This window comes from Acomys russatus, chromosome 1 (assembly GCF_903995435.1).
Source record: "Acomys russatus chromosome 1, mAcoRus1.1, whole genome shotgun sequence".
Taxonomy (NCBI): domain Eukaryota; kingdom Metazoa; phylum Chordata; class Mammalia; order Rodentia; family Muridae; genus Acomys; species Acomys russatus.
In genome coordinates, this window is record NC_067137.1 from 107,223,210 (window position 1) to 107,341,490 (window position 118,281).

At 43.2% G+C, this 118,281-nt stretch overlaps 2 protein-coding genes and 1 non-coding gene across 4 annotated transcripts; 2 read left to right on the plus strand and 1 right to left on the minus strand.

Annotated features, from left to right (window-relative positions):
• The first annotated feature begins 5,346 nt into the window (after positions 1-5,346).
• Spata7 (spermatogenesis associated 7) lies at positions 5,347-44,755 on the plus strand. 2 transcript variants are annotated; one of them, XM_051150261.1, is made up of 12 exons: positions 5,347-5,541; positions 8,370-8,444; positions 11,147-11,242; positions 15,059-15,106; positions 25,890-26,023; positions 32,835-33,307; positions 35,875-35,941; positions 38,818-38,933; positions 40,042-40,095; positions 41,320-41,397; positions 43,867-43,924; positions 44,145-44,755. In XM_051150261.1, the coding sequence occupies exons 1-12, from the start codon at positions 5,523-5,525 to the stop codon at positions 44,712-44,714; spliced, it is 1,788 nt and encodes a 595-aa protein (XP_051006218.1). In that variant the 5' UTR covers positions 5,347-5,522; the 3' UTR covers positions 44,715-44,755. The 2 variants fall into 2 exon arrangements, with proteins under 2 accessions (XP_051006218.1, XP_051006223.1); XM_051150266.1 differs by lacking the exon at positions 11,147-11,242.
• LOC127196965 (U6 spliceosomal RNA) lies at positions 35,199-35,301 on the plus strand. Its single transcript, XR_007831575.1, has one exon. It is a non-coding gene; the product is annotated as a U6 spliceosomal RNA (small nuclear RNA).
• A 12,087-nt stretch (positions 44,756-56,842) lies between the features above and the next one.
• Ptpn21 (protein tyrosine phosphatase non-receptor type 21) lies at positions 56,843-110,471 on the minus strand. The gene is made up of 18 exons (XM_051150278.1): positions 110,047-110,471; positions 90,552-90,721; positions 85,976-86,073; positions 84,561-84,628; positions 83,502-83,572; positions 79,148-79,235; positions 78,014-78,102; positions 75,889-75,976; positions 74,825-74,904; positions 71,404-71,464; positions 70,742-70,826; positions 65,935-67,376; positions 61,166-61,303; positions 60,167-60,388; positions 58,963-59,091; positions 58,602-58,836; positions 57,660-57,820; positions 56,843-57,036 (listed from the first exon to the last, which is right to left on the minus strand). Exons 1-18 carry the CDS (start codon positions 110,224-110,226, stop codon positions 56,908-56,910), a joined length of 3,534 nt encoding a protein of 1,177 aa, XP_051006235.1. The 5' UTR covers positions 110,227-110,471; the 3' UTR covers positions 56,843-56,907.
• Positions 110,472-118,281: the final 7,810 nt, after the last annotated feature.

Below are 118,281 nucleotides of genomic sequence, written 5' to 3' on the forward strand. Positions count from 1 at the left end.
TGGGTCCATCATCCTTCTAACTCACTGTGACAATTGATTGGCAGGGGGAATAATATATAAGATGCTCTTAAGCTTTAAGGGCAGGTTACCTAGTAACCAACAAATGAGTGAGTTCTCTTCACAGAGACTTGCTCTCTTAATTGGATGAAAAGCTTTGAGGAACACAGCTGGGAAGAAACAAAGACTGACAATTATCAGTGGGCTTGATGTCTGAAATCCTGGCAGCCTTGGCCAAAGGTCATAATGGGCACGGATCTTTCATTGGTAACAAGAAGCCAACCAAGCTGCCTACTTAGATACAATTTCGTGTTCCTTTTAAGCACAGGAAAAATAAAAAATGAATTGTGGAAATAAGAATATTAAAATGTGTAAGGATGGATGCAGAGAGGGCTCAGCAGTTAGGAGTATCAGTTACGCTCTCAGAGGACCTGAGTTTGATTCTCAGCACCTATACGGTGGCTCATAGCCATCTGTAACTCCAGTTCCAGACATGGTGCACCACATATGTGCAGGGGCCTCAGAGGCCAGAAAAGGGTGACGTTAGATCCCCTGGAACTGGAGTTACAGATGGCTATGAGCCCTCTCCCCATCCATCCCTACACATTTTAATATGCTTATTTCCATCCTTTTAAAATGTGCAATGAAAGTCGGGCATGGTGGCACATGCCTTTAATCCCAGCACTTGGGAGGCAGAGGCAGACGGATTGCTGTGAGTTCAAGGCCAGCTTGGTCTACAAAAGCAAGTCCAGGATAGCCAGGACTGTTATACAGAGAAAAAAGTGCAACGAAAACAATATGGCAGTGGTTCTCAACCTTCCTAATATTGCTACCCTTTAATATAGTTCCTCATGTTGTGATCCCCAGCCATAAAATTATTTTGTTACTACTTCATAACTGTAATTTTGTTGCTGTTATGAATCATAATATAAATATCACATATGCAGGATAGCTGACATTTAACCCCTGTGAAAGGGTTGCTTGATTCTCCCAAAGGGGTCCCAACCCACAGGTTGAGAACCACTTCAACTATGGTTTTGCACTGTGTGGTCATTCATTCTTCTAATCCCAGCACACAGAAGCTAAGGATTGTTTTTAAAAATTGCTAAGGGCCCAAAACATCATGAGCTAGAAGCAGTTTAGAGAAACTTTGTCTCCAAACAAATAAACAAAAAGCAAGGGCAGGGTATATCTTAGCAGTCGAGTGTTTGCTTGTCCAGAAAAGACCATAACTATAATGTTCAATATCTAACACCACATAGACACTTAAAGCCCTATGTGCTTTTATAGTTCATGAGAATGATCAGGGACAAGAGTCTGTTTATGGTCAGGGATCCGTGTTCTATTGCTTAGGATAATTCAGAATGACCATTGAGGTCAGTAGATCTTATTAACACTGTTTTGTATACCTGTATTCCCATTAGGCACATATTACTGCACAAAGAGTTATAGATGCTCCTACTCTCTCTTGCTTTAGACAATAAAATTAAGAAAAATCAAATTATACGTTGACAGTGATGGAGATTGTTTTTATCTACTGAGGCCTTTTAGATAATAGCACAAGCTTTCCCTGCCCTTGGAAAGGAAGTTCTTATTCTGCCTTTAACTATAACTGAAACAACCCAAGCCCAGAGTCATTTCTTACAGTGTTTGCACCTGGTAGTCCCTCAGTAAGAGACCTGAAGTTTAATATTGCCTGCATATAGCAGATTGTTCTCACAAGGATGGAGCTTAGACCTTTCCTAAAGCCCCCTCTAGTGACAAGCAGAGAATGAATCCATTTCAGATCAACACTGGGACACTTTAAACTTGTATCGTGCCATTTAGCTTTCCAATGACTCACACTTATTGAAAAATGACTAAAAATAAATGTAGCTGAGATTCTCAAGAATTCTTCAGTCACTGAAACATAAAGGACTTTGTATAGAACTGAGGTCACACAAAATGCTCACACATCTTTTAATCCTATTTTTTTTTTAACTTGGCCCTGGTGGATAATTCAAAACTATTCCACGATTTTCCTTCTTTTTGTCCTTTAGGAACTTCAGGATTAAGATATGTTAGTAGAGGGGCTGGAGAGATGGCTCAGTGGCTAAGAGCACTGGCTACTGTTACAGAGAACCTGGGTTCAAGTCCCAGCACCCACGAGGCAGCTCACACTGCCTAAAACTCCAGGGCCAGGGGATCTGATGCCTTCTAGCTTCCATGGGCACCAGGCATGAGCATGGTGCACAGACAGACAAGAAAAATACCCTACATATTTTTTTAAAGCTAAAGCTAAATAACAGCAAAAAGGGTACATTCATGGTCAGGAGAGATGCCTCAACAAACAAAAGCACTTACCACCAAGCTGGATGCCCAACACATGATAAAAACTGGTCCCCTAACTCCAACGCACACACCATATGTGTGCACATGCATAATACATATATACATACACACATAAATAAATACAATATAATTTAAAACATAAAGTATTGTAATAATGTTTTATAATAACCCAATATAAATAAAGGTAAAACCTAGACCTTTTGTCTCTTGTGTCTTTTTCTGCATTCACTGGATAATTTTCACTAATGCGTCTAGGCATATCCAAAGAACCAAGCATTATTTCTAGGATCCTTCTGTACTGTGAAATGAAGGGCTATTTACAAAATAGAAATTAAATGTATAATAATAAAGCATTAAAAATATAATGAACATAAACTATGTTTTATTAGGTCAGATGGTACAGACTGTTTATACATAATTTATTTTATTTATATCGCCATCCCAAAAGCTTAGAAATCATTCAATAAGAGAGATCTAATTAAACCATTAAAAGAAGAGAAGAGCAGGCTGGAGATTTGGCTCATGCATTGTTCTTGCAGAGGGCCTGAGTTTCAAACGAGCAACCACATGGTGGCTCCCAACTGCCTGTAACTCTAGTTCAAGGAGAATCAAGTCCTCATCTGGACTCTGAGGACACACACATACACACACACACACACACACACACACACACACACTTGAAATCTTTTTAAAAGACAGAATTGGATATTATGCAGGAAGCAGAAACTTTTATTCCTACACAGTTACTTAAAATTCTGAGACCCCTAAGGGCATTTATGACACCATTAGCAGCTTAGAAACCAACCTCGCTTATAATATTGTGCACAATAGCTCCCCAGTAAGCATTTGCTAAGTTTGACTGGAGTTGAAATTTAAAAGGCAAACTGAGGAAGGCAACACCATGATTTGGTTTACTAGAAAGTGATGGTAGCTCCTCATATCAAAGGAGACTTGTGGTGCCATTAGAGGCCAAAGGTGTCAGGTCCCCTGGACCTGGAGTTACAGACAGTTGTAGTAGCTGTGAGTTGTACTTTGGGTCCCCCCCCCACAAGAGCAGAAGGTGTTCTTGACCTCTGGGCCACAGCTCCAGTAGCTCTTAGTCTCCTTACTCTCTATCATCCTAAATGCTGTTTGAGATAGAGGATCATCATATTTTAAGCCCAATTTTCTCTCCGCCCTATGTCTTAGAAGACCACTGCTCCAGGCTTTGTTATAACTGGGATTCTGGGATGTGTTTTCTTTTCCTTTCATTATTATAGGCTTTCTGATTTGCTTTCCTTAATGCCAACTCTCCTCATGTCTGGCTCTTCTGAGACAGGAGTCTTAGAAAAGAGACACCTGTACCATACATTTGGGGGTGAGGGTCAGCCACTGCCCATATCTTAACACTTGTATTCCTTTCATTTACATAAACAGGAAGCCGAGGCTCAGTCAGGCTTAGAATTTAATTCATGATCAAACTTGTAAGTTGTCATAGTTGGGTTTCTCTTGCTATGATAAAATGCCATGGCCAAAAGCAATTTGAGGATAAAACGGTTTATTTCATCTTACAACTTACAGTCCATCATAAAGGGAAATCAGGACAGGAATTCAAGGCAGGAACCTAGAAGTCGGCCATAGAAGAACACTACCTGCCAGCTTGCTCTTCAAGGCTTGCTCAGTTTGCTTTTCTATACAGCCCAGAACCACCTGCCCAGGGATAGCACTGTCCACAGGGTTCTACAGAGGAAGAGAACCAATGGGATGAGTTGGGGTGTGTGTGTGTGTGTGTGTGTGTGTGTGTGTGCGTGTGCGTGTGTGTGTGTGTGTGTGTGTGTGTTTTGTGTGAACTTTTTAAGTCAGCTTACATCAACATAGCAAAAACAGCTGAATTACAGCTGAGAGACTGAGATGTAGTTTTTCCGTCCTTGAGTGCTTCAGTCCTCAGATTATCCCCACAGTGGCTATCTTTCATGAGGAGGCTGGCATAGTTGTTCCATCCACAAGGCTGGATGGCGCCTCAGTAGTCTCGATCTGGTGTCAAAAACCTGAAAGATTCCGGGAGGGCTGCAGGTTGGTCTTCAGTGCCTGAGGAAAACTGGAAACGCTGGTTCTGATGTGGAAGGAGAATTCAACCACAGCAGCAAAAGGGTAAATCAACTGGGCAGCATGAGGAAAAGCCAAGCTTTTCCTGCCACAACCTTTTAATCTAGACTGCTACCAGAAGATAGCAACCACAATCCAAGTGGCTCTTCCAAATCATTTAAGGCAATCATGAAAATCTCCCTATTCCGGAGAGTCTAACTTGGGGCAAGTTGCCGTTAAAAACCAACCATAACCTGTAGAAGCTCAGAGTTCAGCAACGCTGGCTCAGAATCTGGGATGCTTTTTTGTGATAACCGCCAGGATGCAGTTGCCTCCCTAGGCAACCCTTGGCAATATCTAACGACATTGTTGGTTGTGGGTAGAGTCCAGGAATGCTGCTATAGGATCCCACAAAGATCAAGAATGGGTTGCTAAGAAACCCAGCGTGACAGAATGCTTTCCTTTCTCCTCCTATCCAAATCTGATGTTACTTCCAAGGATTCACAATTAGCTATTGCAAAAAAAATACACAAATTACAGAAAGGCGCAGACTAGATTACTTTTTTCTCACATCCTACTTCCTTTCAAAACGAAACTGGCTCTGTAGCTTTGAGGTAAAAGGGAGAGCAAGGGCAAGAGGTGAGGAATTCAGTAGGCAGAAAAGAAATTCAAACTAAAGCTTGCAAACTAAGATGTGGGCTGCTGAAAGATGACTCCCTGGTCAAGAGTGTTTGCTCTGCATGCTTGAGGACCAGAGTTCGAATCCCGACACCAAAGTAAAAAGTGGCCTGGTGACGGAAACAGATGTGATTCGCTTTCCTGACTGGCAAGCTCCCACAGCGCGAAACTGGCCCCTTTCCCCGACCGTGCCCCGCACCTGCCACTGCAGCCGAGTACCAGCCGCGCGGGCGGGGCGGGGCCTAGGAGCACACGTCCCTGTGTTGTGACGTCATAATCTGTAGCCGCGGAGCCGGCCCTTAGCAACCAGCCTGGCGACAGTCTCTGTGGCCGCCTTCGCTGCCGCCCCCGCGGGCTAGTCTTTCCAAACCTCCACTGCGGGGGCTGGCTTGACCCCGGTAAGAACCGAGGGGGGACACAGTGTCTGCGCGAAGGCTACAGGAGAACTAAGAATGGATGGCAGCCGGAGAGGTAAGGGGCTGCTAGTGTCTAGGCCGCTCCCTGGCCTTCCCGGTCATCTGTAACGGCAGGCGCTGGACAGGCCCGGAGCCCTGGGGGTGGCCCCGCTTGCTACTGCCTGGCCTTGAAATTGTCGCCCCGATCCCGGGACCCTGCAGGCTTGTATCACCTAGGTCTTTGAAGTTTGACCTGAGCCCTAGATCAGGCCGGCTGCTTTCGCAGAAACTACCCTCAGTTTTCCTCATTTTGAACGGAGGGGGAAAATACTCATGCCACGGAGTCCCTGGGGATTAAGTGCAGATAACGATGTAGCAAGCTCTTGGGTGCATTGCAAGCACCTGAAGTCTCCCAGCTACTCCCTCCAAAACTGGCTCACCCAGAGCTGGTTATAATTCAGTTGCTCCAAGGTGGGGAGCTGGGATACCACATTTCGTAATAAACTTCCAATGTGGTTGGTTGGTTGACTGGCTATTTAATATAGCAAAAGACTACCCATAACCACAGTGTACACCCTTTTGCCTTGAGTGATACTGAGTCAAGTGCCGAGTGTGAAGTAGTTGGTGACCTCTACCCATAAATCTTCACGTATCAGCCCAACCCAAGTTGAACATCCACGGCCTAAGATTTTAGTAAGATCCTAAGGTGATTTGCATGAACAATACATTAAAAAGTACTAGTAAACACCATAATTATATTTCTTTTAAAAAGAACTGTCATTCTTATTAAACTGTCTATGAGATAACACTCTAAAGAAATTCACAATTTTATTGTGTGATTTTTTTTTTTTAGCTCTAAGAATCTATGAACAAAGAAACAAAAATGAACAAATACAGTGCAAATAAAAATACAGATATAAGTGATATTAAGACATTTAGATATAAAGACATATAAGATTTGTTATGGAGCTTGGCTTTGCCAAGGCAGATTCAGAGATGTCCCAGAAGATGTCTCTTGGAAGCTGGGAAGAGTGAGGAAAGAAGGCTTCAATTCAAAGCCTGAAATTCTGAGAAGCAGAGCCCACAGTAAAGAAAAAGAAAAAGAAAACCAAATAAGCAACACACACACACACACACACACACACACACACACACACACTGTTGTCTCTTTAAAGGGTGCCTTTGAATTGATCTAATGATTCCTTGAATTAAATCTTGCTTTTAGTTTGTGTGCACCTGTATTTTATAATAATCGATCAACATTAGTGTTATGCTTAGTGTAGAAGGTCAATAGACAGGATATTCAGACATCAAACACTTCAGAATACCAAACACTTGTTTAGTGTTCACACACAAATCTTGTTAAATAGGTATTGTTCATATTGTAAGATAAAGAAAAAAAAAAGATAAACCCTTGAGTTAATTGCTTTACTTACATAGTAGGACAGGGGCATTCGTATCGTAATAGACTTAGTAAGTCTTTAGTATTTATTTTTAAATGAGGTGACAGATGTAAAAGGGCTTATACTTTATAGCTTACCCAAGTGGCTTTGCTTTTAGCCCATAGTATATAGTAATATCATTGCTCCTAGTTTTGAACTTGTTGAGTAAATGTTATATTCAACAATTATCTGATCTAGTTTTCATATATTATAAATTATAAGTACTATAATTGTAATTGGTCATAAATTATTTGTTAGTAACCATTTAAAAAAATGTTTTTTTGGTTTTTCTCAAGACAAGGTTTCCCTGTGTAGCCTTGGGTGTCCTAGACTCACTTGTAGACCAGGCTGGCCTCAAACTCAAAAAGATCTATCTGCCTCTGCCTCCCAAGTGCTGGGATTAAAGGCGTGTGCCACCATGCCTTAAATGCTTTAGTTTCAGTTTAAAGTAAATGTCCTAGGTTTCATTAGTTCCTTCAGCTGTTTCAGAACATAAAATACTAAAGATACCCAAGGAGAGAGTTCCTCACTTACAGTAAGCACAGTGTTCTGTAGTGTCAACCTTCAGGGAGGTGATGTAGCAGAGAGCCACCACCTTGAAAAGCAACAGGTCTTGTTTCTAGTCTCCGGTATTAAGTAATGATGCATTGCTCTGCCGGCTCCTTTACTTCCCCAAGCCTTAGTTCTTGTGAAGTGGGTGATTATCTGTTTGTTTTACTTCTGTTGCTGTGATAAAACATCCTGGTACCTACTGTCCATCGCTGCATGGCAGCCACAACAGGAGGAGCCTGAAGCACTAGGTGTGCTCTAGGCCTCCCTCACTGAGACGCTTGCACAGGTAATTCCAGGTTGTGTCGCATTGACAAGTAAAGCTGTCAGTTAATGAATTTTGGCAGCTCATTGGTTCAGCTACGGTAGTCTGTCAGAGAGTGTCAGGGATCCCTGTCCCCTGAGAAGCTGGGGTTGTAAGCAGGTACTGCCATGCCTGGCTTTTACATGGATTCCAAAATCAGGTCTTTGGAACTTAGGTGACAGCCTCTTTATCAAGAATGCCATCTCTCTAGTCCTGTCTTATTTTCTAAGAAAGAAAATGCTCAGTTTATGGTCATAGGACCTTTGCCATTTGATATATTATTGCTGGTGGTCACATAATTGAATGAGTTGTAGTTGTTGTTTTGTTGCTATTGTGGTGGTGGTTTTTTAAAGACAGGGTCTCATTATTTAGCCCTTGCTGGATTTGAGCTTTCTATATAGACCAGGCTGGCCTGAAATTCAGAGAGATCTGCTTGCCTCTGCCTCCTCCCCACTGTTGGGAGTAAAGGCATGCAGCACGTGCCTAGCTGAAATAGAAGTTTCAACAATTTTGTTTAAAAACAAATGTTATTTTTAAAATATTCTGTATTTTTTGTGTGAAAATTGTGTTTCACGTGTCCTAATTCATGGTTTTTATTGTTGTTGGAAGTCAGAGCAACCTCTGTCCTCCCCAGATACAGTCCACCATGCCTATTTACAGGACACTTGAGCACCAAGAGCAACGGTAAGTAAACTACTTAAAACTGTAGCTTGGCTAAAAGTCTCACTGTTCTCTGTGCTGGGAAACAGTTCTCTTAATGAACATTTGTACCTCACATTAGTAATTAGAATTAAACGTTACAGAGATTCTTTAGCTACATTTAGGGGTCATAATTTCAAACTGTTATTGTGGCCTGCATGTGAACCCAGCTACCTCCTGCTTCCCTACTCTGCTGCAGCCAGAGGCCACTTTCACTGGCGCAAGGTTTAGTTTAAGGTATGCCTGCCGTAAGGTGATGACTATCAGGTGATGAAGATATAAGCTCTAAAGAAAAGCTGTGTAGAGAAAACTTGGATGCATTTCCAGCTAATGTTTATGAATTTCTAAATCTCTCTGCTCCGTGATACCTTTATATTTTAAAGTCTTCAAAGTGATTTTTTTTTTTTTTTTTTTAACGGTTTCCCTGTGTAGCCTTGGCTGTCCTGGACTCACTTTGTAGACCAGGCTGGCCTTAAACTCACAGAGGTCCACCTACCTCTGCCTCCTGTGTTCTGGGATTAAAGGTGTGCGCCACTAAGCCCAGCTCAAAGTGGAATTTTAATGTTAGCTCTAAAATTATTTTGGTAATTATAACTTAAAATTTTTGGCATGGGTTTTAGAAAAAAATATGATTTAAGCCTATTCTTATTTCCATGAAAAATCTTTTATACTGTCCTCTCCTCTCTAACTATGAACATTTAGAGAATTCAATTATTTCATTTTATTTCAATTATTTTATTTTATTTCTTTGTACCAGAGTATATACATAGAAACAACTAGGAAAACTGATGATAATTTAAAAAACAAACAAACAAACTTTAAAGCAATGTCTGGTGATACAAACCTGTAACACCTGTATCTGGAGGCTGAGGCAGGAGGATAACAAGTTTCTGGCCTGCTTGAACTACAGAATGAGGTCAAGGCCAGTCTGGGAACTAAAGTAAGAGTGATGGGGATGTAGCTCAGTGGCAGAGTGTTTGCAAAGCATGCATGAGACCCTGGATTCAATCTTCAGGAACACACACACACACCACACACACCACACACACACACACACACACACACACACACACACACACACACCACACACACACCACACACACACACACCACACACACACACACACACACACACACACACACCACACACCACACACGGCAGAGCTAGTGCAAGCAGAGCAGTTGTTAGTATGCAGCTGCACTGGCTTTTATCTCAGCGCTGCCTCTTTTGTCCATAAGATGATACCAATGAAGTTCATAGCTCTCTGTGCTTCAGTTTCCACTTCTATTAAGTGTGATAATAATGGCTAGAAAAAGTTTTACTGGTAGAGTATAACAGTGCATGCCAAGTGCCCACCAGCAGTGTCTTCCGTAGTAACATGCTCATATCATGCAGACTTCCCCTGAATGGATTGATTGTGAAGTACTAAAGGATAGTTCCAATGTGGAAGAGTCACTTGTTTTTCAAGCTCTATATTCTATTTCTTCTTCTTCTTCTTCTTCTTCTTCTTCTTCTTCTTTTTTTTTTTTTAAGTTTTTCATGACAGGGTCTCTCTATGTTATCTTGGCTGTCCTGGACTTGCTTTGTAGACCAGGCTGGCCTCCAACTTACAGCGCTCCACCTGTCTCTGCCTCTCAAGTGCTGCGATTAAAGGCGTGCGCCACCACACCTGGCCTCTGTATTCTATTTCCCTGGTGAATCTTTTAAGTAAATGCTCCTATGACTTCTCAAAATCTTTTCAGGGCCTGAGACAATAGCTCAGTGGATAAGTAGATAATTTGAGAGTTGGATCCCCAACACAGCATGCCAGCCCACCTGCCTCAGGAAATGGGATGCCCAGAGTAAGCTGGCTAGCTAGACCAGCCTCATCAGCTGGCCTGGCTTCAAAGGAAGGATCCTACCTCAATGAATAAGATGGAGAGTAATCCAGAAAGATTCCTGACACCCATACACATACACAAACACTCTTGCACACAAAACATGTACCCACACACGTGGACATGAGTACGCATGCATATTCTCCATACATATACACATGCAAAAAAGTGTTTTTGATGTTTGAGAATATGCCTCTATAGTCCTTTATACTTGCATCTTGGTGCTTAATGCTTCTAAGATCCCCTTTAGGCAGTTTAAATGAAGTGGGAAGGCTGACCAGCATACATTTTATGCTCCTATACTTAGAGCAGTCTGTGGACCTGAGTCCATGTGAAGTCATAGGCTTGCCTCTCAGAGCAGAGTCTTTGTCATAGTCTTGTGCTTTGGGACTTGCTTGATTTCCCAGAGTTGATGGTTTGTTCACAACCAAGCAAGCAAGTGACTGATAAGTTTCAGTTATGAGATAAAAAGATAAAAAAATAGATAGTAATAATTAATTAATAGTGATTAACATTATTAATCTACTAATAGATTATATTCTAGATTATTTTATTAGAGATATTTTAGAATCTCTTTCCCAAGCTCTCAAGCCTGTAAATTTAACTCTTGAAGAGGTTTGAACCCAACTTATGAGCTGCTAATCAGTATTACCAGGGCAAGATGAAGGCTGGACATACCGCCATGAAAGTGGACTCAGCCTCTTCCAGCGAACTCCAGAGCATGGCTAAGAATGACTTCAATGGCTGTGTGTCTTGTGATGTTTATATTAACTTTAAACCCGTAATGACTGACTATGTTTTAATTTTTAGCTTTTTGCACTGACTCCTCTTCTCTCAGACTAACCACTCTCCAGCTGGTCAAGAACCACATGGCTGTTCACTATAATAAAATCCTTTCAGCCAAAGGTAAAAACATACAAATGTGAATTCTCTGTGCCAGTTTAAACCCAGATTTACTTCTCATTATGAGAACACTGAGGCAAAAGTTAATACATTGTTTCAAAAAGGACTGTGTCTTAAAGTGAGATGCCAACTATTGGTTATATCAAAGGCAGATATTATGTTAACAATATTTACACCATATAATGTCTAGACAGCTCATTAATGTATTCTAATATTTGGTTGTTAGATAGTGCTCATTTTCTATTTCTGTTTAAAAATGTATGTGTGTACTGGGGCGCGCGCGTGTGTGTGTGTGTGTGTGTGTGTGTGTGTGTGTGTGTGTCTGTGTAAGCCAGTGTGTATGTATGTATGTGCATGTCCATATAGAAGTCAGGTCAACGTTGGGTGTCATTTGTCAAGAGCCATCCACTTTGGTTTTTTTAAATATATTTTATTAATTTATTTATATTACATCTCAATTGTTATCTCATCCCTTGTATCAAGAAAGGCCCTCTCACTGAGCCCTTGGACTTGGTATTTTAAGACTAGACTAGCTAGCCAGCAACCCCCAGAGATCCTCCTTTCTCAGTCTCCCAGGGCTGGGAGTACGAGCATATGCTGTCATGCCTGCTTTTAGTGAGTACTGGACCCAAAGGTCCAGGGGTCCTTGTGCATTTATAATAAACACACTGGTGGCTGCGTTAAATTCCTAGGTCCTCTCTTTTTTTACATTAAAAAAAAATAGGATCTCAACATAAAGCCCAGGCTGGTTTGATATCAATATCTTTTTGCCATGGGATCCCAAGAAACTACATGTGTTGTGCTACCGTGCCCAGCTAGATACTGGTCTTAATATAACTTTATGAGCTGCCTTTTTACTTAAGTTATACAGAGAAGATACTGGCTGCTATTTTTCTTTTACTGTTCATCTTATTAATAAATAACTTTTCTAGAATAAATGCATTACTTATAAGTACACAGGGAAATATTTTGAAAATGTATATATCTCTATAACCACTGCTGTATTCACAGTAAACCAGAGATCATGTAATTACAGCATGTATGTCAGTCTCCCTGCCACTTGCATGTTCATGAGCAGAAAATGCTGTGTATATTTTAAGTTGCTACTAAGATAGATAGACAGGCAGACAGACAGATGATAGGATAGGATGGTACTTTGTAAACACTTGAAAATAATGTGAGATTTGAATTTAATGTCCATAAACACAATCATGTTTATGTTGATGCCAGCTATGGAAGTCTTTGCTCTGAAATGCATAGCCAACTAGTTGCTCAAAGCCGGAGTGTTGACGCTCTGCCCCTACAGGAACACTCTGCTGACCCCAGTATGGGGCACTGTCCCAAAAAGGCTCCCCTTCTAATCTTTGCAGTCAGTTCTTTCCCCTCTAATCCCTAAAGTTCCTACAGTTTTGTCTTTTCTAGAATTTCATGTTTATTGAGTAATATGTTTCTATACATTTGGTCTGGCTTTCAGTGTCCACAGTGCTTTGAGGCATCCATGTTGTGTTTAATCAATATTTCTTTCCTAGTTTTGGTGTGTGTGTGTGTGTGTGTGTGTGTGTGTGTGTGTGTGTGTAGGCCCAAGGACATCCTAAGATGTCATTCTTTCTTATTTTTGAGACAAAGTCTTTCTCTGGCTTGAAGCCCACCCATTAGGGTAGGATGGCTAGCCAGCAAGCCCCAAGGATCCACCTGCTTCCCCACCACAGGGTTCTTAGTGCACACTACTACACCTGGCTTTTTTACATGGATCCTGGGGCTAGAACTCAGGTCCTGTACTACACAACTTTACTGACTGAGCCATCTCCCCAGCCCATAAATGTATTTACTTTTGTTCATAAATAGTATTCTAAATGGTGGTGCACACCTTTAATCCCAACACTCAGGAGGCAGAGCGATGCACCTCTCTGAGTTCTAGGCCAGCCTGGTCTGCATTGTAGTTCCAAAATAGTCAGAGCTATGTAGAGAGACCATGTTTTAAAATAACAACAACAAAATGTGTTCCATTTAATGAATCTGTTGTAATGGTTGATTCGTAAATTGGTGAATATTTGGGTTGTTTTGACTCAGTCAATGTGAGCTATTGGGAATTAGGTTACTCTAAGTGTCCATATACAGTTGTGAACATGTGTTTCTATTTCACACGGATAAGTTTATTTTGCTAGGAGTAGAACTGTTAGTATGCTTGTCTGTACATACTTTGTGATTATACGCTTTCCAGAGAGAGTGACTGCTAGTTTGTGTTTCTTGTGCCACTACATAGTCACCAACACTTGCTGTTGCCAGTGTTGTGTCTCTTCTCTGAATATTTGCAAGTTTAGCTATAAATTTTAATTTTACTAATTTTTAAACTAATCTTACCTAATGTTCACTTACTTGTTTGTGGCGTGGCATCTCACTTTATAGCTTCAAGAGCTGAAGTTTAAAATGTTTAGGTTCTCGGGAGGCAGAGGCAGGTGGATTGCTGTGAGTTCGAGGCCAGCCTGGTCTACAAAGTAAGTCTAGGACAGCCAAGGCTACACAGAGAAACCTTGCCTCCAAAAAACAAACAAACAAACAACAACAACAAAAAGGTTTAGGTTATGTTTTAAATAGTTGAGGAAAATAGTATGTTACAGCATTAAAATCATGTAAAATCAAGCTTAATTTTCAAATATTTTGGAATGTGTATTTTTAAAAATGTATTTTGAAAATCATTTTCATTGTTTTGTTTGTTTGTTTTCGTTTTTGGTTTTTCGAGACACGGTTCCTCTTTGTAGCCTTAGCTGCCCTGGACTCACTTTGTAGACCAGGCTGGCCTCGAACTTACAGCAATCCGTCTGCCTCTGCCTCCCAAGTGCTGGGATTAAGGCATGCGCCACCATACCCAGCTCTAAAAAATCATTTTGTAATCTAAGGGTTTTCTAAATTTATTTTCTTCTAGAAGCGTTCTGCTTTTAGCCTTTCCATTTAAGTTTGTAGCCCATTTGAGTTTCGATGTATAATATGAAAAAAATTGTTACTGGTTTTTGCCTACCCATAAATAAAATTGCTGGTATCAATTATTGAGGGAATTATCCTTTCCAATTGAATGACCTTAGCATCATTGACCATATGAAACTTAATTTTTGATCTGCTTATCTCCCTTTCTGTCCTCTCCAACCTGCTTTGTTTCTTTAGCAATGTAGTAAGGGTTGAAAGAGGCAGTGTAAATGTTCCACTTTGCTCTTTTCTTTCCAGTTTGCTTTAAGACTCTGCTCAAGTGTGTTGATGTGCCATGATAAAGGCATGTCATTAGGCATCTTCCTTATATTTTTTCAGTGGTTATACTGCTATGTTTTCAAGTTCACCAGTATTTTCTTCCACATTATCTAATGAGCTGTTAATCCTACCTAGTATTTTTTTATTCATTAATTTGTGTATTTACTCCTCTCCTTTCTGCTTCCCCCTCCTCCCTTTCTCTTCAGAAAAGGGGAGATGTCCCATGGATATCAGCCTGCCTTAGCATATCAAGCTGCAGTAGGACCAGGCTCCTCTTCTCCTAATGTGGCTAGACAAGGCAGGCCAGTTAGGAGAAAGGGATCCAAAGGCAGGCAACAGAGTCAGACACAGCCCCTGCTGCTGCTGTTAGGAGTCTCGCATGAAGACCAAGCTGCACAACTGTGTATATGTGCCAAGGACCTACCTACCTAATATTTTTATCTGTTATCTTACCTTTTACCTCTAGAAATACAATACTAAATCAAAGAACGTCAAATCTACAGAGCTTTTTCTGATTTATACATTTAATATTTCTCATTTATAAATATCAAAAATATTAATATTTTTTTTCTCTTTCAGCCGCAGTGGACTGCTCAGTTCCAGCAAGTGTGAGTACTAGCATCAAATGTAAGTAATTCTTAAACATAATACCCCTTTTAACAGATGATGGAACACATAGCTTGAGATTTAACATTCTATTTCTAAGTATTCATTTTGGTGGCATTAAGTACATGTGTGTTTAGGAGCGTCATCACTGTCACCCAGCTACCCTCCTGAGTTCCCATGAGCTTTCTAATTCTAAGTTCCTTGAGTAAGTGCAAGCCTACAGTGCTTCTTCTCTGTGACCAACATATTTTACTTGACATAATGTTCTTAAGACTTGGTTATGTTGTGATATATAAGAATCTTTTATAGAAAGTTTATTATTGTGTGTGTTTGTATGATGTACGTGTTAGCATGTGATCCATGGCATGCATACAGAGGTCAAAGGACAACTTCATGGAGTTAGTTCTCACCTTCCAACTTTAATCGTATTCTAGGGCCTGAACTCAGGTCACCAGGCATTGTAGCATGAGCCATCCCACCAGCCCAAATTCTTCTCTCAGGCTGACTCAAATGTCGCTGCTCATATGCGCCTCATTGTGTTCGTCCCTCACTAGCAGCTTCTGTCTGCCTTCCCCTGCTGTGAGTGGCGTCATGGGTGTACAGGGATTCTGAGTGCACACCACAAGTGAAGTGCTGCATCACCTGCTAGTTCTCTTCGTGCTTTGCTGGGGACTGGCATGCTGTGTTCTGCATAATTTACACTCCCAGCCACATGCAAGGCTTTTACTTTCTGCAGATATAGCACTTGGTGGTTTCTGGGTTGGTTGGTTGGTTGGTTGGTTTTGTTTGTGGATTTAAAAATGCCCATGTTCTCCTGGTTTACAAAAATAAATTTTCAAAAAAGTCACCAAATAGTAGAAGAAACAAAACATTTGCTAAGAATTAGGAAACAATAACAAAATGGTAATAAATCCCAACTTATGTTTTAAGCTGGGCAGTGGTGGTGCATGCCTTTAATCCCAGCACTTGAGAGGCAGAGGCAAGTGGATCTCTGTGACTTTCAGGACAACCAGAGCTACACATAGAGAAACCCCCCCCCCCTCTCTCTCTCTCTCTCTCTCTCTCTCTCTCTCTCTCTCTCTCTCTCTCTCTGTGTGTGTGTGTGTGTGTGTGTGTGTGTGTGTGTGTGCTCTGTGTGTATGTGTTACCAAAAATATTTTCAGCCAGAACTTTTTATAGAGAAAAAGATGGTCATTAAAAGGTACAGTAGGAAAGTCTACCAATTATAAAACCACCCAGTATCAAAACTCCTGAAATATATAAAGTAAATATTGACAGAAAATTCTAAATCTCGAAATGGATAGCAACACAGGGATAGTAAAGATATTCCTCTTTCAGTAATAGCAAGATCAAATAAACCAATAAAGAAACAGCCGTGTTAAATTAACACAGTTACTGACGTAAACCCAATAAACAAGCCAAACTTTCCACCCAGTGGCTTGATGCACACTTTCCCTAAGCGCTCTTGGAACGTTCCTGAAGTTTATCATATCAAGTCACAAATTAATCTTAATGTATTTCAGAAAATAAAGATCAATCCAGGTATCTTTTTAATCACAATTTAATTAAAATAAAAATTAAAAACAGTAGTAAAACTCAATTCCACGTTTGAGATAGAGCTCTCTATGGAGTATGGTGGTGCCACTCCTGTCCACCTGGCAGGTGACATAGCAGGCTTGGCAGTTCAGGACCAGCTTGGGCTCCACAGTGAGATAATCTGCAATGAAAAAAAAACCAAAAGCCCCAAAACTTACAAACAGCAGCAACTCAAATGAATACAAAAGTACTAAAACTTGTAAGACACAGCACTGTCAGTACTAAGGTACAAATGCCAACATGGTAGAAGAAAAAGGATCTCAAACAACTTAAATGTAAGTCTTAGGAAACTGAAAAAAGGCTGAGGCTGTAGCTCATTGGATCAGCAGTTGCCTGATTGTCGTGTCGGCATAGCACAAAAAGGAAAAAGAAAACTAGCAAAGAAACGTAGCCCCCAGTTAGTGGAAAGAAGGAAATAATAACATTTAGAAAACAGATACAGAAAACCATCAGGTTGTTAAAACAAAACAAAAAACAAGTTCAGGACACCCTGTCTTCAAAGTGAGTCTAGGACAGCCAGGGCTACACAGGGAAACCCTGACTTGAAAAAAACAAAACAAACAAACAAAAAACAAAACAAAATTCAAGAAATTGGTTTCCTGAAAATTGACAGACTCTTAACTAGACTGAAAGAAAGAAAAAAATGAAGACTGAAAATCAGAAATAAAAGAAGACTCATTCCAACAGATACCTCAGAAATAAAAAGGATCATTGATTACTGTGAACAGTTATGCACCAACAAATTGGATTACCTTGAGAAATGCATAAAATCCCAGAAGCATACAGCCTAGCAAAACTGAACCAAGAGTAGAAAAGCTGAATAGACCATAAGGACATCAAATCAATAAGTTTCAAAAACCCTCAGTAAAGAAGATCCAGGACCAAAGGAGCCCTATGCAAACTACCAGATACCCAGAGAAGGTTGAAAACCAGTGAGTCCTAGAACTTCCAGAACAAGTGGGAGCAGTTCCAAACTTACTTTTTGAGACCAGTACCACAACCAATACCGAATGTAGACAAAACAATACATGAAAACTACAGGTCATGTTTGTGGTGAATATAAATGCAAAAATCTTCATCAAAACACTTGCAAACTGAGTTCAGTAGTATTTTAAAAGAAACTTGCACTATGACCTAATGGGATATATTCCTTGAATGCAAAGATGGTTTAATGTACATCATCAGTCAGTGTGTTGGACCACATCAACAGAGCAAAAGAGAAGAACCACATGAATAGCTCTAGATGATTTTTAAAACCCCTCTGTCTTAGTTTGCATTTTACTGTTGAGAGAAAACACCATGACCAAAAGCAAGTTGAGGATGAAAGGGTTTATATCCACTTACAACTTTCGGGTCTCACTCCATCACTGAGGGAGGTTAGGACAGGAACTTGGGCAGGAACCTGGAGTCAGGAACTAAAGCAAAAGCTATGGAGGAATGCTGCTTATTTTCTTGGTCCTCGTGGCCTGGTCAAATGCTTTCTTCTACAACTCAAGACCACATGCCTAAAGGTGGCACCATCCATAGTAATTTGGCCCCTCATACATTCAGCAAAACAATGTCCCATATGTTTGTCCACACACCAAGCTGGTGGGGATATTTTCTCAGTTGAGGTTCCCTCTTTCCTAATGATTCTAGCTTGTATCAAATTGACAAAATATTAGCACGCTCTCTTAATAAAGACATTAACCTCAACACAATAAAAGTTATATATGAAAATCCCATAATGACAACATAACTTCTAAGATATGACATACATCAAGGATATAAATTCTTCTCGCATAGTATTGAAAGGCTTAGACAGAGCAGTTACACAGAACAAGACATTAAGGAAACCCCTAAAGACTCAACCATTAAAAAAAAAAAAAAAAACTATTAGAGGGTTAGAGAAGTGGCTCATAGGTTGAGACCACTTTGCTGCCCTTCCAGAGGACCTGGGTTCAATTCCCAGCACCTACATGGCAGCTTACCACTGTCTACAAATCCAGTTTTGAAGAATTGATACCCTAATACAGACATACATGCAGGCAAAACACCAATGTGCATAAAAAATAAATAAACATTTTTAAAACTATTAGAATATATTAATTCAGGGGGCTGGGGAGATGGATTATGTATAATCTTTTCCTTGCTAGCCTGGTAAGCCTGAGTTCATTCAATCCCTGGAACCCTCATAAAGTTGGGAGGAGAGGGGCTGGAGAGATGGCTCAGAGGTTAAGGGCACTGTCTGCTCTTCCAGAGGTCCTGAATTCAATTCTCAACAACCACATGGTGGCTCACAACCATCTAGAATGATATCTGGTGCTCTCTTCTAGCATGCAGGCACGTGTGCAGACAGAACACAATATATGTAATAAATAAATCTTTAAAAAAAAAAAGTTGGGAGGAGAGAATGGACTCCCACTATTGTCCTCGTGCACCCACACACATGCACCCGCGCACATAGCAACACACAAACACACACACGGAAAGAAAAAATTATAACAAGTATTGGCAAAGACATGGAAGAAAGGGGAATCTGTACAATTATTAATGCAAATGTAAATTGGGGTAGTAGCATTTAAAAAGTTGATATATAAGTTCTTAAAAATTTAGTAATGGAACTGCTTTATGTTTCAGCAATCCCACTTCTGGCTGTATATGCAAAGGGAATGAAACCAGCCTGTCAGACGTGCACACCCTTATATTCTGTGACAATAACGAAGATAAAAGACAATCTAAAGTCCCCCAGTAGACAAATGAATAATGAGATATGTGCGCGTGTATGTGAGATAACAGACTATGTTTCAGCCATAGAAGAGAGGGAACATTTTCTGTGTGGATGTGAGTGTGAATGAATCTGGAGGACCGTTGCCAAGCAGACAAGCCACACAAAGACAGACAACTGCTGCATCATCTCCCTTATCTGCAGACACCCAGTGGTCAAGGATTTCAGGTGCTGAAATTAGGAGAGCAGAATGGATGTGGAGACGGAGACATGTTGGTCAGAGGGTAGCATATGCAGTTGTGAAAATAGTTTGAGAATGTAATATGAAGCATCATTTTCTTTTTTAAAATATATTTTATTAATTTATTCATATTACATCTCAATGGTTATCCCATCCCTGTTTCCTCCCATTCCTCCCTCCCTCCCATTTTCCCCTTACTCCCCTCCCCTAAGACTGTGACTGAGGGGGACCTCCTCCCCCTGTATATGCTCATAGGGTATCAAATCTCTTCTTGGTAACCTGCTGTCCTTCCTCTGAGTGCCACCAGGTCTCCCCATCCAGAGGACGTGGTCAAATATGGGGCACCAGAGTTCGTGTGAAAGTCAGACCCCACTCTCCACTCAACTGTGAAGAGCATCCTATCCATTGGCTAGATCTGGGTAGGGGTTTGAAGTTTACGGCCTGTATTGTCCTTGGCTGGTGCCAGAGTTTGCGCCAGACAACTGGGCCCAGATCTGCCCATCTTAATGTTCTTATAGGTTCCTAGGACCCTCTGGATCCTTCTATTTCCCCATTCTCCCATGCTTCTCTCACCTAGAGACCCAATAGGATGTCCTCCCCTCTGGCCCACTTTCCTGGTGAGTGAATACTTTCATGGGACATGCCCCTTGGGCTAGTATGCAGATATGTGAGTATATACCATGTGAGTCTTTCTGCTTCTGGGTTAACTCACTCATTATGATCATTTCTAGCTCAATCAATTTGTCCATAAATTTCTGGAATTCCTTGTTTTTAATAGCTGAGTAGTATTCCATAGTGTATATATACCACAGTTTCTTTATCCATTCTTCTACTGAGGGACACTTAGGCTGTTTCCATGTTCTGGCTATTATGAATAAGGCTGCTATGAACATGGTTGAGCAAATTTTCTTGTTGTGTGCTGGAGCATCTTCTGGGTATATTCCAAGGAGTGGAATAGCTGGGTCTTGAGGAAGCCCTATTCCCATTTTTCTGAGATAGCACCAGATAGATTTCCAAAGTGGCTGTACTAGTTTGCATTCCCACCAGCAATGAAGGAGTGTTCCTCTCTCTCCACATCCTCGCCAGCATGTGGTGTCACTTGAGTTTTTGATCTTAGCCATTCTGATGGGTGTAAGATGGAATCTCAGAGTTGTTTTGATTTGCATTTCTCTGATGACTAAAGAGGTTGAGCATTTCTTTAAGTGTTTCTCTGCCTTTTGATATTCTTCTGTTGAGAATTCTGTTTAGTTCTGAGCCCCATTTCTCAATTGGGTTATTTGGTGTGGTGGTGTTTAGTTTCCTGCGTTCTTCATTCATTTCGGATATTGGACCTTCGTCAGATGCAGGGTTGGTGAACATCTCCTCCCAGTCTGCAGGCTGTTGTGAAGCATCATTTTCAATGCTACATCGTATGTTTCAAATTTCTTTTGTTTGTTTAAAAACAGGGTTTCTCTGTGTAGCCCCAGCTGTCCTGGACTCACTTTGTAGAGCAGACGGGCCTTGAACTCACAGCAATTTGCCTGCCTCTGCCTCCGGAGTGCTGGGATTAAAGATGTGCACCTCCACACCTGGCTTGTTTCAAATGTCTTTGTTGTTGTTTTGTTGCTGTTGTTGGCTTTTTGTTGTTGGTTTTTCGAGACAGGGTTTCTCTGTGTAGCCTTGGCTGTCCTGGACTCGCATTGTAGACCAGGCTAGTCTCAAACTCACAGAGATCCACCTGCCTCTGTCTCCCGAGTGCTGGGATTAAAGGCCTGTGCCACCACTACCCGGCTTGTTTTAAATTTCTTAACTATTCTTGATGCAAAAAACAGAGAGTAATGCTGGTCAATGGTAGCACACGCCTTTAATCTCAGCACTTGGGAGGCAGAGACAGATGGATCGCTGTGAATTTGAGGCCAGCCTGGTCTACAAAGCAAGCCCAAGAACAGTCAAGGATACACAGAGAAACCCTGTCTCAAAAAAAAAAAAAAAGAAAGAAAGAAAGAAAAAAAGAGTAGCACTATGAGTTGATAGTTGTCTTGATTAAGTCAGCATTTCAAAATGTCTGTAGACATCAAAATGCTGGCTTACATAAATTATACCTCACTAAAGCTAAAAACTTACCAAGTATCTTACAGATATACACTTGTTTTAGAGTAACTACATTGTCAGGATAGCAATGGATATGGCCACAAGTAGAAGACTCTAGAGTCTGACAAAATAAAACTTTATAGGCTGACCTTTTTCTAAGACAAAAAAACTAGTAAAATACTGATGGTAAATATAAAAATACATGTGGCTCTTCATAACTAGAGGTTTTATAATATAGATTCAACTAAATGCTTTTTTTTTTTTTTTTTTTTTTTTTTGGTTTTTCGAGACAGGGTTTCTCTGTGTAGCCTTGGCCATCCTGGACTCACTTTGTAGACCAGGTTGGCCTCGAACTCACAGCGATCCGCCTACCTCTGCCTCCCGAGTGCTGGGATTAAAGGCGTGCGCCACCACGCCTGGCGCTAAATGCATATTTTTAAAAGGTTCAGAAAACAACTGTGTTGACATATATTGTCTAGTTATTCCTCTGTTCATTCCTGTAAAAAGCAAGTATAACCATTTGCACACACTTTTCTTTGTATTATGTATTACGAGTAACCTGGGGATGATTTAAAGTATATAGGAAGACAGGTAGAGAGATGGCTCAGCGGTTCAGAGTCCTTGCTGCTGCTTTTCCATAGTATTCAAGTTCATTTCCCTGCACCTACATCAGGCAGTTCACCTGTAACTCCCAACTCCTGGGGAATTGGGTCCAAAGTACACTTATGGCCTATGTGGAAACCTGCATACATCTGCAAAACACTGTGCCCTGTCCCTATACTCATAACTAAAAATAAAAAAATAATCATTTTAAACATGGCCAAGTATATAAGAGACAATACATAAGGGACTTGATTTTGCTAATGTGTATGGGTCCTGGAACCATTTTACTATAGATACCTAAGCACTTACAATGACATAGATGAATCAGTGAGAGAAAGGATGTGGACATGAACGAAGTGGCCAAAGCAGGTCTATTGGGTGTATAAAAGTCTGTACTAAGAAGCATTTAGTAGTGAAATCAGAATGATAAGTAAATAAACATAATTCTGAAATGAGATAAAATCCACACGGGAATTTAACATTTAAAAGGCAGCTTAATGAGTGTGTGTGTTTGTGTGGTTTTGTGTGTGTGTGTGTGTGTGTGTGTGTGTGTCTGTGTGTGTGTGTGTGTGTGTACGCCAAGCAAACTGAGAGATAACTAGCCATTTGGGAAATAAAAGTTAAAATAATTCTCCAGTTCTTTTATATAAAATTCTGTTTGTATCAGTAATATAAAGTTTAAACTATGAATCCTGAGAGTGATCTGAATTTTTTAATTTTAGAACATGGATAGAAATCAAAGTATGTTTACATTCAGATTCTAAACGGCGATATGTTTTTAGTTTCTATTTTGAAGAAGTAGTCACATAAAACAGTATTTTTTTTCTCCTTATTTCTTTCTCATTTAAAGTTAGATAACTTCACATTTGAAAGCAAAATGTCCTCTTGAGAAGGCAAATAGCATTAAAAACATTTCTCCAGTGATGTGTTGCGGTTTGAACTTAGACCTGTGTTCACATGTTAGTGCTGATCCTGTTCTGTCGTACTTGGGGAGTAAAAGGAAATTGCTCTTATTTTCACATGGTAAGCTTCTGACTCTAAGATATATTTACATCACCGTTTAAAAAAAAATAGGATGGAGTGATGGTTCAGAGGGTGAGACGGCTTGCTACACAAGCCTGAGAGCCTGAGTTCAAATCCTTAGCACCCATGGAAGAGCCAAGTGGGCATCACACCCTGTAACCCCAGGGCTGTAGCAGATGGAAGCAGGAGGAGCAAGCACTGTGCTTGCTGTCAGGCTAGCTCCAGGTTCAGTGAGAGACCATATGTATGCACCATATGTATGCAGTGCCCAAAGAGGCCAGAAGATGGCATTAAATCCCCAGGACTGGAGTAACAAAACAGGCGTGAGCTGCCATGTTGGCGCTATGAGTTGAAAACAGGTCCTCTGAAAGAGCAGCCAGTGCTCTTAACCACTGAGCCATCTCTCCAGCCTCAGCTTCACAATTTTTGACTGAGCATGTCCTCTTATTCTAATCCCTTGTGAGAGTGTGTGAGTGCTCACGTGTGTGCGTGTGTGGCGCAGAGTGTTTGTGTATGTAGGCATGCATGTGCCATACTGTGCATGTGGTAGTCAGAGTCCCTCACTTTCGCTCTTTTGGAAACAGAGTGTGTTGCTCACCACTGGATATGCTAGGCTAGCTGGCCTGCAGGCACTTAGTGGTTTACCTGACTGTGTCTCCCATCTCACCAGAGGAATGCTGCTGCCTTATGTGGGTTCTGGGAATCTGAACTCAGATCCTTATGCTTGCTTAGCAAGCACTTTACCCACTGAGCTAGCTTCCCAGGTTAAACTCATTTTATTTTTAAGCATCTATTCATTTTATGGGTTTGGGTTTTTTTTGTTGTTTTCTGTTGTTATTGTTGTTGTTGTTGTTGTTGGTTTTTTCGAGACAAGGTTTCTCTGTGTAGCCTTGACTGTCCTGGACTAGCTTTGTAGACCAGGCTGGCCTTGAACTCGCAGCAATGTACCAGCCTCTGCCTCTCAAGTGCTGGGATTAAAGGTGTGCGCCATGACCGCCCAGCATATCATTTGTAATTGGCACATAAAATTGTACAAGTTTATGAAGTACTGTACAAGCTTTACTTATATAACTCATTACTATTCTCAAAAATATTTTAGCAACAATAATACATGTCATAAATTCTCTTTACCAAATGGACAAAATTATGCAATTTTAAAACAATCTCATTGCCACATAAATCCCTTTACTAATTTTCAGCCACATAATTTTCACCCCTAGCCTTGAGAAATTATTTTCCTCTATCAATTTGCCTTTTCTAAATGTCTCATATACAAGAAATTTGTGTCTGCACACACTTTGTTGTGTCTACACACAGTACACACATAAAAATTATGAATGTTACCTTTTTATGTGGAGGCTTGTTTTCAATTCTTTAGTAGTACACCTTGTGTATGTGTGTACATGCTTTTGTGCATGCATGTGTACAAATTTGTGCTGCAGTATATATGTAGAGGTCAGAGAACAACTTTTGGGAGTCTATTCTCTGCAGACGTGCTCCCCAAGGATTGCACAGAGGTTATCAGGCTTAGTGACAGGCATCTTTACATACTGGGTTGTCTGAGCTTTCCTGTTGCCCCGCTTCACTCCTGAACCCCAGCCCCACCGATATCTTTTGGTTTTTTGAGACAGGATCTTAGAATATAGATCTAACTAGCCTAATATTCACTGTGTAATCTAGGCTGGTCTTAAACTCAAGGTAATTTTCCTTCCTCCTCTCAAATTGTCAAATCAGGTATGTGCCACCACACTAGCCTTGCTATTTTAATGTTTTTAAGTACATGTAATTTATTATTAATAATCTAATTCTAAAATGTAGCTTGTTTTCATTTTACCATTTTCAGCATTTGTCCAATGATAGATTTTTGATTAGCTCGCTTATCAGTACCTGACTTTAAAACACGATGAAGAATAAAGTTAACTCTCTCCTAGCATTTCTTTCTTGGGTTTTTGCTGTGTTTTGTTTTCCAGTATAGGGTTTCTCTGTGTAGCCCTGGCTGTCCCAGACTCACTTTGTCAACCAGGCTGGCCTTAAACTTACAGAGATCTGCCTGCTTCTGCCTCCCCGTGTGCTGGTGTTATAGGCACACGCTACCACGCCCGGCTCTACTAGCATTTCCAATGAGCAGCAGCAGTTACAGGAAGCAGAAGTCAGCTGCCTGACTGCGCATGTCTTTAAAATGTTGTTTTGCTTCTTCAGCTGAGCTGAGCTGCTGCTGTCAAGCAGGCCTTGAATTCCTGGCGCAGGTGATTTTCTTTCTGCTCTCTGCTCGGAATTTCTATAAGTTACATATTACGTAGAATATACAAAAAAGGATATGAGTTCATTCATATATCATAGTGTAAATATGTTTAGCTGTGCATGGCAGTGTTGGCCTTGAGTCCTGTCACTGGATAGAGAATCTACCAGGCAAGGTCATCACAACTTGTAGAATAGCTTTGGGCTACATAATGAGAGCTGTCCAAAGACAAAGGGCAGGGGAAGGGAGAGATGCTTGATTGTACTAGTCTAACAAGACCAGAGTTTGTTTTGTTGGTGTTTTAAAGGTTTGCTTGTTTCCTCAGACTCGGACCAGCAACGAAGAGAGAAACTGAAGAAGGAACTGGCACGATGTGAAAATGAGTTTAAATTAAGTAAAGCCACAACACAGACCAATTCTAAGATGAATTCCAAGTTCTTTTTAAATTCCATGCAGAAGGTAAGGTTGACCTTTTGCTCCTTAAAAGCAGATGTTCCAGCCAGGCAGTGGTAGCGTAGGCCTTTAGTCCGAGCACTTGGGAGGCTGAGGCAGGCGGATTGCTGTGAATTCAAGGCCAGCCTGGTCTACAAAACAAGTCCAGGACAGTCAAGGCTACACAGAGAAACCCTGTCTCCAGGGGGAAAAACAAAAATAAAACAAAACAAAACAAAAACAGATGTTTCTAAGGCACATGAGTGCTACAGCCTGGCTTGAAACTGTTTTCAGTAGGTTTTAAGTGAGCCGACTTTGAGCATCAAGAAAGAGCCAAGTGGCTCTACTGGACTCTCTTTCAGGCCATACCGCCTTGTCACAACCACCAGCCAGTGGAAAGCATCCGTAAAGAATGCGGAAGTAAATTCCTGGCAGTGTTCCATTCAGTGATCTCCACTAGCTGGAAAGGACTGTGCTGCCTGGAGGCTTTAGTTGGCTGGCCTGGACTGTGGGGTTTGTTGTTTTGTTTTGTTTTGTTTTGTTTTTTTGTGATTCCCTTTAACACTGTTTGAAGAAGTAGTCTTCTGCTCTTAGTTTGATGAGAAGTGGTTGATGGGCAATTTTATCCAGTGCTCTTTTTGCACTTCTTGGCAATAATGATGTGATTTTCCATTTCATTTGTTAATGTAGTGGATGACTTGTGTTGTTAATATAAACAGATCCCAGCTGTGAAACATTATAAGTTTTTCTTTTTTCTTTTGGATTTTGTTTTGTTTTGTTTTGTTTTGAGACATGGTCTCTCTATGCATTCCTTGCTGTCCTGGAACTATGTAGACCAGACTAGCCTCAAACTTACAGACATCCACCTGCCTGTACTTCTTTAGTGCTGTGATTAAAGCGTTAAGGTTTTCTACATTGCTGGATTCAGTGGCTAAACTTTTGTCTGGGATTTTGACGTCTGAACACTATTGTGATTGGTGTGCATGCTTCCATCTGTCTTATGCTAGCTCCAGCAGACAGAGCACCATTTTCTTCTTTTCTGTATTGTAGCTTATAGAAGTTGGATTTTTTTTTTCTTTCTTTCTTTCTTTTTTGGTTTTTCGAGACAGGGTCTCTCTCTGTAGCCTTGCTGTCATGGATTCACTTTGTAGACCAGACTGGCCGCGAGTGCACAGCGATCCACTGCCTCTGCCTCCCAAGTGCTGGGATTAAAGGCGTGCGCCACCACCACCAGGCGGAAATTATTTTATATTTTTATGGGTGGTGGGTTTTGATTCAATTTTTTTCATACAGTGCATTTTGATCATATTTTCCCCTTCCTCTATATTCTCTTTACCTACCCAATTTCATGTTCTCTCTCTATCTCTCCAATTAAAAAAGAACAAAATGAAATTCAAAGCAAATAAACAAAAAATAAGACAAAACAAAACAAAAAGTGAACAAAAAACTGAGTCCATTTTGTGTCAGCCAACTACTAGGCCTGAGGCCTGCCCTGGAGTGTGGTTGATGTACTCAGTGTCACTCCAGAAAACGGATTTTTCCCTTTCTTAGAGGTGTCAACTGCAAACAGCTTCTGAGTTAAGGGTGGGACTTCGTATTTACTTTCCCTTCTCCATGCTTGAGTTTTGTCTGGTCTGAACTTGTGCAGGTTTTGTGTGTGCCGTCACAGTGTCTGAGTTCTTATGTGTATCAGCCCTGCAGTATCTGAAAACTCTGCTTCTTTGGACTCATCCACCACCTGCAGATCTTGCCATCTTTCCACCTCCTTTTCCACACAGCCCCTGAGCCTTGAGGGGCGGAGGTGTTTGATAAATACATCCCATTTAGGACTGAGTGCTCTCACCCTCTGCACGTTGTCCAGTTGTGAGTCTCTGGGTTAATTACCATTTCTTACAAGAAGAAGCTTCTCTGCGGAGGGCTGGCTGATGCACTGATGCGCAAATTTCATAATCTCATTCTTCTGAACAGCTGATACTTTTATTTTCATGGAGTTCAACATTAAAATAATCACTTTCACAAACCTGGGTACTGTAGCAAACCTACATCTTTCTGTCACCCAGTGTGGCAGTGATAGCGCATGCAGTGTTTTCTCATCTCCAGCCTCCTCCAGATCGGAGTATTTTGATGTGATTGTAAGATTCTGTATAATTTTACCCATATCGGCATATATCTTTAAACCACAGCCAATGGTATGGCCAGGCATAGTAGTGCATGCCTGTAATTCCAGCAGGTGGCACACTAGGCAGGAGTACCACAGGCTCAGGACAACACAATGAGCCTTTCTCAAGACATACACCATTTTTATTCCTAAAAATGAGTAATTCTTTAATATTGTCAAATAACATGCTTTTGATTTCACACGGTCTCATGATTTTTTTTTTAGTTTGTGAGAATTAGATTCTAATTAACATCAATTAATTGATTTTTTTTAAAAATCTATAGTTTTCCTCCTCCCATACCTTTCATCACTGTATAATTTATATTCGGGGAAGATCTGAGTTAGTAATAAATCTTGGCTTAAAATTTTGCAGAGTTTTAAATGATATAGCCTTTCTGCTGCAAACTTGTGCAGGGTGGTAGGTTTCCCTAAGGCCTGCAGTCTCCACTGAGTGCCAGGATTTAAGATGGGCAGCTCACCCAGTTAGAGACTAGCCATTGAGAGTGCCCGTGCTCCCCAGGAAGCATTGCTTCAAGCTCTGGCACCCAGGGTATGGTAAGAAAGGGAAAGAGAGGAAAGGCAGGCAGGCCTTCTTGGCAGAGCAGGTTCCCTGCTGCTCACAGAGCACCAGATGTTATTGGGTTTTTTGTTTTGTTTTGTTTTGTTTTGTTTTTTCTTTTTTTGGTTTTTCGAGACAGAGTTTCTCTGTGTAGCCTTGGCTGTCCTGGACTCACTTTGTAGACCAGGCTGGCTTCAAACTCACAGCGATCTACCTGCCTCTGCCTCCTGAGTACTGGGATTAAAGGTGTGCTCCACCTTTTAACTCTAGGACTTTGAGTACAAATGAAGGTGTGGCTTATCAACAGACAGTAAGAAAGACTCAGGTATGGGAGCCATTCTGGAGATGCTGGACCAGTTTCCTCCTTGAGAAGTATGGAGGAGCTATAAACAGTTTGTAGTTAGACAGTACTTTATAAAGACTACACTGACTGCAGTGATCAGCAGACTAATTACAGGGTATCTGCGGTAATGTGGGAAACAAAGATTAAGAACAAGAACACAAGGAGTACACTTAAGGGAGGCTTATTATTATTTAGAAAAGAGAATTGCTAGGACTTGGATGAATGAAGAGAAAGCCAGAAGTGAAAGAGATCCCAGGTTTCTGATAAGAGCGGTGGAAGGCCAGGTTTTCTTCTGGGGTAACATTGATAAGAGGCATGAGTATACTTGTTTGGCATGTTCAATTTGTGTTGCCTTAGGAACACTAAATAAATTCAGGAGGCATAGGATATAAGCATCTCCTTCAGGAGAGAGATCTGCAAGTCAGCAGATAGGTTAAGAGCTCCCAGGCTGTTCTATAGATGCAGGGCCAGGAAAGGCACTTCCCTTAGAATAAATCTGCTCCGTGCCCTGCACCGTAATATCACCTTTTAATCTGTCCGTCCATGCTGGAATCACAAGTAGATTTTTTAAAGATCCATTTTATTGTATGTATATGTGTGAGTGCCTGAATGTATGCTATATTACCACACACGTGCCATGTGCCCTCAGGGGGCAAAATAAGACATCAGATTCCCTAGAACTGGAGTTACGGGTAGTATAATTGTCATGTGGATGCTAGAACTAAACAGAGGTCCTTTGCAAGAATAAAATATGTTCTTAACCTCTAGGCCATCTGGCCAATCCCAATATTCTTATGATTATTAAAATTGTTTTACCTTTTAACATTTTTAATATAAAGTAATAATTTTGAGATAAGAATAGTTTATTGAAATTTTTAAATTATATATTTTAATGTACTTTGTGAATTTATTTTTAAAGATTTTTTTTTATTATGTATACAGCACTCTGCATGTACTTCTGCAGGCCAGAAGATGGCATTAGATGACCATATAGATGGTTGTGAGCCACCATGTGGTTGCTGGGAATTGAACTCAAGACTTCCGGAAGAGCAAGCAGTGCTCTTAACCACTGAGCCATTTCTCCAGCCCCTTTAAATATTTTTTTATTTTTGTTATATATTGAGTGTTCTTCCTGCATGTACACCTGTAGGCCAGATCACATTACAGATGGTTGTGAGTTACCATGTGGTTGCTGGGAATTGAACTCAAGACCTTTGGAAGAGCAGGCAGCGCTCTTAACCACTGAGCCATCTCTCCAGCCCTGTGAATTATTTTTAATAAAATAAAACAAATTATTTAATATGTCTATTCATTTTCCCCTTAGTGCCTGTAATCCTGTAACTTGCTTGCCTCCATGATAGTTCATTTGTTCTTTTATACATTTTTATGGTTCTATTTAGAAGTAATAGTAATTTTTAGTTTGTCTACATTTTTAGTAAGCTTTAATGATTAATGTTTTAGACACATCCAAATTGTATAATTAGTATAATTATACCATATGCTGAGTGAAAAGATAGTTACAATTAAAAATGCTGGCTTTGGCCTCCTAATGTCTTAGCAGGTTCTGCACAGGAGCTCTTATTTCAGAGCCTGCATCCTTGCTGCCCAGGCTCTCTGGCTGCTTTCCTTCCCTCACGCTGGCTCCTGGGATGTCAGCTCTCAGGGCCCTTCCTTCCAAGTGCTTCCTTGCCAGCTGCAGCAGTCCACAGGCACAGCTCACTTTTTGTGCTGTAATCCTGGTTAATGTATGGGTGTGTCCATATTTCTGAATAGAGGTATGAAACATTTCAAAGCAGTCCAAATAAGAAAAGTCAAAAGCTAGTTACTCCTTTATAAAATATAAATAACTTGGGACTTTTTATAAAATGAGTATTAGATTTTTCACATAACCTGCACCTAGCCTGGTCTTCAGTTGGCTTGTTTTTACCTGTTTCAGAATCTTACAGTTGTAAGATCTTGGTTCATCATCTCTTCTGCTATTATCTCTGAGAGAGATTTATGACTCAGTAGTTCTGTGATTATAAGTTGGGTAGGTGTTCTTAACATGAACTTTGTATAAATCCAAATGACAGAGTTTAAGCAGAGCAGGTAAGCAGACCACCACCAGACCGCTTTTCCAGAACTTCCCAGTGGCCTGCTTTCCCAGTTAGGTGGCTTACCACTGTGTTACCCATATCCTGTGCAAATACCTATTCAAGATTTTCAATATTTAGAACTGAAGGAAACAATTGTATAATCTCGAAAAGCAACTCAGTTAATTTCATACTGCATTCTGTTGATTGCCAAGGGGGAGTGTAATCCAAGGTAGAGCTTGAGATGTGAAAATACAGTAAGTCTCGTGCTTTCTATTATCTCAAAATCGATTTGCCAACCCATACCATACAGATAAGAGTATTTCCTTTCTACTGGGCGTGGTAGCGCACACCTTTAATCCCAGCACTCAGGAGGCAGAGGAAGGTGGATCTCTGTGAGTTGGAGACCAACCTGATCTACCAACTGAGTCTAGGACAGGCAAGGCTACACAGAGAAACTCTGTCTCAAAAAGCAAAAAATAAATAAATAAATAAATAAATAATATAAATAAATAAATAAATAAGGAAAGAAAATACTAGGCTGTATAGAAAGTACACTAGGCTGGCCTCAAACTCACAGCAATCCCTCTGCCTCTGCCCTTGCCTCTGCCTCTGCCTCTGCCTCCCAAGTGCCACCCAACTCTTAATTTTTTTTCCATTGCTGGGCATTAAACATAGGACCTTGTGTATGATAGACAAATTTATTTTTTATTTACGTTCACTAATTATATGTTTGTGTGTATGTGTGTGTGCACACGTGTACACACACATTCATGCATGTGCATGCACACATGTGAAGGTCAGAAAAAATTAGTGGGAATTGGTTCCTTCCTTCTACCCTGTAAGATCCAAGGAACAAACGCGGGTTGTTGGCCTGGAAGCAGTCATCTTTATTTCCTTAGCCGTCTCCCTGGCCCCAGCTCTGTAGCTTTGCGCTCAAAGATTCTCTTTGGTATTTCATTTAGCAAAACATCACACTGATAGGAATTTCCCTTTACAGGCAGTCTAATGCCTTATGCACTTCTCATTTCTCTTGGCTTAGCTTACACCATTCCTGTGGGTATAAATAATTCTTATGGTTATTAAGTAATAGCTCTGTAGGATTCAGAAATGTCTTTCCAAAAATCCAAGCTCTCTGTACATCAGCTGTAATATGAGCCTAGTATAGGAGCACTTTTAAAACTGAAAGTAGTAACATGAAGACTCGTGATTTCATGCAGAATAATCATTTTAATCCATCTTGTCTTTATTTTGGGAAAGAAAGGTTAGAAAGGAAATTATGTGCTTAGGGAGTAGTCATGTAGTTTCCTTACTTAGATACATCAGTTTGTAAGTTAGCTGTCCTGTACATTATCGAGAAAGGAATGAAAGACAATTTAAGATTCCTTGTGCTATAAACAAATTCTAAAATTATTTTAGAATTCTTAAAACAGATAATGTATAATAGTAAAGAGCAGATCAGCTTGACTCTGTGGCCTGGTCCTCCCTTCCTTCTAAGAAATAGGGACAGGGCTGAGAAGGTCCCTCAGTGGTAGAACTCTTGCCTAGGAGCTCAAGGCCCTGGGTCCAGCTTCATCAGTGAGAGAAAAATGTACTGATTATACTGCCACGTGGAAGTTAGAGCCATGATACATGTATAAGTTAGTCCTGAGAATCCCCAGTTACATGTATTTGCCGTGCAACTGATGACTGTCAAATGTTCTTAGCCCTCAGGGGAACCACAAGACCTGGATGTGTTCATCAAAGAAGTGACACGATACCCATCATTTTCAAAGTCTACCAGCCCTTTTTCAGATGCACTACAACTAAATCTGCCTGAATCAAATAAAATCCTCATGACTGGCACCCAGAAGCATCCCAGCACCTCCCCACCCAGCATGGCTTACCCAGGACCTGCACCCAGGAGCCCTTGCCCTGGACATGGCTGTGACAGGAGGCCTAGAAGTGCCTTCCCAAGTGCCCACCGGTTCCAGCTAGTTATTTCCAAGACACCCAGTGGAGATCTGTTAGAAAAGCACTCTGACCTCTTTTCTAACAAGCAATTGCCGTTCACTCCACGCACTTTAAAAACAGAAGCAAAGTCTTTCCTGTCACAGTACCGCTATTACACACCTGCCAAAAGAAGAAAAGATTTTCCAGATCAGCGGATAGAAGCCGAAACCCAAACTGAATTAAGCAGGTTTGTATGGTGTGTCCAAAGCCGACATCAAAGCCAGCGAGCCAATGGAAGTGATTAATAAGCACCATTTCTTGCTTTGCTGTCCACTTTATATACCAGCCTTGAGAGCTGACTGAGCCTTTTCATTAGAATGCATTGATAGACTTTCCAGTGGGTCTTTAGAAGCAGGACAGAAATTTTTAAAAAGCTATTAGATTTGTTAAGTTCTCACAATTTGAGTGCTATGTAAGTTATTGTTGTAAACCGAGTTTCTTGAACTTTTTGTTTGGTTGGTTTTTTTGTGTGTGACAGGGTTTCCTGTGTAGCCTTGCTTGTCCTGGACTTGCTTTGTAGACCAGGCTGGCCTCAAACTCACAGTTCTTGAACTTTTGTATGTTTTTAAATCTTGCATTTTCAGAGAAGTCTTACGATATATTATCAGATAGCATTGGTTTTTGTTTTGTTTTGTTTTGTTTTTTGAGGAGAAAAGGGTTTATTTTGCTTCCACTTGTACATTACAGTCCATCACAGCAGGAAGTCATGGAGAAATGCTGACTGCCTTGCTCTTTACACCTTCCTCAGCCTGCCTTCTTACATAGCCAAGGACCACCAGACCAGGCAGCACAGCCCACAGGGAGCTGGGCCCTCACATATTTTTTATAAAGCACACCACAGGCTGCCTGTAGGCTCATCTGATGGGACCATTTTCAAAACTGACATTCTTTCTTCCCCAAACAACTCTAGATTTTGTCAAGTTGACATAAAACTAGACAGCACACGCCTCTAATTGAGCAATAAAAGAACTTGATCTCCTACTTTCTCAAATACATATCAGAATGACAAACCGCAGGGACATGAGTTCACAGTTCAAAATAACTGAGACCTATGAAAGAAAGCTATATTGAAGGAATGTCAACACAACTTATTTTTAAAACAATACAATTGTCCAAGATTGCTTTCTGTTACTGTGATAAACACCGTAACAAAAGCAACACAGGAGAAAAGGAGCATTTCAGCTTACATTTCCAGGTCATAGTCTATCACTGAGGGAAGTCAAGGCAGGAGCACAAACAAGAAATAAAGCAGAAACTATGGCGGACTGCTGGTTACTGGCTCACTCACTAGTTCATGCTTAAGCATTCTTTTTTTTTTTTAATTTATTCTTGTTACATCTCAATGTTTATCCCATCCCTTGTATCCTCCCATTCCTCCCCCCCCCCCCATTTTCCCATTATTCCCCTCCCCTATGACTGTTCCTGAGGGGGATTACCTCCACCTATATATTCTCATAGGGTATCAAGTCTGCATTGGTTTTTGTTTGTTTGTTTTTTGTTTTGTTTTGTTGGTCTTTTTTTTTTTTTTTTTTTTTTCAAGACAGGGTTTCTGTGTAACAGCCCTGGCTGTCCTAGACTTGCTTTGTAGACAAGGCTGGCCTTGAATTCACAGTGATCTGTCTGCCTCTGCCTTCCAGTGCTGGGATTAAAGGCGTGTGCCCCATGCCCATCCCACATTGATATAAATTTATGTCATGTTTACAGTGGTAAAACAGTGAGGCCCAGAGGGGAAAACAAAAATTTATCCAGTTCCTTGTATCTCTTCCTTTATAGTAACAGCTGCAGGCATGACTTAGACAGTGGAAAGAACATCTGGAAAATAAGTATGATTTGCCTTGATAAGATTCCTTTCTCCTGTAGTGGATAGTTCATGATAAATATTCAGTAAGTTTTCCAAGAGATCGAAATTTATTTCATAGTAGATTTTAGTTATTCAAAGTGTCAAGACACTGGAAGACTAGTTTTCTGAGTGTAGATAAGAGGGGCAATGATATTAAATTAATCTGCATATATTTAATTTTAAAAAGGAATTAGCTCTATAATAGAAATCATCAACTGGAGGAGAAATGAAGAAATCATTGCCATATTTGGCAGCACAGATACTAAAATTGAAGTATAACAATATTAGCATGGCTCCTGTGCAAGGATGACACACAAACTGGGGATGCATTCCATATTTTTCAAGAGTGTGGGAAAGGGACATCTATGGAGGAGGGGTGATAACTGGAAAGGAGCTAGGAGAGGGTGGGGAAAGAAAACAGAATGAACTGTATATTGTTTTTGAAATTGTCAAAGAACAAGTTTAATCATTTTTTAAAAAAGAAACAAAGAAGTTAATTATAAATGTTACAGTCTCATTTCTTTTACCCCATTGTATATTTAACTAAAATCTTCTTTTCAAGCAAGAAATCAAAGCATATGTGAACCAAATCATGTCTGTTTCTATTTTCAGATATATAATTAGAAATTACAGCTGGGTGGTGGTGGCGCACGCCTTTAATCCCAGCACTTAGGAGGCAGAGGCAAGTGGATCTCTGTGAGTTGGAAGCCAGCCTGGTCTACAAAGCAAATCCAGGACAGCCAAGGCTACACAGAGAAACTGTGTCTTGAAAATACAGAAAGAAATTACATATTTTTATAAAAGTAAATAGATGGATTTCATTGGTATATACTATCATTTTGTTTGACAGTAAAGCTGCTTGTCACTGTGTTCATAAAGGAGTAACAATCATTTCTTTGTAAATATTATTGTAGCTTTAATACTGAATTTGGGACAGCTGAGACAAAGAACTCGACAAATTCAGAAGTGAACATAAAACAGGTACTAGCATGAGCTCTGTTCATGTTGCTTTTGAGCTACAGCTGCTTTGCTTATGTAGAATGCACCCTGTTGTCTGGACTTGTTAAGTGTAATGTAGTCAACATGTGACTGTATGCCTCTGTGCAGATGGTCACTGTGCTCTCTGAATGGCCAGATGGAACCCAGCACATCTAGGAACTCATTTGTTATTAACACCCAAGTGGTTCACTGGCTGCTTGGCTAGCTGAATAGCTGGGTGGATAAAACATGCTAATGACATGTCTGAGAACAGGCTTGGTAGCATTTGCCTATAATCCCAACACTTAGTAAAAGTACAAGGATCATGAGCTCAAGGCCAGCCTGGACTACATATATAGCCAACTCAGGTGTAGGCTGAGCTATATAGCGAGGTTATGTCTCAAAACAACCAAAGGCTGGAACTATATATTTAGCAACTACCCCTAATATACACACACACACACACACACACACACACACACACACACACACACACACACAGTGTTATCAAAGCTACAGAGAAGTTTGATTTTTTTTTTTTTTTCCTTGAGACAGGGTTTCACTGTGTAGCTGTGGCTGTCTTAGAACTCACTCTGTAGACCAGGCTGCCCTCACACAGAAATCCACCTGCCTCTGCCTCTTGAGTGCTGGGATGAAAGGCGTATACCACCACTGTCCAGCAGAAGTTTTTTTTTTTTTTTTGGTTTTTCGAGACAGGGTTTCACCAGCAGAAGTTTTAAATGTCAATGCCTATATATTTTAAAGAATTATACATGACTATATTATTATAAATTATATATATAATTATATTATAAACTTTATGACATTGTTAGTAGTTTTGACTGCTCAGCAATAATTTATTTTAATATATCATATTTTATATATGATTTTCCAGGCAAACTCACTCATCTTGGGTCATTTCAATCATGTATTATGCTGTAACAATTTTATTATTCATAACATGGTTTACATATTTAACTGTAAAGCATTTGGCAGAAATCAGCTCTGCAGGGCTGGGAATACAACTTATTTGGTAGAGTACTTGCAAAGCCAGTAGTGCTGCATGAACTTGATGTAGTGGTGCTCACTATAAAAGCCAGGTTGACCCACCTCTGCCTCTGCATGTGTCACTGTGCCCAGCACTTATAGGTGGTCATGTGGGCACTGGGAACTGAACTGAACCTGAACTCTGACCCATTTCTCCAGCCCCAGTGATGCATGCTTGTAATTCAGTACTCAGAAGGTAGAGGCAGAATGATAAGTTCAAGGTCACTCTCAGACAAATGGATTTCAAGGCTATCCTGAGCTACAGAAGACCTGTTTGAAAGCAAAAAAAAAAAAAAAAAAAAAACCATAACTTTGTAAAGATTAATGCAAATAAAATATTGCCAGGTTTGTGACACATAAGAATTCTGCACCAGGCGTAGTAGCACACGCCTTTAATACCAGCACTTAGGAGGCAGAGGCAAGTGGATTGCTGTGAGTTCCAGGCCAGCTTGGTCTACAAAGTGAGTCCAGGACAACCAGAGTGACACAGAGAAAGCCTGCTTGAAAAAACTAAAAAAGAAGCTGCAATGTATTTTTGTTGTTGTTAATATTATTCATATGCATTCCTGCTGTAGCCAGCCCGCCCGTCCTTCCTTCCTTCCTTCCTTCCTTCCTTCCTTCCTTCCTTTCTTTCTTTCTTTCTTTCTTTCTTTCTTTCTTTCTTTCTTTCTTTCTTCCTTCCTTCCCAAAACAGGGTTTCTCTGTGTAGCCTTGGCTGTCTTGGAATCACTTAGTAGACCAGGCTGGCCTGGAACTCACTGAAATCCACCTGCCTCTGCCTCCCAAGTGCTGGGATTAAAGGTGTGTGCCACCACGCCTGGCTTGCTTTTGAATTTTTAATAATGGAACTTTTCCCCTCAAATTTACTTAAAAGCTACATTTTCATAGATTTCTATTCTCGCTCTCTCTCCCTCTCTCTTTCTTGATGTGGGTGTGCACATATATATGTATGTGGGGTGCTGTCTCCCATCGGAGTACTAACCAGAGCAACCCTGCTTTGCTCTGAGATCAGACAGGATGGGGTATTTCAGAGCTAGCCAGGTGTAGACTCACGCCTTTAATCCCAGCACTTGGGAGGTGGAGGCTGAAGCAGGTGATCTCTCTGAGTTCAAGGACAACCTGGTCTACATAGCAAGTTCCAGGACAGTTAAAGCTACATACTCAGACCTTATTGAAATCAGCCTCTCTTATCAGGTGCCCTAGAACTGCCACCCTCTTGCTTCAGTCTCTTCAGAGCTGGATTACATACCCAGACTCCTGCCCCCAGCTGTGACTTAGGATTTGCCTTATGATTTCCTAGTGCCATTTAAAGTGTTGTTCACAAACATAAAAATGAAGTCATTTCATCTTTAAATAAACATGGGGAAAATGCTGATTGGGTAAAATATTCTAAATTTTTTGTCTTAATATATCTGGTACTTTTATGTATTCATTTTCATTAAAATTTGTTTTTGTTGCCAGGCAGTAGTGGTGCGTGCCTTGAATCCCAGCACTTGGGAGGCAGAGGCAGGTAGATTGCTGTGAGTTCCAGGTCAGCCTGGTCTACAAAGTGAGTCCAGACAGCCAAGGGTACACAGAGAAACCTTGTCTCGAAAAACCGGGAAAAAATTTTTTTGGTTTTGGTTTTTCGAGACAGGGTTTCTCTGTGTTGCCCTGGCTATCCTGGACTCACTTTGTAGACCAGGCTGCCTCGAACTCACAGAGATCTGCCTGGCCCTGCCTCCCGATGCTGGGATTAAGGGTGTGCGCCATTACACCCTGCTTGTTGTTTTATTTTTGTACAACATACTTTGGAACAAAATAAAAACTTACTAATTTTATTCCACTTCCAGGCACCTAATTATATGACACATGGTGCTGAAGACAAAATATCTCTTTTACCCACACAAGGACAAAACTTAGGATGGGACAAGATTAAAGATGGCGCTCTGCAGCAGCCCTCACAATGGTGAGTGGCAGCTTTACACCTGGATCATACCTTGGGGTGGGTGCTGAGGCAAGAGGATCAGTAGAAGTTTGAGGCCAGCCTAGGTTACAGAGTGAAGCCCTGTCTCTATTTGCTTTCTATATAATAGACATACAACATTTATCCTTAAGTATTACTTTAATTACATGTTCTAAGAAATTTTAGTATTATACAACTCTATGGCACTGTTAGTCTTACTAAGGAAGTTTCATTAAAAATGCTCGATAAAGGTTAGAATCAATTAGTTTTGCTAATGTGCTATTTTTAAAAACGAAGGAGAAGTGATGCTAGTTTGCAGTAGTTGCTATCTCTCCTCATATTAGAGAGGTTTATCTTCTCTGGCGATGACAATAACCAGCTTCTATGACACCAATAGTACTGAAGAGCCTTACCATTTGATAAGCTGAAATCTGTGACGGGGAGACTGGCAAGCTGGCTCAGTAAGTGCAAGCCTGATAAACAGAGTTTGATCCCACAATGGATGGAGAGGACTGACTTCTGAAAGTCATTCTCTGATCTCATGGTACTTGCCTGTACACATGCATACACACATGCACAAACACACACATGTACACACACACAATAATTGTATTAATAAAATTTTCAAAAGACAAAAAATTGTGATGTGGAACATTCCCACGTGCCAGTGTTTAGCCTGCCCTGCTGTTGGCAGATGCTCTCTAAACACTGCAAGTTTCAGCTCTCACCTGCATTTCCGCCGTAAGACGGTGTGAGGTGAAGGGAGTCTTCACAAGTGTAGAATGAGGACATGTTTTAGAGCTGACCAGAGAACACACAAGACCCTTCAGGGCCCAGCTTTCCCATCAGGCCTTTGCTAGGAGAGCTTGCCTAAGGCCACAGATAGGCAGAGTACTAACTCTCTGTCCTTGAAACTCTTGCCCAACCGCGCATATTAGCACATGTGCACACATGCATATATGCACATACCCAGAGAATTAAATCATGATAGGAAAGTGCACAGGTAGAAACTCCAAAGCATGTCAGTCCTAGTGTAGAATATCAACCATGGAATATTTGTATACCAGCCTCTTTTGTTATTAAAATATTTTGCCTTTCTCTTTTTTTCTAGGACACACTGTGAGCTCTCCGCACAGTTTTCTTCAGACAGTAAAATCTACTCAGAGTAAGATCATGTTGACCTCTTCATGCTGTAGTGGGAGGCAGAGTCAAGACTAGGGGAAACATCAGATAAATTATGATTGGCACTCATCTCTGCACCCAGCTTTGGGATGTCAGTCGATTAATCCGTGCTGATGGAGGAATTGTTGGGCATTTTATCTTTGGTGGGAATGTGTCCCTAGGCCAGTAACGTCTACTTTTTTTTTTTTTTTTTTTTTTTTTTGGTTTTTCGAGACACGGTTTCTCAGTGTAGCTTTGACTGTCCTAGACTGGCTTTGTAGACCAGGCTAACCTTGAACTCACATTGATCCACCTTCCTCTGCTCCCTTGTGCTGGGATTAAAGGCATACGCCACCACACCTGACACGCTTGCTTATTTTTATAAATTGCAATGGTAAAGACACCTGTAGGATGTGATTTGGAGCTCAGCGGCCTATTCCGTGCTTTGTGACTACCTCACATCTTTGCAGGCTCTATCTGACCCTGTTGGTGTCAAAGGTTATGTTACAGTTTTTTGTTTGGTTTGGCTTAGTTTGGTTTGATTTTGATTTCTCAAGATAGAGTTCTTGGTATAACCTTGGCTGTCTTGGAATTCACTCTGTAGACCAGGCTGGACTGGAACTCACATCGATCCACGTGCCTCTGCCTCCCCAGTGCTGGTATTAAAGGCGTGTGCAACCACACCCAGCAATCCTGGTTATTGTTAAACAAGTTACGTGGATTGGTTTTAAAACGTGCTGGTTTACATTTGTTTATCGGTTGAGTAGCTACTTGCCATTTGCCATTATTTAATGAGTTTAGCTAACCAGAATCAATTATAATAGTATCCTAACTGCTACATTTTCATCTAAATATGCCTATTAAAAATTCTTTTTTCTTTTATAAGGATTTTGAGGGAAAAAGTCTTTCTGTTCAGAAATTTTCCAACTTGAGCACAAAATGCTGAACAGGACTTGATGAGCATCGCACCCGCGCCTGCTTCCCCGGCGGCATCTCTCTTAGTCTTTTTGCTGTTATGAACGTTCCATAAAGATGAACTTTTACTCCGTAGGGTGATAGCTTCTCACTTTTACTACTTTCCTTTTTGAAGATGAGGAGAAGAACATAAGCTGGCTTTGTAGTGTCTCCTGTCCCTGTGGGCAGCAGTGACTGTAACGGTGGAGGTGGGTGTCCCACCCGAACTTCCATGCCGTGCAATGCTTCTGATGCTCTCTCTGTTTCTCTACAGCGAAGAAGAGCTGCTGTACCTGAATTTCATGGAAAATGTGACAGATGAAATCTTGAAACTTGGTTTATTTTCCAACAGGTTAGAGATTTTTTTAATGTGTATGGTAATTCAGATGTACTTACCTTTCACACTATGATTTTTTAAAGTTACTTATAATGTTGTAAAAAGTTATATTGCTTTTTATATCATGTTTTTATAATTGAAAATAAATTATAAGGACTTTCATACTCCACAGAAAACAATTTTTTTCATTTAAATATTGTATGTTGGTTTAATCAGATTATATAATAAATTGAATTTTTGCTATCTGTTTGGAAATCTTCCATAATTCCACTGGTATCAGAAACTTGTAATGGGAATCAAAGAATTTTCAATTTTTTATTACATGTACGTGTGTGTGTGTGGTTACATGCCGCAGCGTGCTATAAATGTCAAAGATAACCTGTGGAGATCAGTCTTCTCATTCCACCATGATGATTTTTGAAATTGAACTCACATCATCTGGTCTGGTGGCAAATACCTTTACTTGGTGAGCCATCTTATCAGCCCACAAACGTTTTTAGTACAACTTATATAAGCTCTAATAAAGACTAATGAAAAATTGTGTTTGTATACTTAATATGAAATGGAAGCTTTGTAAAACCAGATTAGCTGTTCCATTGCTTAATGCAACTGTGTGCTGAGTGGAGCTCAAACACTACTGTGTCTAAAATTCATCAGGCATCAGGCTGCACCACATGTAGAGAGCAGAGGATTCCACAGCACACTCTTCACACTTTCTCAGGCACTGCAGTGGCCATTTCTATCCCTACATCAGGGTTTACTTTTTAATGAAGGATGACACTTTCACTATTGGAATAAAAAGATCAGAGATGAGTATGTGCCAAAACTCTCATTTATTTGCGGGAGAAAAACAAAAACAAAAACTTGTTTAATAGGGGGCTGGAGAGATGCCTCAACACAGCATTTGCTATACAACCATACGGACTCAAGTTCAGATCTCAGCACCCACATAATGAGCCTATCGTGGTCTCAGGCAGGGCTGTAACCCCAAGGCTGTCAGGGGCAGAGACAGGAGGGTTACTGGGCTTTGCTGGTTGCCAGCCCACCTGAGAAGAGTTTCTGTTCAGGAGAGCCTCTGCCGCAAAGAGCTAAGCAGAGAATGATACCAATACCATCCTTGACATTGAGTATATACACAGGCATGCACACTCACACATACACATACAAAACTGGATAAGGAGACTTAAGTTAGAGAGCCTCTTCCAGCAGCAAAGATATGTTGGGTACTATTGGACTAGACCTTTTAGATGGTTGAAATGGTGCCTTTTATGTTTTTTATTACAACCCCCCAAAATTTACATAGCATTCACATTTTTCCTTGAATGTTTATAATTTTCTCCTAAGACCAAGTAGAACCAGCCTGAGAAAAAAATTGAATTGTGCAAGATGGATTTCTTCACACTGAATGGCATTCAAAGTGCATCTTGTTGACCAGAAAATTTGTGTGTGTGTGTGTGTGTGTGTGTGTGTGTGTGTGTTTACCCAAATAATATGTATTATTTAATTCCAACTTGAAGAAAAACAGAAGCATAGAAAAATGCCAAGGTGTGTATATTTCAGTATGTGGAAAGAGTAGGATACAAGTCTCTTTGTCTTTTGAAAATGAAAGAATAATCCATACCTCCTGGATTATTTGCATGAATTTTGGTAACTTGAGCGACCAAGGGCATGAGTAGTTTTTTCAGGATAGATACACTAGTATGACACTGGGCCTGTTGTAGAAAGGATACATTCTCCGAAGCTAGTCATTTCTAGCTAGATTCTCTGAAGGACGTGTGACCTTAGGAGTAAGGAAGCTCATCCTAGAGATGTCATTTCTCATCTGTAACATGCTTTTCATAGGCCCTTCATAGCCTGGCTTTGGCAGGAAGAGAGTTAAAATTGTTGCTGTGAGCCAGCTGTGGGAGTACACACCTTTAATCCCAGCAAGAAGACAGATCTCTGACTTCCAGGCTAGCCTACCCTGCTTAGAGTTCCAGGCCAGCCAGGGCTATGTAGCAGAGTATGTCTGGATGAGTGGGGCAGACTGTTGTATGTGTAGCTATGTCTTGCATAACTATCTGGCATTCACTGGGAGGTTGATTTGTAGGCGTGACATGAATGGAGTCAAGGTGAACCAGCTCTGTGAGAGCATTTTCTGTAAGGTTTGGTGAAGGGCATAGGGAGCCTTTGATGTCTGTGTGTCTAATGGGCAGAGAGCTTTGTACGGAATTCTGTGCCTCCCAAAAAACTGAAACAGAAACGTCAATAGTGCTCAGCCCTTCAGTACACTGGTGTCTGGTATGTAACTGCAGAACAGAAGCCGCGCTGCTTTCCAGGTTAGAGGGGTTGACTAAGCAGGAAGGACTGATCCCCGGCAACACAGACAACCACTCATCTCTGAGCCACTTCCCAGTCTCTGGCAGCTTCTACATTATGTAACTATTTTACATTGAGTAGATTATCCGACTTTAAGATGTTAATACTTTTCTCTATCATTTATAGGTTCTTAGAACGACTGTTTGAGCGACATATAAAACAAAACAAACATCATTTGGAGGAGGTTTGTCTCTCTTTAGAATTGAATGTTTTTCTATATTCCACAATGAATGCTTTTAAAACAGGCATTTTCTCCCATGTGCTTTTTGTGAGGGAAAGGGGTGCAGGGTTGTGAAAGCCTTACTCCTCTGAGACTAGCAGCACTGCAGACAGAAGCGGTTCAATTTTACTAATAACTAATGTGATGATCCTCAGAATTCCATATTTTTTTCCCTTAATCCTAGGAGAAGATGCGCTACCTGCTGCATAAGCTGAAGGTTGACTTAGGCTGTATATCTGAGGAAGAGCCAGCAAAGCAAAACAATTTCAGAATGTTGAATCAACTTGATTTTCAAAAGGCTCTGATTTCCAAACAAACTGAACTTAGAAGTGATAAAGACTCAGTGACTCAGCAAGAGCGTCAGCAGTACCAGGAGGCTCTGGACATGCTGTCATCTGTGCCGCCAGATGAGAACAAGCTGTTCTCTTTCCCCGGTGAATTTTTAATGCCCATCCATAAATCCAAGTGTTCAGAAGGCGTTATAATTCAACAGGTCAATGATGAAACAGATCTGGAAGCTTCAACCTGGGATGAAAACAATCCAAGTATTTCTGACAGTTTAATAGACCAGGAAACCTCTGTGAATGTCATTGAAGGTGACAGTGACTTTGAAAAGGTTGAGACTTCCAGGGAGCTCTGTTGTCTTAGCACATCACTGTGCCCATCTGCTCAGTTCCCCAGCATCAAAGGTGGCAGTAATCATGACAAAGAATTATCGACTCTAAAAATCATGGAAATGAGCATTGAAGACTAACCTTTGGATCTTCATTAATAAATACTCCATGTGGCCAGTAACTCAATATTTTCTTCTTTTTTTTTTCTTTTTACATATAAAAATTTTTTTATTTTAAATGCTATATAATAAATTACCATAAATTTAGTGTCTTTAAACACCACATATTTATTATTAATCCCATAATCTATGGTTCAAGAAGTGAAACACAGTATGGCAGGGCCTCTAAAGCTACAGCCCGGGTGGTATTGAGGGCTGGGAGTTCATCGGGAGGCTTGGCAAGGGAGACTCTGCCTCTGTGCTTCAGTTGCATGCAGAATTGTTTTTCGTCACCTTGGATCTGAGAGCATCATTTGTTTTTGGCTGGCTGGTGAGCAGATGGCAGCTTGCCATCTCCTGCCACGTGCACTCTCCCTAAGCAGGTCACAGCATGACTACTTGCTCTTTGAATGTGAAGAAGAACCATAGAGACTACTATTTGGTTAGAAGCAGGCAAGCCACGGGTCTCTTACACATTTAAGTACTGAGGGGATGATACACAAGAGTGCAAATGCAAGGCGTGGGACCACTGGGTACTTGAGGCTCTTTCGACCACCACTTCAAAAGCTGTTTTTCAGAGGAACAAGTTTGACCCAACATAGTGACCCTATGGGCACTAAGAAATGGTTTATAATCTGGGAAGGTCTTAAAACATTACTTTTGTTTTGTTTGGGTTTTTTTTGTTTGGTTGTTTTTCGAGACAGAGTTTCTCTGTGTAGCCTTGGCTGTCCTAGACTCACTTTGTAGACTAGGCTGGCCTCGAACTCACAGCGATCCACCTGCCTCTGCCTCCCAAGTGCTGGGATTAAAAGCATGCACCACCATGCCTGACCTAAAAATTATATTTTATAATGTACACAGGCCTGGAAGATTGAGTTTAAGACCAGTTGGTCTTGTAGTAGAAACTGTTTCAAAGAAAAAACAGAAACCATAAAAGAGACTAGCTTCTAATTTTGCCTTTTCAACTATTTACAATAATATGATTGGCTATTGAGCCACTGTAATGCGCTAAGTTTTCTGTCTAGATTCTGTTGAGAAAGAAAGGTGAAACACTATTAATAACCCAAGTATTCTAGCAGTGACCTCCAATGAGCCTGGGTTTTGTTATTGTTATTGGTTGTTTTATCATCCCTCAGTTAAAATAGTGTTGCTGCTGCTGCAGGAGATAGAGGAGTGGGTGTTGATGGTTTGAGGATGACACGCTCACCCGGGAGGAACCAGCAGTGCTGAGGCAGAGTCCACTACCCCAATGTCTGCTGTCCCATAATGCAGCCCCGCCCCCAGCTCCTGGAAATCTCAGCTTTTGAGACAGGGTCTCGTGTAACCCAGGCTTGTCTGAAACTTGCTGTGTAGCAGAGGATGATCTTGAACTTCTGACCCTCACACCTCTATCTCCGCAGTGGTGGTATTAAAGGCATATGCTCAGTTTTGTAGGGTGTTGAGTATTGAACCTGGGGCTTTGTGCAGCACCTTTCTAAGCAGGGCCTTGATGCTTCTAAGCTTTTGGCTAAGATCAAGTGTAAACAGCATCTTTCCCCATGCTTCCTTCATCTTGGCTCTCCTAACATTATTTCAGCGCAGCCTAGGTCTCCTCATCCTGAACTCCATCTTTCCTTGGCTGTAGCCATATCAATAGATGCTTATCCATTACCCCTGTGAATCAGACCTTCACCCCGGCTGCTGCTTCCATGTGGGAGCCACCATCTTTCTAAGCTGTTTTCAGTAACTTTTCCTGTTCCCAGTATCTGTCTGCCCTTTGGCATGCCAGGTCATCTCTGCTTTAACTCTGAATCTAGATTTCTGTCTTTGGAGCCCTCACGTATTCTAATTTTTATACCCCTTAGGACACTATGATGTTATCCTTTAGATTTTTAAAAGATAAGTTGATATAAAGAAATATTAAAACTGGTTTTTGGACATGGCAAAAGCTGTGTAAGGTAGAGTTATGAATGGTGGGTTTAGGAAAAGCTGACTTAGACTCCTCAAACAATAGCTCAGTTGCTATCACATGCCCCACCTATTCTGAGGCTCAGCCCTGTGCTGAGCATCCCTTCTGAAATAGATTGCCTAAGTTTGGTCCCTGTGACCTGAAGTATTGAGCCTCTGGTTCTCAGCCTTTTGGTGGGTATAATCACAGCACCACAGTCTTAAGAATTGAAATACTGGGGGCTGGAGAGATGGCTCAACAGTTGAGAGCACTGGCTGCTCTTCCAGAGGTCCTGAGTTCAATTCCCAGCAACCACATGGTGGCTCACCACCACCTGTAATGGGATCTGATGCCTTCTTCTGGCCAGCAGTGTACATGCAGACAGAACACTCATACACATTAAATAAATAAATAAATAAATAAATTGAAACACCTACAGGCTACTTTTTTTGTTTGTTTGTTTTGTTTTGTTTTGTTTTGTTTGTTTTGGTTTTGGTTTTTTGAGACAGGGTTTCTCTGTATAACAGCTCTAGCTGTCCTGGAACTCGCTCTGTAGTCCAGGCTGGCCTCCAACTCACCGAGATCCTCCTGCCTCTGTCTCCCAAGTGCTGGGATTAAAGGCGCAATGCCACCACCGCCTGGCCTGGCTACTCCTTTTAAACTGTCCACTTGCAAACCACATGAAGTCTCTGTCCCAGTTCCTCTCTCCTTCCTCCAGGCATTAGGCTGCCCTGTTTGTTGTGCCTCTGTGTGTCTTTGCACTTACCCTCTTGGCAGACTGTCCTGTCCTGCACCAGCATCCTGGAGCCTTTCTTTATATAAGCTCATCTTGAATGTGCCACCTCCTGTGACTCTAAGGGATTGCCCCAATGCTGTCTGCAATATGAGCTATATTGTGTCCGCATTCCAGAAGGTTAGCTCCTTGTGAGGAAGTAACTATGTCTTAGCTGCCTAACAGCTCATACATTCATATACCAAGGAGGATAATTTAAGGTCTAGAGGCAAGGTAAGGAATAGGGAGGGATACAGGACAGCCACTTCTTTTTCATGGTGCAAATTTCCAGTTTAGAAAAGAGAAAGTGTAAATGACAAAGATACATGGAAATCTTGTTTGTTTACATTGTTTTTGTTGTTCTTTTGCTTGAGACAGGGTCTCACTATGTTACCCTGGATAGCATGGGGTTTTCTCTATAAACCTGGGTAGCCTCAAATTCAGAAAGCTCCACCTGCCTCTGCCTCCCAAGTGCTGGCATTAAAGACATGTACACACCTGGCCTCGGAAAATGGGTTTAAAGGTCAGCTTCTGCCATGGACTTTCAGTAGGCCCTCAAAGATGTATATAAACCAACCATGACTATAAACCTGCTCTTTATAAATTAACCTGTCTCAAGCATCTAGACCAGCAATACAAACCATACTGAAATAAACAATATAACAATAATCATCATCATTATCCTTATGTAACTACTTAGTTTATTACACCCAAAACTCAAACTGCAAATTAAACCCTTACAGTGTTGTAGTAGTTGCAAATTATTGCCTACCAAAATTTTTCAAATTCAATGCTGTGGTTGTTTCACCAAAATGTATGTCTGTGGACCATGTGTGAGCAGGGCCCTGGGAGGCCAGAAGAGGGAGCCAGCGCCCTGGAAAGGAGTTACTGGCTGTGAGCCTCTATGTGGGTGCTGGAAGTTTGGCCTGGGTCCTTTGAAAGGACAGCCAGTTCTCTTAGCCAGGAACCATAGCTGCAGCCCTTGCCTTGGTTTTCCTTTTCCTTTCCATTTTTAAAACATTAATTCATATGGGTTTAAGGTTTCTTACAATACTTTCAATCTTGTTATTCTTTCCTAGAAACTTGTCATCTCTGGAAGTCATTAACTATTTTCAGGCTAATTGCTGTACTGTGTTTATCACTAATATTCAAACTATATATAATTATTAATTTATATGTGTATATATAATTTTATGTGTACTTTATTTCTATTTCCTCTCCCTCCAAACTCCTCCCACATCCCACCCCCGGCTCACAAATTCATGGCTTTTTAATTATTGTTTTACATATATATATATATGTACAGATAAGTATACAAACACAACTTGATGAGCCCAGTTACTGTTGTTCAGTATGTACATTTTTCTGGTATTGATTAACCAATTAGGGAGCTGTTATCCCTGGGGAAGACTGATTCTCTCAGCAGTTGCAAGCTGCCTTTAGCACTTCATCTAGAGATAGATTTCTACCATCACCTTGGGATGTCAACTGACGGTGTCTTTGTTCAGGTCTCACTTAGAAATATTGTTGCTAATTTATGGGTTCAACTGCCCTCTCCTATGTAGACATCACCTCAGAGCAGATGTCCCAGCTCTTGTCCGTCCATGCCTTGCTGCAGTGTTCCTAAGCTTTAGGCGTAGGGGTTGTGTTATGTCAGTTAGGGTGGTCAACCCATGGTCGGTATTCTCTGCATTTTGACCAGCTGTAGCTTTCTGGAATGGAAGCTCCTCCAATTGATTAATGAGGGCTTAGGGCTACAGTTACCTGTGGATGTGAGAGTGAGAATGCAGAAAGCAGCTAGAGATTGTGATGGGATAGGAAAGTGGCAGCAGTAGATGCTCTAGGTTCTGAGGCCTCAACAGCCATGCGTAGTTGGCTCAGTTTATAGTACCAAGCATGACTTGCCTCCAGTTAAATGGGCCTTACGTCCAATTAGACTGCTGCTGGTTACCCCGAAGATAGAAGTACCAACCCACAGGTCCCTGTGCACAGCTTCCACCACCCTACTCGATACCCAGACTTCCCACATCCAGTGAGATGTTGCTACGAACATGAGATCTTAGGGATAAACATGAAAGGCTACAGTTAGTATAGTGATAGGTCTGTATGTTGCCAATTACTCTGGCTAGTTGTTTTGTTGGTGGTGGTGGGGTTTTTCTTGTTTTGTTTTGTTTTGTCAACTTGACACAAGCTACAGTCACTTGGGAAGAGAGAATCTCAAATGAGAAGATGCCATCACAAGATTGGCTTGTGGGCAGGCCTGTGGGGGCATTTTCCTGATTCATGACTGATGTGGGTAGTGCCACCCTTGGGCGTGCAACCCTTTGGGAGTTGTATGAGAAAAAAGGCTGAGCAAGCCATGAAGAACACGTTGGTAAGCTGGACTCCTCCATGGCCTCTGCTTCACTTAACTCTAGCTCCTGTCCTGACTGCCCTCAGTGATGGGAGTTGTAAACTGAACACCCCCCCCGGGGGGAGGGAACTAAGTGCCACAGTTGCACCTTTTGAGGCACTTGCCAATCTATGTGGTCACTGTTGTGGTTCATAGGTGTCACATCTGGATAGGACTATTGATTACTCTTTAGCAGTTTTAAATGGCACCTTCTGGTACTATGCTAGTCCAAGGAGAAGCTTCCAGCTCAGACTCAAGTCAATTCCTTCAAATCCTGAATCTTAAGTGTGTGGTGTCATCAGCAATAGAAGAGCAAAGGGCAAAGGCAATAGCCGATATTGTTTTGGGGATCTCTTGGACTCCCCTGACCAACTAAAGGGATTTCTTATGTCCACTGCTGGGGTTTTTTGTTAGACTCTTAAGGAGTACACTATTACCCTTAATAATGTAATGTCATTTAAAATCATGTATGTGTACGTATATATATTACATGTGTAATTACATATTATACATGTAATTCTAAAACTTACCAAAATTCCTTTTATACACTTAACGCTAACTTACATAATAATATTGTAAGCGTGGTGCTTTGAATGAGAATGGCCCCCACAGACTTAGGTTTGAATTCTTGGTCCCCAGTTGGTGGAACTGTTTAGGAAAGATTGGAAGGTGTGGTCTTGTTGATAGCAGTGGATTACTAGGGGGCAGGGGTGCCTGAGGTTTCAAAAGGCTCCGTGCCATCCCCAGTGTGCCTTTCTCTCTCTCTCTCTCAGCCTCCTACTTGTAGATCAAGATGCAACCTCTCAGCATCTTTCCACCACCCTTTGCTCCACCATCACTGACTCTGCTTTTGTTGCTTTTCTGCTGCTAGGATCAAATCCTATGACCAAGGCAACTGTTTGGGAAGGATGAGGAGGTGTGGCCTTGTTGGAGGAGGTGTCTCACGGGGCCAGGCTTTGAGGTTTCAAACAGACCACGCCGTTCCCAGTTAGATCCCTCTGACTCCTACTTGGGGATCAAGATATAAGCTCGCAGCTGTTGCTTCAGCACCACTACCTGTCTTCTGCTGCTGCTAAGTTCCCTCCATGGTCATCATGGATGCTAACCTTCTGGACTGTAAGCCCAATAATATGCTTTCTTTATAGGTCATGTTTTGTTATGGTAATTGAAAAGTAACTAATTACAGTAAGACTTGTGTCACTTAATGTCCATTAATTTCAAGTGATCTGATAATTTTCCACAACACTAACCTGTGATGTGTACCTTATTTAAAAGGGAAAATTTTAAATACACGTCCATACTCATATGGATATTACTCATGTCTGACAAGTAAAATAATGTAGAGTTTAAAAACTAAGAGTAGTGGGAAAGCTCAGTGGTTAAAGGTACAGAAACAAAACAGGCCTTGCTTCAATAAGGTGGAAAGAGATAGCTACTTCCTGAAAGCTCACCTCTTACATGCTATGGCATACACACACATGCAGATGCATATGTGAGTGCATGAATATTTTAAAAATATGACTGATATCCCTATCTTATTCATAAATGTATTGAAATTTGTTCATCAACTCCATATTATTAAAGATATATTAATAATAGGCACACATCGCCAATCTAAATGGTTTTATAAATCTGTTCAGGAAGACATGATTTCTAGACACATGTGATGATCTAGACACGGCCTCCAGACAGTGCTGTTGCACTGTCCCTCAACTGATGCTACAAACCATCTCAATCCAGTTATCATACCAGGAAGGGCATGATAGGTAATTACAATGGGAAAGGTAGAATTCTTTGCCAAGTTACCCTTTTGCCTTACCTCACAGCCATTTTCTCAGGTAGCATTCATGCTTCCTTCATCCATATGCCACCCATCTGACACCTTACCACCCACGCACCACTTATGTTTATGCAGAAAATGCCAAGATAATCACTTCCAGGAAATTTTATTATGAAACTCAGGCAACTCTGGCTTCAACTCTTTTTTTTTTTTTTTTTTTTTTTTTGGTTTTTCGAGACAGGGTTTCTCTGTGTAGCCTTGGCCATCCTGGACTCACTTTGTAGACCAGGCTGGCCTCAAACTCACAACGATCCGCCTGCCTGCCTCTGCCTCCCGAGTCTTGGGCTCTGGCTTCAACTCTTGAGTCTTAGCCCCATTGCCTGGCCAAGCAGGGAGAACTCATTCTCCAATCTCACCAGCAGGGTGCAGCAGGGAGAACAGTCTTGCTATACGTTCTCAGAGGACCTAATAGGAGATTTGGTGGTTACTACTGCTTATCTTTCATACCTCCCACCCCACCCCCATCACACACACACACACACAAACACACACACACATGCACTCGCCCAGCCCACCCCTCCCCTGTAGCTGTGGGGGACAAACCAAAGGAATTAATACATGTGCTTACTGCATATTTGAAAAAGTAAATGTGATTATTTCATTCACATGCAGTAAGCCTTTAGAATGTGTTTATTTGAGAGCTGACAGAGATACCCAGAAGATGATGCCTCTTATGCAACCAAAGAACCCTTCAAATGTTCTCTGAAATCCTCTATCCAAGCCAAACTTGCAGGCTTTGGACTTTACACCTCCCTTTTCTGTACACATAGGTACTAGGACTAGATCCCTGGTCTGAGGAATTTGAAAAGTTCCTTAGGAAAAGTTCCCTCAGCTGTCACTCAAAGAGAACCCCTCTTCAGTTTAGTTTGCTAAACTGAATTTCAAAAAAAAAAAAAAAAAAAGATCATTTTAGCTTGTTTCATGTGCTCTCTTCTTACTAAATTCCCAGAGAGTTTCCTTTAAAAGTGTAATTTAAACCTATTGGTGAAAGCCTTAATCCCAGCACTGAGGAGACAGAAGCAGGCAGATCAAGGATTTCAAGGCCAAACTGGTCTACATAGTGAGTTGCAGGCCATCACAGTCTACACTCTGAGACTGTCTTAATATGTTATTAAAAACAATTTCTTTCAAACAATTCCTTCACTTGCTTGGTTAGAGTTACTCCTAGATATTTTATATTGCTTGTGGCTATCGTGAAGGGTGTAGTTTCTCTAATTTCTTCCTCTGCACGATTGTCCTTTGTATATAGGAAGGCTACTGACTTTTGAGTTAATTTTGTATCCAGCCATTTTGCTGAAGGTATTTATCTGCTGTAGTTCTCTGGTGGAATTTTGGGAGTCACATATGTATACTATCATATCATCTGCAAATAGGGATAATTTGACTTCCTCCTTTCCCATTTGGATCCCCTTGATCTCCTTTTGTTGTCTTATTGCTCTACCTAGAACTTCAAGTACTATATTGAAGAGATATGGAGAGAGTAGACAGCTTTGCCCGGTCCCCAATTTTAGAGAAATTTCCTTGACTATCTCTCCATTTAATTTGACTAGATGAAGAGGCATGTCCCATGAAAGTCTTCACTTACCAGGAGATTGGATAGATGTGAGGACATCCTATTGGGACTCTAGGTGAAGGTGAAAGAAGTATTGGAGAATAGGGAGATAGAAGGATCCAAAGGGTCCTAGAAACCTACAAGAAGAACATCATGATGGGCAAATCTGGGCCCAGGGGTTCTGCTCAAACTATGCATCAACCAAGGACAATACATGCAGTAAGCATTGAACCCCTAGTCAGATCTAGCCAATGGACAAGACATGTGCTTACTGCATATTTGGAGTTGAGAGCGGGGACTGACTCTGACATGAACTCTGATGCCCCATATTTGACCACTTCCCCTTGGTGGGGAGGCCTGGTGGCACTCAGAGAAAGACTAAGCAGGCTACCAAGATGAGACTTGATACCCTATGATCATATACAGGGGAGGAGGTCCTCCTCAGTCACAGTCATAGGGGAGGGCAATAGGGTGAAAGCGGGAGGGAGGAATGGGAGGATACAAGGTATGGGATAACAATTAGATGTAATCTGAATAAAGTAATTAAGCAAATTTTTAAAAAAGAAAAAAAACAATTTCCTTTTAAAAAAAAGATTCGGGCCGGGCGTGGTGACGCACGCCTTTAATGCCAGCACTCGGGAGGCAGAGGCAGGTGGATTGCTGTGAGTTTGAGGCCAGCCTGGTCTACAAAGAGAGTCCAGGACAGCCAGGGCTACACAGAGAAACCCTGTCTCGAAAAACAAAACAAAACAAAACAAAAAACAAAACTTCTTTCTTTACACTGCAAGAAAAAAGGAAAAGATTTAGAATAGTAATTTCTTTTCCTGTTTGCATTTATTCATGTATGTCTCCAATAATAAGCCTGTACATTGCAATAAACCTCCAGCTTAATATATATGATCATAGTTACTTTGTCAATTTTCTTATCATTGTATTAATGTATCTGCCTTTCCGAAATGAATTTGGTCATGCCACAATGTTATCATACCGTCCTGTATCATAACCCTCTCCTCCTCTTCCAGGTTCCTGGCTAAACATTTCTCTTTCGGGAAGTTTCTGAGGGAGCAGATCTGTTTTAATCCTGCCAGAAAGTTTTAAACATTAAGTTCCAGGGCTTTCTTGATGCTTCCCAGTAGGCGCTCCTGAGGAAAACTGACTACAGCTTAACCTTCTAGATTCCACTCTAAGATGGTGCTTCCTAGGCTCAAAACTACAACTAGAGGCCAAGCGTGGTGGCGCACGCCTTTAATCCCAGCACTGGGAGGCAGAGGCAGGTGGATCGCTGTGAGTTCGAGGCCAGCCTGTTCTACAAAGTGAGTCCAGGACAGTCAAGGTCATTACACAGAGAAACCCTGTCTCAAAAAGCCAGGGAAAAAACAAAAACAAACAGAAAACAAAAAGAAAAACAAAAAAATTCCTACAACTAGAAATTTCAACAAAAGCCCCCAGTAATCAGGAAAGCTGATGCCAGAAACTCCAAAGTTAACCTATAGAAACATTGGTTTACAACCTGTTTTTGTGGAAATGTACATTTTGATCATTCTGATATGAAATCAATACTATCAAGGAACTTGGTGATACATGAAGTGTTGCATACGTTTGGCAGACAGACCAGTAACATTCTCAACTCAGGCACGAGAAACCTCTAAACCCTAATTTTTGAATTGGCCCTAAAAATTACATTGTGACAAAATGCAATGTAGAGTTATTTTTCACTCAGAAATTCTCATTGGCTAGCTGTAATTAAGTTTAAAATTAATGTTCTGTAGAAGTGATGTCAAGCATGCAACTTTTGAAAAATTGATTTAAATAGTATAATTTTGACCTGAAAGAATTTACTTACCAAAGTATTGCAACAGGAACACAAACATGCCATATATTACTCTTTAATTAAAGTTTTGTTTTACAATATGTTCTTGCCGGTGGGACATTTCCAAATGGTTAAGTGTGATAAGAAAGCATATTCAAACAGCGTACCATCAGAAGAAAAAGCTTCAGAGAAAGTCCTGTCCTTCATGTGGCATGAGATGGAAAGCACACCACACAAATCCCTTCCTGGGGAATGCTGTCCACGTGAGTCGCTTGTGCTTAGTTGGGCTGGCACCCTTCTCATGGAGGGTGATGCTTCCCACCACGTGAAATCAGAGTGAGGGCAGAGCATTATGTCTGGCAGCTAATCCTAGATCTAAAATTCTAGAAGGTCCACACTGTAAAGCAACAGTCTGGCGATGGCGGGGGACAGGACAGACAGACATATGGACAACACAACACACGTCAGTTAAAGGTGCCAGCTTGTCCTCCACATCTCACAAAGTGAACCTAGCCTGGGCCAAGAACAGCACTCTCCCCTTCAAACCTGACTCGTTCTGACCGTAGGATGTGCCCAAATGGGATGGAAGAGGGGACCAAGTACCTAGAACTGATCCTACAGTGAGGACAGCTAAACTTAAGTGCCCCCTGAAAACCACAACAGATAAGTATGGGGTGTGGATTTAGGGAAGGAACCTCTTGTTAACTAAGTTCCTTCTTTCAACCTAGAGGAAACAAAGCCTCGTCAAGGCTTCTCTAATGGTAATGTAAACCTGAACCTGATCGTGGGGAAAATAAATACAGGGAGAACCGCTAATAAACAAAGTAAGTCACTGACAATGGCAGACCTTGAATTTCCTGTGCATAGTAGCCCTTAATCATCCACCCCCAAGCTCCTAAGACCCCACTCTCCATCTCAGCTCTCAGCGTGAGTATAGGTAATACTGCCTTTGTGTACTGACCAAGCCACCTTATGTGACCACCATAGCCACTTACTCTTGTCCTCGTCATCGCACATACTCATAGCCTTTCTCTTTGAAATAGTACCCATTGTTGTTTAAAATATAAAGCCACATATATAAACTTATTTTTAACAAAGTGCTTAAAACCGTCCCATGAATTATTCTTTCTTCATTTTCAATCAATAAAATCAAATTCATTTATGCTTATTAATACTGAAAAAATAGTGAATCTGATTCTTTGATTTTAAATAATGTGCCTTTATCCCCAACTTTACATTAACTGACTCAGTATCATAACAAATTGAGCTCTTATTTGGAAAATATAGAAGGTACAAATATATAGAACTTTTAAAAAACATTCTGAATATAAAAATGCTTTCTATATTTCAAAATAACACTTTGATATTTTTTAGTTTTGGATTTGGTAAATAAACCACTTAGTTCCCCCATGGTTTTTATTCTTAAACAAAAGCTAATAATGGTTTTAAATACAGTTTCTCAAGAACCACTCACTCTGTGGATACCCACAGAAAAGTTCAGCTTCCAGATTAAAAAAAAAAAAAAGCCCTATTTAGTCATAAAATTACATTATCAAAAATTAGCTTAGGATAGAAGTCTGTGCACCTTAATGATTGCCATAGCTGCCCAGTACAGCGTCAATAAGACAGAGAACTGTCTAGAAAACACAGTCTCCAGAGTGTGTGCAAGTGCTGCAAACTGGGCAGATGCGGCCAGGGCACCGAGCCTGCCTTCGTCAGCCTGTGCTTAGCGTGCCTCTTCAGCTCTCCGTACCACACTTCCTGTTCAGGGTCTCCACACGGGACTGCTGGGGACTAAGTAGGAGCTGCACTTCTTTCTTTCTTTTCCTTTTTAAGCTGTAAACACTTCCCATGATTGGGTCCCCATAAAAAGCACGGGAGCTTAAATGAGCCTGGAGCTTTTCAGGAACTGAACGAGAACTCTGTACACAAATGTATACTGGCCCAGCGTCTGCACCAGCATCATTCTCTGTTGTCGCAGCATGCCCAGCACTCTGGGGATGTCCAGAACCTGGTGGAGAGAAACCGTGATGAAGAAAACATTCCTAGGGGAAACGAGCACTACAAAGGCTGCCACCCTCACAGAAATCTACCCAGAAGACAGACAGACAGACAGACAACCCTCTGTCTACCCGAGAGTCTTCTGTGATAACCTAAGATCTGGTTTGTTTTAGCTACAAATAAAATGCCCATGCAGATTATTTCTTCAACCTAGCTGCAGCATACTGACTTGTAAATCAATTACATGCAAGTGATACTTCACTAAGATTCAACAAAAACACAGTGTGCTAGGCACTGCTAGCATCAAGGCAACACTTCCCACGACTGCTGGGCAGCACTAATGCTAGAAGTGCTAAGGGTGGTAAGGGTGTTACAGAAAAAAACAAAGCAGTAAGCTCACACTGGAAAAGACACTAGATAAGACAAAATTAAATGGCCTTCAGTATTATATAACATCTCAGTCCTTACTGACAGTCGGAGCTGAAACCTCTAACACAGAGCCTTTTAAAACCACACTTAGCATCACCATAGTCCTGGAAAACGTGTTCAGGAAGATACTGGGCCACTACGCCCCTCTCCTCCCCAGCCCTAACTCTCCCCACCAGGAACATGGAGCTCAGCATAACTCCTCACCTCATTGTGTTCCAGACAGGCAATCATGATCTCTGACAAAATGACAACACCAGTTCTTCCTACGCCAGCACTGCAGTGCACCAACAAGGGAGGGTTGGGGCTTTTGGGTTCACTTGTACTGTTTGTATGACGTCGAACAGACTGGATCTCTTCAAGGTATGCTATAAAGAATTGGTCAAATACAAAAGTACTCAGGGACAGCGGCACATCAAACCAACAACCATCCTGTTCTCTACACTGAAAGGACTGCAGACAAGGAGCACTGGACACTGGGATACCAGGGCTACCTGATGGTGACTGCAGGCAAGTTGGTACCGCAGCCAAAACAAGGAGACATGTGAGTCAGCCCATTGAGATGTAACAAGAATAAATTAATAAAAAATTAAAAATAAATAAATAAATAAAACTAGCCATCTCCTAAGAATGCCTTCTTGCACTGGCAAAATGGCAGTGTGGGTGAGGGCACTCACCAAGACTGATGACCTGAGTCAAATCCCTAGGAGCAACATGGTGGAAAGAAAGAACAAACAAGCCGGGCATGGTGGCAACGCCTTTAATCCCAGCAGTCAGGGAGGCAGAGGCAGGCAGATCACTGTGAGTTCGAGGTCAGCCTGGTCTACAAAGTGAGTCCAGGACAGTCAAGGCTACACAGAGAAACCCTGTCTCAAAAAAACCAAAAAATTAAAAATTAAAATTTAAGAAAGAACAAACTTCTCCAAGGTACATTCTGACCTCACACATGTGATGTGGCACATGGACACATGTGCATATGCACATACACACACACACACACACACACACACACAAAACTACAAATCAACCCTCTGTTAAGCCTCCTCAAACACATTATTTTAAAGCAAACAAAGCTTCCATGAAATAATAGAAAGGGACTATTTTAGAAACCTAAGACAAAGGAAGCTGCCTATAAAACAAGACACTTACATAAAAATCCCTTGAGGTCTTCGGGACAGCCATGCTCAGGCCAGTCCGTGTACTGGAGATGCCAAACTGTCCTCTCCTGCCCCGTGAGAAGGTGCTTCATTTTCAAACCTGTAGTGGCATAGCAGCCCGAGTCCGTGCGGAAGCGAGTTGTGATCTTAAACCTTCCATAGGTGACAGTGTTGTGCCTTGAACCAAGTCTTGGCCAATACCTACAGCTCTTCTCCCGGCCACCCTCCTGTTAAAGACAAGCGCAGTTCAGCGGCAGCCCGGCCTGGTGGGGCGTTGGCCACACAGCCCTTATGAGGCCAGGCCACAGTGTCACCTGCTATTTTCTCTAAAGGTCAACGCTTTGAGCACTCACCTCTTCCGCTGTCACCATTGCTATAATTGTGATTCCCTGCTCCCATACCATCTGCCAAAAGTCCTGGCAGGTATTTTGTAACGGTCCCTGTGTGGCAATATAATCCCATTCAATTCCACTGACAGAGACCTAAAATCAGACAAAGTTAAAAGCTTAGTGTGTGCACGCACATGGAATATGCGTGCATAGCTGTTCATGTGTTTGTGGTAACAGTAGAAACTGACAGATTTCTGTCTTAACCTTTCCCTCATTAATACGATTGCCACTGCTGACATCTTTATAAACATATGTACCATGAGTTCATGTGACATCTCATTGACTTGCAGCTTCTGCTCACCTCTCAGTTTTAGTTTTTATCTACACAATAAAATAACTGCAGCCCATAGGGTCAGTGCACCTGGTGCCAGCACATCACATCACAAGTCCTCTTGTTGTGATGGCAACACCAGCATCACAGTACCCTAAATCACAGACACAATTTGCCATGATGAAGTATTAAATATGCTTGGGAAAGTATTAGCAAGTCAAAATATAAGCTAATGCCAGATCTCAATGAGAAAAGAATTATCTTCCATTTAGAATGGTCTCCATCATCCGGAAGACCAAGTTCCCACTCACGATTTTATGGTCCCCAGTGCTAACATAACAAGGAGTTACTGTAGTTACAGCCAAGAAAGCAGGTTTAACCATGGTCTGCCAGTAACTGCTGACAGTCACTTCTGAGTGCCCTTAAATGTGAGAGCCTGTGCCAAGCCCTGCTCCACACAGCCTCCCTCTGAAGCTGCCGTCCCTCAGCACCAGCTCTGAGCCCTCTCACTAGGCTCCCTTCCAGCAGCAGCATGTGGTCAACACGGCAGTGGTTAAATAAATGGTAGCCCCAGAATTGCTGAGAGATCTAGCACTTGACCCAATCGGCTCAATTCTGAAATTTATATTCCTTCCATGACTCCTCAGCTTGTAGCTAAAGATTCTGAAACTCCACTACAAAAAAAAAAAAAGTATATACATATAGTCATTCCATTTTACCCATGCAGTCTCAAGAGACTAAATGAGTTATTCCAAAGGTAAGTTTGGTTTCTGAATACACGACACTCATATAAAAAGCAAGGCAGTACATGCATTGATTCCTCAAAACCATTAAGCAGGCCGTTAATCCCAGCACCTTCAGATGTAGAAGCAGGCTATCTCTGATTCTGGCTCTCACCTTGATATGTGATGCGTTGATGTAGCCAGTGTTGTTCTCTTTGGTTGGTACCAATTCTACTCTCGCATCATCATAGGGAAGCACATCTTGGAATCTATTTCGTTCTGCATTTTCAGGGAGCCGGGCTGTTGAGCACTCCCCATCAACTGGCCGTTTTTTAAGAATCCTTTCATATTCCGTGAAGACCATTCCTTGCTCTAGCCGCTGTTCCAGAATCTTACACTATAAAAGAGGACATATACGGCGAATAACAGTTACCTGTCACAGCTGTGTGTATTCTTAAAATCTTGTTTTCTGCTTCAAGGTCTAATATTGTCAAATATGAAAAATTCTACATGAAACCAAACCAGAATTTTTTTACAAGTCACGAATATCAGGACAAAAGACATAATGTTGTTGTCAGATGTAGAACACAAAATCAGTTTGAAAGCTGGCCTTGGGCAGTTTGCAAACTTGACGTCTAAGCCTCTGGTCAGCTTTGTGATCCACAAGAAACAGAATTCTCCTGGCATAGGACAGGCAGGTCTAGAAGCCACACGCAAGTGCTCCAGCTTAAAACAAATGTACAGAAGATGCTGAAAGCAGCAGCAAACCCTAGCAGCCACCTTCTGCTGCAGCCGCAAGGAAATGATCACCTGTCCTAATGGAAAACAATAAAAAAAATCTCACAAAGAATTTTGAGAATTCCGTGTTAAATTCTAATTGAGAAACAAGATGATGAACAGTGAATTGTCTGCTTTCTTTTCTATGTGTCCTTACACACAGGTTCTTACTTTGAGGAAATAAAACAATCAAGAACTTTCAGAAGCAAAAAAACTTTATCAACATTGAAGCCTGAAATTATTTAAGACATTGAAGCCACACACTCACTCCAGCTGTGACCCAGATAGTAACATTCCATAACATTCATTTATGACTATTAAATCACCTCAGAAAGAAAATTCACCGAAACTGCATGAGGGCACTTTGGAGGAAGCTGGGCGCCCTCCACTCACTCACCCTCTCGTCATTCGTCGCTCTGGTGGACACTTCCTTTCCTTCATCAGGCAGGGGTAGTCGGGACAGGGAGAGGCCATTGAGAGCAGCCAGCTTGAGGGGACCAATTTTTTTTGCGTCTGCTCGAGTCTTTTTCATTCCCTGTAAGAAAATATTTACACACACATAGAAAATGTACCCGGACACAACCCTTTGAAAAGAAATGTCAACAGGCTAAAGAGGAGACAGAGGCAGAGCTCTCCCTGTTAGCACCCAAGGAGAGACTCCACTCCTTCCCACAGGGCTGCCCAGCAAGCTGTAGGGAGAAGACATTCCTTTCAAGGCCAGAGCTCTGATAAGGCCTCAGATAGAAGGCGTTGACTCCAGTTGGTTACAGGGCTCTGTCGCAATGAAAGGTGAGGCTGTAGGAGGCCGCATTCTTACAGAACCACCCAACTTCCAATCGTGACAGCAAAACTCAGCTCTAGTCCACACAAAACGGGCAAAAACGGTATCCGTGGGTTGCAATAGCCTTTTCTTCTCTTGTTTTGAGTCAGGGTCTCACTACGTAGCCTTGGCTGGCCTGCCTGGTCTCAAACTCACAGACATCCATGCACGGGGCTCTGCCTCCTGAGTGCTGGGATAAAACGCACACCACCACCATGCCCGGCGGCCTTCCCTGTTTCACATATTCACATGTGCCTCGAGCCTCTAAGAACGATCACATTTCTACACAGCTGAAATCTCTCTCAGGAAAGCAGAGTGGAGGGAGAGCATCCGTGGAGCGCTGGCCTGTGAAAACAGGCATTGCCCCAAGTTCTCGGGGCCTCGCGACTTCCCTCGCTGCGGCAGGTAAGCCCGAGATTTATAGAGTATTCTCGGTTCTTGTAAAGAAACCAGCTTACTCCATCAGCCTAAAGATGCCATAATCCTCAGGATCAAAACCACAGAGAGAAAAGAAAAGACATTTTGGCGAGGAAGATGCTGTAGGATTGCCGACATTGGAGAATGTGTGTGTGCTGCTATGGCACGTACCAGAGGCTAGATATGGCATCCACCATCTCCTCTACCGTCCTCTGCCTTACTCCTTGAGACAAGGTCTTTCTCACAGAACCCAGTCTGACTACCCAGAAACCTACTGGGATCTACCTAGTTCCACCGCACAATGCTGGCATTACAAGCTGGGCTAGCTTTCACATGGGTGCTAGGGGTTTGAACTCAGGTCCCCTTGGCTGCCCAGAGAGCAGTCTGACCCAATGAGCCATCCCTCCAGCCCCTTGGATACTTTGTAACATCATAGTTCATCTTGCCTGTGAGCTTCCCCCATAATGCAATTCAGACTTAAGAGTAATCAGAATCCTGGGTTAAAGCCCAAATAAAAAAATTAACTAACATGATCACGTAAGTCACCATTACCATGTAAGCCTTACCTAAACAGAAAAACAGAAAGAGAGAGAGAGCGGGAAAGGCGGGCACAACAGACTGGCACGAAGACCAACACTTCCTGAATCAGCTGCGCAGAAAACAGTGGTGTGCTGCAGTGTTTAGCAACCGGCTTCCAAGGAAAGGCTCCCTTCAGTGGCCAGTTTCCACGGCATGGCCACTCCTCACAGCTACTTCCCAACTGCCCAAGAATGTCATAGGGCTCACAAGAGTCCTAAAACCTCACAGATCCTGCTAGCTTGTCTTAGCTGACTCTAGTGCACCTGTGCCTGAAATCCAAACACCCTACACTGACAAACCGGAGGAGGGTGGTTCAGGACCAGCTGTGGTTATCCCTTACCAGGCTCATGGTTTCCAGTGCAAAATCTGCAGGGCTTCCTAGGTGAGAACCACACTGCATGGGCACAAAGGATGCATCAAAGAGCCAGTCTTTATGCAGATGTGTGAGCACCCAAACCAGTCTGCCTTAGAGATAACAATCTAGTCCCTGGAGGTGGAGGCCATGGGTGGAGAACTCCACACTGCTCCCTCTTGTCTAACACTTACTCAGTGCGCTTCCTTAACTTGACCTCGCGTTAGTGTTCTGTCGGTTGAGTAGTGACATGGTCGGGTAATGCCACCATGAAGGGGGCAGAGGCTTCAGCAGTGGGAAGTGACCTCTTCCACCCTTGGGAAGCTGAGGAACTAAACTTGTGAGGCAGCAACACAGTCACAAGTTAATACTGACTAAAGCATTGTTGATGTTTTGCAGGATTCTTTTTAGGCTCCCCAGAACTCTCTGAGGTCTTCTCACTTGCAAATGGGAAAACTGGGTCATGGAGACTATGTAGCTGGCACAAGGTCACCAGCTGCCTCCATTATAAAGGAATGGGCATCAAAACAATACAAACAAAACTTTGTTTAAAAATAGTGACACTCAGGGCTGGAGAGATGGTTCAGTGGTTAAGAGCGCCACCTGCTCTTCCAAAGGTCCTGAGTTCAATTCCCAGCAACCACATGGTGGTTCATGATCATCCGTAACGTGATGTGATTCCCTCTTCTAGCCTGTGGATGTGCATGCAGGCAGAACACTGTATACACAATAATAAATAAATAAATCTTAAAAAAAAAAAAAATAGTAACACTGAGGCATTTACTTCAGAAGGTGGATTTCCGTGTTTAAGCACAGTGGGACTTAAACTGACAAATGGACAGAGAAGAGATGACTGTCCTGGGGTAATGGAGATGGAAGCCAAGGTAGGATGTGTGAAGGGCCCTGTCCACTGATGGGCTATGCACTACACAGCAGGGCCTATAGTCAGCCGCAGGCTGTTTACTGGTTCCTCTGGACCACAGCCTCCAAGCATATCGTCCAACAGGTAAAATACCTGGGCAAAAGAGATGGTCCAATTACATAACTTTACTAAAAAGTGTAAAAGATGAGAGAAAATTTGTATTTCAAGAGAAGCAACTTAATCAAAGCCCTCAGTGTAAGCTGAGCCTGCCAGACCCCGTTCAAAATATACTAAACTTCTCTCACTGTTGAACAATTATAGAGGTAATGGCAAGCTGGTTACCTTGAGGAGGTCAGGGGGTTGGAGGGGTTTGGTCTCTTCACGTCTTGGGAAATTAAAGGGTATTCTGCTCAGCAAGTGTCATTGTAAGAATTTGTGCTCCTCATAAAAACAGTGGCCAGTTCTTACTGCAGTGTCAAGGAAAGCCCCATGCCCCTGGCTTGGGGACTCAGGTAGTGACTGTGGAAACCCCATACTGTACTGCCCTAATGCTTCTCAGCATTACTTAATATTTACCAGTTATTTAGTATTTATGAGTCAGCTTCTTTATCTGTGAAATAGGCTTTAACATTGGGTTCATTATAAGCTGGACACAGCAAAGATGAAATCTTGGCACATGGTGAATGTTCTGGAAAAGGCAGCTACAGAAAACAGCACCTCCACCACAATGCATAGAGCACTGGCCTTTGCACACTCAGGAAAAAATAAAACTCAGCTTAAAATTCCATCCTTTACTAATTAAAACAACTCTTAAATCTGTGCCCTCTCTTCAACTGTTTTTCCTGTATATACTGGTCTTTCATAAGCATTCTGATCCTGTGAGTCCAGCCTACCAGGAGGGCCTTTGTCTCTTCGCGGCCCTCACACAAACCCTACTCCAGAAGTACACGTATGAGAGTTCCTCAGGCCTTGGGTGCAGCCTAACAAGAGATGGGGCGGGAGAACTTTGGTTGACAGGACACAGTGGTCGAATGAATGCACGCATCACTCTGACTTGGTTCTGGTGCCGGGCATGGGACAAGGTGCTGGCCGTTCAGAGCTGCGTGCCTGAGCAGTGCAGCGTGGTGACTATGCATGGACACACTTACAAACAGATCCACAGAGGCTTAGCTGATGGCAGAGGACTCAGAAAAAATTCAGCGCAGAGTAGCCAGGCTTCAGCGGCAACTGCTACTCAGTGCAATACAACACAGAACACTGTGGCTATAGAGATAAGTGGAAAACTCCAGGTCAGTCACTCACTGGTTGCATGACCTTGGAAATGTTACTTAATATTTACAAGTCAGCTTCTTTATCTGTGAAATAGGCTATAACAATGGGTTCATTATAAGCTGGGCACAGCAAAGATGAAATCTTGGCACATGGTAAATGTTCTGAAAAAGACAGCTACAGAAAACAGCCCTCGCTAGTCTCCTGCATTTTGTCTTAAATGCGTAGGAAGTGCGTCCCTGTGAGGAGAGCCACCATGTCTACATGGACTTTCTTGAGTGCCCCGCTCACTTCACTCATCCCCTTAAAGAGACCGACTCTGCTGAGTCCAGAGTCACTCCCAGCCCAGAGAGGGCACGGCCAAGATACCTGGATCCTGCCTCAAACCTTGACAGCTACATAAAGGCCAGACTCAGGGATACAGTCTCAGATGCCTCTCAAGACATCACTTGAAAAGTCTGAACAAATGTAGTTCTGGGGTGCCTTGTTGCCCCACAGGGCTTTAAAGGGTGCTCACCAAAGCAATCTTGTCTGGAGTAACGAAATGTCCCCCTCTTCCTCAGCCCATTACTAAGATGGCTCGGAGACTCCTCCCATGCCCTCCCTTAGGCCTGATGGCACCCAACTTACCTCTAGCAGAACCACGACCACCCTCATCAGCACACAGTGTTTCCACATAAACATGCGCATGCCCCATATGAGGCAAAAATCAGAGCCGGGGCAGGAACTGACAGTTAAGAGAAAAGGCAAAAAACCAAGAACCACTGGTACTGAGGGAAGAGGAGACAGAGTAATCAGAAGTTGAAAACACAGAATAAGAGGCCTGCCCTCCATGTCTGAGGCACCTCTGCTCTCGGGCAAACTTACCCCTAGTGGTGGGAGTCCTTCCACAGTGTTCTTCTTCCCAGACAGGAGATCTGACACTGGCCTTTTCTTGAGAGAGTCCCTCCTAACTCGGTATCTCCCTGATGTTGTGAGGTCAGACTCGGACATGGAAGGGGTCAGCAGCCCATCTCTTCGGGGCCGGTGGGTTTCTACAAGCAGGTGGACAGGGCTGATGTCCTTTGTCCTCTTCTCAGGCTCTGTAATGTGGGACTTGGGCTCAAGAATATGCAGGGGGCCAGTGAGTGGAGTCCCTGAAGCACAGGGGTAATTTAGCTGTTGCTCCTGGGAGTAAGTAGCAGTCAGGCGGGGCTCGGACGCAGCCGAGACAGCGCGTGCTCTGCCGCCGTCCTCTAGGTCCTCCTCCTCCTCACTGCTGTGTATCAGCATGGTGGCATCAGAAAGGGACTTCTTGTGGCTGAATCTGCCACTCTCCTGCTCTTCGGTCTCCTCATGCTTCGTTCGCTCAGAGAAGACGCTGGATTGCGAGCCTGCTGAGAAAGTCCGTGGGGCCACGTCTGCCGCTGAGGCTGACATGGTCCTCTCCTTGAGCCTCAGGCCTTCGAAACCATGTGTGAGCCCTGCAATTTCAATACTGTTCCTCTTCTGTAGGTGGGCGTGCCGAGCCGCTGTGAGGGGCTCGCTGACCTCCTGCAGAGAGTGTGCCACTGGCAAGCTGTCCTCCTGGAAGGTCTGCACCGAGTGATGGACTCGCCTGGTGATGAGATCCGGATTGCTGCTGCTGATGTAGAGGTGGCGGGACAGGTCTGGGGTGCTGTTGGCAGGCCTTGGGTAAGGGTATGGCGGGGGTGGCCGGTATACCTGTGTTCTCATAATGTTTGGAGCTGGGTAGTCCTGGGCTTGGAGCTGCACATTTGTCAGCTCAGGCACACTGACAGCGCCCACCACAGGTCGCCTCTCAGCAGGGTAGGGATATGGAGACTGGCTGTGGAAACTGTAGTTCAAGTTAAATGGGTAGTGGGCAGACTGGGGTGAGGTGAGGGGTGCATGCTCCCGAATCTCAGGCTGGCTGTAGACCAGAGCGTCAGGCCGGCTATATGCGTAAGAGCTGCCAATGTTGAGGTTCCTCAGCGAGTGGCTGTGCCTGTCCGCGTGCACCATGCCTCTACTGAGCTGCTTCATCACCGTCTCATAGTCGGGGGTTGGGCGGTAAGATGGGGGGATCAGGGCACTGTGCCGGTGCGATGGGATGTAGTCGGGTCTCATGACGTCACTGCCGGTAATGCTTGGGTTGGAAGACATAGGGGAGGGCTGCAAATAGGGCTGAGGGGTATTTAAGGAGTTCGTACTGTGTGCACTGTAGACACTGCCGTTGCGGATGCGACCATTGAGGTCAATTTGAGTTCTGTCCAAACTTGTCTGGGAGTGACAATAGAATCCATTCTTGTTGGGCACAAAGATGCTATCTGAGGAGGGAAAGGGTTTTAAAAAAGATTTTCAAAACATATTAGGTTGGACCCATCACTCCAGCCAAATACTGAAATACTCCCTGAAAGAGCCTGTGAACTTTCTTGCTAAAATGGCATCTTCAGCCACACTGTTGACCTGGGAGCTTGAGCTTCCTCAAGTACAGGATGGGGTAGGTCTGTCCGCTTAAAGCAAGGTAGTTAGGATCTGGCCAAGGCTAAGTCCAATACTGAACCAGGAATCTGGAGCACTGTGATTCAAGGAAGCGATACTGGTGAAAGCACAGAGCCACTGCGGGTAGGGGTACAACCCTGAGGTGCTGAGCTAGGGCGGACACCAACCCTCTGCAGGTACTAACTGGATCTTAGGTTGTTTGCACCGACTCTTCCTTAATGAAGAAAATTCTACTATAGAAGGCACCAGTACAGCAGGTACAGAGCTTTCCTGTGCAAAAGGAGGGTCACTGGTAGTTGTAGTCCTACCAAAGACCCAAGCCAAGAAGAACCAGGCAAGACGCCTGTAGCTGCCCCACATCAAGGCTCCAGTTGAGCAAGACATGGAGCTATGGATGCAGGCTCAGGCTACAGATTCGCTGGCACTGGTGAGCCTTTCCAGGCTAGAACAGGCCATCTTTCTTCAGCCTACAGCTCACCTGAATTGCCTTATGAGCACTACTTCCAACGCTTAAAAATAACCTCAACTGCTAAGTCCTGCAGAAGGTACTATCTGTGTACGTCAAAGCTTGAGGCAGCATGATGTGTGATTACCTGCCAAGCACACTGTACTGTGATGTGCACACAGCTTGGAGGAGGCCACTCTCATGGCCTCTCTATTCCTCTTGCCACAGCCCGCTGCCTCATCCCATGCTTCTCCATCTGCAGAGCCGCTCCTAAACCTCTAGATTCCTTTTTCATCACAGATCCTTCACCCGGGCTGTCTAGACCAGTGTGACACCTGCCCAGCTCGTGTCCCTGCCTCCAGGCTCTCTAAAAGCACATGGGACTGTACTTCTTCAGCCCTTAGTGCCAAGCACATATGTGTGACTGGTGACAGGAAGGAGAAAGTGACCAGGAAGTTAAAAGCCAGTTTCTGAGGACTTCCTCCTCCCACTCATCTCCCCAGTGCCCGACCCACAATATTACAACAGAAAAAGGTCCTCGAGGCTGAGCCCTTGATACAGTTGCCATGGTACGGAGCCCGCCAGGCAGGACACAATGGACAGGGACTCTGGTCAAGAAGTGAGTCCACTGAGAGCTTTAAATGTTAGCACAGCAGAGTCGGCCCATCCCGGCTGAATAGCACGTGGGCTCCGGGGCAGCTGGGATAAGGGCGTGCATGCGGCAGAACTGAGAGGCACAGCCAGATGCTAGAGAGAAGCACACAGTAGGGAGCTAGATGAGATGGGAAGCTAAGGACATGCTGAGGAGTACGGACGCAGGCAAGGGGTGATCGTGCACACGATGGAAGTTAGTGGGAGCTTTGTGTTGGGTAACTTGGGGAGTGTGAAGGCAGAAGATAGCGCTCCCAGGATGCAAGTGCTAGGAGGAGAAACAAAAGGATAAAGACTTCTGTGGGAGCAGGAATGGGGGGGAGCGGGGCCTGGGGGCCAAGGATATGGCAAAGATAATGAGCTTTGTTACAGGCCATGGATATTTAACTGACTGGGTGAAATTGCATGCAGCTTGGAATGCACATCACCAAGAGAGTGACTTCATCACAAAGAAGGACCATCAAAACAGCGAAGTGATGAGGACAGGGTGGAGACAGGGAAAATGAGTCACTGCTATAGCCACTCTGTGTGAAGGAGCTGCTGCGGAAGCCGCCAAGGGGAAAGAAAAGGCCACAGGCAGGCCTTGTGACACCACCTAATGCTGGCAGGAAGGTGATCGAAAACGCTGAAGGGAGTCAGTGGGGACTAACACACGGAGCACAGAGACATCACCCTCAGACAGAGTGTAGGAAAAAGGAGGAAGATAAAATATCCCAAACTATTGTGTGAAGAGAGAACTGAGAAAAAAAGAACAGGATCATCACCGACGGAAGCGGGAGACGGAGCAGCATGGAGACAGGAGGCAGGGCCTTGTCCCCAAAGTTGGAAGGCTGTGGTGCAAGTACAGAGGGGCATGTGCAAAAACGAGATGCCAGCAGTGACACAGCCCCAGAGGACACTGAAACCCCCACCAGAGCTCTGCTCCCCTATGGCCTTCCTAACTGTGAGGGCATCCTCAACTTTGCATAGACAGGCCACAACTAGAAGCGCAGTCAACACTCCTTGTTTTTGTCCCTTCAGACCCCAGGCCTTACATGATGGGCAACAGACCCCATGTCTTCCAAACAGCCCCTTCTCCTGTGCCTCAGCACTAGCGGCCAGAGCAGCAGACCCAGTCATAGGCCTGCCTGGAACTGGACAGCCATCTCACCAGATCTAGAAAGCTCTTTAAGTGCCCCCAGCACGACGGTGAACAGCATGCCAATGCACACTCTCTGAGCAAAATAACTGTCATCAAAGCAAGAGCAATGCCTTACTTCTACATTTAGACCTGCATCCACCTCTCTGGCCTTCTGTACAGTTAGGTACAGTTTACCGACAAATGTTACACAGATGGTCAAGATTCAGCTTGGGGGCATCGCTGTGCACATACAACTGCAGTAGCAGTAACAAGGGCTTCTACCATTACAGTTGGACATCTCAGGCAGGGAACAAACAAAAATAAATGAGTCTGTATGTGTGTGTGTGTGTGTGTGTGTGTGTGTGTGTGTGTGTGTGTGTGTGTGTGTATATATATATATATATAAAATATAGATAGATAGATAGATTTATTATGTATACAGTGTTCCACCTGCACACCAGAAGAGGGAACCACATCTCATTAAAGATGGCTGTGGGACACCATGTGGGTGCTGGGAATTGAACTCAGGACCTCTGGAAGAGCACACAGTGCTCTTAACCTCTGAGCCATCTCTCCAGTCCCCTGGATATCTTTTGTAACCAAAAATAAAGCAGTATCTTCCATTGCCTGGTGTGGTGGTACATGCTTCTAATCCCATCATTGGGAGACAAAGACTGGGGAATCACGAACTTAAGGGAAGCCTGGCCTAAATAAGACCATTAGAGAGTGTTATGCGACTTAGGAACCATCTTAGGGAGCTGCCACTGGCTACACTGGGATCATGTGAGCAACACACATTCAAGAAAGAACTTGAATGCAATGGCTTCTTCTGTGACTCCAGGATGGCTGTAATCAGGACAACAATTTGGGGTACAACTGCAATAAGAAACTATCCAGACCCCAGAGCTCTAGGTCTTTGTAGAGTTATTCATAGTAACAACTGTGCAGGGCTTTGCAGACTCGGTGTACTTTACCTTGGGAAGAAGCAAATGGCTCTGTATAATGTCCATTATAATGCAGCTGGGGTGGGGGAGGCATCGCATAGGGCTGGGGTTTAGGCTAAGAAAGGGAAAGTTGGACATAGAGTTAAAACACATTGCCCATGTGAAAAAGGTAAAGTCATTCTTTGCTGGACTCTTCCTCCTCACTAAAAGAACTTCTATAGGAGATAACTGTACTATAAATGGACAGTAACCATGAAGACTAAGGAGGTCTTAAAGTATCTGTCATTTCCAGTGTCTCCCATGTGGCAAAGCCAAGCCCTTTGCAGTGACACCACGGATACCAGACAGCACACGAAAGTCTGCATCCATAAAGTTATGAACAAGAAGGAATGGATACAAACCTCCTCGTCTAAAGTCATGAACAGAAAAGGGTCTTATGTACTACATTCAGCCCTGTAAGACAAAGTCATCAAGTAAATGAAATACCCACTCAAGATTTCTGACTAACCAGTTAAAATTTGTAATATTTGGTTAGAGCTGGTATTTAAACATGTATAATACATATTAGGTTGAGCTTATGGAAGTCACTATTTCTTTGTATAAAAATCACCAAAACACCAACACACACACTGCTTTAATTAAAGACAGTGACGTCACTAAAAGAGAAGAGGGGACCGTGGTCCATCTCTTACCAGAGACATCCTGGAAGATGAACCCCTCCTGACTGAGTTCAATGTGGCAGTCTGGGCTTGCCTATGGGAGAAGACAACCGTGAGGCCAGCGCACACAATTCCTAGTCTACAATGATAAACCAGGTTTAGGAAGGAAGCCAGTGAGGCAGCTCACACCTGTAACTCCAGCATACGAAAGGCTACGTGTGCTGGAGTTCGAGGCCAGCCTGCACGAGATCTGCATTACAGGCTAGGCAGGATACAGACAGCGTGACACTGTGACAAAACAACAATAACAAGAAGATACACAAGCAAGTATATTCTAAGGCAAATGACGAAAAGACAAACGTGATAAATTACAGAAAAGAGATTTGTTGCTTCCTGTGTAGGACTTTGCGGCCTTCCCAGAACAAAGCAAGCCAACATTTCTCCTTGTTTGTACACACACACACACACACACACACACACACACACACACACACACGTCTTATTTTTACATTTGTTTTATTTAATAAGTGGGAGCAGGTATGGCCTGAGTATGTGCATTAGATTCTTACTAATATTGATAATGTCCACAATTTTATCAAGACTTTTTAAAAGTCACCATCTACTCATGGCTCAAGAGCTTGTGTGATGCATAACTGGTGATTAACACATTCTGTGACAGTGGCTAGTTCTCTATGGACCATTACTAAAGCTCTGACATCACAAAGGAAACAAGACAAAATCGCCAGCTCAGCAAATATGCCAGAAACAAGCCTGTTTTCCTGAACTAGCATTATCTTAGCACTCTGACAACGGCATCTGTATTACACTCTGAACGGTAGCTTATCTTTATGAGACCTTTAAAATGAAATGAAAACTCCTGGACATCAGGATCTTCACATCAGGTGATTGCTATGCACTCACTAGCCAATTTCTTCACACAACATCCTGTCCTACACCTGGGAAGTACTCAGGTTGCTGGGGAGTAATGCGCGTCTCTTTGCTTTTTCCTTTCTTTTTCTGGCAATGAACTTTAGGGATTGTTTGTGCAGTTGTGTCTATTTTCCAAAAGACACTTCTATCTTTCCAATATCATGCAAGTAGTCAAGCCTGCAGGTGTATGTGAGTCCTTTTGAGTCTTCCCCAGAAATATACATAAGACACCAGTTTTTGTTACTTTGAAACTTTGATTAGGGCACCAGCCATGGTTAGGCCTAAAGAACTTTGTGTTCAGTCTATCACTGGCTCGCCATCTAGATGAACTGAGCTTTTCAAAGCACCAAAGCCGGGTGTGGCAGTGCACACCTTTAGTCCCAGCACTTTGGAGGCAGAGGCAGACATTTCTGAGTGTGAGATTAGCCTGGTCTTCAGAGCTATCTCCAGGACAGCCAGGGCTAGAGACCCTGTCTCAAAACAGTGCTCAGCTCAGCCAGAACACACCTCCTCAGTGTGACATACAGAAACCAAGGATGCAGGCCTCACAAGCAGAGGCAGCCATTCTTACTCACTGGCTTCTTGCTGGCAGCATCCAGTGGGAAGGGAAAAGCCGAAGCCATTTTTGCTGAAAACAAAACAAAAGAGCCCCACCTGCCTAACGGTCTGACCTAGGCAACCTTTCTAACAGTCTGTCTTCTTTTATCATTGTTTTTCTCAGTGCAGCTCGAGGAGAGGCTAGCCATCAATGTCCCACACAAAGGAAAATGACTGTGGCTCTGCTTCCTAAACTCTTGGGATGCTTTCTGTGCTAGCCAGTGATGCTGAGAACCGCGGCAGCTAAAACTCCTTAGATCACCAGCTGGAATGTGCAGACTGGAGAAGATAATAAAGCGGCTCTCAGTGCACGTGAAGTGCGTGATTCCATGTGTGGTGAAACTGTGCTAAGGGCGCATGTGGTTACCTCAATCTGAACGACACCATCAGGGAGGTCCAGTTATTATCACAGTTTTACAAGTGAGGAAAGTGATACTTAGATTAAGTAGGTCACAGCTAGTCACATGGCAGAGAAGTGGCAGAACCAGCATTTGAACAAGCAGGTCTGTTGGATGCCCAAGTGGAGTCCCTGAACCATCATTTTCTGACTATGTCCCTAATCCCAACTAAATTAAAAGTTCCATGAAAGAGGGCAAACCTCTCTAACAGTCTGCCTCTTTTTCCACAGTTCTTCTAAGTGCACATAAGCAGCCCTCAATGTGTGTCGACCACATGAATGGTACAGTGAGGAGGGACGGAAGTCAATGTTTAGTGAACATTTCCCAGGCAGGTAAGCTGTCTCCGTGGATAAAAGCACATGTGTGTAAGCCTAACAGCCTGAATTTGATTCCTGAATCCTACAAGGTGGTAAGAGAGAACCAACTTCCAAATGCACTCACACACTCATACATACACACACACACACACACACACAGACACACACACACTACATCAATCTATTAACTTAAGACTGTAAGCATTGTCTCACTTGCTCTGTGAGCGGCTTCTTTTCAGCCAGCCATTGGTTTATTCACAGCTAGCAAAGGGCAGGCTTTGATCACATGTTAGATGGTGGAAATACCTCAGGATATTGTGTCAATGACTTTCCTCCTGTGTTATCCTTAATAAAATGGTAAGAAAGAGAATCTCCGCATGTTTTAGGGCAGACAGAGGTACCTATCCAGGCTGCTACAAGGTCACTGACCTGGCTCTGGCCCTACCCCAACTTGCCACTGTGGACAAGCAGAGATGAACCCAGACAACAGGAAATACTGGAGTTAGGGACTGGCCTCACTGGGGCTCACAGTGATCTTCATCTACCCAAGCACCCACACACAGAGCAAGCTGCCTCACTCCAATCCTAGGAGTGTCTCTGTCCCCAAGCCTTAGTGGGTAGGGCAGGAGACCCACCTCACTGTGGGGACCTATGACAACCCTTATTATCTGCTACTTTTCTCTGCCCTGCCTCTTCCAGGGACTAGTGGGCTCCTGTGCGTCCACTTCACTCCTCGGAGGCCCGGAAACCAGAAGAGAAGGAGGCGCTATATCTTCTCCCAGTCACAAAGAAAAGGAGAGGGGGGAAATCCCTTTCCTTAAAAAAACAAAAACAAAAAAAACTTCAAGGATCACAACGGCGAAAGGTGCTTGTGCCAGGCAGGTGGTGGTGGCACACACCTTTAATTCCAGCACTCGGGAGGCAGAGGCAGGCGGATCTCTGTGAGTTCAAGGCCAGCCTAGTCTACAAAGTGAGTCCAGGACAGCCAGGACTACACAGAGAAACCCTGTCTCAAAAAACAAAACAAAATTTTAAAAAGTGCTTGTGCCAAGCTCAACAAGTTCAGTCTGATCCCTGGAGCCCACACGGTGGAGAAAATGACTCCCAAGTTGTCCTCTGCCTTCTACATGTGGCCCTAACACATGCAAACTAGATAAATCAATAAAATTTAACTCTCTTCCTTTCTAAATTTCCATAGCAGGAGATACTCACAGGTCACACTGGTTTAGTCTGTAAAATTTGTGCCGCGCAACGCATAGCCTCCACACATACTTTGCGGTTTCCATGTCTTCCTGGTGAATGAAAGACACACAGAGTAGCAGAGAAGCAGACGGAGAAGAAAACGCTCCTAAAGCAGAACCACCTGAGCCGTAACCTGTGACCTGTCACGTCTACACCATCTCACCCACCGTGATACTCTCTTTTCCTAAGCCTGCACCAAACTTCTGAATGCTGTGAGAACTTAATTGTGAAAACAAAACGATCAGTTTCTAAGTGATTTGGGATCTTAAAACACGTGCAGCTTGAAAATGTCATGTTTGTATCCAATATCAACTTTTATTCCCGAGAAATAATACTTGAAGACTTTCCAAACAAAATGTTTGTTTTGGCGTCTTAACACAAGCTTCGCTAAGACAGCAAAAGCCTGTAATAGTCAAGGAGCTCTGCGCAGCTGGTCACCAGCAATGGGACCGAGCAGGGCCAGGCTTACTTTCCCCTCCGCCTCTCTCTTTATGCTTAATTCAAAAGTCACTTGGGTCAGACAGGCGTGGTGGAGCACGCCTTTAATCCCAGCACTCCTGTAGGCAGAGGGAGGCAGATCTGAGTTCAAAGTGAGTCTAGGACAGCCAAGTCTACACAAACAAACCCTGTCTCAGGAAAAAAATGTCACTTGAATTGAAGAAGATGGATATAAAGACTCATTTGCTCAACAATATTTAACAAATGTCCACTTTTTTTGCCAAGTGCCATTTTGTAACATTTAAAACATAAAATCTTATATCCTATAGAATTATGAAGTAAGCTGGGGAATAAGCACTTGGGAGGCAGAGGCAGGTGGATCGCGGTAAGTTCAAGGCCAGCCTGGTCTACAAAGGAGTCCAGGACAGCCAAGGCTACACAGAGAGACCCTGTCTTGAAAAAAAAAAAAAAAAAAAGAATTACGAAGTACTAAGTTCATGCCACACTCCCCACCCCACATATACAAAAGGGAACGCAGAAATGCTAACTTTCTAACTTAAGTGAGAGGCATCCCATGGTTCTTTGTGCTCACTCACAGTTTGAAACTGGATGGTCTCTTCTTTATTTGCCAGCTCTAACGCAAAAAAGGACTTGTTGTGCGACATGTTGGCAATGTCGTGCCACCTAAGGAAAACAGAGAATGTTGAGTGAGCATTTTACACTCGGAGAGGCCGTGCATCGTTTTTGCTTAAGCTTGGTATTAGTTAATAGTTTATTACATAGATAGATAGATTATAGCCAGGTTTATACAGGAAAGTAATTAATACACCTAACTTGCCTGACTAGCATAATAATCAAAGATTCTTATGTTAGCTTATTGCTCATGCCTCAACCACCTATTGAACAAACATCCTAAAGGGCACCTACAATCAACATGATAATAATTGCACCAGACCCTAGTGACACTAAAATCAGTATGGTGACGGTCCCGGAAGGGACACTTGCGAGGGTGGGAGAGCACCAGGCCACCCGAAAGCAAACATGCTGGTTAACAGTGAAGGCAAACAGGAAGAAGAAGTAAGGAGGGGAGAGACAGAGGTGCACTCTGAAAAGCCATGGGGTTGAGGAGAACACTAACTGTTCAGAAACCAAGAGATGAGTTACTGAGTGTTGTCAATAGGACGTAGGTTTGCTTTTTATTCCCTAGCTGTGTGAAGGAAACTCACTCTGGAAGTCCTCCCCACAACCACTGAGGAGCGGAAGTGTGGCTGCTTCAGGAAAGTTTGCAAGGTTTGAAATATTTGGAATCAAGAGTGGTTGAGCAGCCCTAACCTGGAAACCCAAAGCTCCTGAACAGGAAGCGCCTGCCAGTGTGAGGATGCAAACCCAGGGTCTCGCAAACAGGATGCAGGAGTTTTACACCACTGAGCTCTGGCCTTGGTCCCCCACATCGTTAATTGGGGAGTTTTGGACTCAGAGTATTCAGCCTGTATTATATTTATTTAGCTAAATTTTATTAGATCAAAATTCATTTACTGACTTAATGCTCAGTTGTTAAATCTAAAGACTATTTGCATTATACTAAATGCGAAAATTCCTGAGGTTTCTCTATGGTCTCTGGGTACAGTCAGTCCTGCTGTCCGTGTGAGCCCCTGGTCCGCTTCCCTCTCCCTGTGCCCTAGCTCAGCATGTTGGGAAGATTCACTATAACCGGGTTGGGGACAAGAGTCCAGCTGCCACAGGTAGCAGCACCACACAGGCAGTGCAGCGTGGAGAGGGGCTCTGCTCTCCAAGCCATGTCTGCTCACTTTGGTCACTGCTCACTGTGGTCACTGCTCACTGTGGTCACTTTGAATAATTCAGGGCCCAAAGGTAGCAGAGCAAAGCAAGAGAAAGAAGAAGATGTCATTTTAGTGCAAGTCCTTAAAGGAGGAGGTCAGTTCCCAAGAATAAAGTAGAGAATAGAAGGAGCTATTAAAATAAAAGTAACTAACAGTAACAGGTTCTTGGAGAGGGAAATTCAGTTTTCTTTAAGGGTATAGCCCCTCACAGGTTGACTATGCTCCAGCGTATGGAGTGATACCCACGAGTATATCGACTCCATTGGTTTCATATTATATATATATATGAATGCCAAGTTGGGGAGTATATCCAAGAGGAGAGGAAGAAATGGGGGTGCAAGTATGGTCCGAAAACATTGTACAAAGATATAAAAATCTCAAAAGTTAATAAAATATTATGCGCCCAAAAATTGAGATGCAGAAGTGTACAAAGTAATCGTAAGCCACCTGTGTACTCACTTCTCAGAAACTGCAGGTCACTATGAGCACTGTGCCTTCCTGCTATACACACGCCGAGGTTTGTACACATGAACAGCACTGGTTTGACAACTGGAGGGAAACCACTTTATAAAAACTGAAGTTCGCTGAGACGTTGGCATTTTAGTGATTTTGTTATAGAACTACAGTCAAATGAAAACATCCACATCAAAACAAATGGCGCCTCTGTGGTAGCAGGTCACGCATTTGTAAGCCTTTGCAAACAGGCCATCGCTACAGGCACTTTTTCTGCATGTTTGGTTGTGACGGCAGTAGAGTGTTGATGAAGCATTGTGCTTGGGTGGCATTTAACTCAAGAAAGAACATCTCCATTTTCCAATGGGTACCAAGAAGAGACTTGTCAGCAATAACCACTGTAAGTATTGAAAAAACAGGAAAATACCTGAATACCACGGGAGGCCTCCCATTCTTGTGTTTCACAAAGATGCCGTCAAGACAAGCACCAATGGATATGTCACTTCCTTGGCTATCCTAAAAGGAGAGGAGAAAGGAAGAAACCCTTGGGAAATGGTGCTTAAGGGCAAATGCATCCACTTCCCTAAGCCTGTTTCCCAGATAAACATCCTGCAGAGGACCTTGGGGCAACCTCGAAAACAGTGAATGGTGCAAACTCATTATCTTGCTAATAAGTATGGAGATAGGAGGAGTGTGGACTCTTTCTTAAAAATACTTTTGTGATTACATTGATTGATTGACTTTGTATGTGGTGTATGTGGATGCACATATGGAGGTCAGAGGACAACCTGTGGGATTTGTTTTCTCCTTCTACCATATAAATGCCAGCATCAAACTCAGGTCCACAGGCTTCCTGGAGAGTGCCTTAGCTCTCTGAGCCAAGCTTAGACTCTTTTGTTTTGTTTGTTTTTGTTTTCCGAGACAGGGTTTCTCTGTGTAGCCTTGGCTGTCCTGGACTAGCTTTGTACACCAGGCTGGCCTCCAACTCACACTGATCCTCCTGCCTCTGCCTCCTGAGTGCTGGCACTAAAGGTGTGTGCCACCATGCCCGGCTCAAGTTTAGACTCTTTTTTTCGGGGGGGGGGGGGGAGGGCTTTTTGAGACAAGGTTTCCCTATTCAGCCTTGGCTGTCCTAGACTCACTTTTGTAGACCAGGCTGGCCTCGGACTTAGAGAGATCGCCTGCCTCTGACTCCCGAGTGCTGGAATTAAAGGTGTGAGCCACCACGCCCAGCCCTCAAGTTTAGACTCTTAATAACTCTGTTTCCTGACCCTACCAAAGCACACACTACAATATAGGACTGTGTTTAAGTGTAAACTTCTGGTCACAAAGGCCTCAGCCATGGTATTTTTTCAAATCGCTAAGTGCCCCCACCCCATCTCCTTTTTCTTTTCAACAAAACCCCACTCGGCTTCCTATTCTATTTTCAAATAGCTCACCTGCCTCAGCCGCCAGAGCAGGGGGGACTACAGGCACCCACAGCCACGCCCAGCAGGAGGGACTACGGGCACCCACAGCCATGCCCCGCTTGCTAAGCTTGACTTTAGCTAGTCATACTGACCTTGGCCGGGTAGCTCTCCTCTCCATAGCCATCCATTTTCTCTACTTCCTGCATGTACAGCATTTCAGCTTCAGGAGCTGTGAGCCCTCTGCAATCCAAAAGATGTTAATGAGACTCCTCCCAAACTAAACGTTTTAAATAATGCTTGTCTTAAAAAGCTGTCATCAATTTGAAATGGGACATTATAAACATTTCAGGCTTCTAAGCATCTGTCGTTGGTTATATTGATCCTCTAATACTTATCAAAAACTGACTATTTATGAAGCATTGTGCTGAATGCAGAAGCCAAGTGCATATCTAACCTTATGTTTCAGGCACGTGAAAGGACAGGCAAGGGATGGAACAGCTACCACAATATCATCAAAGCAAATGCTTGAGTTTTTACCTAGACTAGAGAGCAGTTGCTTAATTATCCTAAAATATCAAGAACTCCTGAGACTTTGGTTTAAAAACGAAATGATGAAGCTGGAGACGGATCCGTGGTTCAGAGCAGTGGCTGCTCTTCCTGAGATCCCAGGTTAGATCCCCAGCACCCACAGGGCAATTCACGATCACCTGTAACTCCATTTCCAGATCTCAGGTCTTCTTCTGACCACCACGGGCAGGCATGGGACACACATACATACATGCAGGCAAAACACTGAGACATATAAAATCAGATGAATAAATCCTGCTCCCCCATGTGCCCAAGGCACCTCACACTGCACCATCCCAGACTCTCTGCACTGCTTTGACTATACCGTGTTCCTTGCACCTCTGGAACCTTCGTGCATGGAGGGCCTCCTTATCATGTATCTCTCATCCCCACAGGGACCGGCAATCACTAGTTTCTCAGGGCTCAGTGACTCCTCCTGTCAGAAATTTCCGGGTTTCCCAGTACTCGCCCCTGCCCAGTGCAATCCTAACACGTTCTGTCCACACCTCCCCCACTGAACCCATTATTTTATGAGTAACTACTACCACAGTGGGCTGTGCCGCCTATCCCAAGATTACTGGGAACACATTCTTGGAAGGCAGAGAACCATTCTTTGTATCTGTAAGCCAAACCATGCAGCATTGTCTCGTAAGGATAGAAAGTACTTATAGGTTCCCAAGTTCTATTATTTAAGTGACAGTAAAAATGAATGAAATAAAATGACAAAAAGGAGGGTGATGCGTACCAGAGGGATCAAGCACACTAGGGAAAAACGGTTCGTGTAGACGTTGATGTAGAAGAGTGGAAGCATCTGGGAAGAAGGGGCGCAGGAAGAGATGAGAGCACGGCACTTTTGGGAGGTTACTCTTTTCGGCCAACAGGGGCAGAGAGAGACTGCAGCCGAAGACTGAAGGTTATAACCAGGCATATCTACTTCTAACTCACTTCTACCATATATTAGTGTGAGTTTAGTTTCCTTTGGCTCTACGATGAAGGTAATATTCTCCTTGAAGAATCCTGGATCTATCAGAATGCAACTATATATAAAGTATCTGGGACTCTGTGTATTTGGCTTAGGAGCTAGCATCTTAGGAGCTAGCATCTTAGGAGCTAGCATCTTAGGAGCTAGCATCTTAGGAGCTAGCATCTTAGGAGCTAGCATCTTAGGAGCTAGCATCTTAGGAGAGTCTTATAGTCCATAGAGATGCACATCAAAGACAGTCGGTGTGGACCAGCACATAGTGGACCAGGATAGTCAGGGCAACAGACATGAGGACTCTTATCATAGCTCCCCAGAGGACAGAAATACTGCTCCCAAAAGTATACAGAGGGGCAATGGTCATAGTGATGCTGTCTCATGCTAGCACTCTGGAGGCAGAGGCAGCAAAATAGCAAGTTTGAAGCCACCCTGGTTCTCAAAAGTCTCAAGAGCAAACGATGTAGCTCAGCAATGAAGTGCTTGCCTACTGTGTACAAGCCCTGAGGTCAAACTTTAACACTATTTAAAAAAAGAAAGAGGACAGAAAGAGAGAGAGAGGAGCAAGGAAGGAAGGAAGGAAGGAAGGAAGGAAGGGAGGAAAAGAACACCTGGAGGGCTGAATTGTAGAAGACAAATTTCCCTAACCATGCAAATGTACACAGGTGCCAAGAGCCACTCTGTTAAGGGAGCTCACTAGGCATGTGGGCTGTCTAGGAGGTGATCTGGTGTTTGCAAGGTCTTGTACCATGATGCACTCCCAAACTGCTTCCAGCCTCTGACATGCTGTCAGGAGCCACTGGTTTGGGGAAGTTCAGTAGGCATGAGAGATCTTTGTAGGTGATCCGGTATTTGCAAGGTCTGTATTGTGATGTACCCCAGAATTGCTTCCAACCTCTGACTACCCTGTTAATTGTGCTTTGTTACATCTCTCTAAAATCTGGCATTAGAGCCGGGCATGGTGGCGCATACCTTTAATCCCAGTACCCAGGGAGGCAGAGGCAGGCGGATCACTGTGAGTCTAAGGCCAGCTTGGTCTACAAAGCAAGTCCAGGACAGTCAAGATTATACAAAGAAACCTTGTCTCGAAAAACCAAAAAGAAAAAACACCTGGCATCGATATGAACTGTTACTTTCTGGGTATTGACCAGCTCTGACTGAGCAAACTTCCTACAGGATTTTGTTGAAGATGTACTGTTTGTTTAGAAGAATTATTTAGAAGAATTAATCTCTGGTTATGGAATTCCTGATTTGATTCAAATAGTTTTAAAAGTTAAAGTTAGTTTATGGCTGCAATAAATAACTTTGTGGACCTCCAGATGCCTCATTAAGGATAGCCTTGTAGCAGATTTGTGGCTTCAGATAAGCCTCCACTGCAGATGGCACCACGAATCCTGGTATTTCACCATAAATACAGGTAAGTTTGTTTAAACTTCCCATAAACCTAAGTTGGAATGAAGCTACCTAGAGATGTCTGAATTTATTCTGTTTCTTAAAATGAAAGACAGATAAAATTATTGTCCTGAACTCATTATGAACTAAGAGATAGCTGGATAACTTACAGTTAGGTCCGTCCTAATTGATAAGTCATATATTCTTGTAGCTTTTAGGCTTTGTCACTCTGAACTCACTGTGAACTTGTGTAATGGATAGTTAGATGAGAAATGTTTAGATTTAAAACATGTAACCTGGGGGGGAGGAATGGGAGGATACAAGGGATGGGATAAACATTGAGATGTAACAAGAATAAATTAATAAAAAAAATAAATTAAAAAAAAAAAAGAAAAAAAAGAATACTAAACTAAAAAAAAAATAAAAAAAATAAAAAATAAAACATGTAACCTGTTGTATTTTAGAATTCATCTGTTTTTGTGATTAATTGCCTTTTTTAGACTATGAGGTAATACCCTTTTCTCAGAAGTCTAAGTATGGTCATCTACAATAAACGGTGCTGAAATTAGGAAGCTTAACTTCAGTTGAAGTTAAGATGCCTGACTTCATCCACCTTTTCTCTTGAATGTATGTGTTGAGATTGGGAAACTTGACTTCAGTTGAAGTCGAGATGCCTAATTTCACCCACCTTTTCTCTTGAATGTGTGTGTGTGTGAGTGGTTTATTTTCTATCTCTCTCTTACTTCTTATTTCCCTGTAGCAGGTTCAGGGCTTTGTCATCAGCCTTTTAGGATCAATCGGCCTACGTTTACAATAGCTTTAGTGGAGATCTCCGCAAAGAGACCTATCTACAGATCAAAGAGCCTCCTTTTATGATGCCTGTACAATCTCTAGCCAGAAGCTGCTTTTACACACATAGGAAAATTGTGGTCAGTTTAAGCTCTCCTCCTCAGCCGCAGTCCAGCCAGTCCCTAGAGAAGGAACCCTGGGCTCCCTTTCCTCTTTCTTCTTTCAATTCTGATCAGTTGCCTGAGCCATCAGCTCTGGCCACCCAAGAGATAAAGCGAACTGGAAGGGCATCCACATCCAGCTCCAGAGACCCAACCCTGGACCTCTTCAGAGCAGCAGCCAGGCATTAACACACAGGTTTAGTTCCCATCACATTAATATATGGGGTGATGAACTGGCACCTTAAGGACTGGCTGTTTCCAACACCTTCTGTTTCCAAATTGGTAACATATACAATCAAAACAATAGGGGAACGTACTTACTTTGAACGGCACTTGAAACATAGTAAATGTTACTTATAGTAGCAAACGGGCTGCATGCAGTAAAGTTCCCAATTTAATACACAAAGCATATTTCAAACTCAAGCAGTCAGCAGGGCACGGTGGTCCACGCCTTTAATGCTAGAACTCAGGAGGCAGAGGCAGGCAGATCGCTGTGAATTTGATGCCAGCCTGGTCCACAAAGGGAGTCCGCGACAGCCAAGGCTACAAAGAGAAACCCTGTCTCAAAAAACCAAAACCAAAACAAAACAAAATTCAAGCAGCCATCAGCTGTGTCTTTACCTGTATTTCTGATGCAGCAAGGCCACTTTTTGGGTTGCTTCTTGCAGCACTTTTTCATCCTGTAGCCACCCCTGCAGGAAGCACACAGCAGTGAGCTCACGCACTTTCTTAGAGTGACCCACTGCTACTGCCATTGCCTTTCTCCCCGAAGACAACATTCTGAACAGTACCAACATCGAGAACTTGGCTTTTGTACAGTAGTGATACACCTAATGAATTAAGTGGCCTCCACTCAAGGGCCAAAAGATTTGCCCCGCCTGCTCAGCTCCTCCCAGGGAAGGTTTCGGCTGAGCTTGGTAACATCCATGAGCCAGCTCAGAACACCCTCCTCGGGTGTTTCAGTGAGATGTTCACAACAACTTCCTCAATAGTGACTAGAAAGGAGAAAGCAGGGCTTAACACTGACTACAGGTCAAGTTCATCCCAACAGTAGTAACTTTGTGATTATCCAAAACCAAAACCGAATCTCTCTCCTTGGCCTCATAACCAAAAGTAAAAGAATGCCTTAGCACAGCACAGAAACCAACACCCTTCTGTTCTGTGAACTTACAAAGACCAACAAGACTACAAAGGGGAAAGATTGGCACAGGAGATGTTTACAAAAGGGAACTGACTTTACAATGCTAGTTCTGCTTAGAACGGCTACCATGGCCGGGCATGGTGGCACACGCCTTTAATCCCAGAACTCGGGAGGCAGAGGCAGGTGGATCGCTGTGAGTTCAAGGCCAGCCTGGTCTACAAAGGGGCTCCAGGTCAGCCAAGGCTGCACAGAGAAACCCTGTCTTGAAAAACCAAAACAAAACAAAACAAGAACACCTACCCTGTAGACAATCAGGGATTACCAAAAGAATAGGAATAAACTATGTATAAAAACTCCCAATGCCAGCCAGACAGTGTCACATGCCTGTAATCCCAGCACTCAGGAGGCAGAGGCAGGCAGATCTCTGTGAGTTTAAGGCTGGCATGGTCCTACAAAACAAGTTCCAGGACAGCGAGTGCTGTTAAACAGAGAAACCCTGTCTCAAAAACAAAAAGTCCTAATGCAAAAAGAATTCTTACCACGGGTAGCAAGGCAAATTTCTGAAGAAAGTCTTGGGATTCATACTGGTCAAAGTCACCAAAATCAGCTATACAAATGACAAACATTCACGTGTTAATTACATTTAATTTCCATGACAACACACATTCACAACAAAAATCAAGGAGTAGTGCAGATGGCATGTTTGTGACTCAGGAGCCAAATCTGTCTCATAGACAACAGAGTGAGGTTTTAGAGTATTTTTTTTAAAATGTTAGGTGGATCCTTGCATCTTAGCTTGGAAAAACGTCTATGAAGTACGGCAAGCCTGCCCTGAATGTGACACGTGTGCCTATGCACAGATAAGAGTCAAGAAGAAACCAGGTGGGGGCAAGGGAGCAAGGCCTGCGAATGCCTATGTCTAGGCAACGTATGAGGGATGGCACTCCATGCTGTCAGAAGTTTGTTTATTTCAAGATCACAGTATCCGTGTCGGCTAGTATCTGGAAGAATGTCATTATTTTTGCTTCTTTCCTTTGTGTTTTGTTTTTAAGAAATGGTCTCACTATGTAGTCTAGACTGGCCTCAAACTTGATATGTAGAACAAACGGGCCTTGAACTGCTTTCTTGCTGGGATTAAAGGTACCTGCCACTGTGCCCAGGTTAATTTTTTGATTAAATTCCAGATAAATACCAGTTTTCACCTGAAATAATGCACCAGCAGAAATGCACACACAGATGTGCACGTGCACGCACGCACGCACACACACACACAACATGTGCAATGTTAAATTAAGTAAAAACATTTATGAATCACAAAACCACTTCTATTATGAGTGAGGATGCTGGATAATTTAGAACAGTTATTTGAGAAACCAAAGAAACAGGATGTACTTAAAACATAAGTGACTAATCCAGGCTTGTTGGCACACGCCTTTAATCCCAGCACTTGGGAGGCAGAGACAGTTGGAACTCTGTGAGTTTGAGGCCAGCCTAGTCTACACAGTGAGTCCAGAAGAGCTAGACCAACAGAGAAACCCCATGGTCTACAAAACAAGTCTTTAAAAAAAAAAAAAACAAATATATATAAGTGAATATAATTTCATCAACCTCCTTGATGGAAAGATCTTTCCTCCTGAAATATTAGGATCAAATAAGTCTTTGAGGGAAATTAACACTTATAATGTTAAATTCTTTGACATATATGTTAGCTCCTCTGAGATGTTACATAATTCATCTTTCAAAAATGGTCACAAGTCTCACATTTCACTGAAGTGATCCAAGTTGTCTTCCTACACGAAAGCCCCCAGATATTAGCATAATATTCCACTAATACACACAAATACTATAACAATTCATACAGTAAAGTCAGGACTATTCTAACACAGTCCCAATTGATAGGATGTCACGTCCTAGGCACTGCTTGATAAAATGTCACTTCATAGGCATTGCTTACCTTGAACAGCCAAGCCAGCTAGATGAGTGGCTTGCTCTAATGTACAGGGGAGGTTTCCTTCCAAAATATCTTTCTTCAGCTGCAGGTAATACTGATACCTATTTTAAAAGATGAGTTTATGAAACCAGTGTCGCGATAATCTCTGACCAAGACTCAGTGCACTTCACCATACTTTAATAGAGGAACATATACTGTCAAATAAAACTGTAGCCCTGGATGTTTTCAAAACAGTGAAAAGAATGGCACTGATGAATATAAGTACATCATCTGATCTGTTTAATGACTTTTTATTTATCCCTTGCTTTAATTATTTCAAAGTTAAAATGAGCGATCAGGGATGTAGCTCTGGGGTAAATGTTTGCTTAGCATGTGTGAGCCTGGCCTGATCTCCAGCAAGCCACACACCCCTCAGAGAAAACCAAGGTTGATATCATCTATAGGACAACTCGCCATCTGTCTTGCACCCTCTAAAACAGCCCTGGCTATCTGTTCTTTATAATAAGGGAAATGCACACTCAATGGCCAATCTTTACCTTTAAACCTCTCATTGTAAGTTGGTAATATAAGGCATTAGGTAGTTAGATTGAAAACATCACTAGCTCTGTAAAACTTAAGGAAGATAATTCTTGATATTTCGGGTAGGCTATTAATGATAGCTTTTAAAGTATAATCCTAAAAAGAGTAACTTTTAAAAGACTTCAATGTTCTGTAATATGGAGTTACTTCTCGACCTCCTTAGTGCCAAGCGGACCTAGGCTTAAACTCCAGCCCTCCAATTTAGAATTCTGCATGACCTTGGGCAAGTCACAGTTTGTAGATTCACAGGCTTTACCAAGAAAATGAAGGTATGATCATCCCTTCACTGGGCGAACATATCCAAGTGACATGTATAAAGCCATTAACAGCACGAGGCATGTGCCAGCTCTCAAGCCACAGCTGGGACTGTCCACAATGCACGTTCAGTTAACCAGGAATGTTTCATCGTATCATTTTCCCATCTGGATAAAGCCCCAGAGTAACAGCGTAATGCTTCCTTTTACTCACTGCCATTGTTCCTTCTAAAACATCATCTAGACACTGAAGACAGAGGTAAGTTTGATCCAGTGACTGCCAGTGCAGTTTACGACGCCATCTCAAGCTGAGTCTCTCTAGGTCTGGGGTGTCTACACAGTCCAAGCGTAGACCATATCTGAATTCCCCAGTGTTCATATGCATTCATAGGTCACCCTTTTAGCTAGGCTTTAAGTCTCTGCCCTTTTGTTACCAAATGGCCTGACCAATGCACCATCTACTCAAATAAAAAGAATTTAGATCCAGCTTCCCTCTTCTACCAGCTATCAGACATCACGGGTTTCCGACACTCAGTGAATAGAATGCTGGTAACTCTGGGGCATCAGAGGGGAAACCTGCAACTTTCTATAAGACTTTCAAAGGCCAAAGGAGATGGTATTTAGGGAGGTATATCTAGTGGGCACGCCCCACACACTCCGCTATCATTATTCTAGACTCTTCTTACATCAAATAAAAACCCTGGAGTGCAGCGTCCATTATATCCACGGACCAAACTAACTTGGGCTTCCATATGAGTTTTTTTACCTTCGCATTGAGTATATTCTATTCTGAGAGCCAGTTCTCCCAGCTATAGTTGCTCACTGCTAGTTCAATATCCTTTATGTAAAATCCCACATGAAAATTTCCTTATAAATGACATATACCATGAAAATGCCACATTTACAAATAGGTATGCTTCAGAATGGTGAGTCAAGATAAGTCTCTTTCCATTAAAATTTGGATAGAGTGTAACAATATTGTTATAAGTAGCAAAAAAAAAAAAAAAAAGACTAGTGTAGTAACCAATGAGGTTACATGCTATTAATTCAAGAATCTATAAAAATTCAATCTATTCAGTCATCATTCATTTTTCTCAAGTTTTCCTGTTTTTTTTTTCCAAACAAAAATCCCTATAAGTTCTCATCACATGGGTGACAGTTTTCTGCTGCTTTGTGACTACATTTTCCTGATGCGCCCTCATGTTCTGAAGACATGATTTAGAGTTCTATTCTCTGCCTTTTTTCTTAAAATACTTTTGAATGTTTTGAGGGGGGAGGTGGTTTTCTTGGTGTCGGGGACTAAAGCCAGAGATTTGCTAATGCTAGGTATGTGCTTTAGTGCTGATCTCCCTCGCCAGCCCTGAGTGGTAGTTATAAGTCCTTTTTTGGGCATAACTGGCATGTGATAAACTGTTCCAACATATAGTTTTGACATTTAAAAAAAATACACCAAGTCTCTGTTACAGGGTAAGCAGCCTGAGTACCAATCACCTGCCAGAGTCTCTTTGCATGATGCACAATCCGCCTACACCTTTCTCTTCACAGAAACCACCGTTCTGCTTCCTGACTCTGCAGCTCCAAGAGCTAGAGCCTGTGCTGATGCCTTCAACTATGAGGGAACCCAGTTAGTGGAATGAAGGCATTGACAGAAACTGAAAGTAAGAAGAAAAAGAACCAGACTTTGTACGCAGAGCTGTGACACGAGTCTGCACGGCTGACCTTGGGGCTCATTTCAGAACGATAATGCTTCCTGTTGGTGCTCATGCGCATGCCTGAGTCTTGCTGACAGAACATCTCTCCTAGGTCTTGGACACCTGCTCAAGGACCGTCCTGCTGCCTGAACCCAGTAACCCCATACTTTTTCATCCCATTCTATGGCTCACACCTTTGTGAAGTAAGCTCTGTGCTCTATTCTTCTTGTTTTTGTTTTTGAGACAGGGTTTCTCTGTGTAGCCTTGGCTGTCCTGAACTCACTCGGCAGACCAGGCTGGCCTTGAACTCTCAGATAGTCGCCTTCCTCTGCCTCCCCAAGTGCTGGGATCACAGGCATGCACCACCTTGCCTGGCCTCTATGCTCCATTCTAACAACAGCTCCCTGGCTGGTCTCCTCACACTTCCAACTGAATTCAAAAGCTGTTTTGTTTTGTTTATCTCTAATTTATCAGCCGATGTGAATGGTCTTTGTAAGACACAAACAGGATCACTCCACTCTGTTCAAATCTGAAAAGGCCTTCCTCATTGGACCGTGTTTTTATGACTGTAAACGCAAGGCCTTTAAACCTCTCCTCTCCAGCTGTTATCTGAGACTTTCTAGTCTTCCTGCTTTCCATAAGCCATTCCCACAACTAGAAAATTCCCTCTACGGCCTGTCAAGATGTCAGTCTTTCCCTTCCTTACACAGCTTCTCCACACCAAATCCCTAGGAATCCAGAGCTTTAAATCAAATGTTTGTTATCACAGGACGCTGTGACTCCTTATGTATATGAATTGCCGTTCCACTGGACTGTGAGCAACGACTCCAGCGTCAGATTCAAAGACTGACCTACCAGCTCTCAGACCACAGAACATGGTCAGGAAATGTTTAAATGAGTTAAGTGGCCAGCTCATATTTTCCCTCCTGGCTTCCACCTACTCTCTCCAATATTTGTATTTCTGACCTGTTCCACAGTCCGTTTGTGCCTATCTCTACTAGATGACCCTTGTTTCTTCAGTTTTTCTAGGGTTTTCCTTCCAACAATTGGCTGGCAGATTCAAACAGCACTCCACGAGCAGGGGGCGGCAGCATTTCTTATTATCTGCAGGGCACTACAGCTCTTAAATGGAAGGCAAAGCCAAAGAAAACATGGAAGGACTTAAGATGTAGAGAGAAGATATGGACAGGTACACAAATAGGAGGCTGTGATACCAACTACCTCAACAGGGCTGCAAGCAAATGCTTCGATAGCACAGGGCAGACAGAGCGCGCCCCAGCCTGGGGCATCCCAGAGCTTCCTGGAGTCAGGTAAATATGACTGGAGTTTGAGAAAGATGTAAGAAACAGAGATAAAAGGTACATGGAAGCAGAAGCGAAACTGTAGGGGGGAAAAAAAGGAGACTGACGGGACGGGAAGGGACACAAAAGGGGACAGTATGGGGCACGGAAGGAATACGCTCAGAGTCATTATTATTTGCGTAAAAAGGGCCTTATGTAACCCAGAAGGATGAAACAAAGCAAGAATTTTTAGTTCCTCCACTGTTCTCCTTCCGGTTCTGCCCCCTCGAGTGTGTTCAACCAGCTAATAGTCGCTGGCCATAACCATCTTCCCTCTCTGTGTCCCCTCTGTCCCCAATGTTAGCTCTGACCCATCTACAGAATACAACTTCTGGGGTCAGAACTGTAAGAACCTGGTCAGTTCCCTGGGGAGAGAACACAGAGTGTAGGAAGGCACAGCTTAAAGTCCCCGCCTCCCCTCCCACCCCCCACCCCCCTTTACTACAAGGACCCAGAAGCAGAACAGGAAAAAAACATTAAAGAGGATCTCACAAGAGTTCACAGCCGGGTGAACAGATCATCTTTCCTGTGCCTTTGGGCCCTAGTGAGGCATAATTCAGTCTGACATTCCACATTCCAGAACCTCGTAGTAACGCGGTGACTAAAAAATGTGGGCCGGAGGGCAAAGTCAGTCAGAGGCCTTTATCTCAAGGGCCTTTGACCTCAGCTTCCCTCTTCTGAACCCTCTAGACCCAGGCAGCCTGGAATGTCTCACCTGGTGATCTCCTGCTGCAGCTGGGACACGGAAGGCACGTAGAACACCACTCCAAAGTAGACAGTGGGCTCCAGGGCGTGCTTGTCCAGCTGTTTCTTCAGGGGTTTCTCCAAATCCACCCAGCGTCGCTGATTCTGCTTGTTGTAGTACCAGAGGCTGAAGTACGTGACCTGGAAGGAAGGAAGGTCACTGGAGCAGGCAGCCAAGCACAAAAGATTCCAGTGATTTCCACAGACCCGGGACCGAGTGGCAAGCCAAGAGGCCTCCTACGGCCTCTCAGAAAGGGGCAAGGCCTGAAGGAGGGGGGAAAAAAAAGAGGCAATGCCAAGCTCCATAAAGAGAATAGTATTCAGAAAATAGAAGCAGAGGGGGAAAGACACTTGTATGTCATTTCTTGACCAAACAATAATGCTGAAAAAAAAAGAAGAAACAACTAATTTTTCCATCACCGTGTTCATTGTTCATGTGTGCGCACCAGTGTGGAGTTTGAAGGACAAGTTTTTAGGAGTTGGTTCTTTCTTTCTACAGTGGGTTCTCGGGAATAAAACTCAGGTCCTCAGGCTTGCATGGCAAGAAATTTGACCCTCTGGGCCATCTCAACAGCCTATGACTAAAAATCCTTAAGCAGTGCTCTACCCAGTATAATTCTAAAGCATCATGCTAACCCAACTATTTATTCACTGTTCTGGGATTTGGTTTCTTCTATAAATAAAACTACATATAAATGGCAAAAATTTCAGTAAGAGATGCAACCACAACACTTCCTTGCCCCTCAAAGTGCATTAGATAAATATTCAAAGCAACTTGGATATTTTAAATTAATTGTTTAATGTGAAGAGTAGATTTTTTTTTATTATTATTTTGAGACAGTGTTTCTCTGTATAGCCTTAAATGTCCTGGACTCACTTTGTAGATCAGGCTGGTCTCGAACTCACAGCAATCTGCCTGCCTCTGCCTCCTAAGTGCTGTGATTAAAGGTGTGTGCCACCACACCCCCGGCCTTTTAATTAATCAATAGAATTAGATTTCTCTCTCTTTGTCTCTCTGTCTCTCTCTATCTCCCTCTGTCTCTCCCCTACTCCCCCATCGTGTGTGTGTGTATGTGTGTGTATGTGTGTGTGTGTGTGTGTGTTTTAAGATTTTTTTTTAATTTATTTATATGAGTGTTCTATCTTCCTGTATATCTGCATGACAGAAGAGGGCATCAGATCACATTACAAGCCAAGCGGTGGTGAGGCATACTTTTCATCCCAGGCAGAGGCAGGTGGATCACTGTGAGTTCGAGGCCAGCCTGGTCTACAAAGTGAGTCCAGAATAGCCAGGGCTCACACAGAGAAACCCTGTCTCAAAAAACAAACAATCAAACAAACAAACAAAAAACAGATCATATTACAGATGCTTATAAGCCATCATGTGGATGCTGGGAATTGAACTCAGAACCTCTAGAAGAAGAGCCAGTGCTCTTAACCACTGAGCCATCTCTTCGGCCTTATGTGTGTATTTCTATCGTTCTCTTTCACACAAACACACACGCAACATGAGATACCACACCTATTGTACTAAAGTGACCTAGGTGGATCGCTGAATCAAAGACTGAGTTTTGGACCAGAGCCAGACATGGAGGCACAAGTATATGCCCCAGTACCTGGAAGGCTATGGCAACAGGCTGCTACAGGCTCAAGACCAGGGCTACCTACATACCAAAACTCTGTCTTAACCTGCCTCCCCCACCCCACCCCCCACACACAATGCACACAGAGCAAATTAGCATTTAGACTGCACTTGTTGTATAATAAAAGTATTAGGGTAAATTAATAGTAGGCCTGGCCTGGTCAACCTGAACGGGTATGAAAGCACTTAACAGATGAAATGGCAGCCTCCAGCCACTGATAATATTTATCTCAAAATCAAGTCATGGATCAAGGCCATTAGAAAATCACTGCTCTGCTATTTCAGACTCTAGAGCAAGACTGTCAAATAGAAGTTCGTACAACGATGGACGTGTTCCACATCTGTACTGTTCAAAACAACAGCCACAGCCACAGGTGACAATTGAGTGCAGGCTGTGGGTAGCACCACTGAGGAACAGTATTATTCCATTTTAATGCTCTCAAGTGAAACAGCTGCTAGAATTGTACTGGGCCGTTTAGCTTCATAGCATCAGTAAAACTTAAAGAGAATACCCGGGTTATTTTATTTGACCTGCAATGTTTATTAAAATAAAAATGAGCTTTTGGCCAAGCATCCTGCTGAACATCTATAATCTCAGTATTTAGGAGGCTGAGGCAAGAGTTCTGCACTGAGCTCAAGAGCGGTCTTGGCCTCACTGTGAGTGTAAGGCCATCCTGGAGAGCTGGACAGTGAAACTTGCCTCAAAATTTTTACAGATAGATAAATAAGCTCATTAATTAGTCAAATCTGGGCATAGGAGCTCAGGCCTCTAATCCCAGCATTCAGAAGGTGTAGACAAGAAGATTGTGCCTGAGATATAAAGCAAGACCCAGTCCCAAAAAGAAGTTTTAATAGGTTGGAAAGATGGCTCAACATTTAAGAATACTTGCTGTTCTTGCAGAGGACCCAGGTTCTATTCCTAGCACCTACATGGTAGCTCACATGCATCTAAATTCCAGTGCCAAGGAATCGCATGTCCTCTTCTGACCTCTGAGGGCACCAGGCACCTACATGGTACACCTACATGCATGCAGGCAAAATGCTCATACACACAAGATAAAACACATTATTTAAGAATGTTTAATGTGGGGCTGGAGAGATGGCTCAGTGGTTAAGAGTGCCGCCTGCTCTTCCAGAGGTCCTGAGTTCAATTCCCAGCAACCACATGGTGGCTCACAACCATCTGTAATGTAATCTGATACCCTCTTCTGCAGATAAAGCACTCATATGCAATAAATAATAAATAAATCTAAAAAAAAAAAAAAAAAAAAAAGAATGTTTAATTTTGCCAGGCAGTAGTGGTGCACATCTTTAATCCTAGCACTTGGGAGGCAGAGGCAGGTGAATTGCTGTGAGTTCGAGGCCAGTCTGGTCTACAAAGAGAGTTCCAGGACAGCGAAGGCTACACATAGAAATCTTATCTCAAAAAAGCAAAAAACAATCAAGCAAGAGAATGTTTAATTTCCATGTACATTCACAACATTTATATCAGTACTTTACACAGAAAAAAAAAATATCTTCTTAATATTGTCACTTTCAGCCAGGCATGGTGGCGCACGCCTTTAATCCCAGCACTCGGGAGGCGGAGGCAGGCGGATCGCTGTGAGTTCGAGGCCAGCCTGGTCTACAAAGTGAGTCCAGGACAGCCAAGGCTACACAGAGAAACCCTGTCTCAAAACAAAAACAAAAACAAAAAACAACAACAACAACAAAACTAACTAACTAAATATTGTTACTTTCTACAAGCAGAATGCCCCTCCTGTTCATTTATTTCTACAGACTAGAATACTGTAGGAATTCGCTCAGTTTGGTTGCATGAAAGGAAGGATTAAGCCGGGCGGTGGTGGCGCACGCCTTTAATCCCAGCACTCAGAAGGCAGAGGCAGGCGGATCGCTGTGAGTTCGAGGCCAGGCTGGTCTACAAAGGGAGTCCAGGACAGCCAAGGCTACACAGAGAAACCCAGTCTCAAAAAACAAAAAACAAAAACAAAAACAAAAAACAAAAAAAAAAAAAAGGAAGGAACGAATAGTCCCTTATTCCTGTCACCCTTGCACTGCATACGAGTAGAACAGTTTGACCATCACATATCCAGTTGTAGTCAAAGAACCATAGAGATAGTGTGTAAACTCCAAAGCCAGTGTCTCTCCAAGCACAGTCCACAGGCCACCCCTATTGGAATTACTTAGAAAGTTTTGGGGTCCCTAAAAAAAAACTATTAAGTTCCTAGGTAGACTTTCCTCGTCAGCCTTAAAAGCATTGCAGCATACCATGCTGTCCTGCCACCATCATACGGGCATCTGTACACAGAGGCTATAATTAGCTACCCAGGTGACCCCTATAAGCCCAGCACAGCTGAAGCTAAGGCAGAAATCACAAATTTGAGGCAAGTCTGAGCTACAAAGTGAGTTCCAGGGGCCTGGAGAGACGGCTCAGTGGTTAAGAGCTGGGTTCAACTCCCAGCACCCACACGGCAGTTCACAACGGTCTATACTCCAGCTGCAGAGAGTTCCAGTCCCAACACCCTCATACAGACATACATGCAGGCAAAACACCAGGGCACATTAAATTAAAAATAAAGTATTTTTCAATAATAGTGAGTTCCGGGCCAGCCTGAGCTACATAGGGAGAGTTCGCCCCTTACCTCCCACTGCCGCCACCCCGACCCCTAACACATACCTATGCTTGAAAAGTTGCATGGACATCAACTTTTTTAATCCATGAACTTTACGAAGCCAAAAGTTCAGACCCATTGCTGTTTTCTGTCACCCACGTGGCACATTTTGATGTGAAAGCAACTACTGCTCCTACCTTCAGAATTTACAGACCAGAAGAACCTGGCTTAATACACAGGGCTTGGATGGTGCTTCTAGCCCACAGTTCTGGGTTTGGTTGCCAGCAGGCAGATGCTGTGAACGCCAACAAACAGTCTGGCCTGGTTGCCTGACATAAAATAAGTCAGAACTCCAGCACAGGGAAGTGGATGGGAAACTGCACAAATGCACAAGGCTATGAGAATAACCTTAGACTTGTCTTTAATTTTTTATTTTAATTACACTTATCTTTTTTAATTTTTCATATAATGTATTTTGGTCATACGCTTCCCTATTTTTGAAGGATGATTTAGTTTTGCCCACTCTGCCAAATGCCAACAAAAGTCAATTATTGGTTCCTTCATCCAAAAATCTTTTCTATGTATAATTTCAAGAATTTGGATAAAAGACGGGTACAACACTTTTTTACGTATATATGATGATGCTGTTTTCCGTCCTAGGACCCACATTTTTGGCATGAACATCTACTATGCTTGGTCTATTACACACACTACTTTTAGTCACCTATTCCATGTTTACAATTAGTTGTGTTTGAAAACGGTCTCAGTATGCAACTAGAGGTGATGTCACATTTACTCTATAGCCCAGGTTGTGTTGTGGAAGTTCTGGTTTATATGTAAATATGCTTTTGTTTTAATCCTAGGTGTGGGATATGTGGGAGGCTCCAGTTTGTCCACAGCTGATAGCTGCCTCATGAGAGGGCACATGATGTTTGTCAGCTGTGACGTCCTTTGTGTGTGGGTGTAGTCTTTGCCAGTGGGGATAACAGCCAGACCCAGAGAGAGAGTGGGGGCTCAGAGCAAGAAGAAGGCTGCTGGTGCTTCCCCCTGCTGCTCCTGGTATCTGTTGATGCAGTGTGACAAGAAGCCAGAGATATCCTGAACCGAGGATTGGACTTGCCCCAAGGAACCTTAAACAGCAGGAAGCAGCTAAGGAAAACTACACCCCTCTCTCCACTAATCTTCTTTCTCTCCTCTCTGGTGTTGGGGTGTTGGGAGGGACTGGGGTAGAAAAGGGAGAAAGAGATGTAAAGAACCCCAAATAAAAATAGTTTTTAAAAGTATGCCAACAAGGTTGGCCTCAAATTCACGATCCTCGCACCTCTAATCAATAAGGCAAACTTTTCTTTTTCTATAACAATATTAAGACATGCTATAGAACTGAAAACTGTTTGGGTTATGAAAGGATATCATCCCTTTGGGCTAGAGAAATGATCATTGGTTAAGAGCACCGACTGCTCTTCCAGATGAGCCAGGTGTAATTCCCAGCACCCACATGGAGGCTTAGAGCATCTGTAACTCCAGTTCCTTGGGGATCTGATGCCCTCTTCTGGCCTCCGCAGGCACTGCATGCACATGGTATATAGACAAATGATGACAAATCACCCATATCCATAAAATAACCAAATTACCAGTAATTTAGTTTTTAAAATTAAGTATATCATGTCTTAGTCAGGCATGGTGGCACACATGGGAGGCAAAGGTAGGCTGATCTCTTGAGCTCAAAGCAAGCCTGTTCAACATAGTAAATTCCCAATGAGGGTTATATAATGAGACCATAGCTCAAAAGACCAACCCCTCCCCCCACCCAAGAAAGCATATCATCTTTTATAATTAAAATTAGAGGATAGTATATTTATTCTGTGTATATTTCTTTTCCCTTTAAATACAGCTGTACTTGACTACTTCAAACACAAAAATTCAAACAGCCATATTTGGAGGCCAAACACTACAACTCCAGCACTCAGGAAGTAACAGGACATGGGTTCAAGACCAGCTTGGACTACATGGTGAGCTTCAGGTTAACTTGGGAACAGTCAGAACTTGTCTCAAAGTAAGAAAAACAGCAGCAAAAGGAGGGGCAGAGAGATTTATAAATACTTGCAGAGATTAGCAATGATATTTAGAAAAGCAATAAGCCACATTTATTCAACAAAATTATCCAGAGTGCTTCATTTTCCAGAAATAGAATTACTTTTTAAAATCAAGCTTTACAGTACTCAAATTAACTGCAGTTTCTTCACTTGTAGAAAGATGTTTCCGCTCTCTTTTGGTCTTTTGATACCTACCCGACTTACAGGTTTTTAGAAAGCTTTGTTTGTCTGCGGAGCTCTGCCTCAGGGCAGCTAAGGAGCAGCTGCAACTCTGAGTTCACATTCCAGGACCAAGGCCAACAGCACTGGACCACCAGACTTCCTCACCAGGCCTCAGTTTCTTGACAGGGAGAATAAAACACACCAGGAGGGCTCTGCCTCCCTCAGAAGGGCGTGAGAACTACAGGACCTACAGGACTTGCCAACTGTCCTCAGTACTTGCTTTCTGTTCAAGTCTCCTGAATTCCTGGTGCCCTCCTTCGAGAACTTTCTTGAAAAGAACTTTCCTTTTTAAGAAAGTCAGGTGACTACTCTTGTGTCTGAGCTCACAGGCGACCACCTGTTAGAAAACTCATCCTAGCTGGATCCTTAAACACTGAATTTCCTAGAATCCTTACATAAACCAACTGATCTTTGACTAGATTCCTATGAAGCTTTTTTGGGGTCAGATATTTTATTTACACTATCTTTTTTCTTTTCTAGTTTATCTCCCCCCTGCCCCTCCTGCAAAAAAAAAAAAAAAAAATCACAATAATCTTCAAAAATATTTGATGGCTTCTTTCATAGCTGTTTAAAAATGATCACTGCTGCTCTCCTAAATTTGTAGCTAGCTGCCTGGTGTGTAACTAGAGTAGAAACAGACTTAAATAGAGTTTGGCTGCGTTTCACACAATATGGCTGCTTCACTCTAAGTGAACAGACACCAGCTGCTCGTGGCAGGTCCAAATCCTAACAGAATGCAAACCTCTTCCTAATTCCCAGATCATGTCTTGTCTAATTATTTTAAGACTCTTTTTGATTCTACTATTTTTAAAACAGACCAGAGAGATACACAAATTAGCTGGAGACTTTTTAAAGCCACTAATGCATTATGTGTAATGAAAGCTAATCCCATGTAAAATTGCAAATATAATTTTATCCTGGTGCCTTTTTTCGACCAGCTGGAGTTAGAAGGCTTTCATCGGGACAGAGATGAGAGGAGACAGCCCAAGATAAAGTCTACCCCGAGGAGAGATCATCTAACAAAAGTGGCTAAGGCTCTAAGCTAACGCAAGCCCTGAGCTGACCTCCACACCGAGTCGGCCATGAATAATAAAGTGGGGAACCTCTTCCTCCTAGCAGATGGCAGTGGTCACATTGCCAGCCCCTTCCCTTTCTTTCTGCTTGTTTTTCTCCATTTTTCCCCCACTTCCATCAAATTACATATGCTTTATTTTATAGGCAATATGACAACACACGATATCAGAACACTGTCATATATAAATGAGAACTCGGGAAAATGACAGATCTAATTATACTAAATTTTATCAAACTGAAGTCTGAAGTTCCTTCCACTGTGGCTTCACCACTTAAGCATAGTGTGAAGTGATAAGCTAAATTTGGACACTTATTAAAAGGAAATCAGGGAGTGAACAAGACTAATGTCTACTTGGATAAACCGCTCTCATTTTTCTCATTTACAGACCCAATCAGACAGCACGAAGCACTTGATTACTGTAAACAAGACAATTTCAAAACTACATACTGAGGATGTAACTCTGAGGTAAAGCCCTTGCCTAGTAAGTTCTATCCCCAGCACTAAGAAAGGAAAAAGAACCATCTTCTTGAGCTAGCGATGTAGCAAGGTGGTAAAAACGCTGCCCTAGCGTGTCACGGGCTATGGGTTTGATCCGAGTCGCCACCCAATCAATCATAAAAATAAAACAAGTCTATATTTCTTAGATGTCCTCGAGTCATGTAGTCCTTCAGATCACATTGATCACACAGCCAATGCCATCCTGGGCTAGCACACAACATTGAACCAGAGAACATAGTTCCTGTGCAGTACTGCACAGGAGAGATGGCTCTGAGGTTAAGAGCACTGATTGCTCTTCTAGAGGTCCTGAGTTCAATTCCCAGCAACCACCTATAGGCTCACAACCACCTATAATGTGCTCTGATGCCCTCTTCTAGCCTGCAGGTCTACATGCAGGCAGAGCACTGTGTACATAATTTTTTTTTTTAAGAGAGAGAGAAAAGAAGAATTAAAGTTATTTTCTAGATAATACACATCAAACTTGGCAAGAAAAGAGCTGTTTGGGGAATATTTTAAAGCAGTGTAGCTCCAAACTGTCATAATCACAGCAACACTCCGTTCATTTTTTCCGAACTGGTTCTCCTCAGTATATTATTACAATCAATACACTTACAAGATGAAAGAGAAAGTGGAAAAGACTAAAGAAAACTAACTCAACACTAATCCAAAGCAGTTGTTAGCCAGCAGGTGTCTCAACTTTGGGTCCTGCTTGTCTTTGGTTCCTCAATAGCTAGACACCAGAAAAAGCAGGAAGTTAATTACTCACTCTGGGTTCCAGTCATCATATGTAAAGTACCAAATACAGCTTGGGACACAGCCAGTGCCCCTAAAAAGCTACCTCCCAGGGGTGCAACCCCAAATCCACCTACAACCCAAACTCCATTTTGTTGCCTCCAACTGCAGCTACATTTAGTGGTACAAAGCTCAAGTTGTTGAAAATGAACTTAATATTGAGATCAGTTAGTAAAGTCAGAGCCGGGACGGGCATGGTGGCGCACGCCTTTAATCCCAGCACTTGGGAGGCAGAGACAGGTGGATTGATGTGAGTTCGAGGTTAGCCTGGTCTACAAAGAGAGTCCAGGACAGCCAAGGCTACACAGAGAAACCCTGTCTCGAAAAAGCAAAAAATAAAAAACAAAAACAAAAAAGTAAAGTCAGAGCCGAGCAATCTAAATAGTATGTAAATGAGCCAAGACAAGCTGCTTTTAGACTCATAAAGAAAATGAGCCAGACACTGTGATGCGTGTTTATAATACCAGCACTGAGAAGGCTGAGGCAGGAGGTGGCAAGTTCAAGACCAACCTGGGCTGCATGGAAAGACCCTGGCTCAGAAAGCAGGGAGAAACAGAAAAAAGCAAAACCAAAGAGAAAAAAAAATGAAAAGGACTCTGCCAGCCAGTATTACTTGTGTATTTTCTTAACTTGCTTATTATTTCTACCCATAAACATAAACAATACAACACACACCTGCTAGAGTGTCTCATTTGAGTAATTGCATAGAAAGTGGCGCAAACCTTGATAAATGATTTACCACTTACATTCTAATTGTTCCTTAGGGCACGTGACACCGTTTCTTTCAGTGAGATTAGCATTTTCAGCATAAATTTCAGTAGCCCCTGGGTTATTTTACTAGTTCACTAAAAGATAAGTGAGGGTTAGGTACGGCACACACCTGTACTCTGGCATCCCTGAGCCTGAGGCAGAGGATCTGGAGTTCTAGGCTGGCCTGTGCCTACACAGTGAATTCCTGTCTGAAAACAAACACTGGGCCTTGGAGATGGCTCAGCAGATAAAGACACTGGATGCCAAGTCTGATGGACTCCCAAGTTCAATGCCAAGGAATCACATGGCGAATGAAGGCATACATTCTCTCTCTCTCTCTCTCTCTCTCTCTCACACACACACACACACACACACACACGCACCCATGCAGACAAATAAATAGATGTTTAAAAAGAAAAAAAGTGAAACAAACAAAAAACAGCCCAGAGTCTGTAATTGCAGCCATCAGCAGGCAAAGTGCCCTGAACTGGAGGCTAGCCTGGGGTGAGGTCTAGGCCAGCCTAGACCACAGAGTAAGATCCTACTTGAAAATTCCAAAAATTAAATAATAAATAAGCTAGGAAGAAGTTCAGAGGTACAGTACTGGACTAGCATACCCAAAGACACATGTCTAATCCCCAACACCAAAGCAACAACTGAAATGAGTAAAGTTAAAGGCTGTTGAATTAGCAATTGTGAGTGCACACACTACTTGAAGGACAAAATATGAAAATATCTACAAACCGATCACATTATAAGAAAATAATGACCTTGGCGGTGGTGGCACACGCCTTCAATCCCGGCACTCGGGAGGCAGGCGGATCGCTGCAAGTTCGAGGCCAGCCTGATTTACAAAGCAAGTCCAGGATAGCCAAGGCTTCACAGAGAAACCCTGTCTCGAAAAACCAAAAACCAAAAAAAAAAAAAAAAAAAAAAAAAGAATGAGTCCTTGCTACTAGAGAAGTGAATGTCATGTTGAGGTAGAACGCACATCTGACAAGAATGAAACAGAAGCTGGGCGGTGGTGGTGCACGCCTTTAATCCTAGCACTCGGGGGCAGAGGCAGGCAGATCACTGTGACTTAGAGGTCAGCCTGGTCTACAGAGTTCCAGGGCAGCAAAGGTACACAGAGAAACCCTGTATCAAAAAAAATAAAATAAAATAGAAGGCTCAATAAATGGCCCGGGAATTCAATTAATCTTTAAAGGAGGTGTGAGTCACCAGTTCAGACACTGAATATTTGTCACATGCTTACTGTCCAGATGGGCACAAAGGTGATGCCTAGTAGGGAAGGCAAACACTCATCTACACTTCCATGATACAATTTAAGAGTTCTCACTCATAATATTCCTCTCTGTCCTCTGGAAGCTTCTACCTTAACAGTAAGTTGCCCCATCAAAAAGTGAAGCTGGCAAACTACCTTGAGTTGGAAGCTAGCCTGGATGTACTTTGAGACCTTGTCTCAAAACTCTAATTAATAGTGGTCTGGAGAGATGGCTCAGTGGTTAAGAGCACTGGCTGCTCTTCCGGAAGACCTGGGTTCCATTCCCAATACCCACATGGTGGCTCACAACTGTTACTCCTGTTCCAAAGGATCTAATGCCTTCTTCTGGCCCTGAAAGCTGCATACAGACAGTGTCACACAGACATGCATATTGGCAAAACACCCAGATACAAAGTAAATCTCTAAAAAACAAACAATAAATAAACAAATAAATAAGTGGTAGCCAGAGGGGGGAGGGAGAGAACAATTAATAGCCAATTGCCTTCCTGAGCCCTATGGAGGAAAGCCACAGACGAAACAGCATTCCCAGGAAGTGACACGGACACTATACTGGGAGGCAATAAGTGTTGGAAGAGTGTATTGGGGACAGATGAAGAGAAACTAGGACTCTAAAGGCACAGTAGGAGAAATGAGCTCCACTGGTCTACAGACTATCACAGTAGGTACAGTCTACAGCCATCTACAACCTGCCTCAAACGAACCACGACAAAGAGAAATCTGGAATGTTCGCGGAGATGAACATGCTGAATGTCTTGACTTGATCGTCACACGTTATGTACACGTGTGGAAACACTGTACTCCACAACTTTGAGTCAGTTTTTAAAACTGAAGGTCAGGAGCCTTAGGTAGGCGGCTTGAAGTCAGTCTGGAATACAGAGTTGGATCCACTGCAGGGGCAATCAAAGAACTGACTGAGTGCTACCCTTCCTCGGCCCCTCCCATCCCCCCCCATGCACCACCCAACCCTCTAGATTCAACTCACAGACCTCCCTGGTAAGCAAACTCATGCTCAGTCCCATCCAGTGCAGAGACATACAACTGGGGCACACTGATGGCAGTAGACAAAGTCATTTTTGTTGTCTCTCATATAAAAACCCCAATACTGGAGCACACGTGTTTTGTATGGTTAGTCCTGTGGCTTTGGTCTTTTGAGACAGGGTCTCAAGTCTCCTAGGCTGGCCTTGAGTTTGCTAAATAGTGCATGATGCATTTGAACTTCTGATCTCACCTCCACTTCTAAAGAGCTAGGGTTATAGGTATGAGCCACCGTAGTCAGTTTTATGCCTTGCTAGGGACTGATCCTGGAGTCTTGTGTATGTCAGACAAACACTATCACTTGAGCTATACTTATCAGCCCTTCAATTTATTAAACATTGAACTAAAGTTGCATAATCTCTATCACTTAAGTAAATAGGTCTCCTAATCTGACAATAACTTATATAACTCTATATTATGCATTTCAGAACGCATATCCAATGCTTATACATATGACTCTTTTATTTACTTGCCTAATTCTTCATTTATCAAGACTGAGAGAAGCGTATCAGAATGGGCTGACACAGGTGGCGCACACCTTTAATCCCAGCACTCGGGAGGCAGAGGCAGGCGGATCACCGTGAGTTCGAGGCCAGCCTGGTCTACAAAGTGAGTCTAGGACAGCCAAGGCTACACAGAGAAACCTTGTCTTGGAAAAAAAAAAAAAAAGAAGAAGAAGTTTGCTAACCAACACTGATGGCCTGAATTTGATCCCCAGAATCAGAGTGGTGGAGAGAAGCAACTCCTGTAAGTTGTCCCCTGACCCCCACATGTGCACCGGGACACATGCACACCCACCCCCATGCACACTAAATCAAAATAGAATTTGAAAAGTGTTTACAGTCACAGGAAACAGAGGTCATTTACGATTGAGCTTTGGAGTCTGGAATGTGGCTCAAATGAAGAGGGTGATCTAAAATCCCAGGGCCCCCAGAAGGTCCCTTCTTAGCTCAGGGAACCTTTCAGACCCTTCCGAAGATCAGTGAAACACTCGTCTCTTTTTATACCACAGTCTTATCTATTACACACACAGGAACCTGAATTCAACTTGTGGCTATTCAGCCCAAAACATCTGCATGTGATGTACTCTTTCTTTACAAGGTTTTGGTTATTTTTAGAGTCCAGATGGAAGCAGGCAGGAGAAAGAAAAACGCACATGAAATTCCCAGGTCTTCTCAGATTCCAGCGGAGATAAGGTCAGTGGATATCTGGACTACTTGCCGGGCTGATTGAAGATGGGGCACTCCCAAGCCAAGAGCACTTCCTAGAGCAGTGGGGGAGCTCGCACTGCCTGACACAGCAATCTCCCTCAGAGCTGGTAGAACTAGAGTGCTCCTAAGTTTTCCAGAACCCCCAAAGTGAAAGTGAAATAAACTACCCGTGTCATGCAGCTCTTTTGGGGTTCATGCATGCTCCTGTAAGTAACTTTTCACCTGCATTTTATTAGCAAGTCCAATAAATTCATCGGTATCACCAATAAATAAATACTAGGCACTAGAGAGATGGTTCGGTGGTTTTAGAGTAATTGTGCCTCTTGCTGAGGGCTAAGTTGAATTCCCAGCCCCCATACGGTGGCTCACAACCATCATTAACTCCAGTGCCAGGAGATCCAACACCCTCTTCTGACTTCTGTGGGCACCAGACACACATGTGGTACACACACTTACATGTCGCCAAAACACACATACACATAAAATAAAATGAATCTAGTTGTTTGTTTGTTTGTTTTCTTTTGTTTTTCGAAACAGGGTTTCTCTGTATAACACTGGCTGTCTTGGAACTCACTCTGTAGAACAGGCTGGCCTGGAATTCATAGAGATCTGCCTGCCTCTGTCTCCCAAGTGCTGGGATTAAAGGCGTGTGCTACCACACCTGGCCTAAAAAAAAAAAAAAATCTTTTTAAGTAAGGAAATACATGGTAAGCTGAGCGCAGCGGCCTATCCATGGCCTGCCTCCCAGCTGCTTCAGAGGATGAGGCAGGAAGATGGCAAGTTTGAGACAAGCCTGAGCTGCATAGCAAGATCTTGCAGAGAGGGGGGGTTGGAGGGGGGAGGGGTGGAGAATGAATATGTGCAAAAAAGAAAGGGGGTAGGAGAAAAAGGGATAGAGAAAAGGAAAAAGGAGAGGCAAAGAAAAAGAAAAGAAAGGAAGGGGAAGAAGGAGGGAGGAAGGAGGGAGGAGAGAAGGAAGGAAGAAAGGAAGAGAGGCAGGAAGGAAGGAACAGTCTCGACGTTTGAAGTGCGTGGACGTTTATTCAGGAACTATGTGCCCTAAGGTGGCAGGCGCTATTGTAGTCACCACATATTCATCAGGGAGCACCAGTCCTGTTCCTATGGAGTTTACATGCTAAAACGCAGAATGTTGAAGTCTGTGACGGACTAAGTGCTATTTAAAACTCACTTCATGAAGATCTAGAACTAACCGCAAGCGTGTAAACCAGTGCCCAAAGCCAGGAAGTAAAACAAGAGAGGTAAGACTTGGTTTGCAGTATCCATCTTCAAAAATATGCTTTGAAGATGGTTCTAGAAGCTGCTGAGGCTGTAATTCAACTTCAGAAGTGTGGTTATCCACAGCGGCATGCACACATGGGATAACCAAAAGAGGTTCTCCAGAAAGACCCTACACTCGGGACCATGCACGTGCCTAAGAGTAAGCTCATGCGTGTGCATGTGCACACTCAGACACACACACACACACACACACACACACAGGCTTCCTTTTACAATCTCTCTGTATCCTAATTGGGGATGTAAGAACTTAGAAAAATGCTGAACAAATGTAAATTTAAGTCATAAAAGGACCCCAAAATCAAGACAGGACATATAAGACGAAAAGTTTGTGATAAACCTAGTTAAAATCCATGGCAGCATTAAAAGGACGAGCTAATAGTGCTAAACACAATCTTTCTAAAAGGCATACCCTAAAGATCCAAAATGTCATAGTCCAGGATTTGGGCTGAGCCTAAGGGAAGAAAAGAGTGACTCCAGTGTTCAAAAGCCCTGTCGTCAGAAATGGGCAAGACACTGCACTAAGGACTTTATCAGCTTGGACGGAAACAGTGGATCAATTGTGAAGGCAGGCTACCATTTCAGCATTTTAGAAATGTGCCAGCAGTATGAGTGCCAGCGCCTGCTGTGAGAATATTCTATACACGTGCACTCTCCCAGCTAATTAACAAATGAAAAAACCTCGTCCAAAAGAATTCAGCCAGTCACCACAACATGGGCCACAGAGGCACAGCATGGGCACCACAAATAAACATAAAAGGTGAGCGAGGTGGCTCACGCCTGGAATCCCAGCACTAAGGAGGCCTGAGCAGGAGATTGCAGGTTCCCAGCCAATCTAAGTTGTACTGTGAGACCTGTCTCAAAATAATAATGACAAGTCTAATGAGGTTTAACTGAGAGTTTCCTCACCAACTGCTCTGCTCAATATCACACTTTAATATTAAATTTAACATTAAATTCTCAAACCACCACCAATACCATTATCCTCCTTAATGTGGAAAGCAGATAGATTTGGGGAGTTGTATGTAATTTCGAACTTAGCAAGTAACAAGAACTGGTATCCAATTAGACAGGACTGCCTGTCTAACCACCTCTGGAACTTCACTGCTTCCAACAGGCAAACTGACACTCTGGTTCTTGGAAAGGGACTTTTCCCACTCAAAAGAACCGGCCTGGGAGACAGTGGGATTCCCCTATGAAAACGTATCATTTTCAAGGCAATACCTCTTCCAGCAGGCTCTGGTTCCCATGTGGCCTCCTTTTGGGCCGGGGGTGGACCACAACCTGGCTCTTAGGGCACAAAAAACATGGGGCTTTTGGCAGTTCCGTGTCACATTACAGGTGACTGAACTCTACTTGCTTTACCTCTTATTGTCAGTGAACTGGGCAATATTTACTTATTGTGGGTTGTGACTGTTGGAGCTTCTTACGGTATTGTCTGTTTGTTGGAGTTCTTGAAACAGGGCTGTAGCTCAGGCTGGCCTCAAACTTAAGTTTGAGATCTTTCTGCCCCAGCCTTTCAAATAAAATATAAATACATGCTAACACCCCTGACTCTAGCATTACATGGCATTACTGTGAAGTCCTTATCAGAGCATTATGGAAGCAAAACAGTATTTAAGTAAACAAAGGAGTAATTTCTTCCTGTAGTTTATATCTGACAGCAGCAAAACCCTTCACCCAAATCTACAGTGACAACTCGAGGTATCCTTCGTGGGAGACTACTGAGAGATACCAACACACTGATAGTTCTTCCTTTAATTACACACACACACACACACACTGAATGTACACAACCTGGCAACAGGTGTTACCCCACTCAAGATTATTTCTGAACAGTCATTTGGAAAGGTTAGGCCTGGCGCTCAAGCCATCAGTTTACACATTACAGAGCAGACCTTCTGGAGCTTTTCGAGCTCAAGTTTGCTAAATTGTCTAAGCATGACTGTTGTTAAATGCCAGAGCAGTAGACAGTCTGTCCAAGTACAAGACATTCCCCTAAGAATTATGCCTGCTTTCTCCTTGCACTCAGCTCTTCCTTTAAAAATTGGCCTCAGAGACCAATTGCAGTGGCACTTTGCTATAATCCCAACATGCCAGCAAGAGGATAAGCAATCACAGTGAGTTCCAGGCCAGTCTGGGCTACATGAGACCTTCTCTCAAAAGCAATAATAAAACCAAAGATGGAGGAGGAGGAGGAGGAGGAGGAGGAGGAGGAGGAGGAGGAGGAGGAAGAGGAGAAAACTTGGGTGGAGGGCACAACCAAAGCTGAATGAAGTTGTTTGAGACTGAGCTTCAAACAAAAGATGAAGATCTATCTCCCTGGGCTGCTGCTGCTTTCTAAAATATTTACATATTTCTATTTTATATGTGTTAAGACTTTCTCTCCTGTATACAGTATGTTCACGCCTGGTTCCCACAGAGGCCATACAGGCAGTTGTAAGCCACCATGTGAGGGCTAGGAATCGAACCCATGCCCTATGCCAGAGCAGTCAGTGCTCTGAACCACTGAGCCATGATGTCTCCAGCCCCAGGCTTCCTGACTAACAGAAGGGAAGCAAGGCTGGCGAGCTCAATTCTTCCTGATGTGTTGAGCACACTTCATGCTCTGGTTACAAAAATAAATACACCACAGTCCTTAAGGAGCTGACTTGGGAAGTGGGGAAAAGGAAGGGGGAGTGTGGGCAGACCTGGTATATTTGGATGAAATTTATGAAAAATAAAAAATTTAAGCAAAATGAGGGGAGCGGGAACAGAGATGAATAGAAAAAAAACATATAAAGATGACTAAATAAATGCAAATAAGGAGGTCAGTCATGGAGGCCCACCCTCCCAGTTTGTTTTGCTGTTGTTTGTGGTTTTGTTTCCCCCCTTAGGCAATCCACTAGTTCCCTTCCAAGGCTCTCTCCTCTTCAGCTCAACACAGAGGGTGTGCTACCTCCTCCAACTCTCCCTGGACAGCCTTACCTCTCTCCCGGCTTCGATCCACCCAGCTGGACTGAGGCTTCCAAGCCTCTTTCCTTCAGCCTGGATCTCCTGCCTGGCCCTCCAAAAAGCACATCCACCTCTCTGTTCAAAATCTCCAGTTCATATTAAGTGGTACCAACCGGCACCTCAACCCTGTTTTTTTGTTTTGTTTTGTTTTTGTTTGGTTTGGTTTTGGTTTTTCGAGACAGAGTTTCTCTGTGTAGCCTTGGCTGTCCTGGACTCGTTTTGGAGACCAGGCTGCCCTTGAACTCACAGCGATCCACCTGCCTCTGCCTCTCGAGTTCTGGGATTAAAGGCGTGTGCCACCACCGCCAGGCTCTAACCCTGGTATTTAAGTCCCAAGTGGAACCCAGATCTTTCTTATTTCCTCTCTTAGTTACAGTCCCTACAATCTACTGATAACCTGAGTACCACCCCAGACTCTGGCCTCACTCTACCCCAGAGTAGTTTGTATTTTGTATTTATGCCTCCAGCTTCCACCCGGCTTCCCTCCATCAGCAACTGCAGGTGGCCACTATCTGCTCCTGAACTACTTTGTAATCATTCTCAAGAGGGCTCTCTTAGGCAAAAACACACCTTGGTTTAAAAGCCTACCTTATCTTTAGACTATCAAGGTAAGTCTAAATCTTTTAACAACAACAAAATGCCTTTGTTATTTTTATGGGAACAGTGCTTTGCAGCCTGATAGGACCCCCTTGTCCTAGCACTGAGGTCACAGCTCAGATATCACTTTCTCTAAGGAGCTTTGCCTCTGCTGTCCCTCCCTCCCTACCCCTATTAGGACCAGGCCTTACAAAAGAGTTTAAATTTAGGACCTCGTGGGGATATGTCAGGACTCCTCAACTTTCTCCTCACTAGATTAGGTTGTGTTTCCCAGAGCACAGTTCTTAGTGATTACCATGTTTGTTTGTTTGTTTGTTTGTTTGAGACAGGGTTTCTCAGTACAGCCTTGGCTGTCCTGGACTCCCTTTGTAGACCTCTGCTGGCCTCACTCATATCAATCCACCTGCCTCTCCTTTCCAAGTGCTGGGATTAAAGGTGTGCGCCACCACACCCAGCCTTCCTATGATGACTGTAATGGGCGGGAACTAGTGCTTAAGGTCCGACCCGACATGCACACTAACAGGCACCAGTCACTCACAGCGGCATGGTTATGATGGAGAAGCTGGAGCTCAGAGATACCAAAAAACTTGCCTAAGATTATAGAACTTAATCTTAGCTTAACTTAAACTTAACCTCGGCAAGGAAACCAAAATTCAAACTTCAGGCAGTATGACTCTAGAACCTCCATGTAGCCTACAGAAAATAGAAAATAGTTTGTTGAGTGGCCAGTATGTTGGGACCCTCCCTGTGTTTAGCTGCCTGGACCAGGGGTCAGAAAAAGAAACTAGTCTTAAATGATTCATGTTATACTCCCAGCTGGGAATCCCACCTGAATATCGCAGTTCATAAAAAGCCAGGAATAGGTAAACTTTGCTGTAGGAAAACTCAGTTGATCATTTAGTTCTGAAAACCTGTAAGTGCCTACCATATCAGAGGTACCTACCCTGTAGCCTAGAATACTGTTGAGACCAGTGAGACCAAAACGTATGTTGCACAGATGAATAAATACATGCATGCACATGTAAAGACATGATTTTTATAATAAGTGAGAACTTGGATAACCCAAAATGCATGCATATTTGACTCTCCACAGCTTTGATGGGAGGGAGACATAGGACACAAACACATTCAAAAGATAAGACACTGTAACTTCTCTTCGGAGCAACTCTATGGTGTAATACTTTTGCTCAGATTCCTTCCCTACTCATTAGGAGGAAGGAGGCCTTACAAGCTCACCATCCCGCAGTCACAGATAGGACATTCTTCTGGTGGCAGGCAGGTAGGCTAGGCTAGGCTACACAGCTACCAGGAGGTTAAGGAGTGAAGACAGGCCAGACAAACCTGCCGCCTCATTTGCAGCTTACCTCCCTCAGCTCCAGACGCTGGGCCACAGCTTCTAGGCTCTCCTGGCCAGTGCTTTCCACAGACAGCGTGAACTCCACGAACTCATTATTGAGCAGCTGGATCCGAGCAACCAGACAGCTCTTGCTGGACACTGTGTAGCGCCGGGTACGTTTTAATTTTAGTCCAAATGGCAATGGCATCTTCTCCCTTCAACGGTGGAGGGGCCAGGAAGGACCAATCCCGCAGTGATGGCGCCAAGCAAAAGTGACCCTTCCGTCAAAACAAACTCTAGACTCCAGTTGGCTCACCCAACAGCCGCTGCCGCCATTAAAAAGCAACCGAGTCTCCAAAAGACCAAGAGATGGGAGCATCCACCACGCCAGCGCTGAGGAAAGAGGAAAGCTGTTATGATGGACTTTGCCTTTAAAATAAAAATAAATGGAACTGCGTATAAAGAATAAGTCTCGCCTCTCTGCTGGAGTAAAAAGGTTCTAACATGAGCAGGGAGGTGGCAGTAAAGTTTAATCTCGAGGGCTGAGGGTGGGGCCCAGAGTCAGACCCAACCCCTCATTCTGTTTTCCACTAGCGATAGCAGCCCTGACTGTCAGGATTAAATGAGATAATGCCCAGCACGTCTATAACTACAAAGCATTACTGGTAATCTTGCTAGTTTGGAGGAAGGGTTAGTTATTTCTCATAGGTAACTCTTTTGAGTTTCCCAATAGTGAGGTGGCTTCAGTTCCCTACTGTGTTTGTTAAGTGCACAGGAGGACCAGTCCTCCGGACGAATTAACCCTGAATTCCAAATGGGGAGACTAATCTCCTCTACCTGACATATGGCAACTGTGAGGCTCAAAGGAGATGAAGTGCTTAACAAGCACGTCTAAAACCCCTTCTGGTTCATTATTAACACCACCACAAATGTGTATAAACGAGTTATTAGCACCCTACTGATGCTCATTCTCGAACCATAGCAGTTCTGAAAAGCGTGCTCTGGACTCCTCTCCCGGGTAGGGACATCTAAGGAGACTGTGGGCTCTCACCTACAGAAAAGGGCAAGGCCTTAAACACCGTCCTAGTTAAAGAGGGCAGGCAAAGCTGAGAAAGCCCACGAAGCCAGGGACAGCCGGGGCCGCAGCTCCGGATCCTCGGAGTCCCCTCCAGGGAGAAAAGCACGCGGCGTTGCCTGGCCAACCGGGAATGTCCGAAGCCCCGGAACCCTCCGCCTGCGGCCGTGTTTCCGGGCGGACGTAATCCGAAAGGACCGACCCCCAGCGATCGGAGGAGGGAGGACTTAAAGGAGCCGACGTTAGTCCCTCATGGGGAAAGAGATTGGGTGCGTAGCTTGAGGCCGTAACCACGTTACAGCACCCCCAAACACGCTACTTTTTAAACCCATGCTTGTTGATAGTAACTTCTGCGGTGACATAAAGTGGGGGCGAGCGACAACTCGGGATTTTTATGTCAACTAGAGTTATTTTCTCCTCAACAATTTGACAACAATCTCAGCTATTTCCAATCCCCACCCCCACGCCCCGCACTCTGTCACTCTTCACCTCCCCGCCTTTCTTCCCGGGATAAATCTTTTAGTCAGACTGGGTCTGACCGAAACCGCGAGATGGGACAATCTGTCCCTAACCCTCAACAGGCAAACAGAACCCAGGGCTCAACAGAAGCAGCTTTCTCTGTTCCACTCTAATACGGACCTAACTGAGTAGCCCCCTGACTTTCCCCATCATCCTCAGTATTCCTTTTCTATCCTGCTCACCCAGTCTGAGACTCAACCCCAGGGGTCATGAGCACCCAGGCCTGTGGAATGGCTGAGCTAGAAAATGAGGTTTAGCTATGACTCTACACTTAAAACGTCTTGTGATTCCATTCCACAAATGTATTCTGCCTCTCTGAGCACAAGGCAGAGTAATGAGCATCCTGAGGAAATCTAAGACGAATCCTAAGCCGTCCCTGTCCTTAAGGAGACTGCAGGCATTTATAATTATCACTGTATCACCAACAGGGACATGGTCAAGGTTTCTAAAACTTTTGTTTATGTTTTACTCTTTGGAGCGGCTCTAGTGAGGTGATCTCCTCCCACTCCCTTTCCAGAAAGACAAAACAAGTTTTAGAAAAGTGTAACATAACAGCAGTATGTTAATATTTGCTGTATGCCTTCCTTGGGGAAAAGCACTACTCTATTGAAGGAACTGGGAGTGGGGAGTACTATTTTTCAATGTCCGTTGCTGTTTCCAGTATATAAACAGATGAAGCAAAAATGAGAACACATTAAAAATGTAAGCAAGTTTTTAACCAGAAGATACACACTAGTAGAACTGAAATAACAAGAACGACAAAATGTGTAGTATGCAAAGTCTTGGCTCATGAGACAAAGTGGTAGATTTCAGTCTTGGAAATTGTGGCAACAGAAACACGAATGTGTGTAAAAAGACACGTTTCATCCGTCCAAAGGGAAGTCGACTGGCTTAGGCACTGTCAAATGTGTTCATTTCTTCACTATAGAGATGGCTCAGTGGTTAAGAGCACTGCCTGCTCTTCCAAAGGACCCGGGTTCAATTCCCAGCACCCACACGGCAGCTCACAACTGTCTGTAACTCCAAGATCTGTCACCCTCACACCAACACACATAAATTAAAAAATTAAGTAAATAAAAATATTAAAAAAAAAAAAAAGATGGAACTATGGGGCCCTGCGTGGTGGTACATGCTTTTAATCCCAGCACTCAGGAGGCAGAGGCCAGCCTGGTCTACAAATCAAGTTCAGGACAGCCAGGGCTGCACAGAGAAACCCTGTCTCAAAAAACAACAACAGCAAAACCAACCAAAGATGGAAACCTGCCTTCAACATAGTATACTGCACTGTATAACTTAGCTGTTAACTAGGTTCTGCTTAGGCAAACTCAAATTTCCAGTTGTTCCTGAGATTTTGGCATGTTTTACAGCATCGAGAGTAAGGAAAAGCCAACGTTTTCTCTTTTTTCTTTTGGCAGCTGTTATAATTTGATTGTTATATTTCTGTGCATTTCCTCCTAAGACTGTCTGGTTTCTTGATTATTTATATAAAAGCCACCATAGCAAAAGTCCTGATTAATAACTTAAAAGTTGATTGATCAATATATCTTAATGATGTCATAAGTTATGCTTGAATATTACAGCCAAGAAGTGAAATTTAAGGTACTCTGAGGAGGGCTGATTTAGATGTCAACTACTAAATAAAATAGACTATAAATAGCCTTTAAAAGAAAAAAAAAAAGGATAATTTCTCTATAAAATCATTCCATTATGGACTAAGTAAAGATGCACATTAAATTCTGCTTCACGCGTTTACAAACACTGTTGGTGAGTTCGTTTTCATTTTTCTTGTCCAAATCCCCTTCCAAAGGTTTCTCAACTCCACCTTAAATCTGAATCTTATAGGACACCCCACCCCAAGCTGCTCATCACATCTCTGTGGACCTTTGCCACTATTTCTTTAACATTAAATCATTACTAAAATGGGAGTATCTGGCATTTTTAGAACGTCTTTATCTTAGTGCCTTAAATCAATCCTATGTCTCTCACAGAACATTTGTGCACTGATAATCTATAATTAAATGGCCTACAAACAAAACAACTATTTTTCAGTGTGAAAATGTTGTCTTGTCCAAAACTAAAAAAGATATAAAAAGGAAACAAATCTGTAACTATTAGACATACTGCAGTTGTCATCTGGAACTCGTAAAGATTCAGAACGTGTTTTCTAGCATTCTCTATTATCATAAGGCTTACTCGGCGGCCGGCGGGGGGCTGGGGATAAGACAAGCATGCTCGGAGCCGCCAATCTAATCGGGGTTTGCAGAAATCACAAGTCGGAATTTGCAGACCCAATACTTCCTCCAAGAGTAAAGACACTTCATTCCAAAACCGAAACAAGGAGTTGCCAAACACTCCTTCCTTTATGTCCCTTGTCGCCAAAGTTATCGGGCAACTTTCACACTCCTCATATTCCGAGAGGCACGAATATGCCTAAAATTTGAAACCCTGATCCGGAATTAAGCCGCAGCCATCCGCGGAGGAGTCCGGAATAGAAGTTCCAGACTCTTTTTAGAGATGACTCTAGGAGATCAGAGCTAGCCTGGGGAAGCGAACACCAGGCTCTTTGTTAACGCCCCTGCCCAAGTCCCCCGCGCCTCACCTGCTCCCCGCTCCCGCCGGGGTCGGGGCCGCGCGCCCGCCCTGCGTCCCGCCTCCCCGGGCTCCGCGCGGTTGCCGCAGCCGCTCGCCGGTCCGCGCTCCGGGCCCGCGCGCCGACCGCACACCTTGCCCGCACCAGCCCGACGGCGGCGGGACTCGCTGGGGGAGCTCGGGGGCTGCGGCCGAAGCTGCGGGGCCCGCGTCCCTCCCCCTGGGCCGGGCGCGCGGATCCGGGGAGGCGGCGGCGCGTGACCTCAGAGAGTTGGAATGCGGGCGGCGAGGCGCGGGGGAGGCCGGACAGCTGCGCCCGGCCGCCGGGGAGGGGGCGCGCCGCTGCTGTTTTTAACCGTGTGACCAGTTATTTTAAGTTTCCAAATAAAGCAGAGCTTTGAAAAAAATAAAGAGAAAAGTGGGGGGGGGGGCGTTATTTTGAGTCCAGGTAGAAAGGGTTCCGTTGGGTTGTTGCGCTGGTCTGTAAAGTAACTGGGGTTGCTGGTGTATACGCTTGTACAATGCTCAAGGCAGTTCAAGACGTTCTACACTACCCTTCCCCTTTGGTGCCTGCACCTCTGGTCAACTACACACCGCTCCTCTGTAGGAACCCTGAACCGAGACTTGGAGAGAAAGCAGTGGATGGTTGACACAAATGGGAAACGGGCTGGAGGTGCTGCTTCCAGAGTCCACTAGATAGAGAGCCGAGGTCATGCTGGAGATTAGAGTTCTAGAAATAAGGGTGACCAGGGAAGCTATTCTAGATCACCCCCAAAGGTCTGATAGCTGAGCTTAACCCTGGGGAACCACTGAGAAGGACTGACAAACCAAGGGGTAGCGATGAGGCGCTAACACACACACACACACACACACACACACACACACACACACACACACACACACACACACACACACCACAGTTGAGACCTCCTTGGAACCAGGTCCCATAGTGAAAGCTGTATGCGTAGTCAGCGCAGAATGGACCCAGTTAGGATGGAGGCTCCAGGGTCAAATTGTTTGGATTCAAATCCCAGCTCCAGCCCTCAGCCTCTGTGCTTGCTTTCCTCTCCTGGAAGCTGGGAGTGAGGGTCACTAGCCAGTAAACTTGAGTAAAACATATGTGAACATTTCCACTCAATTCTAGGGCCCAGCTACTAGTGCGTGTTATTATACTGTGTTCTCGCTGCCATCAGCTCATTGACCGAGGTGAAGTTCAGCTACCAGACCTCTGGACCAGCTCCCTGGTGGCCTTTATTGGCTCTCTTCTCTCCAGCGTGCCCTCCGCCCCCCCCCCCCCCGTGGAGAGGATCTGGGCAGGGCCTCCAGGGCCCATTCCCATTTGTGTGAGCCCCCTCCCCAATTCTCCCCAACTCAGTCCAGGACTCTACTCCCAAGACAAAGCTCTAGCCCCCCTTGTGGCTGCCACGCTTGGCATGGATATTAGAAACTGTTTCGTGGAGCCTTGCTTCATTTATATCTCCTGGAATTCCGAGGGCAGTACTGGGCAGACAGTAGGCACTAAATAAAAACGTGTTAATTGAATCGGGAAGAAAATGAAAGAATTTTAAAAATAGAAGATGATCATAAAACGCAAGTGGTGCTTTAGACAACCGAGCTGAACTTCTTCCCAGTCTACAGATGTCATTTACCAACCACGCACTTTAATTAAACTCCGTTTTCCCTCAGTCATTAAATTTGGCAGAAACATCCCATGGCAAGGCAAGAGGACAAAGTCTTAGGCATGAGGTAAGTTTACGATCTAACTCCAACACATACAGGAAGATTGTTAAGTGGAAGTCTTCCCACACTGCCTGCTGGACACCCAGCTTTTCTGGAGGTAGTAACTTGATTTTTATGTATCCTTACAGAGATACAGGCTCATATGCACACATACACACATGTCTACATCTTGTTACCCAGAAAGTGGTACACACTTCTACAATTGAAGATAAATTCCTATTAAAATACACATCTACAATCTAAAAAGAGTATGCAGGGCGGCAGTGGTGCACGCCTTTAATCCCAGCAGTGGCACGTGGATCTCTGAGCTTGAGGTTAGCCTGGTCTACAGAGTGAGTTCCGAGACAACCAAGGCTACAAAGAGAAACCCTGTCTCAGAACATACATACATACATACATACATACAATTTAGAAAGAATGCTGGATAAATGTCTCAACAGGGCAGGGGAAGTACTGTTCTTTCAGAGGACTTGTCTTCAGTTCCTAGCTCCCATGTTAGGTGGCTCACAAGCACCTTAACCTCAGCTCCACAGTGGACCCAACACCTCTAGCATCTGCCTGTACCCTCACTTGGGTGCACATACTCACTCCTCCCACATACGTACAATTAAAAATAAATCTTTTTTTTTTTTTTAAACCTGGTAGACAGCAATCTCTGACACACAATGATGAAAGACAAAACGACAAGCAAGAAGAAAACTGTGGTTTGGGTGATCCACTGACTAACTAGCTTTTTTTCAATTTTTTTTTTTTGTTTGTTTGTTTGGTCTTGTTTTTTGTTTTTTTTGAGTCAGGGTTTCTCTGTGTAGCCTTGGCTGTCCTGGACTAACTTTGTAGACCAGGCTGGCAAGAATTATTTTTATACATATGTATATGCTTGTTTGCATGTGGGCATGTGTGGATGCTTGAGTGCAATTTGTCTTTGGAGGCTGGAAAAAGACACTGATGCCCTAGCGCTGGGGTTGTAGGCCCAGTATGGGTGCTGGGAACACAATGCAGGGTCCTCTGCAGGCGCGATGTGTGCTCTTCACCACAGGCAGCCCTCCAGATCCTCAGTATTTTCTTCAGAGTTCAGCTAATCTGATTTGGTGTTCTGGTGACTGTCCTTCATACGCTATAAATTACCACTCACTAGAAGAATCCAGATTGAAGGGGTTGCGTCATCCTACAAAGGCAATGCTGTCTAGGAGGGAGGGTGAAGATTAGCACCAACCAAAGTGAGACGTCAGGGCTGGAGAGATGGCGCCATGGTTTTTAAGAGCACTTTTTGCTCTTGCAGAGGACCCTGGCTCAATTCCCAGCACCCACATGGTGGCTCACGACTGTCTGTAACCATAGCTCCAGGAGACCCAACAGGTGAAATAGCCTTTGCTCCTGGAATCTTCACCTATGCACTAGGTCCCCGACCTCTGAGAGCTCAGGAATGATGAATTTTTGAGGATTAGTTCTCCTGGACCTGGAGGGAATGATGTCAGCAGCAATGGTGTCAGCCTCCTAGCAAGAGCAGCTGGTGGGATAGTAATTCCCAGTTCTTAGGGATGCCTTTTTTTTCTTTCGAGACAGGGTTTCTCTGTGTAGCCTTGGCTATCCTGGACTAACTTTATAGACCAGGCCAGCCTTGAACTCACAGTGATCCACCTGCCTCTGCCTCCTGAGTGCTGAGATTCAAGGCATGTGCCACCACCACTGCCCAGCTCTTACGGTTGCTTTTTAAACAACAGGGTCTAGAGATTGAACTCGGGTATCCAGACTTGCATCATGGGAAGCAAGTGCTTTTATCCCCCAGGCCCCAGCATCTGGAAATTCTGATCCAACCCAGATTGGTGGCACACACCTGGTCTACAAAGTGAGTCCAAGACAGCTAAGGCTACACAGAGAAACCCTGTCTCATAAAACAAAAACCAAACCAAACAAGCAAAAAAAAAAAAAAAGAAAAAAAGAAAGAAGTTCTGATTCAAAGGTAGACATGCCATTTGATGTTGGGTACTGAAGAAAGCATTTATTCATTCCACATGTGTTATAAGCCAGGTGCAATGTGCAGAAAGATGAATAAAATGCGTGCCCCGGCCCTTCCAGGGCCTCATCCTGTGAACAATAGGTAAGGAATGACGTTAGGTCAGTGAGGAAATTTACACAAGGATATAACCCAAATGGATTGATAAATGCCTGGTTAATCATTGTGAGAATCCTCTGTTTGAGTCTGGAAAGACAAATACAAAATACTCAAAGAAAAGAAAAGCCTTTCAGGCTTTGACTCCCTCCTTCCACACTTCCACACAGACTGGTAAAGCATGGGCGCAGGTGCATGCGCATGCATGTGTGTGTGTGTGTGCGCGCGCG

Excerpts from the sequence above, each read along its gene's own strand:
- Spata7 (XM_051150261.1), top strand. Across the intron at positions 33,308-35,874 it reads ACCCAAACTGAATTAAGCAG|CTTTAATACTGAATTTGGGA; the intron begins GTTTGTATGGTG and ends ATATTATTGTAG. Across the intron at positions 43,925-44,144 it reads ACAAACATCATTTGGAGGAG|GAGAAGATGCGCTACCTGCT; the intron begins GTTTGTCTCTCT and ends CCTTAATCCTAG.
- Ptpn21 (XM_051150278.1), bottom strand. The coding sequence starts at position 110,226 with ATGCCATTGCCATTTGGACTAAAATTAAAACGTACCCGGCGCTACACA. Across the intron at positions 60,389-61,165 it reads GAGCGACGAATGACGAGAGG|TGTAAGATTCTGGAACAGCG; the intron begins GTGAGTGAGTGG and ends CCTCTTTTATAG. Across the intron at positions 57,821-58,601 it reads AGACCTCAAGGGATTTTTAT|CATACCTTGAAGAGATCCAG; the intron begins GTAAGTGTCTTG and ends AATTCTTTATAG.